This window comes from Molothrus ater, chromosome Z (genome assembly GCF_012460135.2).
Source record: "Molothrus ater isolate BHLD 08-10-18 breed brown headed cowbird chromosome Z, BPBGC_Mater_1.1, whole genome shotgun sequence".
Taxonomy (NCBI): domain Eukaryota; kingdom Metazoa; phylum Chordata; class Aves; order Passeriformes; family Icteridae; genus Molothrus; species Molothrus ater.
In genome coordinates this window covers 14,319,669-14,463,847 of record NC_050511.2, presented here as the reverse complement: position 1 = coordinate 14,463,847, position 144,179 = coordinate 14,319,669, and the positions used below count along the sequence as shown (strand labels likewise).

At 38.1% G+C, this 144,179-nt stretch overlaps 4 protein-coding genes across 10 annotated transcripts; 3 read left to right on the top strand and 1 right to left on the bottom strand.

Annotated features, from left to right (window-relative positions):
- Positions 1-45,293: 45,293 nt before the first annotated feature.
- Positions 45,294-88,118, bottom strand: NNT (nicotinamide nucleotide transhydrogenase). Of its 5 annotated transcripts, XM_036402625.1 has the most exons (22): positions 88,032-88,118; positions 86,970-87,164; positions 79,698-79,927; positions 78,370-78,587; positions 77,731-77,818; positions 77,027-77,115; positions 76,023-76,210; positions 75,134-75,267; positions 73,204-73,395; positions 72,110-72,263; positions 71,092-71,253; positions 70,198-70,308; positions 69,336-69,481; positions 67,603-67,798; positions 66,784-67,017; positions 64,669-64,829; positions 63,566-63,745; positions 59,350-59,509; positions 57,915-57,996; positions 50,273-50,391; positions 49,472-49,587; positions 45,294-48,213 (listed from the first exon to the last, which is right to left on the bottom strand). In XM_036402625.1, exons 2-22 carry the CDS (start codon positions 87,118-87,120, stop codon positions 48,064-48,066), a joined length of 3,261 nt encoding a protein of 1,086 aa, XP_036258518.1. In that variant the 5' UTR covers positions 87,121-87,164; positions 88,032-88,118; the 3' UTR covers positions 45,294-48,063. The 5 variants fall into 5 exon arrangements, with proteins under 5 accessions (XP_036258518.1, XP_054373791.1, XP_054373793.1 ...); XM_054517816.1 differs by lacking the exon at positions 88,032-88,118 and having other exon boundaries at positions 79,698-84,313; positions 86,970-87,056; XM_054517818.1 differs by lacking the exon at positions 88,032-88,118 and having other exon boundaries at positions 79,698-82,262; positions 86,970-87,045.
- An 85-nt stretch (positions 88,119-88,203) lies between these two features.
- Positions 88,204-115,240, top strand: PAIP1 (poly(A) binding protein interacting protein 1). 2 transcript variants are annotated; one of them, XM_036402627.2, is made up of 12 exons: positions 88,204-88,374; positions 89,684-89,793; positions 93,102-93,283; positions 98,476-98,664; positions 102,025-102,137; positions 105,295-105,406; positions 106,973-107,098; positions 109,148-109,254; positions 111,214-111,331; positions 111,466-111,520; positions 112,126-112,219; positions 113,844-115,240. In XM_036402627.2, the coding sequence occupies exons 2-12, from the start codon at positions 89,763-89,765 to the stop codon at positions 113,935-113,937; spliced, it is 1,221 nt and encodes a 406-aa protein (XP_036258520.1). In that variant the 5' UTR covers positions 88,204-88,374; positions 89,684-89,762; the 3' UTR covers positions 113,938-115,240. The 2 variants fall into 2 exon arrangements, with proteins under 2 accessions (XP_036258520.1, XP_036258519.2); XM_036402626.2 differs by lacking the exons at positions 88,204-88,374; positions 89,684-89,793 and adding an exon at positions 91,591-91,743.
- A 2,990-nt stretch (positions 115,241-118,230) lies between these two features.
- On the top strand, positions 118,231-128,634 carry CZH5orf34 (chromosome Z C5orf34 homolog). Its single transcript, XM_036403243.2, has 12 exons — positions 118,231-118,465; positions 118,741-118,830; positions 120,858-121,501; positions 122,096-122,191; positions 123,247-123,370; positions 124,214-124,305; positions 124,517-124,586; positions 124,885-125,055; positions 125,448-125,536; positions 126,276-126,368; positions 127,259-127,299; positions 128,051-128,634. The coding sequence occupies exons 1-12, from the start codon at positions 118,271-118,273 to the stop codon at positions 128,242-128,244; spliced, it is 1,899 nt and encodes a 632-aa protein (XP_036259136.1). The 5' UTR covers positions 118,231-118,270; the 3' UTR covers positions 128,245-128,634.
- A 313-nt stretch (positions 128,635-128,947) lies between these two features.
- TMEM267 (transmembrane protein 267) lies at positions 128,948-142,780 on the top strand. 2 transcript variants are annotated; one of them, XM_036403248.1, is made up of 4 exons: positions 128,948-129,041; positions 131,009-131,101; positions 132,738-133,125; positions 138,882-142,780. In XM_036403248.1, the coding sequence occupies exons 3-4, from the start codon at positions 132,802-132,804 to the stop codon at positions 139,215-139,217; spliced, it is 660 nt and encodes a 219-aa protein (XP_036259141.1). In that variant the 5' UTR covers positions 128,948-129,041; positions 131,009-131,101; positions 132,738-132,801; the 3' UTR covers positions 139,218-142,780. The 2 variants fall into 2 exon arrangements, with proteins under 2 accessions (XP_036259141.1, XP_036259138.1); XM_036403245.1 differs by having other exon boundaries at positions 131,009-131,183.
- The last annotated feature ends 1,399 nt before the right edge of the window (positions 142,781-144,179 follow it).

Sequence of the window (144,179 nt, the reverse complement as noted above, 5' to 3'; positions counted from 1 at the left end):
TTTCTACCAAGATGTTTAGAATCCATTTGCATGGGAAATGCATTTCATCAATAAAAGGTTCCCCAGTTGCAGCTAATACAAGCAGTTGTACCAGCCTCTGGTGTTTTTGAAATAGTCTGGACAGTTACATACGTATCAAAATTATTAGAATGGGCTGCTAACTTATGATCACTAGTGGGAGAGGATTTGCAAGAGAGGAAGAAAGTGGCTAAGGACAGGATAAATGGATGTCAAATAAATATTTTATTGTTCCTTTTCTGCTTATTTTATTTTGACTACTCTGGTTTACTGCCCCTTTTGTATGTGTCAGAAGCTATACCAAAATGAACACTCTTCCATAGAAGGTGAGGCTGCAAGATGTATGTAGGCTGTTTTTATGATAAAAGCTCCTTTAAACATTCTAGAATTATGAAAAAAAATATTAACAATATTCAAGTGAATACATAAACCATGGTCTTCAATAGACAGCCAAGATCTGATACCAGGGATATAACTGATCCAGGCAGGGAAATAAAGGAAGTTTTCTTTTCTTAAAGGATAGTGTAGTGACAAACCTATTTCATTTTTTAAAGAGAAAGAATCAGAAAATCAAGAAAAGGGCTGTTGGGGAAAACAAGCAATCAAAGGTAGTAAATGCAGCAGTTTAATGGAGGTGGCAATACATAAGGAAAGTTTAGATCACCTAGATTAAAGTTGTTAATGAAACTTAAATTTTTACATCAAATTTAACAGTTTGGAACTGGGCTTCACTGAATCCTGTAAATCACCAAGTTACACACTTGAACATTCCTAAGACACAGTTTTTCCATTTAGAAGCAGAACTCTATGTGACTATAAACGTTTTAGCAATGGAGTGGAAATCATTACAATGCTTTGCATTTGTATTCTGCATCAACAGGAACAGAAAATTTACAGCCTGTGCATGTCTTCCTGTTTTTTTGTTTTCATGTTGGAAAGAAGTCAAGGGCCTCACTTTGCAGGCCCCAGCTAGAAGTCAATAAAAGCAGGAGCAAACCTCCAAGCCTCGGAACACCAGACACTGTTACATCACAAACTAAATGCACCACTTGGATTATCTGCTGTTTAAAATAGAACTCTTTAGCATGCTATCTATGTGAATAAAAGCATAAACATTTCAGCTATCAACTCATCAAAACCACTTGAGCAAGCATAAAATATCTTCTTGGCACCAGGTAGTCACTCTGTCCTCTTAACACGATTTCTCTCTTTCGAACTTACTCTTCAGCCACATGCTAATGGGTTCATCTTAAGATAGCAAAGCCATGCATGCTTTTAATATCAGACTTCCTTGCATTGGCAAGAACTACAGATTTTTTGCTGACAAGACATTTTTACAACTATATGAATGGTACATCTTTGTTTAGGGGAGAAAAATGAGGTGAGTAAGAATTCTGAAACACAAATGATGCCATGTGAGTCTAAACCAAGTGCAAGCATTACAAACCACTTCACAAATGCAAATGAAGTAAAGTGAAGAAGAAAATGAAAGTGCAGCTCATCCCCAAAAATGCTTTCTTTGTGTTTTTTCTCTAAATAGCCTTTATTTTTTGCAACTTGTTTACATTTCCATGCTTATTTTCGTATTTTATTTTTTATTTTCCATGTTTATTGAGCAGGAGTATCTGAAGCAAAGCAATTCTTCTCATTCATCTATTCATCTTATTTTTTTAATTTCTACCTATGTCCTTGGCTATTGTTATTTATTTGTTTCAAAGGACTAGGCATGGCCTCTAAAACCACAGATCCAGCCCTTCCTGGGGCTGGTCACAGAGTCTACCAGGCACAGACTGAAACTCTCTCATGACAAATGCTGCTGGTGATTGAGTGCCTCATGAAGTGGAGCACAAGACTCCTTCTGCTACAAGAGGTCTGTGATGACAGGCTTACAAGGAAACAAGGATGTCTTCCCTTTTCATCCCTAAGACAAATCAGCATGGGTTTCCTCTGTTCTGGCTATCCACCAGAAAGCCCTCACCCATTACTCTTCCCAGTTCCCTTCGCAGGCAGGCACATACGATTTTCAGTCCACTCAACCATTAACATCACCCCTTCAACTACACTCGTATATACACACACCCTCTTCCCCTTCAACTGAAAGCAGAAAAATTAGAGGCAACTGGGGAGAGCAGATTTCTCCCTAAATCTTTGTTGCTGAAGACAGCAAAAGAGCTTAATGAGTGCCTTGGCCCAGAGCCCCAGGCTGGCTTGAGCCGGCTGCTCCTGCGACGACAGCATCAGCACGGTTTTATTCTCAGCTCAGTCAACACCTCCCCAGCAAAGGACTTCAATCACACCAGATGCTGCATTCACACAGCAAGGCACACTGTCTTCCTGTCTATTCCTGCGGGTGACATACCAGAGAAGATCAGGGAGAAATACAAGAGAAATCCATGCCTGTCCTAGACTACTGTGGTCAGATAATTCTTTTTGGATTTGTATCAAATTCCATTTAATGTCATCCATTTCTGTGGTCTCTTTTTTCCCCCCTGCCACTGAGGTCCTCTCAGCTGTCCCACTGACAAGTCGGCCTTTTTCTGATGTCCCCAAACGCCTATATGGACACAGTATCAGATAAGCACTGGGATGAGTGACTGGGTTAACTGATAAAGTTGTTAATTAAAGCTCTGTTTTCAGCACTGATGAAAGATTAACTGGGCCAAAATTTAGAGCACAGGGGAAGTTTTACTTTTAACAATATACACTGTTTGGTAAATAAAAGGCTCAAACAATTTCAAAGATAGTTGTGCCAAGAACCTTGCAAAAACATTTTCCTCCTCAGATAATTACACAAACGGTGCAATTCACTGTACAGCTTTGTAGGTTTAACTTTGCAAGTCTCTTGTAAACACTGAGGCTAATTCACTAAAAACACTATGGACTGAAAGCACAATCATTTCATAATCCCTAATTACATATTCCTAACATTTCAAACTGGCCAAAAATCAAAATTACTGGAAAATTGAAAGAGGGTTTAAAAATAAATTCTGTTTTCTCCGGTGTCAGGTTAGATATGCAGTTGTTTCATTATCTTACAAGTTGTATGTACTTGTAAGATAATGAAATCATATTGGTATGGTAGTGACTACACTAATACTTATCTTAAACTATGAAATGGACCCAGTATAAACTGCATGGGTCTCAGGATGAGGTGACTGAGCCTGAACTGAGTTCCTGTGCAGTCCATAGAAAGGCTGCTGCTTTTCTTTCTGGCACTGTCACAATCACCAAACAGTTCATCATTACTGGTTGTATAAAATACTATGGAAAGTCTAACTAACATAAGCTGATATACTACTGAGGTTTAAAAATATTCTTTGGCACCCCAAGTGCTTACACACCTGTTTTGTTACTTTTTCATAATATTCTCAGATGGAAAAACATGTAGGTAAATTGTGAAGCAGTGTGATGAGCTAAAGTGAACTGTGATGAGCTGGATTGTCTGAAAATAAGCACAGTTTTCCAAGCATGTTTTTTATTTAAATGCTGCAACAGTGATTATTTACTGTGAGGATAATAGAACAGATGGTGAACATTTAGCTGACCAATATTTACTGGTTGCACATGCAGTACATCAGGACTTTTATAAGCATTGAGGTAATGACTTCAAATCACAGCTTGTTTTATTCCTTTTAGGCAGGAACTTTTAATAAATAGAATGGAAAATGAAAAGTGATTACCACTTAAAGATTACACTTAGGTCTTGACTACCTTGCATTTGATTTGTTCAGTTTTCATAACATAAGCCTGGGCTGTCAGGTCACAATGAAAGCACTCATTTATAGTCTATATTAAATTTAATTAAAAAATGCGTGATGCAAAAAATCTGATTGCATGTTCTGATCTGATCCCAGATTACAAGGACCTGAGAGAGGTGTCCAAAATGGCCCCATCTCTACTGATAAATTCTAAAGGTGCTTTGTTTTGGACTACTCATTTAAGAGCAAGCTTTAATTTGCTGAGACTGTGCTCTGTTGGCATTATCACTTGAGATAATCAACATCAATACACAGGTTTTTTGAAATGTCAGAGCCATCACTGATGGTGTTTTTGCTGCTTTCTAATTACATTTTGAAACAGGTGAACTCATTCCTTCCAGTTACCCTACAGTAGTTAATTGACCTCTTTGTGTTGTATTTTCAAGAACCATTGAGAGATGTTTATATTGTAGCTGTGGTCTGTCTGTGATGAGGCAATTTCAGAGAAAAATTAAAAGCCACATACGTGTTTCTTGGTAAAGTGTCTGGCTTATCTTAATGATCTAAAGCTGTTTTGCAACACAGATATCAAGTAATCATTAAAAAGCTTGGCTTGACACCACCAAGGATGGAATATCTTCCCTATCCATGGAGCAAATACATAACAGCACCGCAAGTACACTAAACTGAAAACACAAGGTCTATTCCCTAATTTGGTCCCCAAATGGAGCATGCCAGGTGGCACTGCTGTGTGACTTTTCTTAAATATAATTCACATTCATAGCAACAATTTTGTATTTCAACAACCAAGGCTAAATTTTTTAAGGTTTTGCCAGTCTTTTTCTTCATAAACATTTATCTTTTTTCTTCATAAATACTTATCTCCTTACAAAGCTCTGTATTCAGGTTCCAGTCTACTTTTTAAAAGCTTTTTGATTTCCTTCCTTTCCTTCCAAATTAATTTCTACTTTTATTTGAATAATTTAAATATTTCCCCTTTAGTTTCCAAATGAATTTATTTAGTTTCCAATTTTTTACCACCTCCTGTTCCACACTGATGTCCACATATTTTCAAATTTTAATCCTTACATATTGTTTTTTACTTAAGATTGCTGTTATCTAAAGCACTCTAAAATTGTCTGAGAAGTAATTGCTTAGGGATGTGGAAGTGAAAGGTCCATGGAGAGTTTTGTTAATAATTTTTACATAGAATGTACAACATAATAATTTTATGACAGTAAAAGGAAAGCAATTAAATCAATAAAGCAAAAGAAAATATGGAAATTTATTTTATTTCATAAGATATATATTAAGGCTATTTAGATTCCCAAATTCTAAAATAAAAACTCTAAAATAAGTACTACTGCACAGGGTGGTGCAGTATGATGAAAGAATGATGAAAAATGAAACACACACACAGAAAGGAAGAACTCCCGGCCTAGGAGGAATGCCTTCACCCACAGACCCACAAAGAATGGACAACTCATTGGCTCACTTCCACATACAGATAAGCTGACAACAAAGAGAGGGACTTGAAAATGGCAGAAAACAAACATAAAAAATTCAGAGGTCATTTCTGTTCAGAGAAAGATTCAAAACTTGAAGAATTCAACAAAATCTGTAGTTTCTCTGTCACATTTTCTTCACACCTTTTTGATTCTGTAATGTTGCAGAGCGTTTTGAGAGCTGTAAATAACAGAGATGTAGAGAAGGGATTATTCTAGCAAACCTGTCAGACACATATTATCACAGATGTCTGCCCTCAAGTACCTGGCTCACACCAGGTTGCGGTATGACTGCTCTTCAGGTAAAAAGTGTGGGGGGGATTTTCCTCGACCTTTACACTTCAACCCTAACCCAGCTGAAGGTTCTATGGAATGGGGTAGGAGTAGCAGCAAACACTAATACGTATGCACTGATATTGGCAGAAGCCCTGAGAGGCAATGCCCTGCTGAAATGGAAACAGGAGGCTGGCCAAGCAGAGTGCATTGGAACAGGAAAGCAAACCCCGTGAACACAGGAAAAATAGGATGAGGCAAAACACTGTAATTTTGAAGTCTTGTTTACAGAAAGGCCTGCGGATTACTTTCCATGAGCTGCTTTTCCTCTTAACTGTGATTCCTACCTATGCAGGAGTTGTACTATCAGCTTCTGCAATACCATTTCACACTCCACCTTTTTCTCTCTAGCCAGCAGCATGTGCGTGCTCTCTCTACAAGGCTGCTTGGACCAAGACATAAACATGATTTCTACCAATACTACGGACTGTACAATACATCACAAATGAACAAACTATTATCAACACTAGGCACTATCACTATATTTATGGTGACAACTGTGTGTATCCAATGGGCAATTAAAATAATGTGCTATTTAAATAAATCAGCTTATTTTCTTTTCCTTGTTTGTTCTCTGAATATCCAGTCAATTTCTAACCCATGGGGGTTCTTTTGGAAGTAAGGAGGTTGTTTAGGAAAAAAAAGAAGGAAACACTTAATTGTCCACTTTCCCTCATAGCACTGCTCAAAGGAGCAGTGAATAAAATCTAGCTTTCACTGCCTTCTCAAGAATCTTCCATGATTTCTGACTCCACCAAGTAAGTTTCAATGATACCGTCCTAGGTAAGACATCAAATGTTTCATGTCCTTGACATGGTGCTGCCATGGCTTGAAACTAGCATGTATGCAATGCTCTGATTTCCTATCTGCTTGATTAGAATACACAGTTCTTCTCCAACTGAGCCAATAGTCTTACAAGAGATCCTATAAGACCAAATGCCGAGCCAGCTGGATATATTTTCCAATGACGTAATTCAGTTACGCTGTCTACTCAGAAATTTGGTTCAACACAGTATATCACAGAACAACTTCTTTTATGGTTTACCTCACAAGCAGCCTGTGATCCTCTACTACCTCCACACCCCACACAACAAAGACTATACATATGGCAAAAAGAGTTCAGCTCTTCTGCCTTTCATACAACCTATGAAAATGGCAAAATGCACTTCTGGATCAAATATCCCTTCAAATGCTCTGACAGGGAGATGCCTTGTTGTGACAGACTGGCGTTTACCCGTGCCTGCAGGGAACACATTAGCCACGTTCATTCCAGCAGTAAGTAAACAGCCAGCCTTCATGTATGGCCTCCAAAGGAAGGTTCTTTGCAGTCATGTTTGTACTGACAGATGCTATTTACATACCTTTGAGAAGGGCAATGAGTCTAATTCTCCATATAAGTCAATAGGCCTACAAGAGTTCTAAATCAGGGAATAATATTTCTTGCAAATAAGCCTAGAGTATTTAAAATAATCCTAAATAAGACAGCATGATTATTTCTCAAAATAGCAGGAGAATGGATTGACTGGAAAGCTGGATTTCAGTTCGTCCAGATGTATGCAACAGAATCACTTTTGTTTTCTTACAGCTGTTAAAAAGTTATCCATCTTAGCTTTCACCATGGAAAATTACCAAACTCAGGGCTAGTCATGAATGGCACTAGAGTCAATTTAATAGAGACAAAAATATGTCTGAGACAAAACTGATTCAGATGCAGAAATGATTTATAACGCTCTTTCCCCAGTTTCAGCTCCTCTTTCCCCTACAGTCCCTTTAAGCTCAAATATCTGTAATCTGGCATGCAGCTAAAAGAGGCCTCCATGACCTGTTTGAAAAGACAGGAGAAAGAACTGTTCATGTATTAGAACAAAAGAATTTGAATAGGTCTCCAAATATGAAATAAGTACTTACATATTTTCTTTTTCTACCACACATGACCAACATTACTGGAGCCTTTTCCGAGCTGAGCAGAAAAAAGGCACTCTTTCCTGTATACTCAAAATTCCTGTGTCCTTTCTAGCAGACAACCAACCCCATAAAGCCAAAAGATAAAAGATAGCAAAACAATATTTTGGGGTTTTTTTGCCACTTAAATCATGTGTTTTACCAAATATTCTTCTGTGAAAGCATAGCAGTAAATAACAAGTAAAATAATGCTATGGGAGAAAGATGTTCACCTGTTATCTTCTTCATCACCTTCCTCTGCAGTCTATTCTAGATTTCCAGCCTTAGTCCATTCATCTCAATTTAGGACAGTTTAATCATCTATTTGCCAATTCCACAGTGGAGTTCTAAAATACCACTGCAAAACAGCATGCTTGGATCATCACAGTAAATTATTCCCATGGTGGCATTTACAAGTGAAAACTGAAATAACATTTTAAGAGCTTTTTCCCCTTTTTTCTTTGATGCAAGGGTTCTGCTGCTTGGAAGCACTGCCAGACTCAGCATTGGGTGGAGTCCTCTGTTGACCAGAGACCAGACCATGCAAGAGGTAACAAAAGAATTCAGTCCCATGATAAATTAAATCCTTGGCTTCACTTCTCAAAGAGTTAGCAAGGATCTCAGCTAAAGCCAAACATAGTAGCAGTTTTTCTCTGTGATGCAAATCCATCTTCATGATGATCTGGACCAAGACAATCTGAGAAGCTTTAAGTTAGCTACAAATTGAACACTATGTACTACACATTGAACAGGTCAAACTAAGATGAAAAAAGATCAATAAAAGAAATAATTACAATACTGACCATGCAAGACAAAGCCTGGTCTCTGGAGTACATGAGAGCTCATCATCTTCTCCACTGACTTGGAAAGAACCTGAACAGCAAAGTGGGCTAGAAATCGACAAGCACCATTTGTAAATACATCATGAAGTTGTTAATGTGCAAGTACCTCTAAAACAGGTGGGTTGTGGGGAAAAATCTTTAAGGTGCAGCAGTGTGTCATACTTGCACTGAAATTACCATGTTCCTCCTTTTTTAGAGACTGAAAGTATACTTCTGCACTGGAGTCCATCCACATTATCCCAGTAATGACTCCTCCTTTGGGAAGTGTCATTCTGGCATATCACTTACTCATATCCTTGCTTGCTTAAGAAAGCAGCCAAGATCCATTGGTTTCTGATAATATTTTTTTACTGGAAAAGTGGGTTTTCTACCACTAAAGCCACTGCTTTGACAAATTATGTAGAGGAGCCAGTGGAGGGTGGAGTGTATGCAAAGTACACCACTCCCAGTTGAAGAATGTGAGCAAAAGAATGACAGAGACCATGATAAAAGTTGATCGTGTGAGTAAAAAGGGCAAACCACTACCACATGCATGATGAAAAGTCAGGAAAGATGTTGTCCAAAACACGACTCCCAGGAGAGATGAGATCACGCAAAGCGGGGGAGGAGGGTATGTACAGGATGTTGTTTTGTAACTGTCTAGTGTTTTCCAGAGTAAAAGTGATTGTGGTTTGGCTAAACACAAGTTTCTTGCCTACCCACTGCTTTATCCCTAAAGACTAGAAACAAGAGCTCCACCAGCAGGTAGGCTCTCTGGAAATGCATCCAAGCAACATGGATGGTGCTGGGAATACCTCTTGTCATTGAAGTCTGTGTCTGACCCAACCTCCCTATTGAGATGGAAGTGACTGCCCAAGAGTTGTAGGACTGCCTCACAGCCCTGAGGGATAGAACCAGATTGACCAATACCCAAAACTCAGAAGCTCAATCCAACTGATTTGGTCATAAAACATCCACTCTCACAGTGGAAGGAAAGGACTGTAACATCCTGCTTCCAAGCTCAGTCTACATTCTAAGCAAGTTAACTGCTCTTTCCTAAAGAACTGACAGGCTAACAGTTATGTCACTCTAAGAGTGAAGCAAGTTTCTTATATAATAGTTCAAGTGTTCTTTAATTTGCTAGATTCTTTATTTGTGTTAAATTGCTTTTGTAGGGGCAGAGCTTTAGAAGAGATTTTAGTAATTTTTAACTTTTCTGGCAGTAAATAAATCCAAGCTGCTCTTAGAGGCCCTTCTCCTTCCTTTACTTCTCATCTCTCATCTACTATCCACTCTCGTGAAAATTCTATTATCTTAATCTCAGGGTACTCATTTCATTTGCCAGTATTGCTTTTCTTATCTTTTACACTCTTGACTTCACTATGTAATTGTTAACATTTCTCCTCCGCATTTAATGTTTGATTCCATGGCTGTATCTCCTTCTTGCTTTGCATTACTTTTCCTAGTTCTCTATTTCATAAGGCCTTCTAGTCTGTTAGTTTTTGCAGAGTCAGCTTCCTTAAAGGACTCAGCCTCTGTTTCCATTACTGCCAATGATAAGCTCTGGCATTCTGTTCAGAGTATGAGTATTGATACTAATTATTCTTTCAATCTTTATCTTTTGTTTATCCCTTCAAATATTTTATTCCATCTTGTCAACTGCTCTGTCATGCTACTAAACTTTCCTCTGGAACAGCATAGTTTTCTTTCTCTAATTTTTTAGTCTCACTCTTTGCTCAATAATAAGACTGGTTAAGTTCTAAAAACGAGCACTCTTGTACCCATTTTTATTAACATTTTGTCATAGTTTAGGAATGGTACTCTCCAATTTAGTCTTCCCACTGAAACCACTCTAAACCATGCAGCACTGCTTACTCCTCCCTCCCTTCCTTGAGGCAGGGACAGGAGAATTGGAGGCACCAAAGGTAAAGATCACAGGCTGAGATAAGAACAATACACTAGAAACAGCAGTGGGATAAGAAAACAAACAATAACAGTAACAATAAAAAAAAGAGCATGAGAGGCAATTGGTTCTCATGGAAATGCTCATCACTATACCCTGAGGAATCCAAAAATAGCTGGCCCTCCATACCCTTACTTGAAAGGGACTCCCTCCACCACTCCCAGAAAAAGAGATGAGGTGCTATAGAATAAGGTCTGGATCCTGGCCATGCCCCCTCCTGGTTACTGCAAACATTAACCCTGGACAGAACCAGCATGTGGTCCTACCTGCCAGTGTTAGACTTGGGTTTCACTTCCATTAGAAAATCACAGCACAAAAGTGAAACAATTATCAGTTGAAACAAATTTCACATCACTTGTTTTATACTTAAATCCACTACCTTGCCTTGTATGAGAGAAATAACCCTCTGAAACCTCCCTACTCCCTAATTTTCTAGGTTTTCTTATTTCTACACATTCTCTGATATTGCAATCCATTAAAACCACTGTAGGCTTTGTAACTATATTTTGGAATTCTGCAAACTTAGACAGCTACACAGCAGGATTTCATATTTCTGACTTTCTGTTTCCTATCCCAGTCTTGTCTAAAGCAAGTTTACACTACTAAAATGTATTTTCCTTGTGAAAACTATTTCTTGTCTTTATTTCAAGGTTCTGTCTATCTCTGTTACTTTTCATCTGCAAAGACTTGCATCTATCTATGTCAGCATGCCATTATTGTTTCTCTGTTATTGATGCAATTAAGAGTTTGGGTCAGAAAGTTTCTTGCTTTTTTCATAATTCACTATATAAATATGTTACTATCAAGCAAATTATTCCAAGTTACAATACACTTTCTGTAACAACTGCTCTGTGACTCATTACTTGGAATAATCAGAGCTCAGAGAAAGTTATGTTTTCTTATACACCATGCAACATTTAATGCAGTCATACAGTGCCTATCAATGGTTAAAAGGATCTTCTAAGTCCATTAGGGTGACCCATTCCTTAGGTTCCCAGGAAGGTTCCAGAGGCCCTGCACAGAATATGTGTCAGTCTCACTACACTCCCAGCATTGACCTAGGGACCAAAGACAGCCTAAGGATGGAATAAAGGTGTCTCATGTCCTGTGCTCAGCTCTCATAGCTCCACACAGATTGGAAATTAAATGTAACTTGGCTGAGACATCAAGCTCAATGAGAGCTCAAGAGCACCGAGGAAAGCAAGCTGTTTATTATCCATCTGCCTACCCAAGAACACAAAGAATGGGAACAAATGTTTTGCTAGCAAGATGGATCCACAAATCATCAGGATACTCAGAGTGCATATAAGGACAGTCTGCCTTGAAGAACAGAGTACCTTACACATCATTAGGACCACACCATGCATGTAACCACCTAAAGAGGTGGATAAAACAGCACAAAGGGTTCACACAAATGTTATTTAATCCAAATGCATTTCTTTTTTGGCTGTGTCTGGACTCATTGCAACAAGAATCCAAAGTATACAGTTGTCCAACATAAAATACATGTAAAAGCCATCACAACTTATCTGGTGATCTGACCTAGTTAGCTGAAGGCAATTTTATAGTGTCATAATCATAATTTAGTTTTATGACCTAATATATTTAGTAGACTGTTCTTTTGGGGACAGTTACAATAGACAGCCAAGATCAAATATTTGATAAGATTTTATGGCCACAGTGGCATGTAAAAAAAGTACAGGCTGCAACCTCAGAGTCATGCAGTAGTAGACCAAGGTGAAGGTTTTCCAGACATCCAAGTCAAAGAGGAATGCAACTCCCTTGATAAGTTAACAGATATACCCAAACTGGACGAAGGGCTGAGGAGGAGAAGTGTATTTTCCTGTAACAGAAAACAGCTTCCAAACCCATTATCATGTATGTATTTTCACTTCCCACCAAGGTTGTAGGGGAGACCAGTGCCTCTATATGGAGACTTTAAGTTCTTTTCATGCTGGAGAGAGAGAGAGAGAGAGAGAAGAGTAGCATAGAACATCAAGTGGATTCCTACTTATTGTCTTTTCTCTGAAAAAGCACAAATAAACTTTTATTCTTGGAGTGCCCCTTTATGCCTAATCAATAGGAACCCTTTTTTTGTTAATGCGGGAGAAAGAGTGTGTGGGGTCTGAGTGAAAAAAGAGCAGGGGATGTTCAGACTTACTAAGCTGGAAGGTCACACACCATAGGCCACCAAACAAGAGAGTGGCATCGCTGGAGGTAAATCAGCCTCACACCCCAGAGCCCTTTTCCACACCATGACATATGCCTGAATTAATACAGTTAACTTTTTAACACAAGAGAGGACATTTGCAAATGAGAAAATTCAATTGTAGAGATAGAAGAGCTACACAATTTTGGTTTTACTCATCAGTGGGAAGGTAGTTTTTATGTCAGTGAAATTGGCAAGACTTACTTGCCTATGAAAGTAAGATTTAAAATTTTACATTCTCTTCTGTAAAAGAAAAACATGTAGCAAGAAATAAGCTCAGAGATATTAAAGAGAGATGATTTTCCATTGGGACTTGAAATTAAACTACCACTACAAATTTATTAGATTTGGAAGTGGCATAAATAAACATTCCAAACATTTATTATGATGGTCTTAGTAATGTTCATTACTATCTGTTGTAAATAGCTACAAAGAGAGGTTTTTAGCCAGCTAGATGCACAGAACATCAGTGGCCTGCAGCCAGAGAGGTCAGTCAAAGCATTGCTTTGCATTAACATGTCTCATAGGCTACCCCGATTCCTGCCCAGCTGCCCAGAGTTCCAGTGCTGCTGGGGCAGCTATCAGTAGGAGCATCAGTACAGCATCATAGCAGCCCTTGTTTTCACCAGCAGTTTGCAATTCCTGAAGACTTGCTTCATCCTTCTCTGGAAAAATTCCCCAGCAATAAGTGAAGCCAATTATTCTTCTGCTTACCATTCACAACATCACACAGAGCAGGAGAGGGAGTCATAGTTGGTAGCAAACGATTTCCAGAGATATGACCAGCAAAGGGACTGAAGAAAGGGGCCTGCAGTTCTCCATTGCATTGCATCTTTGCTAATCTGCATTTACCTCCCACTGACATGAACAGATTTTCATCTACAAGAATAGATTCTGTTATGCTGCATGGCCTCTTTAAGTTACATGAGCTGCTGTACTTTTCTGGTGCCTTGCTTGACAAAAAGAGAGTTTGCAAGCAAAATCTCTTTTTGGTCCTTACAACATACTATGCATTTTTCTCTTTCATCTTTGGATTGAAATTTCTAAAGAAATTAAATGAGCAGGGCAAAGTAAATCAGCAGAGCATAATGTGACCATTAGCTATCAACTGTAGTGTGTGCGTTTATGAACCTGTCACTCAGAGATTAGACCAGACATGATTCTCTCATCAAAGGCTTCAAAGTCAAGCCTGAATACTCAACTGACTTTCCTAAGATGGGATTCTCCTACTCTCAAAACAATCATGTCATTTCTGTCTGTGCTGGAGAACCCTCTCATATAATGACACATCAAGTATCATTAGTTTGCACTACTGAAGCCAACTGCTCCAGCATCAAATTTTCTGGTAAGTTCCAGTGTGGCTGACTTCCTGCCTTGCAATTTGCTGACAGAGAACATTAAGGCATCTTTTCCATACATGTTAGGACTGCTGTAAGTTCATTTACAGTTCCAGTGAACTGTCATCCAGTGCAGCCCAAAGGCTTAGAGCATTTGCTGGAGAGCTGTATTCCTAAATCAAGCACTGGGTTATTGTACTGGCACATTGCTTAGCACTTCAGATAATCTTTCATCTAAACTTAACATCACTATATTTATTGTACTTACTTCACAAGAATTTTGTAAAGCTTAATTAATATTTGTAAGTCTTCTGGCTTAGATAACAGTTCCTGATAAAATGCAAAGTATTATCACACGTATTAAAATGGCTTCACAAATTTATAGCTATATCTAAAAGTAGCATTGGAACCGTGTTAGAGCACTCTTGTTATCTTGTCAAGAGAAGCTAAACTGCTTGCATAACTAATAAAACTACCAATGTGATGAACCTTTCTGCTCAAATTTCATAAAGATTTATGCCGTATTTTAAAATGCGGAATTTTTTTTTTCAGTTCACAGGTTTGTTAGGGCAAGGCAATGTTTTCCACCAATTAGAACAGAAACTCAACTTTTATTCATAAAGCTCAAAAGATGTTCTTCTGCAGGTTAGTGGAATTTCATCCTTGTTAGATCCTGCTTTTTACTTCTGCGTTTTAAGTCGTGAACAAAGTCAAAGGATACAAGGTGACATGTAAGGAAAAATGTAATAGACTTTAGCTGTTCATGCTGGTCAGATGCTGTCTTGGGCATAGTGACCACAAAAAGACAGGTTTTGATTCTTACCAAATTAAGAAAGATGACCAACAAAACCTCTACCTTCCAGAGTGTGGCCTTGCGCTGTTCAGGACACTGCCTTGGAGAATCCCCTGGGAAACAGTCCCTAGAAACACAGGAAGACTGAAAATACTTAAAGAAGGAAATCTTAAAAGAACATGGAAGCAGGCCATACCTATATGCTGAAAAACAAACTGTTGAGGAAGACTGGCCTGCCTGAACAGGGAGCTTTTGCTGGAACTCAGAGTAAAAGCACAGTTTATGACTTTGAAAAAGCTCAGCTAAAACTCCATCTGGCCACTGCTGTGAAAGCTAATAAAAAGGTTTTTTTATAAATACATTGACAACAAAAAGATGGACAAGGAAAAAATCTCCATCCTTTATGGACATGCAGAGGAACACTGTCAGGAAGGGTGAGGAAAAGACTGAGATACTTAATGCCTTTTTTGCCTCAATCTTTAACAGAAAGACTTGTGATCCTCAGGGCAACAGGCCCCCTGAGCTGCTTGACAGGGATGGGGAGCAGAATGAATTACCCATAAAGGAGTAGTCAGTAACCTGCTGCATCACTAAAATACCCACAGCTCTAATGGGCTGGACAGGATTTGCCTGAGGGTACTGAGGGAGCTGGCAGAAGAGGCTACCAAGCCATTCTCCATCCTTTATCATGAGTCCTGGCTAACCAGCCAGGTCCCAGTTTGACTGGATGTTGGCTATTGTGATGCCCATCCAAAAGAAGGGACAGAAGGATGCAAGGATCCTTTGGTTGGGCTTTTCATCCCAACCTCATTGCCAGGGAAGGTTATGGAACAGATCATCTGAAGAGCCATGATTCAGCACAAACAGAACAACCAGAAGGGCAAGTCCTGCTTGGCCAACCTGATCTCTTTTGATGACCAGGTGACCCTTGTGGTGGATGCTGGAAAGGCTGTGGATGTTTTCTACCTGGACTTCAGTAAAGCCTTTGACACTGTTTCCCATGGCACTCTCCTGGAAAAGCTGGCAGACAAGGCTTGGATAGATACACCCTTTGCTGGGTTAAAATCTTATGGGATGGCAGGGCCCAGACAGAGGAGATAAATGGATATTAATACAATTGGTCCCAAGTGGTGTTCCCTAGGGCTCAGTGTTGGAGCCAGCCCTGTTTAATATCCTCAGTGTTGATCTAGACAAGGGCATTGAGTGCCCTCAGTCAGTTTGCAGGTGACACCAAGCTGAGTGACAGTGTTGATCTGCTGGAGGGCAGGAAGGCTCTGCAGGGGATCTGGACAGGCTGCATTGATGGGCTGAGGCCGATGGTGTGAGGTTCAACAAGGCCCAGAGCTGGGTCCTGCCCTTGGGAGGACAGGCAGTGCCACAGGCTGGAGAGCCACTTGGTGGAAAAGCACCTGGGGACACTGGTCAACAGCAGCTGAACATGAGCCAGGCCGTGCCCAGGTGGCCAAGAAGGGCAATGGCATCCTGGCCTGGATCAGCAATGGTGCTGATAGCAGAACTGGGGCAGGGATTGTCCCCCTGTACTGGTGAGGGCACACCTCCAGTGCTGTGTACAGCTTTGAGCCCCACAGAACAAGAACGACACTGAGGTGCTGGAGCGAGTCCAGGGAAGGACAAGGGAGCTGGTGAAGGGTCTGAAGGACAAATCCTGTGAGGAGCAGCTGAGGGAGCTGGGGTGTTTAGCCGGGGGAAAAGTAGGCTCAGAGGAGACCTCATCAGTCTCCACAACTGACTGGAAGAAGGTTATAGCCAGGTGGGGGTCAGCCTCTTCTCCAGGCAACCAGTGGCAAAACAATAGGAAATTACCTCAAGCTGTGCCAAGGGAGATTCAGGATTAATTTCTTCAGTGAAAGGGTTGTCAAGTATGGGAATGGGCTGACTTGGGGAGATGGTGGACTCAACACCTCTGGAAGCATTCAAGCAGCCGTTGGACACGACAATTAATGCTGTCTATGATTGTGCCAATGAACACACCAGGCTGTGTTCAGTCAAATGTCTTTTCCAACCTAAATGATTCTGTGATTGTGTGGGGCAATTATACAATATTAGCAGTGATAGAGCAGCTAACATTACAGACAGCTTTTATGAAATAAACTGTATCCCCCCTACAGAAATTATTTCCTTTTTCAAAGAGCAAGACTAATGACTGAAGCTGCTTGCCTCCAGTATTGCCCCGATAGTCAGGGACTGAAAAGAGTAATGCAATGCAAATGCTTCATTTTCAACATGAAAAAAATTCCTAACCACAAAACAAAGAAACAACAAAAAAAAAGTCATGATCTCTCTTCACAAACCTCAAGCTTGGCCATTTCTGTTATAAGTGATGGGAAAATTTCCTTTCTTACCTTTACTCTTTGCTGTTAGCTAAATAACATCTGCCACACACATTCATCTCATAATCACAAATAAGATAATTTTAAAGATCTTATTTAAAGATCATCTTAAAGATGATACTCTTTAAAGATGATCTTTAAATAAGATCTTTAAAATGCTCATCTTAGCCTCCATGCAGAGGGGAGAAGCACCTAGTGAAGTTAACGGATAGGATTCAGAAGACTAAGTTCCTGTTTTAGCTGCATAAGGGCCAAATAAGGTTGTGAGAACTGGAAAAAAAACTGCATTGCCAATTCCTAGCAGGTGCTCCATAAGATTCTAGCAATAGCTAGATTACCCTAGGGCATGTGAATACACAAAATCCAGTGTGTCCATCCAGTGTGGTAGGTGCAGTCAGTAACAATCTTGCTGCTCTATAGACATACTGCAATAATGCAAACAAGTTCACCATTTGCACTTGAGAAAGTATTGGAAAATCAACTTAAGAACACTGGTAGCCGTATATGCAACTACTTCTGAGTACTGTCTATAGTTTGACAATTAGTAGTATTTAATCATAATATAACAAAACTTTTAATCATCATTTTTGATTGGGGAACAAGGTAAGGAGGAGGAAAGGAAAAAATAAGAAGGCAAGGAGAAGGTAAGGAGAAGATAAGGTAACTCTACTTACAACTGTAGAACTTTAAGGGCCCTATGTAATCCAAACAAAACTGTACGGTTGTTCTCATCTTCTCTTTCATAGTGTTAGCAACTCACAAGTTTTTATCAAGAATATTCCAGTACATTATAATTTTCTCATCATCAAAGCTCATGAAGAATCTTAGTTTATGGTTTACAAGAGTGGCATTCAGCCCTTACCTTAAACACTCAGCTTGTATGCCCGAGAAATGAATCCTTTCTACAGAATTTAAGCAGACAGAATCTCCCTCTACAGGCCTCCAAAGACACTCCTTGATTGGAAAGATATCCTGGAAGACTGTCCTGATGTGGTTAAAATGAAGCCACAGGTTAGGTGACCTGGGTACAACATGAAGTTTCTCATGCTGAGGTTTAAAAAATGCCTAAATGTCCCTTATGTCTAAAAGTTCAAAGTCCAAGGGGAAAGCACGGGGCATTTTATGATGCGTCAAGTCATGATTTTTAAGTTACTCTCAGTATCTTTGAAGTCTGTTTATTTAACATCCAGAAGTACTGCATAAGCTCTTGGATAAATATTTCAGCTCTCAAGTATGGCCCGTCACATGTTTTTCTCTTTAAATGAAGGCTGAGCAGTTCCTTTGCTTGATGACATTAATGGCAAGTGAGCAAAAGGCTGTCTAAGAGTAAGAAGGGCTGACCACATGCTTTCATGCACTCTCAAAGCCAGAAGGGAATTCAGTGTGTTTGGATGAGCAGCAGTGTGTTTGGTGGCTGATGTTTATGGCCTCTGCTGTGTCGAGAAACAAAATGTGAGTTAAACACTGAGGAATTTTCTTCTCTAACTTCAGTGTTGATGATAGGGATTTCAATGCTGCCATGTGGCTGACCAAAAGTTCTGTTCGCTGTGAACATGTGTAAACACAAACACAAGCTTGTCAAGTTTTGCAGAAACCTTGAGCAAGGATTTTATTTTCTCTTCTAAAAGTCAGTGAACTTACAGGTGCATCTCAAGTGCTTCTGAGAGTGCCCCTGCCACTCTTCCTCACCAGTACCAACAGCAGTTCTGTGTGTTTTGCCTGCCTTGGTCACACTACCCCATAGAACAAGGGCCCAGATTCTCCCCATTTTATGATGTTAAAAATGGACTGTCACAAGGCCATCTGGTATATTCTTTGAAAGGAATTTGGAACATATTGTTTACTGGATGTTAGCAGCTACTTGAAATTGAACTTTTTCTGTGTGTATACATTACCATCCTCCAATCCCACAGGAATTATACACAAATATCCAGTTCTAGTGATGGAAAACATGACAGGGTGCATTTGGCAAGGATTTTTCATTTAGAACTGATTCCCTTGCCAGGAGGTTTCAAGGCTCATGCAGCATTGTTCAAATGGCACCTACCCTTCTGCAAACCATCAGTGTGGCTGAAAAAGCTTCCTGATTACATCACTTCTTTTCATTTTTATACCATTTAGTAAAAGTTTTCTCTGGTGGGAAAAAGGTAGGATTGTTTGCCTCAGCCCCATTAAACTTTCTCACACAGCCTCCTGAACCAGTTCAAATAGATTTATTTGAAAAACTCAGATGTAATAAGAGGAAAAATGGCCCAAAGCAGTAATTTTTGGCCTTTTCCATTTCTGGATCTTCAAAGTTTCTGCAGAAAAGATGGGAGACATGTATGGCAAACATAAGCTAAGCAAAGCCTTGATTTCATTAACTGTCTTTCAAACACTCCTCATAGAAAAACACTGTACTAAATCATTAATCACAGAGCTTAACTCATCCAGAATTTTTCTCTATAAAACCAGGATGTTAGTCCTGTGCAGGGTTACTGCCCATGATTTGGCCTATACGGCCTTCACAGATAGTTATTAACAAAATCCTATCATGGAATAAAGGAAAAGATGTCTTCTCTTCAAAGAGACATTTGTCCATATGGCCTCAGCCTCAAGAGTATCTCAGAGTCTATAGATTTTGACTGTATGCTATACATACATGCAGCCTACTCATTTTTAACAGCGGAGAATTAAAGAGCAAGGGAATACCATTCCATGTATTTTCAGAAACTTAATTCCAAAGGAATTAGAAGCACACCAGAAATTTCCACTTCACAGTGGAGAGAAACTTCACAAGATGTGATGTGAAGCAAGATGCTCACATAGAACTATAAATCATAGAACATGATGAGTTGGAAGGGACCCATCAAGATCATACAATCCAATTCCTGCCCTGCACAGCACATCCCAAGTGTCACACCATGTGCCTGAGAGCGCTATCCAACTACTTCTTGAATTCAAACAGGTTTGGTGTTCCAACCCCTTCCCTGGGGAGCAGTTCCAATGCTCTGGGTGAGAAAACTTTTCCTGACATCCAAGCTAAACCTCCTCTGACTCAGCTTCAGGCCAATCCCTCAGGTGCTGTCACTGGTCACAGGAGTGATCAGTGTCTGCTCCTCCATTATCCCTCGTGAGGATGCTGAAGACCACAACAAGGTTTTCCCTCAGTCTCCTTTTCTCCAGGCTGAACAGACCAAGTGACTTTAGCCACTCCTCATCCGGCTTCACCTAGACTCTTCACCACCCTTATGGCCCTCCTTTGGACCCTCTCTTATACCTTCTTTATATTGTGGCACCCAAAGCTGCCCCCAGCACTGAAGGTGAGGCTGCCCCAGTGCAGAGCAGAGCAGGACAATCCCCTCCCTTGCCTGGCTGGTGATGCTGTCCCTGATGCCCCCAGGACACGCTTGGCCCTCCTGGCTGCCAGGGCACTGCTGGCTCATGTTCAACTTGCCATGGACCAGGACCCACAGGCTCCTTTCTACAACACTGCTCACCACCATCCTATTATCAGCCTACACACGCAATCAGGGTTGCCCCATCCCAGGTGCAAAATCTGGCACTTTCCCTTGACAAACTTCTTATGGTTAGTGATTGCTCAGTCTTGTAATTTATTGGGGTCTCTCTGCAAGGGTCTCCCTGCCCTCAAGAGGGTCAACAGTTCCTCACAATTTAATGCTGTCAGCAAACTTACTTAGTATTCCTTCGAGTCCTGCATCCAAGTTATTTATGAAGATATTGATGAGCACAGGGCTGAGGATGGAGCCCTGTGGAGCCCCACCAGTGACAGGTCACCAGTCTGATGTCACACCATTGACTGTAACCCTCTGTGCCAGACCCTGACCCAGCTGCTTGCTCAGCACATGATGTGTTTGTCCAGTTGTGAGCTGGACATTCTGTCCTGAAGGATACAGTGAGAGACAGTATCAAAAGCTTTGATGACATCCAAAAAGATTCCATCAACAGGCTTTCCTAGACCAACTGGGTGGGTTACCTTGTCATGAAAGGAAACCAGGACTGTGTTGTCCTCCAGGGGTTTTTCAATACCTCCCAGAATAATCTTTTCCATAATTTTACTGGGCACTGAAATAAGACTGACGAGTCTGTAGTTTCTAGGGTCCCTTTTCTTGCCCTTCATGAAGATCAGGACAACATTCACCAGCTTCCAGTCAGTTGGAACCTCTCCAGATTTCTAAGATGGCTCAAAAATCAATATTCAAGAGGAGCGTTGCGATTAGCCGGCTCTTTGAGGACATGGTCCCATTCAGACCCCTGAGGGGCACAGCCCACAGGTGACTGAACCTGCAGCAGGGACACCCCCATGGGACTGCAGCCCTCAGGGGACCCACACTGCAGCAGGGACATCTCTGCAGAACCAAAAGGCCCAGGTGTTCCACAAGACAGGCAGACACCTGAGAGACTATGACAAACAGGAACCCACATAAAAGACACTAAGAAGCTGTGTAACAAAAATAAACCCAAAACAAACACAAACAAAAACAAACAATGAAGAAGAAAATAGCAGCAAAAAAAAAAAATTAAGAAACAAACAGCATCAGATGAAATGCTGTAAGAAGCAAAGTGCAACAGAACAAAATAAATAAAAGCACAGCAGAAAAAACAGTTATATACACAAGACCCAGACCCAGATCTTCTGTGTCACCTATCATCTGACAAGAGTAAATGGAACAGATTGACTTTAACCCCAACAAATACAGGGGAAGTCAAGCCTGGGAAAGAGGGAGGGAAAAGTTTTTAGCACATGATTTTTTTTATGGCTGATTTTCTCATTTTTTCCTCTCTAGCCATATCAATGTTCAGAAGTCGATGTGAACTGGACATAGATTAAGCAAAAATGCCCTGAGAAGAAATGTTTTGCCCATTGACTGATTCTTGGATTCTCTGGACAATAGAGTGTGTGCTGCCACAGGACAGGTCAGCCCAGGAAAGCTCCCATTTCTCTGAGTGGGAGCACATATCCCTCTCCATAAACACTGAACTGGAACCAGAGCGCCTGACTCCCATCAGGTGTCCCAGCCAACAGTTCCCTTTAACTACTCCAACATAAAAAATCATACAGAGCTTATTAATCAGCCCAGCCCAAAGCTAAAGGAATAAGGCAAAGTATTAATTATTATACTTGGAGGGAAAGGGGAACAAGGATTTATATTTAGTAGTAAAGAACTGATGCCCAATAATAAAAGAATATACATTAGTATGACTACTATCAAACACAGAGTTAGGTGTTTGTCACATTACATATGAGGTTTTAGCATTCAATTCTTCTTTCACCATGGTGGATAGTAAAACATGCTTTTATTTCAATTGGAGGTGAATGGAGCCATTAAGTGGAGTTGAATTGTTAGGCCATATGGTCTCTCTCCTTGTAGGTTTCTTCATGTTGCAGGTATTTGTTTCTGTTTTGTGTTTGTATTTACATAGTCTTGGCCTTTTTAGTGCCCTAAGGAGACATTTATAAATGGTCATAACACAGTAACCCACAAAATTATAGGCCTATAAATTATTCCCTCAGGCATTAAAAGAGCCTGGGAAAATACAAACGCAGACAGACTCAAAACTTTTATTTAACAAATTTTACACCATATTGATTGTGTTGAAAAAAAAAGTGAAAAACTATTTGTCTTGTGGACATATGTCATTTGGTGTGTAACTTACAGCACACACAAGAACAAACTAGGCCTTCCATAATTTCTTACCAAATCCTAGCTGGTGTTTTACTAACATGAATGTTACCAAATGACAGTGTACTTACTTATCACATCATTTCCAAAGTGAAACACTTAAAAGCCAAGAAATTAATAAAGGACATCTGAAATCTTAGACTTTTCACAGAGAAGAAAGGAAATACACTAATGGCCTCTATTGAAATGGCAATAGAATACCGCACTCATTGGTACTTTTGTTCTCAGAGCTCCTCTCTAAGACAAGGGCATGATGTTTTAAATCGGGGGAAACCAAGGCATGAAACAACAGACTTGGAAAGATGCCCAACTTTGTAGAACCAGTAGAAACATGTGATCACTCTTCCTTTCCACACCAAAGGGGCTCCCTGCAATCCCTCAAGGCTGTATTCACAGCCTACAGGAGCGCAAGCAGGAGGTTGATGAAGAAGCTTGCTTTTTTGGGTTGCCCATACAGGCCCCTAAAAGCAGAGCATACATATCTCAGAGATGTAGTACAACCACACCATTATGCAACAGATTAGGACAGTCCCAGCCCCCATACTTTGGGGACCAGCTCAATAAAAGCCTCACAACCAGCTTGCACAATGTCTACCATGCAATGATGATGATGTGGTAAGGACAAGGGTAGTGTGGATGCAAAGCATTTTGACACACCACCGAGTGACCCAAAATCCTGGCAGCTGAACTTGGGCATGTCACCAGATACTGCCTCAGTCACACCAAGAAACGAGAAGCTGCATGAAAAACTAAGTGCAAGCCCAGGAAAGCTATGCTGTGACTGACTTTCTGATTGCCCTTAGTTTCAACTGCAGACTCTCCCCAGAGGTTTCCCAACATGCCCTACCCTACTTAGCCAGTCTACTTAGCCTACTTAGCTTTGGGAAGATCCCAAAAGTGGTGTAGCCATGAATAGTCTCAATTTTAAGGTCTAGTCAAGAGATACTAGTTTCTTCACAAGAAGATTCAGACTAGAGATGCGATGGCAGAACACTTTGAACTAAAGTTTGCAGAGGACAAATGTCTCCACATTAATCCCAGAAAGAGTAACAACAAGAAAATGTCTTTGTCAGTTATATCCAAATGATTTTTGACCTCTTAGTCCCAGAGATTATGGATTTCAGATGGTGATATTGGAAGGCCAAATAAAACTCAAATAATTGGTGCCCTGGGGACCCCCCTCTCTCTGGGAGACTGAAATCATCAGTAGACTGTATTGCAGGTCCTGATTTTGGCACACATTAATGTGAAATCAAGCTCAGGGGGGAGAATCTTAGATTTCACCGTAAATATTTTACTTACAAAATTCATGGTTATCCATGATTTTTCTTGCTATGGTACTACCGTCACAAGCTTTGAGGATTTCTTTTTTTCACTCTTTCTTCTGAAAGGAATGAAAAGTGATTTAAAAACTATGTTTTTCAGTAAGATGAGCTACTAGGAAGGGACATTACATCTGCTGGACAGATAAATGGAGCTGTCTGTCCACCTGCATTTATGGGAGACTCTGCAGGGTAGTATCCTGGGGTGTGTTAGCTCTGCATGATCTGCAGAGAAACAGTCCCAGCTCATGTCAGGAGTGAAATAAGGCCCAGAATGGCAAAGATACATCACAGTTTCTCAGAGGGGGGGCTTTGGGCAAAGCAGAGAGAAAATAAGCTGCTAAGGAGCAGACCCCTGCAAAATACACTTCCCTGCTAAAGTTCTGTGCACAGATTTTTTTTCTAGAGCGTAACAGAAATTTCTGATTCAGTGTTTTTCCAGAAGGTACTGATATATTGTTCCTGCCCACAAAAGATTTCTATAAGCAAGAGGGAGAGTGTTCTATTCAGCCTTGCTGAATGTTTTTGGCTATAATCACAGAAGGACTGATATAGTTTGCTGGCCCTGAGGCCAACAGCCATGCACAGTGCACACCACATGCATCCCCTTCCCTATCCACCCATGAAGAAAGGGTAGAAGAATCCAGTCCAGGTCCTGGGAATGGTTCCTGGAAGGTCTCACAGCTGGGTCTCCTCTGTGAGTGTACCAGCTGGTTTGGACCACAGCCAGGAACTATGAGAGTTGTTTTATTAGTACAGCTATACCTCTCATTAATGTATCTGCAGCCACTTAGAGCAAACTTGGGCCAAATGAAGGTAAAACAGATCTACTTAAGACCTTGATCCTTACGGCCATTGTGCTGTCCTCAGAGAAAAATTAAAAATCCCCCTAACCGTCCCATAAAATGTTTTTCTGAGTCTGAAGCAGAATTCCATCCAGTTCATTTTGTTTCTAACAGCAAACAATTTTAAAACTCAAGGGCTTACACTCACAGAAATGAAAGATTATTGGCATCATAAATTTTATCACATTAATACTTATAAACCTGCTTCCACATTGAGTGCAGGTTGTGCACAAGTACCAAGTATACATTCTACTGGATATTTTTATAAAATCAGTTACTTCAAAAAATATGAATTATCAACATTTGATAGCTAAGAGCTAATTTTTATTTGCAAGTATATGTTCAGTAAAATTCACAGAAATAAGATGTGATTTAGTACAGACTACAGACTGATGGCTTTAAACAACTTCTTACATTGCAGAGGTCCCATAACAACACAAATCAACAATTGTCTAGAACTTGAAAATCACACATTACCAATTTAAAACTTGTACAGAAAAGTTACATTATGTATTAAATAATATAATTTAATCAAAACCCTGAATTCAGAACTTCTCAGAAGTGACCTCCATCTATATTTTTAAATGAAGTTATCACACCCTTTAAAATATTATTTGTTATTATTAGTGTCGACACAATAACATTGTTATTATAGCTGTCAACAGCCCAATTTATATTATGGAAAATAAAATCTGAAGACAATAAATTACACAAGGAGATTTCATTCAAATGTTGGATACTCTTATTCTACATAAATTCTTACAGGGGACCAGATCATGCAAGCAGATGCAGAAAACATCAGAGTTTTACTGAAAGAATATGCCCACACATAAAAAAAATCATTTATCTCAGGGGAATAAACTTCATTTAGAGGTTACAACAGAGCTACAGCTGTATGAATTTAAACTTTACTAACTTGAGTTTTCTGCTTTCTAGCAGGATTTTCACTGATAGCATGAGCATGCATTTCAGTTCCACATCCATCCTAAATTTAACTGAATCTCTTTTGATCACCATTTAATTTATTCTCCATGCAGAGTTGGAAGTTGGAGAGCCAAAGGCAGTTTTTCTACAAGGGGCAGAAGTGAAAGGCAACATTTTGCAAACTGGCCAATCCAGCTACAGGCAGCAAAGGCAAGAAAATACAACACAACACTGCCTGTTGTGCTATAGGTCACCTTAGCTGTCCCAGGCTGATGAGCATTCAGCTTTGGGAGGGATGTAAAACACTGCTCTGGGCTCTGCACCAGCCTGCCAGAGGGATCTGACAGTTGGCTGCTGGGAAGAGGTGAGAGCCAGACTGCAAGTGCTAGCTGTCTCAACCAGTTCCATGGCTTCAGAGAAAATCATTCCTGAAGACTGTCCCTAGGAAGTGGCTTCTTTTCATTTAGAAGTTATTGCACACCAAACCATATGACCCCTTTTATGTAAAAAAAATTGTTTTCTATGCTTTGGTATAATTTTAAGATGATACTGTCATTCATTCATGGCAATAGTTTTGCTGAGGAAGACAGCAATTATGTACAGAAATCTCATACCAACTTTTGCCTCAGTTTAGAAAATATCAAATTTAGTCATTATTTGGAGTTACTCAGTCCCCAGATACTATGAGCAATACAAGAAAAACCCTCATCTTTTCAGAACCCACAGTAATTTGCATTCTTACATATTGCACATATTTATATGTCTACTTTGCTGTCTATGTTTTGCTGTGCCTGGCCATCATCTTCCCACACCATCTCTGTTCTCTGCAATAAAAGTTAAGCTGTTGATTTGGGTTTTTTTGTGCTGTACTCTTTCCAATAACAGTATAGACAGTCCTCCAGTTTAACAGAATGAGGCTAACCACATTTGAAACAGACAACATCCAAAACATGAATGAGTTTGGTGCCAGCAATCTATTTAATACCTGCGAGCTGAAGAGTTTAGTTTCAACCTCTTGGTGTTGTACAACATTCAACCTCAACACAGGTTTAATCTTTTGTATTGGCTGCAAGAAAGCTCTTCCCAGTTGTTGCATTTCAAAATTAACCTGTTTTATTGCATTTTTTCTAACTACCCTTAAAGAGAGAAATCTTGCAAGAAAACATTATTTCCAGGGATGCATTCTGGTAATACTTGCTTTGCAGAAGTTACATCCAAGCCTTCTATGTCAATGTTTCTGGTTTCAACAATAGTCATCATCCTTGATGATAATAAAATACACAGGTTTTAGCAGACTGCAAAATGTTCCATAAGAGAAGATGCAGCTCCACAGTCCCCTTCCTCCAGCCAGTTCTGGTTTATATCTACCTGACATTCTCTATTTGCATGCACCCTCTTTTATACATTGTTTAAATACACAGTAAGGTTGCTGCTTCTCTAGCAGTATAAATATACAACCTAGATTAGGTAATCTCAGTCTCAGTTCATTATTCAGTCAAATAATGAATTAGCATAAAGTTTCAGTTCAGCAGCTGAGGAGTCAAGCAGCATATTACAAAGAACTTTTTGTCCTGATTTTATGAAGATTTAGAAGTGGAAGAAGAAAAGTATTGTCTTTCTTAAGGCTTCATTTTAAGTAGCATTTCAAGACTTTGATTGAATACATAGTTCATTAAAAATGGTAAAGTTTTACTCAAACAGTACTTTCAGTTCTTTGCTCCATTTAGGTTTTAACAGGATTTTGGCTTTCTTCCATTGTCAGAAAGTATTGTTTCCAGAAATCATCATTTATTAGAGCAGTAAGTCCTTAAAAAGTACCAAGACATGCCAAGAGGTGAATACAATCCTTTCTTTTTTGAAATTTTCTTAGGAATACAGGAAAGGTAGTTCAGCCTCTATCATCATGCCTGGATCTGTGTTTCTTGCTTCCAAACAGCTTTATTGATCCCTGTGTCATTCCTCCCAAGAGAATGGCTGGGGTGCCTCGGAAGCTCTCTCATTATGTAAGATGTCACATCAGGAGCACACTGGGGAATAGCTGCATCATTATGCAATGTCAGTCTGTGAATCAAGGCTCCCTTGCAATGCCAGTGCTTCACAACAGTTTGGTTGTGTCTCCTGTAGTATCTCTCTTCTGGTAACTAAATATTTTAAAATAGTTTATATTGACTCCAGGGACAGCTGTTGAGGAGAAAATTCCTTATTTCAAGCCAAATATGGAGTTCATGGCTTAGCTCAGGAATTGGACAATACCCAAGAATTTGTTAGGTTTTCTTCCCCTATGCTCTGAATTGTCCAATATCCCTCCTGCTTTCCCCTCCACCACAAAAACCCCTCTACAATAATAAAACCTAAAGCATATCCAGAGTGCTTACTATATGCTGACATTCCCTTAAAGACACAGTGTCAGCATACCTTAGGCCTAAATTTTGAATTTAATATTAAAATTTTAAACAAAAATGTGAAGTTAATACAAAATCTAAGGTGATTTCAAACCTCCCCAGCAAAAAGAACTGTTCAAATTTAAAGTGTTCTCTAATGTTGTTGCTTTTCTAAGAAAAGTTTTACACTATAAAAGCTGGTAATTGAAACCAAATAGATTCTTTTTCTAAAGTCCAACACACAGGCCTGCTCTCACTTCACAGGCAGGAAAAAAATGCAAGGGGAAAAAAAATCTAACTAAAATATATTCCGAATTTTCTTTTTTAATGTTTTATCTTATATTAATCACACCTCATATCAATATTGCTTTTCATTAAAGCACCTACAATCTGGAAACCTATCACCCTTTAAAAGAAAATACATTCCTTTGTCCTAAGGAAGTGAAGCTACCATTGGTAATGAAAACAATAATATATCTTCCATTTCCACTAGCCAAATGTCTAGCTACTTTTCCTGTGACCAATCATAACAAATACGTCAAGAGTATTAAAAACACAGGAAATACTGATCAAATTCTTTTCCAGAAAAAAAAGGAAATATGTTTACAAAGTGAAGCATTTCTTACAGGAAATATCTCCATCTGAACTTACTGTATAAAACCTGTGTTGCACATTTAATTTCTGACAATTTTTACTTCTGTTTTAAAATGCAGGACAACATAAGAAAGTTTCAATTTCCACATGGTGTTTGGAAAATGATGCTTATCAAGATGGTATCACTCTGCACAGCTAAAATCAAAGAAGATTTTCTGTGAATCACATACATCACATAAATAATGTCACTGGTATTTTGTGAATGACACTATACATCAGTACCAATAGAAAGGAACTTGATAGCAAGGAAAACCAGTATTTTGTCACTAAAGTAAGGCACTATCAAGAGTAAAAGCAAATCTGTAACTGCTGGCCTCCAAGGCACAGGTGACTCAAACCAAATAATGCTTAATCCTTGTGATATGCGAAGTATTTTGAAGATATGCAATTGGAAATACCCGAGCAGTTATGAGTTTTAAAAAATGTTTCTTGGGTTTTATTGAGAATTCTTGGTGGAGGCGATATACCTGCAGGGTGTTAGTCCAGCAAAACCAGCTTTACTTTGGCCACTCACAATGGTCAGAGACCTCCACCCCACAAAAGGTTTGTTATAGATGTTTATTTGTGCACGATCAGTTTGAGACAGACATGGCCAGCAGGAGCAATAAATTTGATCACAGCACTAAACTCACCAAAGATGAAGACGAACCAACTCCCCTCTCACAACCCATACTTGTACACCCCTTTTCTAAAAGCGTGTGCCTAGTATAATTACAATGCCAACGTGTTAGGGGTTAGTATTTTACCTTTGGTTTCCCTCTCAGGGAATTTTGTCCCATTTGTTGATAATAGAGACAATAATGACCAGTACTGAAGAAAACAAAAGACATGTTCACACGATGGAGGGGCAGGAGTGCGCCTGGCGGCGCTTCTCTTATGTTAGGTGTTTCTCTTAGAGGAGTAGAGATAGGGCAGGATTTGGGCTGGGGTTGGGTGCAGCTCCTCGCTCGCCCTGGTTCTCCCGGTGTTCGGGGTGCCAGAGGCCGCGGTCGCTGTGGGGAGAATTCGCCCCCACTGCGGGGCTCTGTCTCCACTGCCTTTCTGCTCCTGCAGCGGAGCTCTGCTCACAGCAGCGGCCGCTGCTCTGGGACCTCATCCACACCCAACCTCACCAAGGGGGACCCTTCAGCATCTGCTCAGGGCAGATGCTGAAGGGCAAACCCCGGGATCCTGAGCCCCTTCTCCCTCGAAGGGAGCCTCTCCCTGCCCTGTCTGGGAGCCGGGCTGCCACTGCCCAGCCACTGCGGTTTCTTTGACACTGCTCTGGGTTTTTTGCTACACTGTAGCCACACACCCTCTGCCTGCAGGGACGCCCTGCGGTTCCTGACGTCTCTTGCTGCCCCGGGTGAGCCCGCTCTGCCCTCCCAGCTGCCGCTCCGAGGTTTCTGCTGCCACTCGCCTTCCCCACCCAGCCCGCCGCCATTGCCGCCGGAGGGAACCGCGGCCGAGCCCGCGCAACAGCGCCCCCTGCAGGCGCAAGGAAACAGCGCATGCGCCCGCCCGGGGGCCAACAGCGCCCCTGCTGGCGGCAGCCGGCACTGCACCAAAGGGGAGAGCGCCTAAAGAGCGACGAGAGCTCCCTGGACTTTCTGTGTCTGTTTTGTTTTGTCTTTGCTTGTTTTCCTTGTTTTCCACACATACACCACTAAAGAACAGTTGTTCCTTCTCCCATATATTTGCCTGAAAGCCCCTAAATTTCAAAGTTACAATAATTCAGAGGGAAGGGGGTCATAGTCTCAATTCCAAGGGAGGTTCCCGCCTCCCTTGGCAGACACCTGTCTGTCAAACCGAAACACAAGGTCAGTTTGAAATACAATAAAAGTGTGAGATGTTTTTGAAGTCCATTCTTTAAGGACTTTCTTGGAGACATGTCTTAGTCGTCTGATGAGGCAGTTGTCTCCTCATGGCTTACACACTCTACTTCCGGAGCATGCTCTGAGTAGGAGGTTATTTTATAGTTATTTGCTGACATTTTGTGTGCCAATCTTGTTTTAAGATGAAGCATCTGTATAACTGTATTTTGAAAGGAATACAGTTTCACTCAGCCACTGGGGTTAAGTGTCCTGGGAGAATTCCCAGTGGACTAGCATCCCAAGGGCATCACTCAGCCCAGGCTCAAGAATTTATTTGAAGAATTCTCTGGTAGGCAATACCAGAATTGTTGGCACAACAAATGTTAGGAGACTTGCTTTACATATAGTGGCCCTCTTAACATTGATAGAGGGGGACCCAAAGAAAGGGAAAAATCAAGGCTGTCTTTCATGGATCTCATAGTTCCACACTTGCTGACTCTGAGCTCCTCAGTCGTGTTCTGGTCTGCCCTTCTAACACGGATGTGGTAAAACTATTTGGTCTGACAAATTTGCAGCGCTCCTGTTTAGCAAAGTACTTTTCATAACACCTACAGGTTATCACCTACCAGCGCTTTGGCTTGTATAAGCATGGGGCCATGATAAAAAGGTCACAGCTTACACATGAAGGAAAAGAAAAACATGTAAGTGTTGCTGCAGTTTTCTAAAGTGGAGTCCTGGAAAAATTCATGTAAACTGTGCATAGCTGTAATGTGAAAGGGGACATTTGTTTCTTCAGAATGAATTACTATGGTGCAAGAATTGTCTTGGCAGATAAACAGAACATATTTGCCCAGTGTGTAAATAACTTTTTCTTTTGTAAAACTTCTAGTGAATAAGTAACTTTTTGAAAGGCAAAAAACACTCCATCTCTTTAATTTCTGTATTGAGAGACATACCTGTTCCTTAAAAAAAAAAAAAAAAAGGAAAGAAAGGAAAAAGGAGGTTTGGAATTTTTTAATTCTACCTTTTGACCCCAGTGGTTTTGGCACAAGTTTCAAATGTCAGACCAAAGAGTATTGCTCATGAAAAAAAAAAAGCTGGCAAAAGTAATTCTCCTATCAGGGTCACATTCTAGAGTTCAAAATGTGGGAAAAATGATCATTTTTCCCCATTTTCCTAAGAGATTACTCAAATAAACATTTTTTAATTAGAGAAAGCACTACATGTGACTTTGCCCATTGAAATGCGTTCGAGTGTCTCTCTGCACAGTTTTACTTGCACAGTTTCACTGGAAGGAATGCCTGCCTTCCACAAGCTGTGTGCAAGCTGGCGCTTCCCCCCTGCCTGACCCGGGGGAGTGAAACCTCTCCAGACCCAGGCAGCTCTATAGACAGAGATTCCTCCTGCCTCAAGCCCTGAGAGGTCTGTGCCCAGTGAGATGCAGCGTGAAATGCGGCGTTACCTGCCGGTCACCCACAGCATCCGTGTGAGTGCTGAGGTGCATTGGCTGTGCTAACACCAGCCTGGAGCTTCCAGCTGGGCCTGCCCTCCTGAGCCCACAGTCAAAGGGGTTTTCTGCTGCAAAGGGATCTTTCACACAAGCATAACAGAGCTGAGGCTAAAATTTGCCTCACCAGAGGGAGAAGGGTGGGAGAAGTGAGTTCTGCTCAGCTGAGCCAAGATACCTTTTTCCTCTAAGCTATGGTCACCTCACCAGCCTGGATCCTCTGACAGAGGATGTTCATACTCCATGCAAAGACTTTTTTTCCCACTTTAATGGTAAGTCTATCAGGACATGGGATTCAAAGCTTTCCTGGGTGGTAGCATGGAACCTAAGTGTACCCACTGTTACGACATGAGTAATTTTGATACTTGCCAGAACTCGACAAAATAATCTCATCTCCTTGCCTGCTTTCTTTGGAAAAGTGACTTTTAGTTACACTATTTTGCCTGAACTTTTCTTCTCTCTACTTCTTTTCTGAGTTGCCAGTGGCAGAACTGCTTCATTATTTGCTGTACAAGAAAGAAGAATTGAAAAAGGGAAAAAAGCCTGTTTTAATTAATTGCCTATCAGGAGCTTAAAGTACATAGACACACACGCTTTAAAAAGATTCAACAAAACAAAACCCAAATAAGTTTTTCTTACCATTTTTTGACACTCAGCAGGTTGGAAGTTGGTATTTTCTCATGATTCACCTGGAGATCCACACACACTTTAAAAGAATTAATGAATATATCACCCCACAGAACACTAATGCATGCATTACTCATTTTGCCTCAGCTTGTTTGAAATGTTTGCATGAAGAGGAACTCAAGTAGGTACTGTTTCATTTCATCACCTACAGTGTCTGTAACCTGACTGTAGTAAAATTTACAGCCCTGGGCTCTTTTATGACTAAAATACTACTAGCTTAAGGATCTGCTGTATTTTTGGTATCATTATGTACATGTGTTTCTATTGATACCAATCTGATACCAATCTATGACTTCACATAATGTGATTTTAAAGCTAGGAAATGCTTCCTTAAATTATGTTTTCAATATTATGGATCAGAGGTAGGAGATACTCTGTGAAACTTGGAGAAGAGCTCCTTTGGAAGCAACCTATACAAATCAAGACCAGCAAGTTGCTTATGTCTACTCATCTGTAATTTAAAACTGGTTAACTCCACAAAACAAAAAGACCTATAGGAGTCCTAGACAGGTAAATTAATAAAAATCTAGCAAGGTGTCTCTCAGTTATCCAGCAAAGAAAACTGGGCAAAGTGGAAACTTCACAACACACCAACCCTGCCACCTTTTGTTCTTGTTCCTGAAATTCCTTATCATATGAATTAGAAAGCTGCACAGAAAAGCCCCAACCAAAATAAAACTACCTGGAATAGCTTGTTTGTGATGAAATCCACACTGCTCAGAGGACAAAAGGGAAGTGGAGGAAGAGGACGTGAAACCATAATACATGTCACTAACTACCTGCAGTTCCCTGCCCCCCCAAATGTGAAAGGAGACTCAAGCTGAATATTCCTGGAGTCATCATAGGAAGTGAGAAACTGTGAATACAGCTCCTACTAAAAGCAGGGAAGGAGATCTAGCACATGAAAGCCTTCCCCCGTGAACAGCTGTCATGCAAATGCTAGCTGTCTCCTTCCCTATCTGAATTACTTCGGGAATATTTGAAATATCATGGTATAGCTGCTAGAGGAAAAAAATATGTTAAAGTGTACAACTATAAGCTAAAGGTCAGTTTTTTATTTTTTCTTTTTTTTTCCAGTCCTCACATGTGTGTGATTACAAAAGGTCCCCTCCTATTTTTAATTAAAATTCAGTGCCAGAAAGCAGCTTACAAGCTCCTACAGCTCTTGTAATCTATAGCACAGTCCTTTAGGGCATCATTTACCAAATTTGACCAATATGTTTAACTGTTGAAACAAAATTAGCAAAGGTTTGTATTATACACTGCTTGAATTGTGTGTAATTAAGAGTAAACAAGCTCTGTTGTTTCCATTGGTATCTAATATGGTGTTATAATAAACAGAAAGAGACAACCTTTGCTGTTGGGAAATTTGTACTCTACACAGTTATGAAAAACTGGGACTTCAGACTTCACTGTAGAGTATTAAGACACAACAGAACTGAGGAGATAAAATTCCTTTATAATAGATGTGATCACTGAAAGACCCTTGGAAAGAGACCATTCTTTAACAAATCATTCTCTAACAACAGTAAAGCCGGTAAGCAGCAAATACCTGAGACTCTACAATGCAGTGACCCTGACTTGAGTTTTAATGGCTGATGACATCAGATGCAGAAAACACAAATAGAAGGGAAACAATCGTTATTTCAGTTTTAAACACCTGTAGTATTTGATAACATTGCTGTAAAAAAACTAAAAGTTGTCCAAAGCAGTAAATAAAACATCAGAATAGCAATTTACTATAAACAGATGGAAACACAATAAAAACAAACAGATACAATTGTATCAAAAATTTATTCATGGACCCTGCAAAGACACTATCACTTCAGTGTTTATGCACTGCACAATGCATAAGTGAACTTATGCATAAGTTTCAAGGGAATAACAAGTAGGAGGAAATGGTTAACAACAATAATTACTGGTTTTTAGATTGGATCCACACTTGAGCTCCCATTCTTCAAGTCAAATGCAAGAATTTTGTAAGATGCAACAATAAGTATTTTCATTTTGAACAAGTTTTGGTTAGAAATAAAAATCAGAATTTATTTTTTTCACTGGATGATTTTTAAAATGTTTTTTTCCCAGATGACAGGGAACAATTTTGTTTGGGTGTTTGTTTTTATTTCCAAGAACGCAGTAACACTTCAGAACAACTCAGTTCACAAGAAGATCATTCTCAGCCTGAAGTCATCATGCTAGGAAAATTTTAAGAGCTGACACCTCAACAAGAAGCATTTCAGTAGAAAATCACATTCTGACACTACAGAAAGCCCGTATTGACACAAAGTCACTAACTATGGGATATTATATATACATATAATTAATATTATGCATTCTATATATTTTAGATTATTTTGCAAGTCTTCATATTACATTTCATGAATATATTTGGAATTAATTTTTTTACATAGTTATACTGACTTATAGTTAACTTATAGTAAACTTTTACATAGTTTACATACTTACTAGAATGATGAAAATTTAGCCAGGCAAAGAAGTGATGGGACAATGTGCTCTGGCTGAGGGTTGCATTGACACCTAGGTGAAAGACTTGACACAGTTATCTGAGGATCAGTCAGGAAAAGGCCCTTCCTCCTTTTATAACAGTTTTTGATTGCTGTCAGATAGATGATGCAATTGCAGAATCACACAGAATCAGTTAGGCTGGAAAAGACCTTTGAGGTCATTGAGCCCAACCTGTGACTCAACACCACCTTGTCAACTAAACACTGAGTGGCAGTCCAGTCTTTCCTTTAACACCTCCAGGGACAGTGACTTCACTACATCCCTGGGCAGCCCCTCCCAATGTCTGATCGACCCTTCTGTGGTGAAATTCTTCCTGATGTCCAACCTGAGCCCTACCCTGGCACAGCTTAAGACTGTGTCCTCTTGTCCTGTCACTGGTTAACGGGGAGAAAAGACCGACCCTACCTGGCTACAGCCTCCTCTCAAGGGTGACAGACGGGCTGTACATCCAGGCACAATTCTGCTTGCACAGCACATGGCCAGAAAACTACATAAGCCAACACCCTAAAGGACAGTAAATATTTGACTGGTGTTGACATTGCCCACACATTTTTTTCCAAGATGTGAATTTCCTTAGCTAGCTTTTCTGCAGTGAACTGTCTCTATCTCAAGAGTAGAATATTTCCTCTTGGGCTTTGTTCCTTTCTATCTTTTCGCTGTCTTTATGGGGTTTTAGTTTAGTTTTGCTTGTTTGTTTGTTTGTTTGTTTTGGGTTTTTTCCTACTTTTTTCCTTTTCTGACTTTGATGTATCTTTCTCTACACCCAAATTTTCATCCTTAAGGCAAACCTACACACAGAAATCAAAAGCACTGTTGTGCAAGCCATGTTTCTGTTGGTTTGCTGTGCAAGCAAACCAACATGGTGCAAGTCACTGTTAATGATACAAAGGGGATGGAGACCAGCACTGTAGCAGGAGAAATAGGACCCTCTTTATGGCTTCCTCACAGTTCCACATTCCAGGAAAAGCCAGCATCCAAACTTAAGAAGGGTAGCATAGGCAAAAGTCAGCCACAAGCATCTTGTGGCTCCAAAGTAACAAGAAGTCACTTCAGATTAAGTTCTCTTGATTTTCAGATGAAAAAGCATAAGGCAGGGAAAGGAAAATTCTGCTGCCCGTGCTCACTTAGGCACCATTTGCACGTTCCCAGCAGACACGCTAACTATTGTCTCTGCAGCCAGATAATGAGCTGCTTAGATGTATTTATGTGGAACAAGTGACATCCAGTGGCCGGTACAGTCAATTACCATTCAGCTGTCAAGCCAAGTGCTCCAGCATCCACATCTTTCTTCTTCCCTTGTTCTGCTCCCTCTTTAGCCCAAGTGCCCGAACCAATTTTTCTGACTGAAAAGAGCTTCTTCAAAGCCCTCACTAGAAAAATCACATGGGAGACTGACACAAGGATTAGGGAGGCACAGAAATAGCCCAGACTACATTTAAATAAGGATTTTGATGTTCAGGTTTGCAGTGGAATTTGACTACAAGACTATTTATTTTGCAGGTTGTTTTAATCCTCAAAAAGGCAGAATGAAAGTTGATTTCCCAAAGGCAGTCTGATGAAGTTTGCTACTTGTCTGATATTCATCAATTCTCAAAGTGCTGCATAGAATACTCTCAAAATCACAGCTGAAATGAGAGGGCATATTAGAGATTGTATCTAAAAAATCCCAGCAAGACTATTCTGGGACTAGGAAACAGAACACAGCTGCTGCATTAGGCATTTTTTCCTGGGTATTCTGTATTCTGTTATGGGGTATTTTCACACTTACAAACTACATTCAACCTCATCTTTATGAGCTCAAAAATCAAGCATTTTTATACTAACTTTCTCAGAAGAGATGGTTACATAAAAACCTACGAAATCATCTCATTAACCTGTTTTCCTGAGAACTACTCACAACAGCATCACATGGGCAGAATGTATACACCAGAGAAGATGGGGATGGGCAGATCTTCCACCTGGACACCCTGGAGTGATTCCTGTGACAGCCACAAGCACAAGGCCCTGCCACAGCATCAGGGACTTAGACCTTGCTGTTGTTCTTACGACCAGCACTCACTGAAAAACGACACAGCACAGAAAATCAGGCCAGGTCCTATCAAAAGGCAGCTGCTGACCATTTGTGCCATGAAAACGACTACATGTCACTTAGGGACATGGATGAGTGTAAGGTTTATGGTTGGATGCAATGATCCCGGTAAGCAATGATAGACTACAAGATATGTAATTCTGTAAGAGGCTGAAGTGTTTCAGTTAACTTTAAAGATATATTTAATAAAACATTCAAATCAAGTACTCTGATTTGAATGTTTTATTAAATATAAAAATATTAAATATTTTTATATTTAATATTTTATTTATTAAATAAAAATATTTAATATTTAAAAAACCACCATACAGTATTTTAAAAATTTTGCCCTTTTTTCCTCTCTTGAAATCTCATCTATAGAAACATGTGCATTCCATTTTAAATTCCTATTTAAGAATTTTCAAGATGTTACAATTTACAATAAGATTAACAAATATTTCTGCTAGAGAAAAAGGAAAACACACATTCATTTAAGAATAAATACCAGAAAAAAAAACCACACTAGATATATTTAGTGCCATATTACTGTTCAATCATTTCAGATCCCACAGCAATAAGAAATTTTATAAAGGTTTGCCGGACATGCCATGGAAAGCAAGTTTTGTAAGAAGAAATCATGTAAGACCTAACAATATAGCTTGGAAAAGGACCAGAAAATTTCAAGCTAAGCATACTTCAAAGCTAAGTACAAGGCCATTTCTGACTAGAGGAAGAAAATGAGGGCTGAAAAAAATGTGTCTATTCTTTTCCCAACTACAGCAGTTGCCTAATAAAAGATGTCAACTCTCCCTTTCATTTTTAGTCTGTTATGACAACAGCAGACCACCAAACAATAGCAACGACCAACCCACCAAGAGGGAAAGGTCTTTTTCAGAAGACAATGCCATAGCTGCTCCATTACACATTCTGCACGAGGTTAATTCTCAGTGGTAATGCAAATACAAGCTAAGCCAAAGCAACCTAACTGATGCTTCTGGAACAAGCTTTCAAAAAAAACTCTCTAAATATGCAACCAGGCAGCAACATATATAAAAGTCTTGGATACTTGAGCAAATATGTTTGTGGAGATACATATCTACTGAGACATAGGTTTTGACAACATACTGCAACACATGCAGAGCACTCTACTCCCACTGTTTAGACCTCAACAGTATTTATTTCTACAGAATTTTAATAAATGATGGCAAAACTTTGGCCTTTAAAGGTCTTCTTATTTTTTGGGAACTCGTGTTCTGCACCCTGAACACTTAAGTAGTGATTGGGGTGACAACGATCGTAAGTCCTCTTGTAAATTAGTGCTACCATCACAGGGCAGACAAGAGGCAAACTGGGACTCCCCTGCTCAGAAAGGTCTGTTATTAAGTAAAGAAAGGTCTGTTATTAAGGGTCTTTCTTTTCCACCATCCCTTGTTTTGGGATGCTGAAAATATTTTCTACACAGCAAATACAATCCAGTAAGGGGATAATGGTTTATCTACTCATTAATCAGAAAACATGAATGTCATATAGAAACATCTCAACATTTACATTTCTTAAATGCCTTTTTCTTTTTTTTTTTTTGAAAGCTTGTGAATACTGTAATAAATCATAAGTACTTCCTATAAGGAGTACAGAAATTTTTGGATACAGCATCAAATTTACACTGGATAAAGTATCTTTTTTATTTTGTGGAAACTTTCTTATAAAGACACCAAAATTTTTTTGGTAAAAAAGATGCTCTAGATACCCAACTCCTATTTGTCTCTGTTCCCTTCCTATTATATTTGTATTCAACACAATTTAATTGCTTGCAAAGCATGGTCATTCTTTCCCATGTTTTTATTCCTACAAACTATGGCCACCTCCTCCAATACAAAACGCAGACAATTAAGAAAATTACCAAAACTAATTTTCACCCACAAAATGAATGCATCAAAATTTATACTGCAAGATCATCAGAGTAATTTCCAAGGCAACTACAACTAGTCTTAAAAGTAAAAGCCATGAGGGAAACAAACTTTGGAGCTAGGTAGACAAAAGCAAGTTGATACTAACTAAGCTTGGAAATAGAAAAATATTAATGAACATAAACTCTGGCAGAATGCTTTGGTATTTCCTGCAAAGAACATAATTCTTCAGGGATGGTAAACCTAATGTCAAACTGATCAAAACCTGAGCTACTTCCCTGTCTTAACTTTGTAATATATTAGATAAGTCTTGAAAAGAATCAAATCAGTATATTTTGAGGATAGAATAAAAAAGACATTGGTTGAAAACTAAGGCTCAAATACTAACTTTTGCACCTCACTGGTGTGGGATTTTTTTTTGAGGAAAGAAAAAGCATTGTCTGCAGGAACAATTTTAACAAAACATCCTCTCAAATCCATGTCTTTCATATACTGAACTTACTCCTAAATTAAAGAGACAAGTAGGTTAAACAGCTTTTACAGCTGTTTGGAGTGAGAAGTTACCTTATCCACAGAAGCCTGTGCTACAGGTTTATTAAGATCTAAGGGTAGAATACCACCTTACAAACACAAGAGCAGCAAGGGACCAGTTTGTAGACTATATGTGTTCCAGGTTCTGGCTGGCAAAAGATCCAGCTTTCTTCTTTCTCTTTTTAAGAGATGACAATTATGAAAACAATTATTTTGAAAAGAATGCATGCACAGAAACAATGTGTTGCTAAGGCTACTACTTACTTTATTTAAAAAATGGTTGCTGTTTGTAAGCCATTGTACATTTTCTGAGATGGAAGGATATCACGCCCCTCCAAACACTGAGATTTAACTGTTCAGCCCAAAGCCACAGAACTGGTCCCTGAATAGAGTGAAAGAGAATTGACTGTTACAGCTGTCAAAATCACCCTCTCTTGAAAATTTTCTCATTTCTCATGTCATCAGCAAAAGACATAAAATTTCAGATGTCTCCTTCTTATTCAGAGGCATGCACTGCAACTCATTAGGGAGATCAATCCAGTGCATCTGCAGGATAACCAAAGCAAGGCTTTTTATGTGCAGTGTTATGCCGTTTATTACACTAAGGTTCTAAGCTATATTTTGGTCTTCAGTCACTTCAATTTCATCCCAATATTGTTTTACTTAAACTTTTAATAAAACTAACTTCAACAAATTAATAAAATTAACTTCAAGGAATCGTAACATATGTCTAACATGAAGACTATGTAGTCCCAAAGTAACACAATACACTAGGGCATGTTTCCACATTAAAACTGGAGCTTCTCACTCATATCATGTCCCATCCAGGCTGTAATGAACGTAAGGGGCTACCTGTGCCAGTGCCTCACCATCCTCACTGTAAAGACAAATGAGCAGCGGGCAAGTAATGTTTTAGGAACAACCACAACAGCTGGTCCAGAAGAAATGGAAAGGTCCTTCTCTTTTCTAAAACTGGCAGCAGAGTCAGAGATACAGGGCAGTAAGGTGGGGCTACTGTAGGGTTTCCTGTAAGAATAACTCCATAAAAATCTTGCCAAGATGACTAGCTCCTGACGTAGACAACAGAAAGTAGGTGCCTCAGAAAGAGTTAACATTTAAGTACCAAATGTCATGATAATTTCTCACAGAACACAAAATGGAATGAGTAGGTAAAAAGGTAACAGATGCTACTTGCTGTATCATCCTGCAGGGAAAAAAAATAAAAATGGTTCCAAGGTCTACAGCCAGAGTTCAGCAGCTCCATGGATCACCTTAACACTTCTCACAGATCAAATTAATCAGGCATAAAGTGTGGCTTATGATATATCTTGAAAGTTAAAAAAAATAAGTCAGTGTTGCATCAGCAATATGACATGAAAATTATAGCAATTCATAGCACATTGCATTTGTTGACATGTTACACTTTTTCCGGGTTTCAAAACTCAGATATAATTCAATCACATGAAATTATATGGCTCACTAAAATAACCTTCAATTAGTCAATTATTCAATTATTATTTTGGGAGACAAAATTATAGTGAAAAATAAGGTTGTTGATGTTGATTAGAGACTTCCTGTGTTGTGTCTGTGCATCAATAAATCCACCATAAAACTCTTGAAAACTGAAGGTCATTGTTCCATGGTCCACAACAAAAATGAGCTTCTGAGAATGTAAAATCAGAAAATTAAATGGCTTTTCTTACCCACATCTGTAATATTTTAATAAGGGGATTAGGCAACTGCTAGTTATTACTGCATGAGACAGCTTTAACATCTGCTTGAGCTTTTTATATTCATTAGCTGTTAGTTTCCCTTCTGTTAGGGATTTTTTTAAATTATGGGTTAGACTGACCATGTAATAGAATAACTTAATTTCATGCTGTGCTGAAGTTCAACCTCAATCTTCTTTCAGGAAACACTTCTTATTGAGAGTGAAGCCCCTTCAGTCCTTCTTTCCTCCAGTTCCTTTGTTGCTTCCTTTCATAGGGAAATGGATGGATAATAACCAGTTTTATGGGGTTTTGTCAACAAGGGACAGGAAAAAATGGTCAGGAGACAGACAAGGCCTTTTTCACAGTATCATGTATAATTGCAAAACATCATACTTAGTAAATGTCATCCTTAGCACATCTAACGGAACCGCATCCTGTATAACCTTAATTTAAAGCCATACTTTCATGTGAGGTTTGATCTTTACAGCATGACTCCTTTAATTATCTGACATACAATTCTTTTCCCCTTTTCTGGCCCATTTTGACCCTCTTATCAAAATGAGTAACAGACATATTTTGTACCTTGTTTACATAATATTCTAAAAACAGATGTAGTTGGTAAATAAAGTTTAACGGCTATTTTCCATATCATTTTCCAATTAAAACTGCTTTGCAGAAGTACAGTCTACAGAGCTCAAAAAAGTGTCAAGAGGTGGGAATTCACTCAGTAATGGAGAATTTACACTGCCATTTCTCTAATAAGCGAGTAAAAATGGGGATTAACATGTAATTTATATATGCTGTGCAGAAAATTGGACTCTGAAGTGCCAGGTTTCAAAGTGATATAGAGGCCTATGTTCAGCCCGTGAGTGTATGGGGTAAAACAAAACTGATGAACTGTCACTAAAGGAAGAACACAAAATGACCTCTTCATATGTTCAATTGAATAATATGATCCCACTCATTCTCAAGGAAAATGTGTCTCCAGGCAAAAGTGAAAAAGACAAAGCAGAACAGTTGTTTCCTCTAACCCTTTTTTCTGATCGCTGTCTTCCCATTAGCTAACATTCCTCACTATCATTGCAACTGGAGAAAACACTCTTTCCTTAGAAGTCATTAGGATGATCACCCTGGAAAAAGGGCTATAAATTAGTCCCTTAATTTCTCAAGTAATACCTTAAATTAGTATTTTAGGATTGTTTCTGCTGCTTAAAAAAAATCATCTTTTTGAGAACTTAGAGCTTGAAATATTATTAACTCCATTTATGGAAACATCTAATTGTGTATTTTCCTCTCAGAAAGAGCCATGTATCAAAACAGCCTAAGACAGCAATGCAATATATCCTCTGGGCAGCTGTAGAGCAGTTGAATTATGCAAGCTATTACCATTTGTAATTCGTTTATTCATAAACCACCCCACACTAATCATATTGATGGAACAATACTCATTGCAAGTCTTATGAAATGAGTATTTGAACTGCACTTCTTAGGTACAGAACAGAGGACTCAGATCTCCTACTACTCAAATGCCCTTCTGTAAAGTTTTCCTGCAAATTTGAAAGCTTACACAAAAACTCACATGCACTGATAGTGCAAAACACTCTTGATTTTGAGCATTTCTTTGAATTTAAATGTTCTGTTTGCTTACTACAAATAACTGAGGCTTAGAATGGAAGATACTGAAATATTTCCCCTCATTGTTTCTCATGCACTGCAGATCTGGAAGACTACCTCAACTGGCACTCTAGAAACAAACCTAGCAAACAACGCCTTCTGTGCTGAGGATATGAAATTCATTGCTATTTGTTTGAGGATGTTTACTATAGATGACCCCTAATCTAAGTCCTACAGACTAAATGTTCCTTCATGGTGCTAATATATCTTCTAGCTTAGTTTCAAAAACATCCAGGTTTGTGTGTTCCAACAGTGCCCTCCAACAGAATCAAAACTTAGCAAGTGGATAAAACCCCAGATGCTGGGGGTTTTAGTCAAACTTCAATACAGAAACAGGTTCAGTCCCCAGTTTCTCTGTTTGAATGGACCAGAATTACATGCTTGCTGCATGATACCAATATAGTGGGATACACATGACACATTAGACTGGAATTTCAGAAACCACATCTTATACAGAAGCAAGATTCTGAGAGACACAGATTGATAGATCACATAATGGAAACCTTGTCATTTTGGAAACCTTGTTATTTTCTAAAGAGTAAAATTGCCCTACTTACAAAAGATTTCAAAGCCAATTTAACAGCACAAAAAATGTACTTCTCAGTACAGAAAGTAAGAAATGTTTCTTTGAAATACCATATTTTATAAATTTCTGATCTAAATTTAAATATAAATCTAAATATAATTAAATCTAAATCTAAATTAAATCTAAATATAATTTCTGATCTAAATAAGTCTCTGGCTCAAGAAGAGTGGAAAAATGATGGAAAATAGTTGGGCTTCAGTTCTGTTTTCAGTCCATCTTCCCCCCACTCATCCCCTCCCTTTCAGCCTCCTCTGATGTTCAATGTGGTTTGTCTAAGATAACACCAGGTGGGTATTGCAGAGGGGACTGGATGCTTGCACAATTAATGCATTCCAGAGATGGGTAAGCACATCAGCCTGCTAAAGGGTATGAAGTGCTGCTGGAGACTGGAACAACTGGGCAAACTGGTCTCCTGAGGTTGCAGGTAATTCCAGTAAAGGAAATTCTAATTACAGTTGAAAAGGAAATTCCAATTACAATTTAAAAAAAATCATTCATTCCCAACTGGAAGAATTGAACACTGTAACAACAGGGAGGCGGACATCTCCACCAAGAAGTTCAAATGAAAGCCTGTACCAATCTAATCAAATTGGATCTGTTTTCAGCAGGGAACTGATGCAAGTTAGCGGATCTTTCCAAACTAAATTTCTCTGTAGCTTTAGTACTGTAACAATTTGTATTAAAAGAAATAAATTTAAAAAAAAAATAAACAGCAAAGGTTGAAGTTCTTAGTGAGTCATGGACACACACTGCAAACTGCAAAAGCTCCACAGCTGAACAGAGACAAGTGTCCTACATACTCTTGTTCTTGCTGCACTGTTTGCCATGGCCTGATCAGATTTTCACAGCCTGCTTGAGTCAGGCTAGAGCAAACACCTCTTGGGTGATAATAAGAGGTTGGAGATAGGGTAGAGAGAGTAAAATCTTCAAAGCAGCAGTCAGTCCACAGGACATAGGCTAGATCTTTACCCTCTGTCACACTACAAACCCGCAGGCTCTCTGTATATGCTTCCCTTTTTCCATTAAGGGGGAAGACAGGTTACTTCATGGGCCAATGCCAGGCTGCAGCCTCTGGAAGAGACCTCCAGTCTGGGCTTCACCAAAGCTTGAGGAAAACATGAAAGGTGTATTGTCAGACTTGTGATATTACTGAACAGACTGTCAGATGGCTAAAATTATTCACTTATCACTCCTTTGAAGGTAGAAACTGGAATCATCACAGCAATCAACTCAACAGTCTTGCAGAACTAAAAAACAGTGGAAGCAAATCTACATGGTATCTGGCTCAAAGGGATAGTATTCATCTCACACTGCAGCCACTAGAAAATTAACTACTCAGTTAATTAGCTAGTCAATTATTATAGGTTTTCTTTTAACTTCTTTAATCTCAAAAAAGCAACATGTATCTTGTTCAATCACTCTCAGTTGTCTAACCCTTTTCATTCACTAGAAAAGCTAAGTGAAATTGCTGTGGTCAGGTGACAATCAAACCTAGAATGAAAAAATGCAAAGAACCAATGCAATTAGAAAAGAAAAAAGAAAAATAATATTTTATTATGATTTCCATTCACTACAGCTTCAATCTTAACATCTTTTGGTGGCAGCTTGATTATTTTAACTTTTAAAAGTAACACTGGACTAGTTAACTACTCAGGAAAAACAACAGAAGAAAACAAACACAGTGATCAACAGAGAAAAATAACTGAATTTTTATTAGCGCTTCAGCAATTATCTAGTGTTCCACGGTAAAGCACATGTTAAAGAGAACCGTGGTACTACTTACCCAAAGTAACAGAATGGGGTTTTTCTCCAAGTACAAATGAAAAAGTGTTCCCCCTCCCCCATTTGCTATTTTTTAAAGAAAAGCTAGATCTTTTATTAGCTGTCTATGAACAGAGACATGATGCATACTGCAGCTGGATACTTGAAGTTTGACAAGACAAAAATTAATGCTTTAGCATGTTAGATCCCTTCAAATCCCCTTTTTTTCTTTTGCTTAGATAGGAGGGATATGGAGAATTAATCCTTTGTCTTCCCTCTTCTCCAATTTCCCTCCTATTTTTTATAGACCTGAAGGAAAAGTTGAATACAATGAAATTGAGAAGCCATACGTGCTACATTCAAATATAGCTGTCACAGTGTTTAAAATTAAAATTCAATTACAAGCCTTTTCCTGCAGTATACAACATAGTGCTTGCATGAAAAATTTTGTCAAATCATAGAAAAGAGATCTGCAAAAATGACAGATCTGCTATATATTGTTACATTTTTAGTGTATTACCTGTTCAAAATCTGTGTTTTAAGTGATCTTCACATAAAAACAGAGGTAGCCAAGAAGAAATGCTGTATTTTATATGAGGTCTCTATGCATGGTGTAATAAAAAAATGTTTGTTCTCTCGACCAAGATGGATTAATTTCAAGACTTTCTTCGTAATAGTTTGTCTTCTCTAACACAAAGACAATGATTTCTTTTTTTGCCTTTTCACCATGGACAGTTGCTGTATCATTATGGAAATATGGCAAATTCATGTTATTAGGCAAATATTTGAATTTCAGTCAAGGATACTTACTAGAATAAAAATGAAACAGCAATCTATGTCATAATTTAAATTTGCTGGACTTATTATGGAAATTAAACAGTGCTTTTAATTAAATTAGCGAAAAGTCAATCAAAGCACTGGATTTTGAGTTTAGTATGTTTCTGTGCTGTCCAAACAATAGCTTATTTATTTAGAAAAAAATTCCAATGAACTTCAGCATCTTAAATATAGAAGCACAGAACAGCTTGGACTGTAAGGGACCTTAAAGACCATCCAGGTGCAATTGGAACCCCATGGGCAGGGAACCTTCTGCTAGACCAGGTTGCTCAGAGCCCCATACAGCCTTGGCAATTCCAGGGATGGGGCATCCACAGCTTCTCTGGGAACCCGTTCCACTGCCTCACCACTCCCACAGCAAAGAATTTCTTAACATCTAGTCTAAACTCATCCTCTGTTAGTCTGAATCCATTCCCCTCTGTCCTGTCACTACATGCCCATGTGAAAAGTCCTTCTCCCGCCCTCTTTGGGGTCCCCTTTAGGTACTGGAAAGTGCTACAACGTGTCACCCATGCCTTCTCTGCTCCCTGCTGAGCAGTCCCAGCTCTCTGAGCCTGTGCACACAGGAGAGCTGCTCAGGGCCTGTGATCAGCTTAGTGGCCTCCTCTGCATTTGTTCCAACAGGTCAACATCTTTCTTGTGTTGGGGGCCCCAGAGCTGAAGACAGCATTCCAGGTGGGATCTCACAAGAGCAGAATAGAGAGTGAGAATTCAAATGTGTTTTTTTGGCATCACAAGAATATTAAGAAAGCATCACTAAGCATCACTACTACTAAAGTAGTAAGTACAATTAAAAGCTAAGTGAACAAACTGAAACACTGTGGTCCAAATTCTGTGAACAGATAGGTATGCAAGACATTCTGCCTGTGCAGAACTGGACCATATTTTTTCTCAGACACTTAAAAAGGCAATGATTGGAAATGATGGACAATTTAGCAGCTGCTTAAAATAGGTAAGCAGTGCAAGTAAATGTACATTTCCTTGTCAGACTTGAAGATTACTTGGCAAGTGCCTGATATCCTGTGTTTCATTTAACATAAGTGTGCACCATAAAAAGTGGAACCGCATTTTAAAGTAAAGTAACTTTCCTAAAATGTTCCTGATTCACAGCATCCATACAATCCCCAAAAGAAAAAGAACATTATGCTTAGATCTCAAATCATGTACACATCTAGTTCAGAGAATGTCCTGAGTTTGAAGGGACATGCAAGGATTTTCTTCTGCTTGCATCTGTTTGAAATTAATTTTTAAGTTTTGATGAAATCAAAAGTTGCATTGTCAATACCAGCCAAAAAACAGCTTTGATGATAAGACTGAATACAGTTTTGGCACAGTATTTTTTAGTGAATTTCCATGACAGAAGTACAGACAGTAAGGAGAAGGAAGTCAGTAACTATTTAAAGATGGCCATGAGTTATTAGCTCCTTCTTGTAACAGCTCAATGTTGACCTTAAAAAAAAAACATTTTTATTCTCTTATGCATTGTCTCATTGGAGATTTAGTTTGAAGGGCTAATCTGCCCATCTTTTTATAAAAGTCTATATCCCCTGACTGAACTACATCTCCTAGGAGTCAATGCAGTCTTCTCTAAAAGCCAGCTGCCTTAGGACATTGAGAGATGCTTCCACCTCTCATTTTCTGTGACTTCTGTGACAAAACTGTAGTCGGCAATATGAGCAGAATATAAATCAGTATTTAGCTTTGGTATGATTCCCTGACTTTGGCCTGCAGGGCATCACAGGTCTTTTTAGCATCTCCCAACAACATGGCAGTATTGGGCTTGTAGAAGATGGGATTGTCCACCGCTGCATAACCAACTCCCAGAGATCTCTTCATTACAATGACCTGCACATAAAGAGTTCATGTTTGAAACAGCAAAGCACAGCCACCACCCTTCCACAAACAAAGGCAACACAAAACCAACAAATAAAGAGAAACCTCTGACCAAAACAGGGTGCTCACTGCTATGAAAATGTATTTCAAATTTTAATATAGAAGATGAATTGATACCCAGACGAATTTCAGAAACATTTTCTTGTTAAATACAGTGTTATATTTCAGATTAAGAGATTGTGGACATTGCACATGCATTTACTTTATTCCATGTAATAAAATCAAAGCATGGCATGTCCACTGATGACCATGACATTGAAGGGTTTTGAAACTTTAATTTTGAAGTGTTGAATTCCCTGATAGCAACAAAATTCAGATAAGTGTTCACACCAATACTTGGTGCAACAGTGTCTTTACTATTCATCTGTATTACTTCATACATAGGACATAAAAAAAAATAGCCAGTTTTATCTATTGAGTGTATAATTAGTTAACCATGGCATCTTTAGCAGAGAAACTGAGAAACTTTATCTTAACTGTGTCCATTTTTATTTCTCAAATTGCAATACATAGCACACTACTATATCAAATTGCAATATCAGCACACACTGCTGATAAATGTATATGCCTGAGAACTTGAATGGATAACCTACAGAACAACTGAGGCCAGGACTTCATTCAGAACAAAGTATCAAAGATTTCACACCAAAGAAACACAAGTATATGTACTTTAGATCAGAGCAAAACTGTTAAGGTAACTACCCTGTTGGTTCAACTTGGACAGTCTAAGTACTCTACTTGTCTCAGCCATGCATTTTTTAGGGGTTTTGTTTGGTTTTTTTGAAGGGATGTTTGTTGGTTTTTAATTACTATTTATTATTTTATTTAAGCATACTATTCATTCTTGTATTTCTACCTCAGTATTAAAGTTGTCAACTATAAACTTAACAAAACAGCAATTATTACAGAAATGTTTCAGGGCTGTGGATGTAAGCAGACCACCATTTATTCTAATCACATTCTAGTAGAAGCAGCCTAATTGATCTTTTCTACTGCAGTCATCATTGGTCTCACTAAAGCACTTGATGATGATTCTAAAATCATGAAAAGTGCATCACACTTGCAAAGCACTGACCATTTTGTTGGACAACCTGAAGAAAAGCTTCTTGTGGAAACCAGAATAGTGGAAGAATCCTGTTAGCTTATCCTACAAACCATGTTTTTAAAAGCTTGCTAAAGGTAGGTGATAATTCAACTCCATTAATCTCACCTGTTTGGACTTCCAGACCTCAAGAACTGGCATTCCAGCTATGATAGAGTTCGGATCTTCCTGAGCTGCTGAATTAACTGTATCATTTGCACCAATTACAAGGACCAAGTCAGTCTCTGCAGCAAGACAAAGAAAATAACACTGATGAAAAACTATCTGAAATTGAAACATTGAGGCTGATGCACATTCTAGGCAGAAGGACCCCTAATGGTTAAGCCTGCTCACAAGTATTTTACAGACTTCCCAAGCAAATTATATGTGAGGGTTCAAATGTGCTGCCAGCTACCTCTAACAAACTACACACGTTCACAATCCAATTCAACCCTGCCACACAAAATTTAGAACCTTTTTATATTTAAATGTGGCTGAATACACACATCACTTCCAAATTTTTTTGTGCCTCGCATTTCTTTTGAATATTCTTCTGAAAAACCTTTAGCAGCAAACTTCTGCCTTTTAAATAAAAATGTAAAAAAGCAAGAAGTTGCCAGTACAATGCTGTACATGACAGAGTCAAGTCATCCACAATAACTGACCTAAAGAAGTAATAATAATTTTCCTCTGCAAGGACAGGGCAGTAAGAGATAAGGATACAGCATTTGCCATTTACTTCACAACTACAAGAAATTAAAAAAAAGCTCCCCCTACCTACCACCCCCACAAAAAGACCTCTAGTTCTCTACAAAGAGAAACTGAATGGCTTGACTTCTTGACTTTCTATTGCTAAAATCCCTGTGCAGTGCAAAAACAGAATCAAATCAATCATCCAATCTAGTGGAAGCTTATGGCTCATGTGCTAACCTGGGAAGTCTTCATTGATTTCATCCATTTCCAGTACAATATCATAGGGAACACCAGCTTCTGCTAGCAGTACGTTCAGCTGACCAGGCATACGGCCAGCCACAGGGTGAATACCAAACCTAAAAGGGAAGAAACTCCATTAATAAGTTTGGACTACTGTGTTTTATACATTAAAACTGTCACCTGTGACTTAGAAGGCTGAGAAGTTCTTAAGTACAAGCACAAATGGCAATTAATGAAAAGAATCTGTTAAAATTTAACAGTTCACCTTCCAAGCAGTACTGTATTTCAAACCTTGTGACAGATTCTTTTGGACTTTTAACAAACGATCCTTTTAACTCCAAAACTACCATCCACATTAATATGTTTTTCGGGTCCTTTACATCACTGAAAACACCACAGTGTTTAAATAAAATTGCCATGAGAAAGGCAAGAGACCATGCCACCTTTCTGAAGCAAAACTACTCCTAGACCTAGAGATGCCCTTAACAAATTTCTTTATTGATTGACTCAGATATGTCTAGAGTATGTACAAGAAACAATTGTACGAACACTTTCAATCCAACAGAAAAATTAACAGCACAAGATTTCAAGCACAAGAGAATGTCTAGCTGAATTAGGTTAACATGCCACTTTCTTCTCCGGATTGACCTTAGGAGGAAATGAAAAGAGGACCAAAAAAAGGATGGGGAGTGAAAAGGTAAAGAGCTAAGAAACAGTTTAAGCATAAACATTTTTTAAAATGTTTTCAGAACAGCTCAAAAACAACTTAGAGAAAATACACTGCTCATGAGTTACTAAAGCTTCAGACAGACCAACAGACCTGGGGTGCTCAGGCATGTATGCAGCTCCCTAAGATTAAAAACCTGAAAAAGCCAGAATGGAGATGTTTAGCTACTGGTTTAGCTGCAAACCAAAGACGTATTTAGTTAGAAGCAAATCTGTTTCCTGTTGTTACTCTTCTGATCATCTACTGGCCCTTACAAGCAAGGAATATCCATGCCTACTGTCATGTGCACTTTCTGTCTTTCCATCTCCAAAGCTATCACCAGATGGAATGCTGACTCATGCACATCAGAAGTGCCTCAGATTAAGATTGTATGGGGCTGAAGATAATGTTTAATTCAGAAGTCTACAGATACTTTGGAAGAGAAGGAAAATAGTCAAGAAAAAGCTTGGATTTTTGAATTATTGGATTTTGGAAGAGAAACTTCTGAACAGAAATCCAAGTAAGTCAGGAATTAAATGAAAGTAATTCAGAATTCTTCAGAAAGGAGAGAATTACTAATAAATCAATTTGCCATGACAGATAGATTGTCATATACTTCTATTTTCAATTCCACTGCAATGGGAATGACTGACGGACCACGAGTGACAGTCCAATCAACTCAGATCACTTGTGAATTAAAGACTGAACAAATACATCCTTAAATGGGCAACTGAGCACTCCATCATCAAGGCAACATTAATACAATAAAATACAAGACAATTGGAACTCCAGCAACAAAATTAAGGACATATGATTAATCCACATAATACTAGATATAATACAGCTTTAAGCTCTAGGTCAAAGAGTAGGATAAAAGCTAGTTTTAGAAGGAATGCTTTTAAAGAAGAACAGGAATAGATTGCATTCAACTAGTAAACATTTGGAACCCTGTTGCAAAGGCTAATACCTAGAATCAGAAGGAGAGTAAACATACAGCACAAATTACTAACAGCTTATTTTTCACACCACTCACTCAGTAACACAAGCCATGTGTAGTACTGCAGATAGATCTTAAGTATACCAAATTTGATCACTAACAGTACAGTAGGAGAACTCTTATTCTGAAGTACCCTTGAGAAAACTCATCACTCCTCTGGCAGTGAAAATAGATTTTCCAACAAAATTCTTTTTTGTGTCTAATAAAATTATTTGAGTGCCTTTGTGACCAAAGCTGCTTTGGCAATACACAAAACAAAACACTCGTGAGGTTTCTATTAAGTACTATATACACATACAATCTTATTTCAAGGGCTGGAAAGCCAAAATTTAAGCTGCCAAGAGAATGAATTTCACCTTTGACTTCGCCATTCCTGGCAAGAGGCAAGGAAAGAAGGAAAGAAAGGGCAAATTATCTTCATACAGGAAGAGTTATGGCATGAACCATCAGTAGTTAGAGACTTCTGACAGACTCTGCTTGAAACCACATACTGTGTATTCAAAAAGTTTGAGAAAGCTGCTCATACAAAAGCTTTTTTGGACAAATATTGAAGTGACTCCCAAAAGTCTGCTTGTAAGAGTCTGTTAACCAAATATGACAGTAGTCTGCCAGTACTACTCAAAACTGGATGTGCAGGAATGCAAAAAAAGAGAAATTTAAAATTATAGCTTCTCTAAGACACTCACTATGTCACAAGGTAACACTTCAGACACTGAAATCAGCCTATCCAATAGAAAGCAGGATTCAGAATTCAGGTAACCATGCAAAATAGATACTAAAAATCCTTGATGGCTCCTAATAAGTCTAATAAAAGCAGCAATCTTGTCTCCAACTCACAATAGCAGCAGTTCTTCAAAGTTACGTGCATTTCAGCAGGAACATTTTGTTACATATGCTGTCTCAGATGTTCATAACATGAACCTCATTCATATTCAAAAATTTAACACAAATTATTTTAAAAGGGAAACATGTTTTATGGCAATAGTGCTTTCAAGTGAAAAATTGCGAAGTTTCTTTGATACTCTTTTGTCATCAGTAATGCAGGAACTCCCTTAGATTGGTTTCTTTAAAAATCAAGAAGAAATCTTAAATCACAACACATAGTTGTGTATGACTTGAAGCATTATTCTAGTATTTCACTGAAACACAGAATTCAACAAGAATTTTTTCTTTTGACCTTGAAAACATAATGTGGGGCTTGCTTACCACCAACAATTGTCAAATACTGAAGTAAGTGTACATCACCTTGCTACTTAGACTTCACAGGTAAACAGCTTGAGGCAAGGATATTCAACTCTTTTAACTAGCGTCTACTGAATACCTTTTAGTTTTATAGTTTTATAAAGACAACACAGCACACAAGTTTATGTTTTGAACTTTTTTAAGTAATACAAAAAGTGCAGCATTTTATTTTAAATTTAGACAAAACATCTAAAACTCCTGACATACACATATCTAGCACTTTCAGCAAAGAAAACTGCATTTGGAGTTGAGTGGGATAGAAAGGACTGAAGGTGGCTGAAGTAGTATGAACTCAGCAATATCAAAAAGAGAGCTATAGCATGAAAAATGATTGAAAAATCTCAAAATATAAATTACTTTTCATACAGCTTATAAAGTCAGTATCTATCCTTATTACAGCTGGCTAAATAACATTCCTGTAATCAAAAGTGAAAGAGCTGGCTCGCAATAGCAGCACCTAACCCACAACAGAAGTGTTTCAAGATCACTTCATCAATGTGAAGATAGGGTTCCAGTCATTATACCAGAGCTGGGCAGAGCAAAGTAACATCTGCCTGGTGCCTAAGTGAGCTTACTCAACAATTTAAATGTCATATTTGCCCAAGGGTTTGGCTTCACTTACAGGTTCTCACATCTCATTCACTTTATTTAGACACCTCTCTGCAGCTCTGTTATCAGTAAAAACAAGAATCCATCACTCTAGGTAACGGGAAGGGAAAAAAAGCCACCAACAAACTATATGAACAGAGAAGTACATCATTCAAGTATTCCACATCTTGAATCCTGCCATGTAACAGTTGCAGTGCAGCATGACTTAAGAGTATAATGTTTATCATAGGTATGGACAACTGTAAGTTACAAGCTAGCCCAGCTAGCTTAGACTTACTGTCATGCTGAAGGCAACATATGCCCCCAAAACCAGTCCTATGGCATGGATCCAGCTTGGTGGCTCTGCTGCAGTCAAGCCAGTTACATTTAAATTAAGTTAGACAGCTAAATTACACATACTTAAGTAAGGGCTGGTACTGGCTCCCTATTTCCAACCACTATAGCTTATGACAGCAGGGGCAAGATGCAGATGGATCTTAGCTCTGCGCAATAGCCTTCCCAAGAACCCAACTACAGGCAAAAAACAAGACCCTGCTTCCACAAAGCATCATATACTGACCTAGTAAGGTCATCCAGAGGCGAGCTGACACATATGGAACCAACAGCCCACCTACAATACTCCCCCAGGAGAACACAGTTACAGCTGCATCCTTGCAGAAGCGATCAGGCACTGCATGGTTCGCAAGTTCTAACTATAGCAATAAAGCACTGGAGCTAAACAGACCTGTTGGACTTCAGCTGTCCCTTCATGTGCAGCATTAATAATTCAGAACCCACACACCAAAGTTGATTACAACAAATCAAGAACTGACACACAGGTACAGTTTCTGTTTTCGTGCTGTGTATAATAACTCAGCTTCCCAGAAACCTGCACCAGCACAAACTGTCCTTATGCTTCCTCTCATCAGTGACAATAATTTCCATCTTGCACGTGAGCTACACAGTGTGTTAAGGCTGCTTGGGACAGCATCTTAACGGCTCATCCTTTAAAATTCTTCTAGATTTTCTTGTAGAGCCACAACAGATGATGGTTTTAAATTAATACCATAAATAGTTTTAGGTAATCAGGCTTATTTATTAATTTGCAGATAAATGTGTAACTGATACTCACACACATGTTCTATTACTTACAAGAAATTAAAGAGTGGAGAAAAAGATCAGAACACTAAACACATCTGATTAGAGTTCAACCACTGACATATCAATAAGAAAAACTTTAAAACACAGGTACAACATTAAATCAATACTACCATATTTTCAAAAATGTAGAAAACTCTTGTTTTCATGTTGTTCAAAAGTAATTACATTCTCCATCATTAAAAGACAGAAATCCAAGTCCTTCAAGATATCTACCTTTAAAAAGGTAAAAAACCCCAAACCAGCACACTAACTTCCTAGCAACTATTTTGAAAAGCTGTTAAAGAGGCGATGTGCATGTCCCTAAACTATGAATTCCCAGAAAATCAACTTATTAACTATGTAATTATTTAGAAAGTCTGCATGAAGCATAATTTTAGGAGTCCTTCCATACCAAAATGAATTTTTCTTATCAAGAACATCTTATTATGCAGGAGAACAAGACACATTGACAGAAAATGTCTCAACAAAGTTATACTGTGGTAAAAACTAGGACAGTTACCAGGATGTGGATATGGAGAGCATCAACAACCCTTGCATATATGAGAACATACAGTTTTAGACTGTAATTATGTTTTTATATACAAAGTTACTACAGAACATAGTTTTATTATATTGGAAAAATCAGAATTTCACAACCAGAGTTCTACAAACAACATTATATGTGAACTTCAACATTACTGATGAACTTCAGTAAGGCAAGAACTTTCAACAATTTACTTACTTCTAACTTTGCAGAAATACAACACCAGTTGTAGAACAGCCATTTCCTCTCCAAGGCCAATAGATTCAGGGGGCTATGGGATTTAGCCTATAAAAAGTTTTGTTGTTTATCCATCCATGACAAGGGAAAGCTATACTCAAGGCTCAGTAATATCCAGCTTTCTCTGTGACTTTACTAATGCATTAAAGATGTGATCTGCTGCAAAACCATCTCAAGTGAGCAATGATGTTAGCTATGCAACTGAGTAACTAAAACAGTCTAAAGTTTCCAAAATCTCTCCTGTATTTCTAAATTTAAATCCTAGTCAAAGGTTACGCATCATGTTATATAATCTGCAGTCTTCAATGAGAATGTTATGGCTATAGGCAAAGCAAATTAAAACAACAGCTTCTCTGGATCAGTGGTGAGCCATGAAACAAAAAACCAGACCATATGACAGTCGCAATTTTTCTTGGCACACGATGGGCATTACAGACTGATGCAACCCTGTGTCCATGCTGGCAGCCCTCCACAGCGTGTGTGTATGAGAGTGTCACTACATCTGGATGGTGAGTGCATTAGGGTCCCGAGGCACTCCAGGCCTACTGAAACCAGAGGACAACAGCTGCACTCAATGAACACCATGGGAGCTCAGCAAAGTGATGAAAGGCCTGAATTACCACAAACTGTAAATACAGATTTATTTCATTAAAATACTAGGTAACCACTGCAGCGATCTCTTCCTGAAATTGATTCATTTTAAGTATAAGCCATTTATTTCAAGGATTCGTTCACTTTTCTCCCCTGCAAAGCCAACATAAAAGGCAAAACCAATTTTTTTCTTTTTTTTTATTTCACCAAGGTTGGTCAAAAAAGAGCTAACCCCCCAGAAGCACTAAAAGGAAAGCCAGAAGTGTACAAGACTGTCATCACATTAGCCATGAAAGGGTTTTTTTGTTGCACAACTAAGGCGCCTTCAAATGCGATCTGGACACAAACAGAGCTGTTGCTAAACATGGAGAATCTAGGTGTGAAGACTGTTCCAGGAAGCAAATACACCACCACAAACCCTCATTTCTCATGTATGCACAAACAAATACATCCATAAAGCAATTTTATATGCAAAATTGCAAAATCCTGGTTAAACACTAACAAGTTATTGCTGCTAAACCCTAGAACTCTACTGTTACCTGACACAATGCTGTAATATGCTGCAAAAGCTTACAGGCAACTTTTTAATAAGGTTGGAAAAGTAGTGGAAGAAGAAAAACAAAACCAAAAAACTCTAATTACTAGAGGAATGATTCCAAAGGGAAGTCACCATCTAATTGAAATAAACATATGGAAATCAGAGAATGAGTCTGGCTAACCAGCATCTGCCAAAATACATTGTTTGAAATGAAAACTGAGCCTCAATTGATTTTAAAATATTAAGTTATCATAAATAGAAAACAAGCAAAATTTCAAACAATCAGCAAGATAGATATAATGTTTGCTTTCCAGTACTTTGAGAATCTATAAGGTCTACAGAAAAACTGAAGGAGGAAAGGACTTGAGGCCAATACTGGAAACCTAAGAATTATCTTTGTTTTTTGGAATAGCACTCCAGCAGAATAAATTCATGCAACTGGAGACATGCACTCCCATAATCCTTTCATGAGATGCTCAACAAACTCTAATAGCAGTCTTGCCTGCAACAGCAAAATCTTACAGGAGCCCCATAAGTGTAGGATAAGTTGCTTAATGGTTAGGACTATCTGCCATAAGAGGAGAGGCTGAAATCTGGGATTCTTCTGCCTGCAGAAGAGAAGGATCAAGGGAATCTTATCGCTGTATATAAATATAGATGAAGGGCATCTATATTAAAAAAAGATAGAGCAAAATTCTTCTCAGGGATATTCAGGGAATGGGCAAGAGGCAACAGCTGCAAATTGCAACACAGAAAAAACTGGTTTTACCCTAAGGATGACTAAACATCGTAAGAAACTGCCCAAAAGAGGTTGTCAGTCTCCATCAAGATATTCAAAATCCAATTGGACAAGATTCCAGGCAACTTCTCGAGTTGATCCTGGTCTGAGCAAGGGGGCTGGATGAACTAGATAATCTTCAGAGGTGTCTTTAACTTTGCTATTCTGTGCCTCTGTCAATGCTGAAAAAAAGGTTAAACCAAAACTAGCGGTTTTAATGGAATGAAAGAAAACAAAACAAACCACCTGTAATACTTCTCATCAAGAAAAGCACTTACCTAACGTTTTTCCCTTGTTCTCTCAACATCTTCACCAGATCAGCTATTGGGTACTGAGCTTTTGCTGCACACAAGCCATAACCTGAAAGAATTCCAAAATTTTAACATATTTTCCTGTTTTAGTGCAGAAAGACCAGGTGCAGACAATAAGCGCACCTTCCACACACAGAGATGTTCTCATTATTAAAAATAATGAAAGAAATTTAAAAAACACACATCAGATTCTCCTACATTCCCAGCATGACCACTGTAGTTAATCTCTTTTTTGATCTCCTGACCACTTACAGTGATTTGACCAGTCAAACTACAAAAGCACTTATTTCACCTTCACAAAAAGACATGTTCCTTTCTATATCAGAAAAGGATGTTTCAGACAGGTATTTTGAAAAATTGATAAAAGGGTGACTGTCAGGTTACTTCACAACCATTATCCTCAACAGAATTTCAATCTGCTTAATGCAAATCTAGTCGCTAGATATGGCTTTTAGCAGCAAATAATGTTTTCAGTCTCTCTGAGCTAATTCATCAGAGCAACCATGTCCAGGATAAAAATAAAAAACATTTATTATTAATGGTGTGCTCAAGGTTTGACCACAGGAGAAAGAGGCAAACTCCTTCAAGACGATTGCAAGCTTCATCAGAAAAAAAGGTAGCTTACCAAATTAGAACCCTACCTCACTGATGGTCTCTTTAAATTTGAAGCAAAATGAAAGATAACTTTGTATTTTAGCATTCTTCACATTCCAGTGCTAGAATGAGTTTAACATGATAGTCATGCCATTTAGTTGAAGGAGAAGTCTTAAACTGTCCCCTATCTGAGTTTTCCTTTCAGGGAACGTACTACTAAATGATGTGAACAGCCAACATAATCATTTCAGACAATTCAGGTTTTGGTTTTCAGGTTGGGTTTTTTTACTTTAATTATAGTATTTATATTTACCACATTTTGGACAGGGGTTTTTGGCCTTTCTTTTTCATAAACAAATGCAGAACTGACCAAGTACACATGAGAAGTGTAAACAAAATCCTGTCTTTCAGGATTTAACAGATCTGTCGGTACAACTGGTACCACTGGTACTGTAGTTGTGCTTGGAATTCAGTTAATTTTGTGTACAGCTGTTATGGTGTAAGCTTAATTTACAAAAGATAGTCTTTGTTCTGAAGAATTTAAAATGCAAATAAAAAGGACAAACTTTGAGGACACATACACAAAGAAAAATGAAGTGGCACACATCTCTGCACAGGAGAATGATATCTGACCAGGGAACAAAAACAAATCACATGGACCCAGTCAACATTTGATATGCTGCTGCCATACTGCAACCTCTTTGCTGCTACCTTTTTTTGGTTTGTTTTGTGTTTTTGTTTGGTTGGGATATTTTTTTTTAAATCACATCTTCAGAACATCTTGTTCTATAAGTCAAGAGAGTCTTACCTGGAGTAATAATAATGCTATTAGCTTCTTTTATCATTTCAACTGCATTGTCCAAATTGATTTCTGTGTGAGTTCCAGTAATTTCCATGGGTTTCCCACCAGCTGTTGATGCAGTGCCATAGCCCCCAAGAATCACATTTGCAAGGGAACGGTTCATAGCCTAAAAGATAGGATGGTTTTGGTCATATAAAGATGAAATCCAAATATAAAGGTGAGACTCCACAAAGAAAACTTCTGAAAAAGACTTCTGAAAATATTGAAGACTTCCTGACAATAGTCTTTATAAGCTGGTTTTGCCTTCTTATAATCCAAAGACTCTTAAAACAGGGTCTTTAAAACAGTTTACCACGGCCATCACCAAACATCAGCTTCGAACACATTACATTACACACATAGTGGGAGAGCACCAATATTTCTCCAAAACAAAGAACAAAACTATGCAAATAGCAAATATTGGTCTCTTTTTGTTCTTAAAAGGGAAGAATATGAAAGAATGCATGTTTGATGACAGAGTTTCTAAAAATTTTTTTACATTGGTATATACACACACACATTTTTCCAAGATATTTTCCATAGTTTTTAACCAATTTAACATGTAAGCACAGCACTGCTCCATGACAGCATGGAATCCACAAAACTCTTACAGGTAGTACTGAAGCAAAACTGCTACAGCAACAAAACAGGAAAACACAAAAGCAGCTAATCAGCCACACTGAACCAGCCACATTGTAAAGAACTGAAGGGGGCCATTGACTTACTGGCTGACCACCAAAGGAAAACAAGAGATTTTAACTAGAATGTTTAAGAGAAGAACACACCCTGAAAATCTGGCTCCATTAGACACATAGCCAGGAAAAGCCATTGGCTAAATGCTTTCTTTGGCATGCCTGCTTGTGACTGTGGTCGCAAAGCAATATCTGTCAATAACTGGAAATAGGAAAAACTTGTAACTGCAGGGGAGAAAAAACTTTAGAAGCAGGAAAGGAAGAGGATAAAATGCTTCTTTAATTACACATATGAGTCATACATCTTCTGTACTAGCTGAGAAGCCACGACAAAATTTAGGAATGAATCTGGAGAGTCACAAATATAAGTAGGAGGAAGCACAAAATTGTGCTTTCAGATGTCCATTCTCCACTGACATTTCAAATCATGCAGCTTCACAGTTTTTTTACTATAGTCTCAGAAGACGTGCCATTCTTTGAAATTTATTATCTAGCAAATAAGCAAAATGATGATGTTAGAACTTCTGTTTTTCCTGAGAAGTCCTCACTGTTTCAGATACTGCAAGGGATGCACACAAACACGGTGACATCAATATTTTTCACTGTCTGCAGCACACACTATTTCACATATACCCTGAGAACGCACTGCCTTTGGCATCTATCTCAACATTTTAGCAGTTGTGTCAGGTAAGACAGCCTAGACAGAAGAATACCCTCTGCAGATGTTGCACATGCCAAGCTTACAGGGAGGAGAGCACTTCCTACACATATCTACACCAAAAGACAACAGTTAGACCAAGTCAAAGGGGGAAAAAAAAAAAAGAAGATAAAATATTATTAGAAATCTGAGAAACAGCTAAAAGCAAGTATAAGATTGAAGTACCCTTGCCTGGCTCCACTGCAAAGAGCCAAGAACTTCCAAGAGAAAATGCAGAAGGCAGAGAAGAGCCAAGACCTTATCAAGCAATCATTAACCAACATATCTGGGACAGTGTGAAAACTCTTCTGTAGCCTCTTCCACTTTCTTTACCACCACACACCACAAATATGGAGGTATAAAGTGCAAGCTTCATCACTCACTGATAATCCAACAAGTGGCAAAAAGCCCTCTACGCTGAGCACAGACAAATAACAACAATGGTCAGGAGTTTACAGTCCAGGGAAAATTAAATACCTGAATCCTGAGAACTGCAAGTGCTTCCACTGTGCCCACAGAAACTTCACAGCTAGTATACACAGGAATGGTCAGCATACAATTTGTAAGACTAACACAATTTGTCCCCTCTCTTGCTCTGTTTCATCAACCCAGTTAACGGTTCCTCTTCAACCTTTAAGTTTCTTCTGCATCCGATAATGAGTCTAATACCAGAATTGCAATCATCAAATATTCCCTCTGGGTAAAAAAGGAGGGACAAGGACATGCTAACAATCAAGTGTTCTGAATAAAATGTATTGTGTTGGTGTCTTAAAAGAGTCACAATTCACAGGATAAGCAAACAGTACAGGCCTTTGCTTTTTGAAATTAAATTCCCTGTCTTTAACTCAGTTATCAACTGAGGCTTTAAAACATTAGCTGGACTGACTTTGGATAATTAGGTAAGTGTCAATAAATATACTAGTTTTGACAGAAATCATACTAAAAAGTAGGGGGGGAAAACCAAACCAAATAAAAAACAAAAAAAACAAAAAAAAATCCAAAAAACCAAACTAAACAAACAAAAAAACCCCACCCAAAAAATGAAAAAGCAAAAAAAAAAAAAAAAAAACCCAACCAAAAAAAGAAATCGACAAAAAAATCCCCCCCCTAAAAAACCTAAAACCCACAGGAAAAAAAAAGGACAAAAAAAGGGGAAAGGGAAACTTTTGCTTCATTAGCACAGGTTGAAACACCAAGTGCAGAATTTATTGAAAGTCTTAAGCATTTCCTTCTCCTGAAATGCAGCTTCAAGACAAGGATACTGAATCCACCGATTATAACAATGCTTTCTAAAGTAATGATTTCCATTAAAAGAAGTATAGCAGAAAAGAAAAATTCTGGGCTAAGAGCATGTTATTCTGCTTACTGTGCAGAAATCATACAAAATAATTTTCATTTTACTGGTTGATAAACTTCAGTTGTCTAAGCTTATATAAAGCAGCACAAGATTTCTAGACACTACCTCAAAAACTAAACTTCCTGTAATCTGAGAAATATTGGGGAAAGCCACTCTGTCACTGCCTAACTATTTTGCTAACTACTCCCCCAGGCTTCCTATTTACCTAGGTTCCTCCAACCAACTCTATAAGTATTTCAAAACTCTCTTGTGAGTGCTAAGAGAGTGAGCAATATTAAAAAAGGAAAGAGACAGTAAAACAAAAATGAAGGTATAGATAGATTACCGGTAAACACACACCAAACAGTTCACATTTTCCCTGAAGCTTACAGGAATTTGATTCTTAAAAGAGTTTTTATACTTGTGTTATCCATAAGCACTATTTTTCCACTGATGTGGACTAAATTCCTGAATGTATACAACTAAATACATGAGCTACATAATTTGATTTCCTTTTCATAAGGAGACAGAAAATGCTCAAGAAGGAACAAGATTCTTTGAAATTCATACTTAGAATTGTTAATTTTAACTCACTTTCATGTAGTTTTACAAGAATACCTTTTTAAGTTTTTCTGAAGTTTTTCCTCAAGAATGATGAAAAAGAATGATACTGAACACTCCTAAAATGGTAACAATACTATTTATCAGTGGAGACGAAGTAAAAGATGTTTGTCAGAGCTGACCAGAGGAAAACATCAGACAGGTGATCAGTGGCACTGATCACACAAGAGCACAGGGGCAGAAACAAAGCAGGATTACACAACACAGAATGAGAAAGTTGGCAGCTGTGGCACTGCAAACTGTTCTCTTTAAACCATTACCTCTCCATCTTTGAATACAAGGCCTTTATACAAATGTTGCAGAGAAAAGGAAGTCATTACTAATAGCACAATGCAACTCACACCGAGATGAAGCTCAAGCTTGCTGACACACAGCACTGAACTCGTGCAGGCCTGCTGCCACCCCGTGGTACTCTAAAGTAGCTGCTCTGAAGAAAACCAAACTGTACTCCAAAAACCAAACTGTAAATCACTGCCTAACCAACAAACACACTTCTTAAAGCAGCTCCTGCTACATATTAAATCTAGCTTAAATTTAACCACATTTCAGAAGCTGTATGACTGAAAAAAAATAGCTGACCACAAGTAATCATACTTTGAACCCAGATTCAAATCCTTAATGCTTAAGTCAATGCAAGGGCTTTCCTCAGTTTTGAGATATGTCTCTCACCAAATCAAAAAAAAATTACTGACATCTAGTCCAACAGTTTCAATCAAGAATTTTCTAGTCTGTAAACATCTAACAGTTTGAGATCCATTGGCTTATCTTCCTAAAAAACATGGTTAAAAAGCTTTTTCATTACTCAGCAAACAAGCAGAGTTTCTGTTGACTTCTTACCACACACATGATGTAAGAGAGGATGGCCCCAGAGGAGCCGATGAGTGCACCAACAATGGTCAGCAAGTTGTTGTTCAGGAGAAAGCCCTCAGCACACAAAGCCCATCCAGAGTAACTGTTCAGGACAGTAATAACTACAGGCATGTCAGCACCTCCAATAGCTGCTGTTAAAGTGACACCCTGGAGAAGGAAAGAAAATACTTCACATCAGCAATCACTAAGGAGAACACTCAGAAAAGACACTCAGCCTGCAGCACCGAAAAATAAATATACAGTCATAGAATGGTTTGTGTTGGAAGGGATCTTAAAGATCAGCCAGTCCCAACTGTCCTGCCTTGGGCAGGGATATTACCCACTAAATCATGTTGGTTAGGGTCCCAACCAACCTGGCCTCAGACACTTCCAGGAATGGGGCATCCACAACCTTTCTAAGCAACTATCACGTTACTTAGAGCCTATTCAAGCATTATCAGTGTAGGTATTCAGGCTGAGAATTGGACTCACCAAATCTGCCTTTTCAGAGAGGACAGGAAGGTACCCCATCATTTAATGCTCAGCTGAGTCACATTTTTTTACTTGCAAAATTATCCTACTAGCTCCATGGAACTGTTCATACCATTATGGCATTCATATTGAACAGTCTTGCAGGACTCAGTTTACAGAATGGCAATATTCAAGGTAAATTTTGCAACACTGGCGTGCACTGGCATACTCTGGTGTAAGTGAATGGCAGAAGTTACACAAGGACATCATCTCAAGAGGTTATAATAATAATCTGTAAATCCAGAGCTCTTTTAGATATTTTAGGGATTAGCTTTCTAAAAAGTCTTCTCTAATATCACTCTGTCGTATAAAAAGCTTCGTTAATCAGCAGCTGCAAAAAGTAAGTATAAAAATGCATTCCGTTCTCTGGAACACTTCTGGTTTACACCTAGATCTAGAAAAGTCAGTTGCTACTCGTTACAGCAAGTTACCACACAGGCAGGCACCATGCTCACTGTGACTCAGGATGGCAAAATATAATGCATAAAGAGGAAACTTGCAGGACTGGAGAATAAACGCCGTTTGTAATTTGTTTCACTTTCTACAATTCCTCAACTTACCATTATGGCTGAGAGTGCTGACACAGAACCCAGGCAAGTAATTCCCGTGGTGTAAGAAGGATCAAGCATGTAAGGTATCATCCCACCAAAGCTGGCAGCCAGCAATCCTGCATTCAATGCATGCCGACCAGGCAAGAGCAGAGGTGCAGAGCTCAGGATACCTGCAATCAAACACATTTTCAGACATGAACATGTACATTCAAGGAAGCCTGTTGCTAACGTTCAGAGAAGACTGAATAACTCAGCAAAAGAAAAATTTAAAAAGAAAAAAGGGAGGGGTAGAAGATAAAACAAGTTAGTTGAAGCTGAGATTTTCTGCTGACTCAGAACTGCAATACATTCAAACTTCCTCTATATTCTCAAATATTCTTCTTTAAACTGTATTTACTTCTTATTTCACTGAAGTGCTCCGGAATGGCTAGAAAAATCTCTTTTCCTTTTGAAAAGCCTTTTTATTTTTCCTTCAACAAAGCCCTTCCACTTTATCTCCAGGTCTTTGTATGTTGAATATGACATATAACAGAAGGAAGCTTTTAGCTGGAACTTCTACACAAGGATTATCTCAGTCTCTCAAAAACTGTGTGCTTAAAAAAATATGACTACACAGGTAACACCAAGTACAAAACATTCCTATTTTCAAATGCATTAATTTCACAACTACCCTCAGTCACACAGAACTCCCACAGCTTCCTACATCTGCAGAAAGTTTAAGGGAAAAGGCGGTTCAGTATTTGTGTGATTCAGTTCAAAAAGACAATCAGATTTATTTCATACTAGGGCTTGTTTTTTTTCAAACCACATGACAAAGGGTTGAAACAATGCATGTTTCCCAGTAATTACTTACATCAGAAATAAGTGTCTCATTTAGATTTGAGAAAAAAAATTAATTCTCATTTAAAATTCATTTTAATTTCATTCATTTTAATTTCATTTCATTCATTTTAATTTTCTCATAAAAAATTCAGAAAAGCTGAATTCAAGGGAAAGAATGAACTGACAGTCTCAGCCAGGGGAGTCAAAGTGTGTGACTTACTACCCTTTTCCATACCATAGGATCAGTAGTTTGATAATACAGACAAGCTTCATATTTCATACTATGATGATATGAAAATGCAAGGGAGAAAAAAGTAAACAGAAATAGGAGAGCAGGCTCAAACAGGCAGTGAAGTTTACCAGGAACATGCGCACAAATCACTGAGGAGATACAATGGAGAGAGATAAAATAACTCAGAGGAAATAAATTAATAACTACTTAGCAGAGATACATCAGAAATACATACTACTGACAAATCCTTCAAAAGATTATTAGAGAAGACAGCTTTCCATCCTTGTCATATTTCCTCCTTCAAAGGCTGGTCTCACAAACATTGAAGAAAGCAAAGAGATGTTTCCCAAAGGAACTATTGCAAAGTTAACAACAGGATTAGTAATAGGAAGCTCTTAGCCCAAAATTCTTAGTACAAGTATTATTTCAGCTTCTCAAAAGCTGTGTCCTTACAAAACCAAAAATAAATGCAATAAAGAAACCTTCGCATGCATAACAACCAGGAATTAGTGAGTATTTAACTTAGAAAACATATTTGCTAAAACAGCAAGAGGCATGGCGCATGGAGTCTGTGCAATAGGTAAATAGACAGTGAACTGAATGGTTTAAAGTGAGGCAGCCTCAATACTGCAGGCTGCCTACCTTAATGAAGATTGCAGTGTTAAGAATAAAATCCTAGAAGCATTACTAGTGCTCACTGAATACAGTAACATGAGAGTTTCAATCAAAATTCTGCTCAGAAATACAAAGTTGTGATCATAAAAGTTCATTAAAATGAATTTGAGAAAAAGCATCAGGTAGTGTCTAAACACCAAAGCAACACTTATTTCTAGACAAGATGAATAATAATATGTCAAAGCACTGAAGACAATCTTTCATAATTAAAGCTGTACACAAATTAAACAGAATTAGAAACAAAAAAGTACACTCGTAAAAATTAAACATTTAAAACTTTTACCTGGTCCAAAATACAATGGTTTTTTTCCAATTACATAGCAGTCTGAAAGTAGAGCCAAATCCCAGGGGAAGAAAAACCCTTTAACAAATATTTAATTCTGAGCAGGTCTCACCTTGCAGTTTTCCATATGCAACAAGAGAGCCACTGAATGTCACTCCACCAATGTACGTGCCAAGATACGCCACAATCTTGGTGAGGTTTGCAGCAGGGTTGCCGGAGAAGTGAGGATATTCAATCATGTACTCTGCTACACAAGTGAGCACAGCAGCCAAACCAACCAAACTGTGGAAAGCAGCCACTAGCTGAGGCAGATCTGTAATCTGGATGCGTTTAGCAATTGTCAAACCTATTGAGAGTTGAAGACAGAAGGGAAGTCTTAGAAAACACAGCCCACCTGTTCAGCTAGAAATTAGTACAGGATGGTTCAATGTGCAATGATTACACATACACAAGTCTGTTCCAACTAGAAATCCCTATGGTATTGAACCAAAGGTTGCACATGTGAATTTTGTGCATAATGAAAAATAGAAAGATTAAAGCATATCATGTGCTAAGAAGCTTCATCAAATATTGAGAAATTCATTGTTTTCTGTGACAAAGGCACAGTGTGAAAGATAGAATTTGGCAGTATTTGGTCAGGAACTGAACAGAAGTACAAAGCTGGGCAAGATCATTTACCTCTGGACACAAGTTTTCCTATCAGAGATGATATGGTCCCACTTTTCAGTCAGCACATTCCTTATCACATTGTGAAGCATTAACAAAAGCCCTGACAGTTACAATATTTTGTTCACACAGTTGCCGAATAATTTTGCACAAGCCACAAATGTCAGTTAGTCAATTCACTTGGGAGCTATACTGTATCTTATGTATATACAGGTTGCACATATGCATGCATGGAATATAGACTGTTAGTTCATCATACACATACCTATGGTCCCACCAAGTGCCATTGCACCTGACATCTGTGCCAACAATGCAGGAGTGGGATTAAGGCTTCCAAGAGTTGCGGCTAAACCTCCTGCAACACCAATCATACCCAAAGCATTTCCAAGACGAGCTGTTCCTTGGGTAGACAAACCCGCCAGGGCACCAACACAGCACAGTCCTGAGCCTAGATACATCACCTTTAAAGTAAGAAAAAACATCAGTATAAAGTAGTGACAAATTGCATTGCTATAAAACATCTCTGATAATTACACAAAATGACTGATTTCTCCAGAATGTGTTTAAGTCACAATTCTTAATTAAAGTCAAGAAACTTTACAGGATGAGGTTTTGGCCAATTAAAATGTGATATCTATAAAGATTTTTCCTCCCTTGATGACCCTTTTTTATCTGCAAAATGACTATCAACTAAAGCCAAACCAATGTTCCTCATCAGTTCAGAAGCAACCTTTCCTTTAGCACACAAATCCAAAACTATATGGTCCTCTTCATTATGGGGATAGTTTCATAATTTGTTTATGGCAAATTTGAACTAAGAAATAGCTTTGATAGTTCTGAACTACCAGCAAGAGTGTGGCCAGAAGGAGTAAAACTGTGATCATTCCCCTGTAGTCAGCACTGGAGAAGCCACACTTTGAATCTTATGTTTTGGACCTCTCACTCCAATAAAGAGCAAGTCCAGAGACGGTCAACTGAGCTGATGAAGCATCTGGAGCACAAGTCTGATGAGGAAGGATTTGGGGCTGTTAAGTCTGGAGAAAAGGAAGATCAATGGAGACTTTATTACTCTGTACAATTCCTCAAAATGAGATTGTAGCCAGGTGGGAATTGGTCTCATCTCCCAGGTAACAAGTGAGAGGACAAGAGGAAATGGCCTCAAGTTCATGGGGAAGGTTATATTAGCTATCAGGACATTTTTTTCATGGAAAGCATGGCCATACTTTGGAACAGGCTGCCTAGAAAAGTGATGGAGTCACCATCCCTGGAAGTGTTCGAAAAAACTTGTGGATGTGGTACTTGAGGACATGGTCTAGCAGTGACCATGGTGCAAGGCTGACAGCTGAATTTGATGATCTTAAAGGTCTTTTCCTACATCCTTTTCCTGCAATTAATGATTCTGTGGCATTCTGTAACTGTTGTTTGCTAAAAGTATAAACAAACTTACATGAACTGAGCTATATATGTCCAGATAATTGACAAAACACAAATACATTACAAGCCTCTGCCATAACAGTATGTTTGGATTCACTTTTTCCAAATGCGCAAGGCAATATAAAGTGATTTTTCTTACTAGTAAAACAAATGCAAACAAAAGTTTACTATAAAAAGTGTTATAGGTAAAATCCCTGTACATCCCTCTGCACTGAAAACTGATCCCATCCTTTTTTAACTGTCATGACAAGTTGAACTTTCAGAAACATTTAAAACAAAGTCTGATTTCTGAAGTTACTGTATTATTTAGACGCAGTTTAGGAAAACAGTCCAATAAATAAAAGCACTTGCTATGTTAACACAAAACCAAACAACAACAGAGCTTTTAAAGTATGTTAGCTATATGACTGCAAGATTACAGTTAATCAGCTTCAGATTGGCCTTGTGGGAACATGCAGCTGATGGAAAGACCTTGGATTATTTGTTATCTACTCCTCCACAGAAGAGGCATGAAGAAACTTTACACTGAGCACTGGGCTAAGAGCCACGAAGTTATCGTCTTACTTGTTCAATGTAATAGCCACTGCTGAGAGCAGCTGCATAGCCTCCTACAAATACACCACCAGGGAGCAGGTACAAGTAGTTGTACTCAGGAGGGTCTGTGGGACGTTTGAACATATCCAGCATTCTCTGTGTAACTAAAAAGCCACCTGGACAAAGTAAAGGAGCAATTTAAAAAAAATAAAATCTGAAATCAAGCACATACCAAATTATAAGAGAAATATTTAGTAATACCATATTACCACATGATTCAGCAACCAATAAAGCTAGTAACCTGGAAAACTACATGAAACAAAGGCATAATCAGTGTTAGATTTTGCTGTCTCTTTTAGCCTTTTCAGAAGAAAAGGAGGAATTGCTCTAGCTCCATACTCTGCACTGACTGTAGGATACAGCTTAGTTTATGACTGCACTCTTTTCCCAACCTGCTCTAGCAAAAGCAGTATTTCTAAGTCACGTTGCTCACTTTGTTGCCATTTTATTATTGAAGCTGGGACTTTTGAAGCTCAAAGAAACAGAATTTTGTTCTATGCTGCTAGTATGTATTTCAAGTAGGAAAATTAATACAAGTACAAATCCTCTACAACTACACAGGAAAAAATATTGTATATAATCACCAGCCAAATTTATGAAAGGAAAATGCACATTTAAATAATTCCTAAAAGAGGTTATTCCACAGGGTATGCAAAATATCTACAATAACTACTGTAAAAATTGGAGGGCTGATGGGTTTTTATTGATAAATGATCTCAGAGTCTATTCTCAGACTAGTATTTCTGGAATTATACAATTAAATAACTACAAGAAATTTAAAAATTACACTAGTACTTGAGGTTATCCTCGGGAGAAAAGCTAACATTCATACCTGCAATATTGACTGAAGATATAAAGGTTGAAAGCACTGCTAGGCTTTGGGAAATGTCTTGAGGGAGATAGTGTCCTCCCATCAGTACCAGCCCACCAACTGCAGTCAGACCTATTTAGAAGAGATGAAAGTGTTACTGGAAGAGGTTACTGTGTAACCTTAAAAGGCTCTACACCTGTAGGAACTTTCCTTTCAACTGTTGGACAAACACCAGTCAACTCAAATTTTGACCCCTACTTCACACATTAATGCTTAAAAGAAGACAACCACAGTCTTTTTTAGGAATACAAACAAACATGCTTCAAAAGAAAAAAAAAAGAGTAAATTAATGTAGTTTTGAAGAACAGTGTCCCTGGCACAGAATTAGCCAAGTACTTGTTCAATAAAAAAACCTTTGTTCATAATAATCAAAGCAGATCCACATATAGCCAAACACAGATACATAAAATCTTACTTATAAGAATTATGAATTTTATGGGTATTTTAGGATTTATTTTCTTTTTTCCCCTCTCTCAAAACACATAGTTTGAGTAGATGAATAGAAGAATGTAAAAAATAGGAAAGATTAGTTATTTTCAGGGCAATCTTTTGAAGAGATGGGAGAAAAGATGTGGTCTATGAAAGGAGACTGCATCACTCCAAGTAAAACAAACTTTTAAGCAAATAGGTCAAGTGTAAAAATTACTTAGGGAAATTAAAAGGATATCAAAAGGATAAATTAAAACATCACATTTGCCTTTCTTTTGAAAAAATCATACTCTCAGAAATACATTGTTTCAGGTGTCCTTGCTATTTATGAAAGTAAACTCAAACATGCACAGCAGTACTAATTCAGGTAAAAGGAGTTGTGCCTGCTTCAAGTAGAAAACAAGAGGCTGTGTGACAGCCACTTACCTGAGATAGCATTAGTCACAGACATGAGTGGGGAGTGCAGAGCAGGAGTCACACCCCACACTGTGTGGTACCCCACTATCCCAGAGAGGCCAAACGTTGTCACCATTTGTGTGAAAGCATCATTAGGTGCTACAATGCCCAGCCCTAACATACCAGCTAAACCTAGAAGGAAAGCACAGGAAAGCTCTGTAACTTTTCAATGACTTCTTACATTTAAACTGTATAAAACAGGAACCTAGTACTGACACAAAAGCAAAACTGAGTTCTCCGCATGGACTGGTTTCAAAATCAGGGAGATAATTTTTTCAAATACACTAAGTTCTTTCTTTCCTTTGTAACAGAAAATAAAGCCATAAATATAATCCACACATATTTGTTACACATGGACACAATGCAGCAAAGATAGGTTTCTACACCAACACTGAATCCTGTCACTCTCTTGTTCTGTAGAAAAAAATGTAGAAGTCACAATTATGTTGAGATATTGCTTGGATGTATTAAAGCATATGTATGAAGAACAAGGATTAAAATTAAGATTACTGAATTCATTAATTACTTCATGCAAAAATTCTGATACACCGAGAGTAACAAATGAAATGAAGAGCCAATGTTTATTTGTCATAGTAAAGTCCTATTTCCAATACTTCAGTAGACTGTGGCCATTTAAGTCTCACACAGAGAGAAGAAAGCAAAAGCCATTGAACTGAATCTGCTGCAAAGTAGAGGCACAGTCCCTGGCAGGAGTCCTAATACTTAAGTAGAGTCAAACACATGTATATACAGATAACCAGCACTTATTGAAATGTCAAATACTTATGGTAAAATTTCAGAAGTTTTATTTTCCCTCTCAAGCAGAATTGACTATTACACTATACTGATTTTGCACCAGGATACACCAGCCAATCAATTGCTCCCCAAATAGCTATTCAATTAAATGAGTTAGACGATGGGTCATTCAAAAGTATTAGCCAAATGAGAAGTACCCTGCACTGATTCTCCAGCTATGGAAGATGCCTACCTGCTGTGTATATAGATGCAGTAGTCATGGTTTTTCTAAAAGGTGTAATAGTAGCTGCTTTTTCTGCTTCTAGCTCTGCTACAGTCTTCTGCTTCACTGGTGCTCCCTGAGGAATGTTTTTTGGTGGAGGTGCTGGGAAAATCACTTTGCCATCCTGACAAGAGACATTTACAGTTATGCCTAGCATGGTATATGCTTAGTACTTTTCTTCTCGATCCTGCAATTCAGGCAAGTGCTAACATCCTACAGTCATGCCCAGGAACAGGCTCTTTTTCTGCACCAGCAGAAGTTTGCAAGGCATGACCAAGTTAATCATACTGGTCTACACATTCTTCAGACAAGATTTGATATTAGTGTCCAAGAGTACCTGGTGAAGACACAGCACAAGGCTCCAGGGCAGAAACAAGAGAAAAGCAAAGAGATAAAGTTCCTTAAGTGGAAAACATCTAGGCAAAATAAAACTAAGTCTTGGAAATAACAAAATCTGCTACAGATGTGAACTGTAATCACAGCCTTTCCAGACCTCAGATAGAAACCAAGGATGATATCCCACATTCCTTGTCAATCTTCAGGCCTCTGTGGAGCTATCAGCACTGAGCTGTACTCACCACTTCAATGACCTGGGAGAGCTGAAGTCTATGCCATGCCCTGAGTTTTTATTTTATTATTTTCTGATAAAGCTTCAATTTTTTGCGTATTCTAGTTTCACCATTTTTCTCTCTTACTATAAATGGAACACTTTTTTTTTTTAAAGGGAAGAATGTTTTTCTGGAAGAATGTTTTGGTCTGGTAAAGTCTCAAATATGTTTTAAATAGCTATGTTTTTATCACACGAAACACACAAACTTTATCTTTTTCCCTCTTTTTCATTAGTAAATACATTAGGTTTAACCTTGACAAGAAGACAAGACTAAAAAGAAACAGAGGAATTTTCAGCTGAATAAACACACCATTACCCATACGCTCCACCAAGCCACCTCTGAAATCTGCTGACATGCAGTATCTCTGAACACATTTTGAAGAGACAGAAATTATAAATGATAGGTCTGTACTCACAAATTAAGAGAGTATTTATAGAGTATTTAGTGGCTCACCTTCATTACTACAGTTCCTCTAATAACATGATCCAGAGTCCCATAGTCGAAGTCATCTTTTGGATCAAAGTAGAAGTTCTCTTTGTCAGGACTAATAGCTTTTAGAAGTTTGATAATATTATTAGAATAAAGGGTACTGGCCTGAGTAGCCATTCTGCTAGGCAGATCTGTGTACCCAATGTGTGTAACACCCTGAAAAAAATCCAAGTAAAATAATAAGGATTTGTACAATCTCTGAAAAAGCGTCATCTCTTCCAGTACATCCTTCTAGAGATATCTATCCAAACTGTATAATTTATCTCGGTTTATAATCTCAACTAAATTGGTTACCTGCAGCTCTGATCCTACTAAGTCAGGGAGATCACTCACAATAGCTACAGAATCCAACATGATCAATTCAACACCTTAAACTCTATTAGCAACAAGATTTCACAGAGAGGAAGACATATTGGTGCAAGAGCTTGTCTTCTCCAAATCCTACATTCTCTCAGAACCTAAATTCTTTAAGCAATCAGGTAACAGATCCATCCACCTAATGCTTGGCATCTTCTCAGTTTTTCTGGAAGGCAGGGACAGGAGACAAGTTTCTGTATGCCACTGGAGTGAAGGGAGCTCCCTCAGAGCCGTGCAAGAGATATGTCTGAGTTCACATGTATGTAAAAATGTAGCCTAATATATCCTCACTGCTTAAAGAACTAATGAGAACTAAAGGATATCAGGTTTTAGAAAAGAATGGGAAGCTGAGGCTGGCATACACTCTGAGGTGTTCAAAAGCAGGTATGTGTTAAAACACTGCTCCCACAACTTACAGCTAAGATCCATACACGCTTCCAGAACTCTGGCTTCATAATGCAATGCTCTGGCGCAATCCTAATAGTTCTGCACTGCTCCTGTTTTCCATAACACAGAGCCAGTACACTAAATCCAGGGGTAATACTCCTCTGACTAAAAGTGTTCCATATAAACCCTTCATGCAAGTATCTGCTTACTTCTCTTCTACATTCTCTAGTTTCAGGTTTTAAGCAATGACATCAAAAGCCCTAGAAAGCCACAAAGACAAGTGCAACATGTGGTTCTTTGATATAGACAAACAGAATTCTGCCTATGTCAATGACAACCATGGCAGCAGTGTCCTACAGGCTTCCCAAATAAAGGCATTATATCCTTGCATTACCAAATTACACTCTAGGAAATCTGCTACTATAAATCTCATCACCCAGATTTCTGTAATTGTTAGCAGACTTCCCATAAGCACCAAAAACAAAACCCAAAAAGCAGAAAGACAAGTTCTCAGCTGAGCAAATGAACACTGGAGCAAAACCAAAGTAGCTCAGTCCAGACCAAAGGACTTTCTTTAAGGAACCAATTTATGCTACATCTACTTTGGGTTTCAAGTGCTTTGGATACTGTATGGGCGACACACTCGCATTACTGAAGATAAAGAAAAGCAAAGTCAGCACACTCCTGAAGCTGAAACAGTACTGAGTAAGCCAGAGACTTTGTACTGAAGTAAACACCGAGAGTCTGAACCTGCTTAGCTTTGCCTATGACAGGAAATGTTAACCTCCAGCCATGGGAGGTGATAAGCAAATCAAAGAACCTATTGCTACTGCTGTATTTTTTAGCTAGACCAAGAAAGAGATATCAAATCCCACCTTCAACTCAGAAGAGACAAACACTGGACTTGGAATTTTAAGTAGCAAGAATTCTGTAATATCCATAAACAACCAAATTAACACTATACAAAGGTGTTAGTTTCTTTAAAAATATTCAAATTTATGTATTTAAATAGTGACCAAATGCAAATCAAAAGGATTACTTCAGCCCAAAGCAGCTGAGAGACTGTTGAAAATCCAGCTGCTTATTTTCAGCATGCAGTTTACAGTTTTGTTCAGAGGACTGAGAATGAACTGTAGATTAAAATGCTCACCTTATGAACATACATTTCTCCAGGCTTTGTAGTCTCAATATTTCCTCCTGCTTCTGCAGCTAAATCCACAACAACTGAACCTTCCTTCATAGATTCAATCATATCTTTCTTAAACAAGATTGGAGCTTTTTTGCCTGACAAAACAAGGCATAGCAAGTTAAACACAAAATACAGCTTTCTATCTATTGAGCTTAGGAGATGACTCTTCTTTGCTCTATATATAAGCTTTAATTTTGTAAGCAAAATTTTTAAGTAATTGGTACCTAGGATAAAAAAACCACAGAAGTTTTTTTTAGAAAGACAGAAGAAGTGTTAGAACATCCTGCTCCAAAAGCATACAGGAAAGTTATGCATGGTAGGCTACCAAAGATAAGTCAAATTTTGCCAGCAAACTGACAGTCTTAACATCCAATCTTACCATTTCATTCATAACAAAAAAAATTTAAAAAAAAAAGAGCCACCACATTGCCAGCTATTAAAATAGAGACATTGTGCAACACAAAGCACTAAAATCAAAGCTCTACTTTACTATGTTTCAATTACAAAGGACAGTTGCATTTCAGTCAGACTTGTTTCAGTGCATGAGTTGTATAGAAGAAGTAGCCATGATGCAATAGATAAGCAAGAGAATTATGTATTCTCACTTTATTACTAAATACTCCTTTTTTAGTAAGAAAAAACATGACGGTATTTGATTCATACTGATAGTCTATGAAAACAAAAGTTGTTTAAAAAAAAAAGGACACACTTTAAAACCAGGCCTTTATCACAGATGTGTAACGGTACACACAGACATAATTCATTAACACCTCTGTTTTCATGCAGATTCAACCTCAAAATACAACTTACCTAGAAGAATAAAAATTGTCATTTTTCACATAAAGCATACCTGGAATAAGTGCTGTAGTGATGATAATGTCAACATCTTGGCACTGTTTGGCAAAGAGTTTCATTTCAGCTTCAATAAACTCTTTGGACATTTCTTTAGCATAACCACCTTGTCCCTCTCCAGATTCCTTTATGTCTACTTCCAATGGCTCAGCACCAAGAGACTTGAACTGTTCCAGAGCTGCAGCTCTAGAAAAAGAAAATTGTAGTTGAGGGAAAACCAACTCTTTAAAAATGCATCATGACTTTACCAGTGGTTTTAGTAGCAATCTTCAGACAAGAGATGTAAAACTTATTCTAGTATTAAGGAGACCATAACAAAAATGCCCAGCTTTCTGTATTCAGTGCAAAAAATAATTGCTTTGATAAATTTAGGTTCCGGTCAGACTTGAATAAGGAATGAAGCCACCCTATGATTTCCGGTCTAGTCAGCAGAGTTGCTTCAAGAAAAACTTCAAAGCTGAGGCTCTGCTGATTAACTCTCCTCGTGCATTTCTGTTGTCATGACTTGGTCAATCTAAAGCCCAAACGAAGGAACCAAAAATGGGAGACAAGCACAGAACCAATGACCTTATCTTTAAACTGTGAGATGGGAAGTATTATTAATTCTTATTTTCACAGGGAAAATTACCAGGGGGTGGGTGTTTGAAGTTGTGGCTTGCCAATATTCTGTAATTTATTTTGCATCATATGACATCACATTTAAAAAAGAGACTAAATTTCAGTGTTAGGTGAACAGTGACCACATGCAGAGAATTAAACATAAATGTCCTTGAATCTCAAGTTAGAAGTATCAAGAGTGCTTAAGAAGGGAATTAAAATAAAAATGGAAAAGTTTTAGACAGATTTTAAAATTAATAAAACATGAAGGACTAATAATGGCATGAAAATAGTAGGAAGTTAATTATGACTCAGTGTAGTAAAAATTATTTCACTCTAATACAGCCATAAACAACTTAATCTTCAAGTCATTTCAGATTGGTATTACAATTTTCACACCCTTACCTAGTATCAAATCCACGAACCACTGCACCCATAGATTTTGCTGCTCCTGCAGAAGCCAGGCCAGCAACCCCTCCTCCGATGATCAGCACCTAAAATGATAAATCTCATTAACCAGCCATTTAAACTAGATACCTTATGATAAAACCAAATTTAATTGGGCAGAGCTGCCCCACATATCCAACAGTTTAAAAGCTGTAACTCCTAATTACACATATCTAAGAGGCAACTCTTCTGTAGCTAACAGTTTCACCAAGTAAACATAGGTTTTCTCCTTGATTTATCTTCCTTTTTTTCTTCCCTAATTCTACTTTCATTTCTCTTCAACCCAATCCACTTGTAATTCCAATCAAGTAAATCTTTCCATCGCACTCCTCAATGCACCAGAAATACCAATATCTCTGAATTTTCTTAACTGCTTTCTTACCCTCTCCTACTTTGAAAAAAAATAAATCCAACCCCTTACAGCTAATCTGATGTTTAAAACTAAGCAAGTTTAAATAAAATTCAAATTATTCTATTATTCCCCAAACAAAACCAGAACAGATGTGAACAAAAAGTGGTATGAGAATAATTACAGTAATTGCTGAAGTCTCTAGAAACAGCTGAAAGAGAGGAAAAAAACCTTTTAACATAGTTTCAGCAACAGCTACCTTTGCTCCGAAATTCACATATTCTTTTGCCACAGTGTGTTTAATTGCACATACCTTTGCTGGAGGAACTTTACCAGCAGCTGTGATTTGACCCGTGAAAAATCGACCGAAGTGATTTGCTGCCAGGACCACAGCCTTGTAACTGTCAATCAAGGATGAACACATATCAGTGCTTTCTCAGATTCAGTAAATTCCATTCATTACATCAATCTAAAAGATGAACATTTGACCACAGTATGTGTAGGATAAAGCAAGCTTAGTATTTTACAACTGAACACAAGCTTAATAGTCTTTATTCATATTTCTGTGGAGACATCTGACAATATTTGATCTTTTGTTTGTAACTGCCACAGTAATTGCATTCACACTGGGTGTTCTTTGGGTTAGTTAGCTCCTAACAACATCAGATCCCCATTACAGACAATCTGTATTCAACAGAACTTAGTTCAGAGCAAAAAGGTACTAGACAAAACAGTCAAGGAATTAGAAGAATTGTGTTCAGTTTTGTTTATTTTAAAAGCACTGCTCTGATCTGCTATAAAGCTAACCATAAAAAACTTTAACACTACCCTGCTTGAAACAGCTCTGCATGAAAATAGAGATGTAGAATCATTTAGATATACCTAATATCAAAGCCAATGATTTTAATCCAACTATACTTAATGAAGCAAAAAAAAAAAAAAAAAATCATACCCAGCAATGTTGGCCATGGAGCTAAGTGCATCATATCCCTGAGCAATGGTGACCCGTGGAACCTGATCCATAGCCAAGACAGTAGCTTTTTTTTCTGCAAGCTTTTTCAGGAGGTCTGGATTTTGTGCTGGGTAGATAAAACTAATCAGGGTTGCTGCTGTCTTAAAAAGATCTGCCTCATGTACACCTAGAGATGAGTTATATATAGGAGCTCTCACCTGAAAAAGACAGAAGTCTCCAAGTTAATCAGAGGAAAGAAATCAGAACACATTCCACTTACTTTCTCTCAGGTTGCAGTCTATCCATTCCCATCCAAAAAGTACAGAAAGAAGAAAGTACATCAAAGGCTATTTACACAACTGAACTGAGTAACTGCACTTCCCAGCTGCAGTCCACATCATGGAATTGGCTCTAGGTGGATTGGTGACAGGGCAAAAATTGTCAGCACACACCTTCACAAAGATTTGATGACTTCTAGCTAGCAGTCGCTTGCTTTTGTAACAGACAGCTACCCTCAAACCCACCATTTTTAAGCAAAATGATTACTCAACAGATATGACAATCTCTACAAACTAAGAATCACTAATAAGGTCACAGTGTATGACTATATATATACAGGGCGTTTCATGCCAGATGTCCAGCAAACACTGATCTTCATCTATATTCACTTCTGAGTTTCTCACTTTTCTCCAAACAGAAACCTACTTAAAAGCATTGTTCACAAAGCAGCTCACAGAAATTCAATGTTCAATGCTGATGGGATAATTTTAAACAGAGCAACTGAAGGAAGTCTCAATAAGGTAAAGGTATTTTTCTCTTTTTTTCCCTTCAGGACTCTGCACAACCTAAGACCCCTCAAGTAAGATTGCTTTTAGCTCTTTTCTCAAATTTTTAAAAACACCTTTGCTGTGGAATTCAGAGAAGTTACAAAATCATATTTACTAAACCCCAAACCATGCTATTTAAAGAGTAACTAGAATTACATGTTAGCAATTTTGGACAAAAGATTTCTTAGAGCAGGGATTTCATCTGACTAGATTCCAGAACTAGTCTACCTCACTCTAGAAAATATAACAACTCTTAGGTAGTTAAAAACTTGTTAGAGATATTATCCACATTTTTTCAACACTCTCATTTACTTTTTTTTAGTGTAGGTGCATGCCTGAGCTATTAAAAAAACCCCAAAACTCAAATCAGAACTCAAAATGGAAAACACTAATTTAAAGGACCTTACTTACTGAATTTTCCACAGATTATCAGAAAAAAAAAATTGCCTATACATTTCTCCAAAAACAATGTAATAGGAAATATACTAATAAAGCAATTACTTTCACAACCAAATCAGAAGCCAAGACTTCCTTGGTCCCCTGGATCTTTGCTCCAACTTCTCTGTAATGGTCATCAGAAAATTTGGAAGCTTCTCCAGCACCAGATTCCACCACAACATTGAAGCCTTGCTTAACCAAGGCTTGAACTCCAGCTGGTGACAGAGCCACTCTCTTCTCATTCTCAAATATCTCCTTGGGGACACCCACAGTCAGTTGTTTATATGGAATTCCTGTAAGAGTGGCAGGTAAGACAGCATTAGTTGTACTAAACATTAATTAACTGGTATAAGGGACACTCTCCAATGCGGTACAGACACATGCAAACACGTCACAGTTAGCAACTCTCCCTCCTAAGGGAGGAGGAAGCAGAATGCTATTTCCTAGGAACATCTTTTACATTTCCTTAAATTACACCATCTTCCTAGAGATCCTTTTCTCAGCAATCAGCAGGTGAGCACAATCAGCCACACAAGCAGTAACAAGTGTTTGGTGCAGTTCATACTCATTGTCGTTTACACAGCTCTGATTGTGTAACTGGCATTCTGATTTACACAATACCTGGTGTACCGCTGATAACACATGCTGCCTCAGGCCAGAATTTAAATCGCTTTCCAATCACTTCCAGGTTATTGTGAAGAAAGAAATAAATGAGCTTGAACAGTGGAACTGCATTTTAACTGAATATGTTTGTAATGTATATCAAATTATGCCAAATTATTGAATGCAACATACACACCACAAAGTACATTGAAAGATATAACTACATCAATAAGGTACTCTAAAAGTTGCCACAGAAATGAAAAATGTGAATTCAGAAGTAGTTGAAGAATGAAGGAATATCCAGCTACTAGTTTCTTCAAAGTATTTATCTTCAAAGTTATTTCCTTGTCTTAACTTGTTCAAAGCTCCACTAAGTAACACCAGGAAACTGCTGAAGCTGAAATTTATGTTTTAGTTAAAGTTTTCAAATTACAAACATCTAACTTTATTTGAGTACAATTTGGGGGCTTTCAGTCTCGTATCTGAGAGATAAACTTCTCTGATCCAAACAAGTGTTTAAATACATTATTTATGAATACACAGGCTCAAGCAGAATAATCATACATAAAACTATTACATTGCTTTAATTACACTGACAGCATGCAGTTCAACACATACACTGAATCCTGTACCAGCTTTCACTTACATCTATCCAGAATTCAAACCTGGATTGTGACATTACTATGCAAGACATTTACACCACATGAATATTAATAAACAATAATTTGAGCAATCTAAGCAGTCACTCATATTAATGATCAAGCAACAACAACAACAAAACCCACCAAAGAAACCCCAAACCTAAAAAAGGAGAGAGAGTGAATGAGAGGCTTGTTTAAAATTACAAATCTCTTTTTAAGTTGTCCAACAATACTGTGTATTGTGCTACAAAAAATTGTACCAAGCAAAGAATGCAAATTTTAGGAAGGCCTCCTTTTGACTTTGAGATAGAAACAAGTAAAAAAAACCCTAAAAACATACTACAATATAAGAGCTTTGAGGAACTAGATTTAGATTTAAAATATCAAAATAAATTATCTGTGAAATTGAACCTGGATTACAATGTGCCTAAAGTCAGCAATCTGAAAATGCTTTTGGTTAGAAATTTTCAAGCTACTGTCAACTTACTATGTTCTGAAAAACCAGTACAGAGCTGCTAAGAACTGGTACTTAAACACCTAATTATACTTCTCAGCCTACTAAAACATTAAAAAAAAATATTAATACATCCAACAAGACAGAATGACAGCTCACCAGACAAAGAAGATCATTACTTCTAATTGCTGCACCAGGGGAGGTTTTACTGAACCACAGGAAGTTCAGGTTGGACACCAGAAAGAACTTCTTCACTGAAAAGAAGGTTAAGCACTGGAATGGGTTGCTAAAGGGAAGTGGTCAAGCCAATATCCCTGGAGGTGCTCAAGGAACAACTGGATGTGGCACTTAGTGCTATGGCTTAATTGACAAGGTGGTGTTCAGTCAAAGGTTGGACTTGATCTTAGAGGTCTTCTCCAACCTTAATGATTCTATGATTCTAATTACTTCTACTTTTTGTTTTAATCTTTGCCTTTGAAATTTGACTAATAAAATAGTAACAAATAATTTAAAGATAGAAGTGTTTTGATGTTTTATATGTTGCAGAACATCTGAAATATTTTAATCACAAGACAACACTCAGATTCAGAAAAACATACATTCATAGAACATAAAGCCAAAACAGGATCAAGAATGCACATCTAAAACAACAGATCCACAACGGTAACAGAGCTTTGCAATGATTTGTTCCACCAGCATACATCAAATCTAAGCATTACCGTGCAACTCAGGCCATACCCACCACAGCAGCACTAACCACTTGTTACCAGCTGTGGTAACTGTTGCTGTCACTCAAATTACTCTTGTCATTTGAAGAGACTTTTCTCCTCATCTCTTCTAATTACTACACAATAAAGTACTGCTTCTGATTTTCACTAAATCAACTCGGTGCAAATGAGCTCTCTTGTCTTTTAGAAGCAGGAATGAAACCTAGAAGATTGAAATTTGTTAGGATAACAGGGACCAACCAGAATTTCAGAGAGGAAGCAGCTCTAGGGTAGGGTAGGATGCAAAACACTTTTCAAAAAGCACTTTAGAAGAACTAAAGTCCTAACTACCCTTTCTCCTTTTGGAAGTTCTTGTAGCACAAGAATGCCAAAGGGGAGGAAAGGAAGGGGAAAACATGGGGGAAAATAGGGAAAGGGAAAAACAAAGGGAAAGGAGGAAGGAAAAAAGGGAGGAGAAAGGAGGAGCAAACAGGGAAAGGAATAAATTATAGCATAAAGGAAATAGATAACTGCAAATTTAAAGGTACAAAGACATTTGACTAAAGCTTTTATTTTTCTCAAGCAAATCTTCTTTAGCTCCTAAGGCTCAAATGACAACACATGCTTCTAATTTCCTTTTGCTCATTTGCTTCTGTGTGGAGTATCAGAATAGAAGAGTAAATGGCTAGGAGTAAAAGGCCAGAAATATACATTCACTAGATGCCAGGTGTGTTTCCTCATTCCTCACTTCTTTCTTTATTGGTACATCTTGCATGCAATAAAAATTAGTACAACTTTTTCAGATAGAAAGTATTTGCACCTTATTTAGTAAGCAGAATGATCACAGACCAGCACTGAGGAACATGCTCTTCTCAGAGCTTTACGAGATCAAAGCCAAGATAAATATCCAACAAGTCTCATCTGCCTACCTACCTTTCTTCTCTATCCCACTACCAGAACTCCAGCAGTCCATAAATATAAAAGCAAATGAGTACATAAGCAAACTGTCAGTTTGCCAGCTTTTAGCTAGAGTAGGTATTGGACGTTTTTCAAGTAGACTGCCCTGAGCTTCCACATGATTCAGCACCAAAATGGAGCAGATATCTACAGCTCATGAAAAACAAAGATCTATCTTAAAACTGCAGTACAGGTCTTGGGAAGAAAGGGTTAAAAAGTGGAACACTGGCACTGATGATTTCAAAGCTCCCTTTCAGCTGGACATAACTCTTGATAAGCCTGTGTGAACAGCAGGTCTGTGATGATTTACTGGTGCCTGTGTCTCTGCTTGTTTTTCTCTGCCCGGGTGCTGCTTCAGCAATACCCTGTTAGCGAAGTAATGGAAATAAATTATAAATTTACCCTTTGGATTCTAGACATGACTTTATGGCTGTCCCACCTGCCTTTCTGTGCTGACATACACAACAGCGTATGATCAATATTTGAGCTGGAGGAAGCTTTGTGACTAACACAGATTTGGTTTGCTGGTTTTGGATTCAGCAATTTCATTAAAGTTGACAGTTTTGAAAGGTTGAAAACTAATACTATAAACTTAGGACCTTGATTTAGTTTTTATTTTGAGGAAGCCCATCTGCTATCCCTGCCAGGGGTTTAAAGTCATGTTACAGTGTGAAGGCTACAAATTGTCTCTCTAATCCTTCATGTCAGGTAATCTCTTTAAGTACTGCCTTGAGTATGTTTTAGTGCTGCTTTACGACATCATGGACATCTTCCAAATACTGAGTGATATTACATACCTGGAGCACCTTTTTGACTCATTAAGTTTTTAAATATATTGAGTAGAAGATACACAGTACTTAGATTCTGCCACTATCAGAAGTAGAAACATTACATTTCACAAGTCTTAGAATATACATTCCAGTGAAATGCTCTGGCATATACATAACTTAGAACTTCAAAAAACTAGCAAGAAGCCACTCTCTCATTCCTATACTACAATCCTAACTGTGTAATGAAGACATTGTGAAACTTCAAGCAAACAAAACTACAACTGTGACTTTCTCCATGTAACTTCTATCTACAAGAATCTTAGAGAAGATTATAAGTCAAAACTTTAGCAGAAAATACAGTTTTTTGATCTCCTTAACCTGACTTTGGGAAGTAGTCTGCAACAAAACAGGATCAACCAATAGAAAGTGACTTAGAGAAAAGATAAAGGAGAAGTTTTGACTATATGCCACATGTTCTGGGATTGAAAACAGGATGCCTATTTTTAGTGTTACTCTAATAACCTTTAAACAAACCATCTCACCTGTCCTGGAGATGAGGACATATTCCGAAGAACAGCAATATGATGTTGGCAAAAAGAAAAAAAAACGGTACAGAAGATTAAACGAACACCTGATCCCTCCTATTACATAAATAAGGATTTTTTTTTTAAAAGGGAAATTAAAGGAGAATATTTCTTTGTTTATAAATAAAATAAAGCTTACCTAGAGAACTAATTAAAAATGAACTGCTACAGGTTTAGAAAAGAGCAGGAAAATTTAAGAAAGAAGCCTCAAAATAAAAAGGATATTTAAAATCCCGAAATAGAGAGGGGTAAAAGTCATAGAGCTGTAGGACAAACTAATCTGGAAGGATACTGGGAAACTCAGTCAGTCACTCCATATGCATCTTTCCCAGGGCTTCAGAAAGTTTTGTACCTGTTTCTGAAGTAACTGGTCCTAGTGACTACCTGGCACAGATTATGGGAATACTTGTTTACATCTCTTTGAAAGTTCCTATGTTTCTATTAAGCAAGTAGCAGCATAATAGCTGGCAGTAAGCAAATTATCCATGCTCCAAGTTCACTTTTCAGCTGACTCTATCTCCGTATTTCTTCTCCTCAAGCAGCTATTGCTCTTGCACATAACATAGCCTGGATGGAATGAAAGCTAACCTGAGTAAGTAATAACTACAGCCTTAAGAAGAATCACCGTGACACTAGTCTTTTCAGAAAATTTACTCTTCTTGCTAATACAGTGATTTTACCAAGTGTTACAATAATCAAAGCTATTTTCTGAAAGACTAAAACACAGTTCTTTTGAATCTGTTCCATTTTGATTCAAGAGCACTTAAAAAGTAAATATAAGTAATAGCCCTGCTTCTAATTTGTCATTAAATTGCTGTTTTCTCCTTGATTTGTCCTCTACCAAATGACAAATCACATGTTACCAAAGCATACTACAAGGACAGCTTAATTATCAACCAAAAGACTACCAAACTTGTAATTCTTCACATTAAATACCTGCATTTCATGAATATTACTAATCCTTAAATAAGGGCTTCCACACAACAGATTTGACAGGGCAGCACTGAGCATTTAAACATGACACTAATCAGAATTCTTCATCCTTGTGGGAAAATTTTTCAAAAGTTATTTTTAAAAATAAGAAAATTCACACACACAGAGTAGCATACCAATTTCAATAAAACAGAAGAGACTCTTTAGTTTCATCATGAAATTTGCAAAGCCAAATACAAAATTGATTCCAAACTCAAACAAGGACACTTACCTGGGATATTTGAGAAAGAACTTTGAACCTAGTTTCCTATGTTCCAGTTTATGCTCCCAGCCAAGGGACAATCTGCCATATGAAGACTGACAGATGTCTCTTTCATTCTGATATTTAATGTGGGAAAAAAACTGAGAGCATCTCAAATCTATCACAGACATTCTGGTTTCAACACACAACTGTGATACAGATTTACCAGAAGCCCTCGGAGTAAAGAAACTTCCCCTCATGACATTTCTTTGGAAGTTCCAAAATCTTCAATCACCAAGTTGAAAGGACCACAAAATGCACCATTTTCTGTTAGTACTGCCACAAATTCTACACAATGCAGGCTTCTCTGAACTACATGCTACTTTTGTGTCCCATGTTTTCACTAACAGACACTTCTGTTTCCAGCAGCACTACTTTCCTTATACTCTCAAGTACCTAATGCAGTTACCTACTGTCTACATTTGGAAGAACCAAATGTCATGTGTGCAATCCATCCAACTCTCCACACCAATCTTTTGCAGACTAAGATCCTACATCTCCACAGAAGCAAGGTCTCTAAATTCCAAGGGACACATGACCCATTCAGTAATAATGGGCAAAAATAGCATTAAATCTGCATTAGGTATTCTTCAGTCTTCCTTCCAACTGTCAGGTTATATACAGTATAGAATAGAGAAAAAAAATTGTCAGGTCTGATCTTCATGTACCAAGCTCATAGCAGAAACTGGAAATAAGAGTCCCCCCCTTTCCCAGTTTTTTTTTTCCTGAAAATACCAGAACCCGTCCATTATCTGCTGAAATGCAATTTTTTGCAAATACACTAACAAACCCTACACGTGAAGATACATATCAATAGTTTTTCAAAGTGATACAATGTGTTTCCTAAACGAAGTTAAGAGGTTTTTTTAAGATTGGATAATAATGTCTACATATACTCATGCTAGCAGATGCTGTCCTTGTGAGGTCTGTATTTTCTCACATGCATGCAAATAGTTGCACTACCAAAACTAATGAGGAACTCAGGATTTGAACTAAGAAAAGCATTTATTTAAATACTTCCTTCAAGCAAGGAAAGTATTAGCTGGAGCTCAAACCCTCTAACCACAAAAACTACATGGATCCAAAGTATTTATAATAAACACAAACACCTTCTGCGTAAGACCTATAAAGCCAGACTAAAATTGTGCTGCAACTGACTCAAGTATGCTGTTGACATGATTTAAGAGTGCTCTTTCTAAGTCTAAGACTAAAATTGTGCTGCAACTGACTCAAGTATGCTGCCGACATGATTTAAGAGTGTTCTTTCTAAGACTTTCTAAGTCTTTTCTGTACTAATGCAGATCTGAAAGAAAGAAAAAAGAAAGAAACCATTTAAATTCATGTTTTAAAATAAAACATTGCTTACAGTACTTTAATCAATTTACCTGGCTTTGGAGCTGCCTGAGACCCAAGCACCTGGTGGGTTCTAAACATTCGCAAGCACAGCACCTTTGCAGAACGTGCCTTCGGCGGGAGCACATTGCCAAAAACAGGAGCTGAGCATCCACCCACAGCAATACGCAGAAGGCTCGCCATTGCACCCAGACCTCACAACAAATTCCTTGCCACGTATGGAACCCCTACAGCAAATGTGAAAACAAATCAAGAGTTATTAATGACACTGCACAGAAGGCATGTAAACGCAGCAGATTTAGAACCAGTCGACTGCCAGTAGCCACGAGACAATCATTCCTCACCACCTTTATCTTTCAGGCTAGGAAAAAAACCACTTTTTTTTTTTCTAAATTAGGTAAGACTGCTCTTAACCAAAGCAACTGGCGTGACCAGCCGCGACCCGGGATCGCATTTCTGCGGCCCAAGGCCATTTGCTCTTTACACCGTTTCTTTAAAACGGGAACTTTGGTACGGGAAAAGTGCGGCGCCCCAAGGCACCAAACAAACGACTCCAATCCGTGCCACAGCTCCCTCAGGAGTCACCCTGGGTGGGACACAGCTTGGGAGGCGCAGCAGAGCGCGCACTCGGGGCGGGACACCCCGGGCAGCGGGCAGGGAAACCGGGAATGTGCTCTTCGCCCGGAATCCCGCCGGGCCCCCGCAGCAGCGGCCCCTTTTCTCTGCCGTCACTATTTATAGCCCGCGGCCACCGAATGACCTTGGGCGGGCGGCTCGTCCCCCGCCATGCACCGTCCCCGCTCGGGGGACACCCCGCAGCCGCCACCGCCCCGCTCCCGGGGACCCCTTCCTAGGCCACCTGCCTCCTCCCGCACGTCCGTCCCGACACGCTCCCCCCCTCCTTCCCTCCCTTCCCCCCGACAGCGTGGCACCGCTGTCTTCTCCCTAACAGCGGGTGGCCCCCACACGCAACAGGAGAATGAGGCGGTGCCGGCGCAGCCCCTCACGACGCGGCGCACACGCCCCGCGCGGAGCCCCGCACACGCTCCTCCCGCAGCCCCGCACCGAGCCCGCACCGAGCCCGCTCCACGGACCTCCACAGAGAGCTCCGCACACCGCAGCAGCCCCGCACGACGCCGCGCTCCCACTCGCGGTGCCGCCGCCGCGGCTCCCACCGACCTTGGGGCGGGGTGGGGGCGGGCCCGTGCCCGCCAACCCGGAAGGACTGAGGGGCACGCGGGGGTCGGGCGGCCGCGTCACGCGGCGTCTGAGGGGCGGTGGCGCGGGGCTGCCGAGGTGCTGGCCGAGCCCGCGGCGCCGGCGGCGGCAGAGCGGGATAAGCGTGCCCGGCTGGCTACGGCGCGGAGGCGAAGGTCGGGGCTGGCGAGGAGACGTGCCGAAACGCGCGTGTTGGACGTGGGGCTAACGCCATAGCACGTAAGTGATGTCCTCTTCGTTATTGTTACTTCTTAAAATGCGCGATAAAGCAGCGAGGTGTCGGAGTGGTAGGCGCAGTATGGGAACAGAAAATGGGGAGCTGTGTCGGCTTTGGGCATTAGGAGGAATTTCTTCACAGAAAGGGTGATTTGATGTTGGGGTGGTGCAGTCGCCGTCCCTGGGGGTGTTTAAGGAAAGGCTGGACGTGGCACTCAGTGCCATGGTCTGATTGTCGTGGTGATGTTCCGTCATAGGCTGGACTCGATGATCTCAGTGGTGTTTTCCAACTTAATCGATTCTGTAGCTGTTGAAATAATACATGTCTGGATGAAGAGCACATGGGGTTGGAGAGGCAGTTCCAGAGGACAGCTAGCCACGCTGCCCATTACCTCCATGCATGGTCTTCACACAGTCCTGCATATGTTGTCTTACTTCACACGATCTGTGGGTTCCGTGTATGAGGCTTATTTTGGTTAGAGATTTTTTTTTTAATTTACTGAAGTCTCTGTAGCTGCTCACGCAAACTACATGTTGCTGGAGATGACACAGCTTCCAGACTTGTAAATGGTGACTTAGCAAGTAAAGTTAAGCACTGAAAACATGAGAGTTACCCTAAAAATAATTAATAGGATTCTCTACTAATAAATGTTCATTACTTTTGTGCTTTCAAATAAGCTTGTGTGAAATCTGTAGAGCTTTAGAGCTATAGATTATGCCTGTGGTTTATGTTTTGGGCTCAATAACCACTAACTCCTACAAAAACATGTCTTATCAGTATGGGGGCAATTGGAATAATTCCAGCTAGTAACAATAAATTACACTTAAAAAGCTAGAACCAGCCCTCTCCTTTTTTTCTATTAGAAATACATTATCAGCATTAAAAAAAAATAGAGCAAGTAAAAATGCCTGTGTTCTGAATAGCGACAAGGTTACGGTGTGTGACTTTTTGCACCAGGCACTGAAGGTGTGTGTGGATTTGGTTCTGAGCTAAGTTTTAGATTATTTGGTAGGACACTTAAGACAAAGCAGGTATCTCCTAGTGACTGCCTAGAATTGTTCATAATTGTATTTGGTGAAAGTTTTAATCCAGTCATTGGGTGCTTAGGTGAGGTCTGTCTAGTTAATGATCTCAGGGGCTCTGCTGTGTGGCCTCCAAGGCTTGAAGTAATTCACAGGACTTCAGCTGCTCAAGCCAAAACCTTCTAAGCATAATGTTAAGCAGTCTAAAGGGGTGTACTGTTGTAGGCAGTATTTGGGGCTTGTTATTTTGGAATTAACTACCTGATTATTTTTCTTAACTTTGTTTTAGGTGTCTACACTCGGGAGAGGAAATTGGGTTCCCCAGTTTGCGTTCATGCAAACTTAAGTAGTGCATCTCTAAGAAAAATATGGATTTGGGATCACATTCCACTTTAAATGGTAAGCAGTTGCAAAATGATAATTAAATAACATAAAATGTCTGCTAAGTGAAAAGACATTTGGACACATTTATGTCCAAAGGTGAAAACTTGTCTTGTTCCATAACTTAAGGCACTCCATTCCTCTTAGGTGTAAACTTTAAAGAATGAGATTTGCTAACTTGAAAGATTTGCATATTCAAAATTGGCAAATTCTCCATTAGAATATAATGATGGAGATTTTCATTTTTCTTCACATTAATGTAAGCTTTTGATTCTCCTCCTGGTAAGGCAAAGTCTACAGATGTGGACAGAGTCACAATATAGGCATTAAAACTGGAGCTGATAACACAAGAACACTGAATATTTTTAATGGAGAAATTTAGTAGCTATTTTATGATCTTTAAAGAATTGGTAATGCTGCTTAAAATAGTTTTGACAATGGTTTACACAAGTGAAGTATTATAATGGTTTTTTAAGACTCATTCAAAACATCCTGCATTGGCTCACATTCCACTTGCAGAGTATAGATTTATTAGTTTACCATTCTATATTTCCAGAAGGGTTGCCTAGGAACAGTTTTCCCATGAGCCTCATTAATTTTAACTTATGACACCTTTAATGTCTGGCCACCTTTTTATCTTGGCAAAAATCAGTCCAATTCATTCCTTGGGGAGCAAACCAATATTTTATACCCTGCCCCTCCCCTGTTAATAATTGAAAATGGTAACATGTAATAATAAAACCAATAGGAACCTGACTACTAAAGGCACCATTTTACAATGCAATTGGATTTTTTTTAAATACAAGACAGCACTATTGTAATATTTTAATAATGTTTCATACATACTTGCCTATTTTTTTCAGCCCTTCATAGTGGTGAACAGAGCAGGACCCAATGCCACACAATCTTTTGTTTTTTTTGTGGTAGGAACAAGTGGCAAGGGCAGCACAGATCAGACTGTTCAGGGAGACAAAACAAACTCCCTCAGAAGGATTAGCTGAGGTGTATTTGTGGCACACCAGATTACACTTGCCCTCCTCATCTTGAAAGCTGATTGTGATACAGAGTTTGCAAAACAATGAGAGAAAGACTTTGGAATGAAACTGAAGAAGAGTAGATTAATTAAATTGTAAATGGACATGTGAGTTGAACCGTTCTCAGTTTATGTGATAATATTAGGAAAAATGCATTGCATGAACCATGTTCTTCAGTTGGTTCCTATTGGTGTGGAAGGTGGTTGTTAAACATTAAATCAGAAGAGCATTTGTTATCATATCATGCATAAATTATAAATGAAAATATATTTTTTCTGAACAACCATAGTTTCATTAAGTAGCCTTAGCCACACAATAATATGGTCATGTTGGAGGCTTAACTTTATGGGGTTAAATTTAAAATTTCGCCTGTAGCTTTTCCATCCCTCTCTGGTGTAAACATGTGTGTATGCACAGCGTGACGTGATGCACCTGTGGCTGCAGGTCTCTCCTGTTGTAGCTTAAGCCTTGGCCCTGCCACGGTCACCTCGCCCCGCTCGTTACCGTGGAGATGCAGTCGCAGGGATTACGGTGCCTTTGGAAACGCTGTTTCCAGGCTGCCGCGGCTCGGGGCGGGCGCGGCCATCGCGACGCTGCGCGGGGGTGAAACCGAAAGTGCGGGGCTGGGGCGGGCCCGCGTTCCGCCCGCCTCCCGCGGCCCGCCCTCCCCGCTCCGCTCCGCTGCGCTCCTCCCTCCCATGAGCGCCCGAGCCGCCCGGCCTCAGCATGTCGGAGAGTTTCGACCGAGCGCCGGGTGCCGGCCGGGGCCGCGGGTGCGGCGCGCCGGAGAGCGGCGGCGGGGCCCGGCCCGCGGGCAGCGCGTCCCGCGGCTCGGGCTCGGCCGAGGAGCAGCAGCACCATCCGGGCGGCCTCTTCCCGCAGCAGGAACCATTGCGGCCTCCGAAGACGGCGCCCCTGGGCACCGGGATGGCAGGTACGGGCTGCTCTCCCCGCTCTTTCTTTTCGCGGGGCACCTGCGCAGCTCCCCGCCCGCCGCAGGGGCTCCGGCACCCGCCCTCGGGAGCGTGGTCCCGTTCCCGGGTGTGCGATGCGGGCACCGCGCTGAGGCCGGGTCAGCCTGGTGAGCCCTGGGGCCGGCGGACACCTGGGTGACTAGGGAGGGGTAAGAGGAAGAAAACCAAAGAGAATCATGTGATGCCCTGTGCAGTCAGCTCAGCACCTGCTGACCGATGCCCAGCCTGTCCCTCAGCAACAATTGCCAGCTCCTGGCCAACTCTCCCCCGGTTTATATACTGAACGTCACATTCGGTGGTACGGATTATCCCTTTGACCAGTTCGGGTCAGCTGTCCAGTCTTTGCTGCCTCCATGCTTCTTGTGCATCTGCTCACCATCACAGCATGGGAAACCCATGTTATCAACACTTGCCTCATACTGAATCCAAAACACAGTGCTGTACTAGCTAGCAAGAAGAAAATTAACTGTATCCCAGCTGAAACCAGCATACTGGGTTATGGACCTGGACCAGGTAAAGGTGTGATGTTGTATTGCAGCTGCTTGCAATACTCTCTGTTTTTCCCCCCCTTTTGTGCCTCCACATCTGAGTGTACTTTTTTATCCATCTGTTAATCTGAATGCAGATGGTCTCAGACTTCCCCCACTGAAGAATTCCAGTCTATTTGCAAAAAAATAAACCCAACCCAACAGTAACACAAAGTAATGTTTGTTGGTCAACTTTTTCAGGTAGGTATCAGGTTCTGTTTTCAATTAACTTATGAGCTAGTCTGTAAAGAGAGGTTTGAAAAATAGTGTTTTAAAAACAGTTCAGTTGGATGTTGTGGTACATGGTATATAAGAACAAGAATAGCCAAGTGTCCTTTCAGCATTTTGTTGAAAATAAGTGTTGGTCAAAATCAGTGATGTCTGTCATTTATTTACCTTCCAAATGTATCTTGTATCTGTATCTAAAATCAATGAAAAATCACAGGATAATCAGATAAGCAGATTTACTAGTTGTATAGGTTAACTCTTAAATAATGTGTTTAGATGGAAAATAAGTTTTTTATCCCCTTCTCCCGTTTTTTTTTTGTTCACCTGCACAAGAGCACTGTTTACTTTCCGTCATGTAGAAAGACATGTGGAGTGTGCTTAAATGAATATCCACACCTAAGAATAAAAAAAAAAACCTATGTATTTAAAGGAAGTATATTTATAGTAAAACCATACTTTAAGTAAAAAAAAGGGAAAAAAAAATATATATTCTGTATTTTCTCTGTGTGAATACATACTAATTTAGTGATTTCTAAGACAAGCTGTTAACAAAAATTTTTCAGAACACCTGCAAAAGACGGGAATTCCATCTGGATCTCAAGATAAAGTTTCAGTTCTTGATTCTGGACCAGAAATGACTGAACCTCAGTTAGCTGTGGATCCTGTAGTAACATCAAACTTGTCTGCTAAAGCACCTGAATTTTATCCATCAGGGTACAACCAGAACTTCAATCAGAATTTTACAGTGAGTGTTTTAACTTCATTCTTTAGTATGAGCTAATTTACTTGTATTCAAATTAATAATGTTTTCTTGAAATCTTATATGTCAGATAATTTGAATTCTGTATTTGCTAAAGTATTGCAAATATTCTGAATATAACCTCCAGAGTTGCAGCCAGGATATTAAGTGATATTGGGTGAATATTATGATGTACATGAGCACCTCTGCTGTGAAATATTTTGCCAAAGCTTGTTGCAGATAACCGTATTCCATTTTGACTACACCAGGCATTGGTTGCATACAGTATGAGAGTAACCTGTTTTTTTGGTGACTACCTCTGTTGTAGTTACATCTATACTGCATTTTAAATAAAAGCATAGCTTCACTCTTATGCAGAATTCACAGGGAGAGAAAGCTTGAACTTTAGCTTCTCTGAGCACAGGCTTTGCCTTTCCTGAATTTCCTCTGCCACAGGTACCATTCCTCATGACTGCCTAAGCTAGTGTAGCATCATGTGTCATCAGTGGTGTTGTATCACCAAAGGGCAAAAAAAGTTAACAGTTACCTACCAACACACCTAGTAAGAAATGTATTTCCAGCCAGACTCAGATCAATTTGTAGATGCATCATGTAATAAAAGCTGGTACTTCTGTTTGCTGCTCCATTGTCATCCACGTTACTGCTTCAGTAACTCTACTCCAGGGAAGATGTCTGTGAATTCTTGGTATATCCTTTTGTTATGCAAACAGTCAGACTCTGGTACTATATCTAAACAGATGGGAACTTTTACAATTACAATCAAGTGATTAAAAAAAAAAAAGAGGGATGCTGAATCAAATTGATTTTTGATAACTGGTAGAAAAATACCTCATTTGAATGCTGAATATGGTGGTTTGGTATTCTGAAATCTTTTCCTCACCAGTAAAATTGATGTTACCTTAGTGTTACCCACTTTGCCTGTTTTCTGAATGTAATTACTGTCCTGTATAATAAACCCCACTGCCAATATACAACTGTTAATGCCAGTGTGAGCGTGTTTTGGTGAATTGATAATCTAGGAGAAAAAATAACTTCTTTGCCCCAGCACTAGTTACATGTTTTCTATTAATAAAGTGTTTCAGTTTCAAGACAAAGAAAAAACCCAAACAGCCTTTCCAATAGCAAACATAGTGCACTCTTAAAACTGCAAAGTTTCAATGCCAACAATGTTGCTTTTCAGCTGTTTTGCAAAAACACACAAGCATGTGGGAGTGCCTGGTTGCTATGTTGTTGGAATATGCTATGAATGTGACTCATCTATTAATAAAACTACCTCTGAAAATGTTAGGAAAACATATTGCAGGGACTTTCATCTAATTAGAATATGATACACACAAAGCAGTGGTATTTTTCTTTCATTCTTCACTATTAGAAAATCTGGGTTTTTTTAGTTTAGTAACTGAAGTAATTTTATATACTGGGCTCATTTGTCATAAAAATAAAAAATTTAGCACACTTTACAGTTACACTGATTTTGACCATGAGTTTTAAAATTTGAATCAAAACAAAGTTTTGAGAAACTTCTTTTTTTACTTAAAATTAGTACTTAATAGGTTCCATTTGTAATGATTCCTGAATTTTTAGATCTGAAATATTGTATTTCTCTCATAAAATACACAGTTGTTTTGCAATGGCAAAATAACATTTATTATTTTAAAAATAGTATTGATTTGTTGTTTGATTGTGCACCATTATAATTACTGTGTCTGTCCACATAACATTTGCTATTAGGTCAGTTAATTTCCAGTCTTTCCAGTTTTTGATGCTCAAAACTATCAATTACCTGTGAAGATGGTTTAAGGAGTACAGCTTACAAGGTTTTCTAGAATTTTCAGAAAAAACTTTACTAGGACTTTGAAGAAAGATCTCCATGGAATTCTCTGCTTGCATGCAGAGTCCAACCCATAGAAATTGTAGTTGTCTGCTGCAGAACTAGCAACTAGATGGGTTTGAATTGCCAGTAGGAAACACCAGGTTTGTTCCTTGGAATGGCTGCATGATAGTAATATGGCTGTCGCTGCATCAGATGGGCATAATGACGTTCTTACTTCATAGCTTTAGGAGTGAGGTTTTTGTTGTTTTAGGGTTCCACAGTCCTTCCCTCCTGCTTTTTTCTTTTTTAACTTCAGTAATTTCCATCAGAAGACCAAGCATGAAAGTGCCACTTAATCTCATTCAGCATGAATAGGTGGTTTTAGTCTTTTTGGACTTGGGTTTGCAATAACTTTATTGGAATCTTGTTGAGTTCATTTAACTGAAAGGACAAAAAGCTTGTTCCTAAGAAATAGGAAGAAAAATCAATAAGTTGTTAAGTTATTGGTGACTAAGTTCATAAGTGAAAATATGAATTTACTAGATAAAGGAAAACAGCAATTGGTACATATTAAGAAACTGAGTAAGAGCAGATTTGTCTCATGAATCTTTGCTGTAGACTTTCTGTTTTATCTTTTTGTATATCAGAGGAGTTCTAGTACCTATTTAGCCTTCTACCCTTCTGTATGTAAACTCATGAACTGACACATAATAAAAGAGAGGAAAATCTATGATCTTTTCATCAGTTACTCTTTTGTTGTGAATAATCCAGGACCCCATCCTATAGCTATCAAAGATTTGAGAAAGAAATTGGAGCACTGACTTAATGGAGCAATTATTGAAATTAACAGAAAATCTCTAGTTTACTTTTGTGGCTTTAAATTATAACTTTGTAGTGATGTGTAATCTTACAGGTTTCTGTTAGCCAGCTCCTCTTGAAAAATAATCAAGAGCCATTTGCTTTGTTTTCCTTGGGTTCATACATTGCATGGTTCTACATTTATGTTAAATTTTAAAATCTGACAATGAGACGTGCAAGTACTTTATTTCTAGAAGCTAAATTTAGTTAGATTTTAAGGAATCAATTATAAATAATTTTAATAAAGTTGTACATTTCTGAATTTCCAAAGTACTCATTTTTCTTTCCCATTTGTTCAGTTCCCTGGCATAGTTACTGAAACCTAGACTTCTTTTGAAGTTGCATATTTAGTACAGGTAGATGAATATGGTACAGAGTTTAGTTCTGTGTTTAGCCTCTTAATCACAAACTGAAAATAAGAGTATACAACAGGGACACTAGTATACCAAATGGCACCTGGGATCCCTTACAACACGAGGATGTTCTCTAAGACTGGATTCTTGCCAAGTGAGTGTGAGAGGAAGATACCTTCCTCTCTGCTGAAGGAGGATCTTGTAACAATCTGATGGCTGTCAGAAGGAGCAGCTTCTTTTACTAGCTACAGCAATTGCATGCTCTGCAGCCTGGCTGGAGAGTTTTCAGACAGGTTGTTTGGAGAGATGCTAGTTCAGCTGTATGTGATTCAGCTGCAGTAGCTGCACAGTAATAGTTCTGTGGAACAAACTAGTTTTAAATTTATTGTACAGAACTCCTACTGGGCTGTTTGAAATTGCCTTATAAATGTTGATTTTCTTTAGTGAAGCAGAGTATGTAGCAAGTCATACATAGGCCTGTTAGCCTTTACTTTTTGGATTTGTGAGCTCCAAGCCATTAGAATCATAGAAAACTTTAGCTTAGAAAGGACCTTTGAAGTGCCCATGCTCCAATCCTCAGATTGTCAAAGGCTTTATGTAGTAATAATTTTCCTTTATTTACATAAACCCATATTTTTTTTCGTGTTTCTGGTGGGCAACATTAAGTTATTTAGCATTTAGTGTTATTAACTGGCATATCTTCTAGTTAAATATATTTTACCTCTGTTACACTGATGTATGTCCCACCTCACTAACTTACGACCTGTCTGAAAGATTTTGGAAAGTCTGCTCTTTTACCCACACATTCTTCACAAGTCATGCAATTAATATCAGGATGTAATTTTCAACAATGTGTATCTTGTATTTCTCATAGCTCATACCCAGCAAGAAATTTTTCACAGATCCGTGTTGCTTCTCAGTAGAGATAGGCATTTAGAAGACAAAGAAATTAAAAATCCCTATTAAGGGAGTAGAAGGGGTGGGGGGGGGACAATATAATTACAACCCTTGTCAATATATTTATGTACACTAAGTAAAGAAAAAGTGCTTTATTTTAGCTCAGCTTTACTGTGGATACCCTTTAAGCATTTTTAAATGGTAGAACAGTTGAGAATTCTGATTTTCTTTACATTACTCTTATGTCTTGAATTGCAAACTGTAAGCCATTTTTTTAGAAGTGCCACTTCAGGCTCCTTCTTGCATTTTTGAAATATATGAGGTGATTTACACAACCTTTTGTGTAGTGTGACAAAGTTATTCATTTGGACTGTGTTACTACTAGTGACATAACAAAGGATGCTGCTTTCTTTGCTATTCTCTTCATATACCTGCATTATAATCATCTGGAACAGTGTTGATTTTAGATACTCTCACATAGATTCATTTCTGAATGGACAAAAATTCTGTTTCATCAGTGGGAGCATAAATATCAATAAAGTGATAGTGGGTAGCCCCTCCTCTGTTTAGAGAGCAGTTGTGTTTACTGTCTTGTCTGGTTTTAAACCTCAGTAGCTGTAAATTAATGCAATTCAATTTGAATAGTTTCATTTCATGCCTTGTAATCTTTAATCCTTTGCCAAGAGATAAAAATACTCTGACTTTAAAATAGCAGTTTTTCTGATTATACTTCTTAGATGGGAAGAGTACTATGTATTTACTGTATTTCTCTAATTACTCTCACTTCTGCATATTTTTGAAGCACTATACACACTATCTAAGCCCAAAATACTTTGTTTCAAATTTTCCCTTCTTTTTACTTCTATGGTTCATAAATCCACAGTACAGTACAAGGAATGGGTGTTGACCCTCAGTTTGGTAGTTCTACCCTTAACAGATAAACTTGGTTTGTTAGTTAATCTTGTAACCAACTTGGGAAACTTATTTCTTTTTAATCCATTTTTAATGTATTGTCCTGGGAGACCCTAATGTCTGTAAAAATACTTTGCCTGGTTCTTAAGGTGATTGGAGGCTTCTGAAGTCTACACTCCAGGAGATGTTGGGGTCTATGCTCTGTAAAAATGTTGAAGTGAACTGTGTAATCCAGTATACAGAGACTCAAAACTCAGGGCTGTATGGTTATTTCTGGAGACAGAAGGTGTAACAATTATTCAAGGTTGTTTTTAAGGAGTTGCCATATTCTTTCACTTCTACAGGATTCCTCCTTTGAAGATAGATGTGATGGCTATCTGACTCTGGCAGAATATGTCCAAGACTTCCTAAATCACCTCACGGAGCAGCCAGGTTGTTTTGAAACAGAAATAGAACAGTTTGCTGAAACACTGAATGGCTGGGTTATTGCAGATGAAGCTTTACAAGAACTTGTTGAACTCATCTATCAGCAGGTAATGTGTTACAAGATGGACATTATGCCTCTGTTACCCAGTGTCCAAGATAGGCATTCCAGTATTTGTTACATTATTGTATCAATGTAGTAATTTAATGCTTGATATTTTTTCCCTTTAGACTGAAATATATAGGGAAGGATTTTGCTCAGTAAATTGAAATGGTAGCTCAGATTTCGGATGCCTAAATTGTATACGCTTTCCCAGTTTGCTGTTTCCTTTGTTCTGTGTTTGTATCTCCTGGGTAGCATACTACAGTTGAAATTATGCTACTTAATTAAAGGAAGTTGTATTTTAATTTTTGTTAGTAAAGATTGAAGAAACTTATACAATATTGTACACTTTTATTATCTTGTGCAAAAAAAATTCTTCATAGTCCTAAGACACTTTTAATTCCTAGGTATTTAAAAAATTTAAATTCATACCTACTGTGCACACCATCTTTTGGGAAATACCTCCTTTCTGCCAGGCTTTTTCTTTATTTGAAATATACCTATTTCAGAACAACATTCCTTGGAGAAAAGGAAAGCTCCTGTAAGGGTAACTAGGTCCAGCTCCATTGATGGCCATGGAAATGAGGACAGAGACCTTGAGCTGAACTCTGCACTAATTGGGGGAGCCATTGGAAAGAACAGCTTAAATGTGTTGCTTAGCAAATGAGCTGCTGTTACTGTCTTTTGGGCTCGCTGCAGAAAAGGAAGCCATGCTTCTGGCTGGCTCTTCATTATTTGTTGTTATCCCAACAAACCTTTCATAGGTTTGTTGCTTACAAGTTCTACCTTGAATAAAAGTAAGAAAGTAGACTTTTACTTAAGTGAAGATACCTGCAGAATATTTTAATCTGGTGTATGTAGAAGTGGAATGACTGGTTGGCCGTTGTACAGAACTGTAGAGTCTCAGGTTTCTCATTATTATACAGAATTAATGCAAATTTAATTGAGACCAGTTTGGTTAGACATGACGATCACCTTTGCTGCATTGGGCAGCATCATTTTACCCTTCTTTATTTGAACCCACGGAGGACAATTTACTGGAACGGAAAGAAGAGGATTTTATACTATTTTTAACTTCCTGTATTTTAAATACACTGACTTGCATTTAATAGAAGTCTTTAATGTTACCTCTTCCTCTCTGTCCCCTTTTAAAAGCAAAGCTTTGGGGTTTACTGTGACTTCCTCAACTCAGAAGTTCAATGTTAGTCTGAAAAATTTGCATGAAAAAGTTACATGAAAAATAAAGCTTAATGCTGAAAAGCTCTGTTGGTATCCACAAGCATTTAATTTTAGATATCTTATGTATCAGGCTAGCCTAGTGTCTAAGCAAAGCCAACTATACTTATTATTTTTCTTTCTTGAGCAGAGACTCAAGCGTTTGTCTCCCGTTTTTTCACAAAACAATTAAAATTGCTGTAACTTATAAGCATCTGCTTCAGTGATACAAATTTGACCCAACTGAGCAGATTTACAGATGTTAGGTTTGTAAAGGAAATTACTGAAATGAAATAAACCCATGTCCTGTAGGGTCTTCCAATCACTTCTGTGTAAGGTATCTTAGCCTGTTTATAAATAGTAATTATATACTTATCTTCTTATTTATGTCTGAACAGAGTGAAGTGACAGTTCTTTTGTGACAGTCTTCCAAAAGTTGGACACTGAATTCATAGTTTAAGAACCTTTACTGTTGTCTAGTTAATGCAGTGGATTGTTCCTGTTAGAGCAACCACAGTTTCCCAAGATATGTGTTGGTAGATTAGCCTTCATGCTTAGATTGTGACTTTTTTGAATTGGAGATAAAGTGGTATTACCAGCAATAATTGTTCCAAGAATATGATTTTGCAGTTGATTGATTGATAATGATTGATTATTAGGAAGATATTTTTTTTGTCTGTGTGTGCTACACCAGATCATAATACCTAAAATTTAGTTATTTCAATGTTTGGTGTAACCACAAGTACAGACCAACTAATAAGAAAGATAATGTTTAAAAAATACAACTGAGATTAGAAGAATTTGTGTTATGTGTTTGGATGTTAAATTTTTTGTTTGCTGGGGGTTTGTTGGGTTGGAGTTTTTTTTGTTAGGAAAAAGTATTAAAAAGGCTCACTTTATAAAAAAAGGGGTACCTTTTCTAGTCAGAGCAACTGATTGAACCACAGCATCAAAGTGTTTTTAGATAGTTCACATGCCCCTTACTGGAAAGTGAATTCCATTTGTCTGTCTTAATTACTTAAACTTGTTGTGTCTTCAGAGACACTTAATTTTTTTTCCAGCAACTCTATGCACATAGAAGAATTATGTCTTTTTCTCTACCTGTAAGAGGTAGCTAGGTATAATTGCATTAGCAAGACTTTTTTTTTCAAACATGTTGGAACAGCTCAAGCATGCAAACATATCTGTAGCACTGATAGATGATCAAGATGCAAAAAAAATATTCAAAGATTATAATGCCAAAGGAGAAGTTTACTGAGTTCTTAGTATCCTCATTTTCTTTTGGACAGAGCAGGTGAAGTTATTTGCAGCAGAACCTCTTTTCACTGAAACTGCATCTGAGAAATAATCTGAAATTCAGGTGTTGTTAGAGGAGGCTTGAAAATGAGTGAACAAAATAAATTTCCACCTCTTTAAAGTTTTAATTATCAGATAAAAACAGAAGATTTTTTACACAATATCATTCCTACCATGTTTTTTTACATGACAAAGGTGTAGATGTTCAGCAGTAAGAGGACTTATTTTAGCAAAAAAAGGCTACATTGAGAGTTGTTACTTTTAATGGTCTAGTCTTACTCTCCGATTCAGAAGTCTGCAATTCTGCAGATTGCTGGAGGATGTATGGGAGAAAGTATTTCTCTTTACTTGCCATGTTCTTACTTTGTTACTCTTTCCTTGGGTATTAACCATGACAAAAAGAGATTATGGAATAAATAACTTATAGACTGAAAGAAGACAACTTGTTATGATGTTGTTTGAATGTACTCATTGTTCCTCGAAAAACTGTCTTAATGTCCACTGTTGATTTTTTTGTATAAGCAGTCTGTAAGTGACTTTGAGACACTCTTCAGTTGTAGGTCACAGTGCAGAAGTAGAGTTACATGAAGGCACGTGGCATAATGGTGGTTGTTTTCTTAGAGCCATAGAATTACAGTATAATTAACTTTTAAGTTCTGCTGAAGTGCATATATCAACATGCTGAAGCAATACAAAAATGAACATGGCAAATAGTAATTATTAATCATTAATTTTCTGCTCATGAGATGTTTGATCAACATTAAGCATGGATTTCAAAAAAGCTTTTAAAAATATTTTCTGATAGCCTAATCATTACTTTTATAAATAATTTATTTTTCCATTTTTATTTTGGAAGGCCACATCTGTCCCAAATTTTTCATACATGGGAGCCCGGTTGTGTAACTATCTATCTCACCACCTAACCATTAGTCCACAAAGTGGGAACTTCCGACAGTTGCTGCTTCAAAGGTCAGTATCAGTCAATTTAAGCCTTATTCTCTTCAGTTGCATCTTTCTGGTTTGTGTGTTAACTCCTTCTGTAGCATACAAAGAGATACTTATTTAAAATATTACAGATTGAGGAGTATCAAAACACAGGTACATGCTGACTACTGAACACATGCATCCTAAAATATTTTAATATTTTTAAATATAAAAATAGGACTCCATTTGAAGTTCTGTGTGATCTTTTGAACTGAGTATATTAGACTGATTCCCAAAATAGTGCAAATTGGAAAGTTAATCTATTTTAAAAGTATACTAAATGCACACATAGGTACTGTCCTTGTCCTTTGACTCTTGCCAGTACTTACTTAATCGTGGTTTTTTAATTAATGCTTTGGATTTTTGCCTGGAATTGCTGTGTAAGGTTTATTCACTGATAGGCTAACTGACTTTGTATCTATGAAATAGTTGCATAAAATCCAGAAGGATAATTTTTTTTCAGTTTCAGTTGTTGCAAATTTCTGGGGACCGCACTTAATAATGATTAGACTTTGTAGTTGACAAAAATGCAACATTTTTAAATTATTATATATCCTCTCAAATATTACTGCATGACATTTGAAGGAGTACTGTCTTGGACACTTCAGAATTCTTTAGAAATTTACCTTTTGTTTTTTGTTTAAAGACGGCTTTTTGTTTAAAGAACGGCATTCTAAGCTTTGGGTTTGCCTCTTATTTGAAAAGTTTTTACTTAGTCCAGCAAAAGCATGGTAAACTTTTACTGTAGCGCATTCCAGTGGTCTTTTATCATGAGTGGAATGTTGTGGTTTAACCTGGCAGGTAGCTAAACGGCTTGCAGCCCCTCACTCACTTCCCCCACCCTCCCAATGAGATAGGCAAGAGATTTGTGGGCAGAAGTATTCATGGGTTGAGATAAAGATATTTTATTAGGACAGAAAAGGATGTGGATATAATAACAGTGATAAAAGAATTAGCATATACAAAACAAGAGGCACACCGTGCAATTGCTCACCGCCCACAATGCCCGGAGAGTTCCTGAGCAGCAGCCTCCAGCAGCTTTCTCCCTGGTTTTATATGCTGAGCATGAGGGCACATGGGATGGAATATCTGTGGGGTTAGTGGTGTCTCCCCTCAGCTTCACCCTAGCCTCCTCACTGGTAGGCTGGGGTGAGAAGCAGAAGAGTCCTTGACGTAGCGCAAACGCTGAGGCAAAAGCTAAAACCAGGGAATGCAGAAGCTGAAAACACTAATTTTTCTCTCTTTTTTTGGTTGCTGTTCTCCTTTTTTTGTTGTTGTTGTTGTTTGTTTGTTTTGTTTTGTTCTTTCTTTCAAAGTCATTGCTTATGATTTTTTTTAACTGTGTGTTACTTTGTTACTTGAACATGAAAGGAAATCCCTGTTAATGTTGCATTTTCTGCTTCTTGGTTTTGAAGCAAACCCAATGGATAACATTAATGTTAGCACCCTGAAGCTATTAATTTAAAGTTGCTTATGTTTTGCTTGCTAATATGGAGAAATTGGGAGCAGGGAGGGTGTGTGCAGATAAACAACCTAATAATGTGACCGTAAAGAGGTCATCTTCTGTTTCTCAACTAAGTCTCTACCTGAAACTTTGTATTTCAATTCTTAAGATTTTTCAGTTTCTCCACTTTTTTTCAATCCATTACACAATCATTCAGAATACATTAAAATTTGTCTGGGTTTCCTTTTATCTCAAATATTTTTAATTTTGTTTTTGTACTGTTATGTAAACTTGTGTGGTTTGGCACAGTTGCTAAATACTAGAAAAATTACTTCACTGCCATAGTATGTTGATCCTATTTTTGTGTTTATATTTAAATTACAGAATCATAGAACTATTGGGTTGGAAGAGACCTTAAAAATCATCTAGTTCCAAACCCCTCTGCCATGGGCAGAGCACCTTCTGCTAGACCAGGTTGCTCAGAGCCCCATATGGCCTGGCTTTAAACACAGGGATGGGGCATCCACAGCTTCTCTGGGAACCTGTCTCAGTGCCTCACCGCAGTCGCAGAAAAAATTTCTTCCTAACATCTAGTCTAAACCTGTCCCCTGTTAGTTTGAATCCATTCCCCTCTGTCCTGTCACTACATGCCCATGTGAAAAGTCCATCTCCCGCCCTCTTTGGGGTCCCTTTTAGGTACTGGAAAGTGCTACAACGTGTCACCCATGCCTTCTCTGCTCCCTGCTGAGCAGTCCCAGCTCTCTGAGCTTGTGCACACAGGAGAGCTGCTCAGGGCCTGTGATCAGCTTAGTGTCCTCCTCTGGTCTCACTCAATATGTTTGTGTCCTCCCTGTTCAGAGGACCCCAGCTCTGGATGCAGTGCTCCAGGTGGGTCTCAGCAGAGCAGAGCAGAGGGGCAGAATCCCCTCCCTCCCCTGCTGCCCACGGGGCTCTGGTGCAGGATACAGTTGGCTTTCTGGGCTTCAAGCATGCACTGTCATATTGATCTTCTCATCACACCCCCGAGTCCTTCTTGGCAGGACTGCTTTCAACCACTTCCCTGGCTAAGCTGTTCTTAATGCTTGGGATTGCCCTGACCCGTATGCAGAACTTTGCACTTGAACTTCATGAGTTGCACGAGGCCACCTCTCAAGCCTGTCAGGGTCCCTCTTGTGTGCCATCCCTTCCCTCTAGAGTGTCACTTAACACTGCTCAGCTGGGTGTCATGAATTATATATTACTGTCACTTAACATCGCAAGATAAAGAATTAATGAAATAAGTGTAAAGGCATCTAAGACAATGTGGTAAGCACCCTGAAGAAGAGAACATGTCTACTTCATTTCTTTGGGCCCTGGTTCCCTGTATTACTGTTGCAAATCCTGGACCCATATTCAGTTGTAAAAATTGTGTAACTATTAATTTCTACATGTTGTAAGTTGTTCTATTTAATTTTGCTGCATCAGATATCTCAGTGCTTCAAGACCTAATCATATAATCTTATGTGTTTCTCTAAAAGGATGCAAATCCACTGTTTCTTTGTGAAGGCCTCTCATTCCCTTCACAGATCATACATCCCAGCATTCAGCATGTAACAGTTTTCATGCAGTTCATAAGTTCTCAGTATTCCTTTAAATGAGTAGCATGTTACATATGTTGGAATGGCTACAGATGGTATAATTGTGCTTTGATTTTTACAGGTGTCGAACAGAGTATGAAAACAGAGATGAAGCTACTAAAGGGGATGAGACTACTAGAAAACAATTTCATGCCTTTGTGCTGTTCTTAGCTGAACTTTATCTTAACTTAGAGGTAAGAAGATAGTTGGCTGTCATGTGGCTCTTCATACATTTTTTGGTGTGTGTAGGTAAACACTGAAGTGGACTATAATTTGAGGTGTTTTTCTAAAGGCAGAGGGGAGTAAAGTAAAAGAACTTTAGAACAGTTTCATTATATTGGGTATGTCCAAGAAATATATAAACAAAAAAGGACAAGATCATTAGAAGAGAAATGTATAAAAATGAAAGTGTAAGAATTTGGGTAAGAGCCAACCACAAACATCTTTGAAATGAAGCTTTTATTTTCTTTTTTACTGGAAAAACCCCTAGATGGCTATACTTAACCAACATATTAAATGTTATTAAATGCCTAGCAGAAGCAGATCAGGATGAAAAATATGGAATTTTTTCAGTATTCAGGTGCTAATAAGAGGTGTTAACAAACACCTGAGGCAGATGTGAAAATCCTCAAAATGAGGAATTAAAAATGCACACTTTTAAAGGTATTTCTTCTGATTGTTGAGTCATTGGTGCATGCATGCATTGGTGCATGCAATCTTGTATTTAGACTTCATGCATCTGTGATATGTTCAAAAATGTGTACTTTTTTTTTTTATTTTTATGCCTGTGCATTTACCAAGTTCACTTCCTGCTGTAGTGTAGTTAAAAATACACATATAACTTGATTGTTTCAGTGGTTTGATTTAAGCAAACACTATAAAAATGTTCTGCTGGCATGAGGAAGATCTTTCTCTTCCATTTCTGGACTGTAAGTGGTCCTTGGAATTTACTTTTCACTTGCTAGATGAAAAAAATGAAGATTTTCAAAGACTTTGGAACAGGGGAAGTTGTCCATTTGTGGAGTATACCATAGTCCTTGGAGTATGCCATTTGCTTTTAAACCATTTTCTGTAATTTTTTAATTATATAAATACTGCTTTCTAGAACTAAGCTACCACTGCTGTAGAGAATAGGCAATGCAGTGTGGAAAAGAGCATGAGGTTCTGGGAATTTGGTAATTTTTGGACCATTAGGCAGGCATTTGGTAGCTTTTCTTATTTTAGCAGAGAAACAAAATTCTAGACATGAATTGTTATGCCAGAATTGCAAGGAAATTACTCAGAGTGAGTTTTCCACTGACACTGAGCTATGTGGTGCAGTCCATGTGCTGGCAGAAAGGGATGCCACCCAGAGGGACCAAGACAGGCTTGGGAGGTGGGACCATGAAAACAAGGTCAAGTGCAAGTACTCATCTGGGCCAGGCACAAATACAGACTGGGTGGAGAATCAGTCAGAAGCAGCTCTGCTGAGAAGGGTTTTGGGTGTTGGTGGATGAGGACCTCAGCATAACATGCATCAGAAGATGTATGGCCAGCAGATTGAGGTAGGTGATGATCTACATGATATTTTAAGTCCCTTCCAACCCAAAGCATGCTGTGATTCCATCAAAGTCTGTGTTCTAAAATGATTACAGTATTTTGCATATAGATGTCAACTATATTGATCACAAACCAAATAATACAGCATTCAAGGGAGAAAATGTGCCCAAATTAATTTCTAAGTATTTTAAATATTGGGGGGTTTCTTATATGTTTTGCAGATTAAGGGAACAAAGGGACAGGTTACACGGGCAGAAATTCTTCAAGAAGGCCTTCGGGAATTACTGAACGCACTCTTCTCTAATCCTGTGGACAGTAATTTGATATGTGCAGTGAAACTACTGAAGGTGAGACAGTAGTTTTAGAAGGAAAAAAAATCATGTTTTTTAAACTGTCTAGCTTTAATATAGGGAATAGTAGGCTAAATTGCAAATGAGAAAGTATTTATAGGGGTTTATGCATTACAGCATTAGCAGAGCAAACTACTATTTTTGTTTTCCTTAGTACCATTAGGAAATTGAGCCAGTAAAAAAAGTAACAAGATGCTCTAAAAATAAATTCAAGGCCATTTGTGTACAAATGAGCAATAGAACTGAAGTTGAGGTGCCAACAAATAAGTGCTTCCTCTAGATCTCATATTGCTGCTTCTGGCGTAGGAGAAAGCTGTAACATGTCTGAATGAATTGTGATATCTTAGGTATGCTCTGTGTTCTGAAGGACACCTTGCCATTGGGGTCCACACTTTTTGTGGCAAAAGGTTCTAAATATCTCTTCCTTCCTTCTGTGCTATGTCTTACTATTGTAGAAATATACAGATTTCTCTTTCATGTGGAAAATAAACCTCTTTGCTCATAACCCATAGCTTTTCTTGTAAAATTTTTAGCCTCTATGTAGGAGAAACTCTTATCTTCACTAGGTATCATTATACCTGTAGTTGGGAAAACAGGAATGAAGGTTAAATGCTAAACAATATTTTTCTGAAGATTTTTGGTTGGCTTAGTTTTTTTCCTCATTCCTTGCCTTCCTCATACTCCACTGCTTCTCAGCCTGCTCTATCTTGAATTTCATTTCTGACAGTTTCTCTTTATATCATAAACATAGAGTAGGGACGAGAGATTTTTGTAATTTAAAACCTTCATTTGACGTTTGGATGTTTAAGGAGGTTGCTTCACAGCAAGTGTGAGATTGAGCTCAGTGAGCACATTCACTCCTGTGGTCAGTCCTTATGTTGGCAGTGCTTCCCTGAGGCAAGGCCCACTGAAGAACCTTTTTAAGCAGCAATACACAAATCAGGAAGCTTTGCAGTGTAGTAAAGAAGAAAAGAAGAAGAAAACCAGTCATCTAAATTGTTTTTTGACAGATTGTTATATCTAAACGGTGTTACAGAGCAGACACTCTGGTTTTTCGTGCAAGTGTTTCCTGACATTATATAGTATTTACAAATGTTGAGCTAGACTGGGCTGCCTCATGAAACCTTCATTTCACTACTGAAGCAATAAATGTCTCACTTTATCTTTTCCATTTTATACGGTGATAGATACAGGTTTTTCCCTGTTTGCTGTGCAATATGTTTATTTTAATTAATCTTGATGCTATTACCTAATTATCCAGGATTAAGATGAGACCACTGTGGAATACTATGAATGTCAAGCAAATACTGACCAATACACTTGCTTTTCTCTTGGGATTTTATCCTTTGTATCATCAAGCGCCATTCCAAGCATTTTTGATCATGTAGTATTTATGCTGAGGAGATTGCTATTAGTGGCAAACTAATTATTTTTCTGATTTAACTCCTCCTGTACAATTATTGGGTAATGAAGTACCTATTCTTGTAGTAAAAAGCTTTCATCCACAGCTGCTCTAGACTGACTCCTGCTAAAGCTTTCCTGGCAGCAGTTCTAGCCTCTTACACTTTTCTATATTAAAGTTCAGGCTGGCTTCAGATAATTCTGGTTTCCTTTATATATACCCAGAAGAAATTCTCTGGCATGTGTGATGCTGGCCAAGTTGACTGAAGTGTTTCTAAAGCTCAACAAAGTATTTCCTGTTGTCATGTAAACTTTAAGTAAGAAAATGATGGTAGTATGTACTTAAATCAAGTAAGATCTGACCAATGTCACTGAAGAGATGTTTTGAAATCGTATTTCAAGACTGAAACAAGTGGCTGTGAACTTGTAGGTAACATAAATATTGGGCATGAAGCTCCTATACTGTCTGTAGTTTTAAATAAACTATTTATGAGGTCTATTAATCTGTTTAGCAAAGAGATACAGGCAGCTGGGAGTGTCAACCATCAAGTAGTCCAAGTGTCATGAATTGTTACAGAATCTCTTAAGTTGACTCTTCATTAAGGATTTCTAATTAAAAAAAAAATACTAATTCCTTGTCTTTAGTTGACAGGTTCCGTTTTAGAAGATGCCTGGAAAGAAAAAGGAAAGAACAATATGGAGGAAATTATTCAAAGAATTGAAAATGTTGTGTTGGATGCAAACTGTAGCAGGTGAGAAGATAAGTTTATGTGCAGTGTTTTGTTTATATGAAAAAGAACACCTTGAAAAAATCTTCAACTATAATGAACAGGGCAAAAAAATTATCTTTGAAACTTATAATTATGAAAATTGATGTGTTGTGTGTGCAGGTCATTTTCCATGTAAAAAAAGGTGGTTTTCAGTTGAAGGTAATGTGGCTTTTTTGGCAGTTGGGTTGATTTTGAGGTAGGTTTTTTGTATTTTATTTTTAATAGAGATTCAAGTTCCACTATTCAGTTAGGTTTTTTTAACCTATTAGATCTCAATATCTTCAGTGAGTGCTTTAGTCTCTTAAAGCAAGTATATACAAAGAAAATAGGGGCAACATCTTATAGTTAATAGTTTTCATTTTGAATTGAACAGGCTTAAATACACACAAACAGTACTAAATATGTAGCAGTATTAAATAGATACAAATTATTATAATTGTAAAGGCAAAATGAAATATACTTTGTGGTTTGATTTTTGTTGTTTTTTTTCTGGAGAGCATACCTTTTTGGCAAGGTTTTAGCTTTAATCTGGGAAAGAACGAGTGGTTGACTAATATATTAGTAATATATTAGTGACTGACTAATCATGAAATTGTCATAAAACCACCTGTGTGCATGAGGTTATCTGATTCTTCTGTGCTTCATCCTCAGCTTCTTGCAAGAAAACTTACTAAAAACCTCTAGAGGGCTCAAACACTGATCTCTTGCCATATGGAGGAAGGCCAAGAGTGGCTCATAACATCTGTGGGTTTTAATTGAGCTGCCCACAAGGAGGATGAGGAAATTTTTGCTTCAGGAACCAAAATAGATGGCACAAGCTGATGCCTCAAAGATATAGAACAACAAACAAATTTTGATGCCTTTTCGCTGGTCCTAAAATCATGAGCTAGACACAGTTAGGTGACAAAAAGGGCTTATCTTACAAGGATCCTTAGGTGCTCAACTCACTGGTTGGAAAAGAGCTGAAGATGCACGCCCAGAATAATGTGTAGACAATGTCTGTATGTTTAGCAAATTAGCATAACTGACAGGGATCCCAAGGGAGAGACATAAGTGGTGAGGTAATTCCCCCCCAGGGCAACCGTTTCTGAATTCCCCCCCCACTCAGGTAGGAACTAAACTTTGTTTATGAAAATGTGTTGGGACAGCTGGTCTCAGCCTTGGCTTTCCAGAGAACCTAATCCTGCACCACCAGCTTGGAGCTGCTGAGGAATTTCTTCTATCTTTCTGTGTAATAGAGTAGATAAAATGCTAGCTGCAAATACTGTAATAGGCTATGGAGCTATAAATATACATGTAAAGAATATGGAGAATCTATAAAAGAAAAAAAATGCAATAATCAATTTGGCATCAATTTCAGCTGGGAAAATAACTGATTTTTTTAATGTATTCTTTAACGATACACTTCTCCATAAACTAGCTTAAAAGAAGAAGGAATTTTCTCTTATTTTAGGGATTAAATGGGTGTTGATATCTAATGTACTGGGGGCATTATGTCTTACTTTTGACTAAAACATTTCATTATGATGAAGAAAACTAAAGTTAGGAGGATAGAATAGATAACTAAAATAAAATTTGAAGATAATCTTCCTTTTTTCCCCATTATTATCCTTTTATCAAAAAGGATTGTGTTCTTTAACTTGTATTTCAAGGTGTGGTATCTCAGTAAAAATTACAGCAGTTTCCTTTTTCATGTGAGTTCCCTACTTAACAGCAGAGGAAGTGAAGAGGTTGAATATCTCATTACTGACACATAAAGCATCTAGACTTGCAGTTGTAAAATTGAGTGCAAAATGATCTACACAATGGCCCAAATATTATCCTTCTTGAACTTTTTTTTTTTTGGATGGATTTAACTATCTTGTATTTGCACAGTAAGAGAAGCCAAATTTCTTGCTTGGCACAAAACATTCTAACTTTTGTAGTGCTTTTCTATTTCAGAGATGTGAAACACATGCTTCTGAAACTAGTAGAACTGCGATCTAGTAATTGGGGTAGAGTTCATGGAACAACCCCACATGCAGAAGCTACCCCTGAAAATGACCCAAACTATTTTATGGTAAGAATATATGGACATTTCAGTTCCTTAATTTCATGTGAATTTGGTTTGATTAATAGACAATTGCATTACTTGAAACTGCAAGCCTCTTTCTCTGTGAATACATATAACTTTCTGGATGACTTTATTTTTAGAATGAACCAACATTTTACACTTCTGATGGTGTTCCTTTCACTGCAGCAGACCCAGGTATGGCACAAGTTTAGCTTACCTGTCTTCTCAATCTTCTTTAAAAAGTTGTAATTAAGTTTACAGCCTGTTGAAGACCATAAAATGTTATTCTTCAAGAATCTAAAACCTATTCAACTTAAAAGACAAAATTCTGCCTGAATTCCTGGTAGAGCACAGGATTTATTCTGTGTTAAAGAAGGTAGATGTTTGAAATGGAGAATGTGCATTTGAGTTCATATAGGTCAGAAGAACTTGTTCAGTAATCCACAGCATCTGACCTTTCCAGAAAGCCAAAAACATTCAAGTCTTCTTTTGTTTGTCCATTGTTAGAATCAAAATCAAATCAAAATCCTTGGTTTCCTTATGTGTAATCTGAGCACAGCGTGGCACATCATTTGAGGTAAAGACATCTGTCACAACCTTTACAGTTCTATGGGAAATTGGGCATCATTCCTAGACATCCATTCATGTCCTGAGAAAACACTGCCGAAGGATCTTTTCCTGTAAATACATTTCCTGCCTTTTATGATTTCGTTAACCAGCCAATTTTCAAACTTGATATATTTCTGTTAATTTAGCAGAGTAGTCTTCTACGTTACTCAGTCTCATTTTTACTTTGCCAGATTATCAAGAAAAATACCAAGAGTTGCTTGAAAGAGAGGATTTGTTTCCATATTATGAAGAAAATGGAGCAGATCTGTCAGGACCTGGAGAGCTGTATGTCTTCCTTTTTAAATATTTTTTAATAATATTTATTTTTACTGTGATGCTGTGATAGTTCAGACTTAGGATTCCAATGTTGACAAAAATGAAACTAAATAATGTAATTGTTACTTAGTTCTACAGTGGATGTATTTGTTCAGGTTTAAATTGGTTTTTAATCACATAAGTTTGAAACCTATTTCATGTTTATTCTACTGAGTATGGTAATTACATTTCAGATGTAATTCAGATATTTATGCACATGTGCAAACATACTTCTGCACTTAAGAAAAAATTTGCAAGCAAAATGAAGCACCAAGCCTTTAAGTGTTTGTAGAGAGGCAAACTAAATTTGTTTGACTGATGTGCATGAACATCCCAGCAAGAGATGATTACCAAATTTCCAGTGTCTTTGAAAGGGAGAAAGTATTAACTTTCTCTCTTCAGCCTAAGGACTATCCCCTTCAATTAGAGGGCTAGTCAGTATTCCTGTAGAGCAAGAAAAGCAACCTAATGGCAAAAGAGGAAGCAATAGTTGAGAATATAGCCTGACCAGTTTGGCACCATTATAAGAAATATGGTCTAAAATAAATTGCTCTGAGCTTTTGCTCGCTAAAGAGGACTTTCAGACCATGATTTGACACACAAGAGCATTTTCAGTGTTGTTTTTATGATAAGAGTGATAAGAGTGCAGGCCTGGATCAGTATTTTTTTAGTACATTAGAAAACTTTCAGTATGTACCTAGCTGAGGGGAACGTAAAGAACATCAAGAACTGGAAGATATATTAGAGATGTCATCAGAAATCAACAAGCTCATACCAAAGGGAAAAAAGGACCCATGTGAACCTCTGCTTAGAAGAAAAATGCAAATTGAACACAGACATCCATTAGAAACACAGCAAATCCTAAAAGTGTCATGTAGAACACACTGAGTCAACCTTCAAGCACAGTGACTGTAACCTTCTTTGTTGAAGACTTAAGAAAAGCTTAGACAAATGTCTGCTGATTCTCTGTCAGCTATTTCTCATGACATCAGGGAGGAGGGTTCTTTGTGAAGCCCCTTTCTTCTGAAGGCTACACTTCTACAAGAACAAAGGAACACATGACAAATATGTAGACTGCTTCCTCAATGCACATCACTTTGAAGCAAAAAAACTTTCTTACATATTTTCTATGTCCTTCTTTCACATATCAACAAACAGGAATGCAGGGTTTCTATATTAATGTGTTCTGTCTTTGAACTAGGATGTTCACCAATCAAAATTACACTAATATGTTATTAATTATGTTTTTTTGTAATTGGATCAGTACAGATGCATTATTAAATTTTCTATCATCTTGGAAACTACTTCTGTCTTTTAAACTGGGCAGCATAAGATGATCTAAAAAGGTGGCAAACACTGTAGGTATTTGAACATATCTGTGCTGCTTTGAGGTTTCTGTTTATTTGTTTTCCTAGTATCCATTATTTTTTTCCTTTTCATTCCCTTTAGGAAAATGTCATAAATAAGTCATTTATAAAGCTTTGTTTTATTCTTGACATCTACACAAATTCTAAAAATCTGCTGGCTCTGAAAATCTGTATGTAAATCTGTATGTAAAGGTATTAACCTTTGGTCATTTTTTTCCCCTCCTCAGGTATTTTGATGAGATTGATGATGAGATGGATCCAGAAATTGAAGAAGCATATGAAAAATTCTGTCTAGAATCAGAGCATAACAGAAAACAGTGAGATGTTATGTATTAATGTTAGTTTATTTAACCACTTTAGGTATTGTTAGAGTGAAGGGGGACACAAAACATTTGTACCAAAATGAGAAACTTGAGTTTCTCCAAGTACTAAAGTTACACAATTTCCATTTTGTTTAACAGAACCTGCCAAAAAATGTAAACTTATGCCCTGTAACTTAAAATGTTGTGTATATATCATAGTTTATTTTGTGAAAAATGTTTTTTGAACAATGTTTTGGCTGCAATAAAAATTATTTAAAAGTTATAATTGAAATTAAAATTTAATGGGGAACTGTCCCATAAAACTTCCCTTGAGGAAGAAAGGGAAAGAATAATGATCTGAATTTGCTTGCTTGTTTGTTTTAGTATATATTGGGATTTACTCATCCTATTTACCATATACACTATATCTTGCATTTACTTCCTCCACTTCCCCGTCCAAGAAGAGTATGATCCAAATAAGAAAGAAAATTTCTTTTCTGTATATCACAATCATGAAAAGTGGCTTGTGAAAGTTTTGTGTATGAGTTTTTGTTTTGTTCATTTCCTTTTTCTTCTTCTTTCAAAACACACATGGGTGAGGTCTGGACTTTTCTTTTTTCCTGGAATAAATATGTTACATGTTGATATGTGAAAAAGCAAGCAGTATTTTGGAAGTGAGATGCTTTCAAGATCTTTGGTTCAGATAAGCTTATTTTCAAATCTACAAGAAAAAGCTATTCTGTAATTTGTTGTGTTCTTCAAGGCAATAGTAATACAGTTATGTTCTAAACCATGCTTCTCAAGAGTATGTGCAGTGCTTTTTTTCTTTTGCTTTTTTTTCTAGTAATGTATCTAACATGTCTAACCTTTCCCAACCCCTGTAACTTTCATTTATTCTTCTAATTTTACGTAGCTTGATTTAATTTTGTAGTTGGAGTAAATTCATATATTTCATAAATGTTAACATTCTGAAGCCAACTGCTCTTTTTTTTGACTCCATATAATCATGTTAGTTTTCCTAGGATAGTCCATTGTTGTTGTTGCCAAACTCAGTTGAAGTGTTTCCTGTTACCTGTTGCTGGTTAGACTTGATTAGAAATCATTACCAAAACCAAACACAAGTATTTCCCAACAGTTAGCTACTCTAAAGAACACGCATTGTAAATATGCATGTAAATAATTCTGATAATATTTCACTGTTATTTGTTTGGTTAAATAAGTTGTGCATCTGCTAGTAGAGTAAGCAGTGGCTGTTTTCTGGATGTTTATTTAACATACTTATTTAGGTTGGAGTTTTGGAAAATAAAATTTAACTAGCTTTATTTCCTTTGGTATAATATCACTACCTTGTCTTCTTGCTTTAAAACAAAAATGATATTTTATCTCCTTCTATCTTTCCTTCACTGAGCACTCCTTTCTCTTCTTGAAAGTACACAATTGCAGAGTCGATAATCTTTTGATTCTTGCTGGAAAAATAAAATGTATCAAAATGCAGTATGCTCATAAAGACTGTATTAGCATTCCAAAGTCTTTAAACTAAAATTCAGAAACTAGAAATGTGAAAATTAGATGACTTTCAAATACATATTCTCTAAGTTGAGCACAATTTTTATACAAAACTTTTAATCTAAATACAGGTCAGACTTTCTGCTGGCTTTACAAGCAGATGTCTTGTGGAAATTGTTTTTATTCAGAACTTAGAATCCCAAGGAACAAGCATTCATATATGCTTTACAGTAAGGTAACAGTGACTCAAAGGGACATGCATTTTACATGTTTTAGTTTTGCATGATTTGTGGTGAGTGGTCTTTTTCTGTCAGGTAGCTGTCAGCTCCAGATGTACTGTCAGCCTGTGGAAACAGTAATTTTATAAGTAGATAAGAAGCATGCCAAATCATTGGGTAAAAAAAATCAGGAGCAGCTCAAGTCAAGTTTGCAATACAAGGCTTTTCCTCCACTGAAAATATTAAAAATCATAAAGTGAGACTTTCATTCAAACTAGTGTAGAAGTTTATAGTCTGTACATATGAACTTTGTAAGTGCTTTCAGTCTTTACTGCAGCAGGGAAAAATTGGTTTTAACTCTGTCCTGCTGCATTAAAAAACCAGGATAATATTTTTATTAAACACTCAAGTATTTCCCACTTATCTTAAATCTCAAAGAATTTCACTACAAGCTAGTGAATGTGAGAGAGCAAAAGAAAGAAGTAGGTTTCTCACTGTCAGGATCCCCTTTGCTGCTTGTCTGCCCACTCTTAATCACCCATTGTTCTGTGTACAATAGAGATGAGTCAGGAGAGCTTTAAAGGTTATTTCACCTGAATTTTAGCATTTACAAATTTCACATGCACTGTGTAAAAGTGTTTCTCATCTCCAGGTTTCTGAACAATGCCTTGCAAATGTACAACTTTTTAAAATATGTATTTTCTTAATGGCATAATGGTAAATCAGTGAAGGCACAGAAGTATGGAAAGCAAAATTTGTGTGAGATGTGAAGCAAGGTTCTTTAGCACTGGTTCTGAAAAAAAACCGGCTTCACATTCAAATTTGAGCATGAGACCCAGACTTTGCAGATCAGTAAAAGTATGCACACTATTCCCCACTCTTGACAAATTATTATGATTTAGCAAAAATGTTTAGTATTTGAAAATCACACTTTTGTTTAAAGGAATTTCAAAATCGGCTGCAAGAATTGCTGCTTTGCGTGTGCTTTGCTGTTCTGTGATTTTCATATCCAGAAATGCAGCTTGTTCTCAGTATTTCCCTTTAAAATCTGCAAAGAAGTTCTTGCTACTGGCCTTTGGCTTTTTTTTTTTTTTAACAGATGAGGTCACTGGGTTTTAACTGTTGGGTTTGAGAATAATTGTACCACCAGAGAGAAGCAAGACTGGCCCAACCACATGCAGTATCACAAACTGCACGTAGCTAGGTTGTTTTCTTTTTTCAATAGAATAATCTGTTATGACACTGAATGTTAGTGACACTCAGTCTGGTTTGTAGTAGTAATCTTTATTTTCCACTGGGACATTATTTCCTTATCACATTCTGCCTTTCCTTCCTACTACACACAACTCACTGACAGCTGAAATTTGCAACTTCTCTCTGACTGAATTATAGTTCTAATCATCCAATTATCCAAATCATCTAATTGATACCAGAACAGAAAATGGCTTTCCAGCCAAAACTCAGGGAAGATACCACACTGTACCCTGAACTGCTAATTTGCCACCTCTACTTCAGCCTGTGTCACCTACTTCCACAGTTCCTATGCTGAGGGTTCTAACCAAAGCAGCGAAATTGTGAGCAAAATGCAAGGCATCATCCATAAATAATAATATTCATACTCATTCATAATCCCAATATATACTTTGAAACTTGCTTCAGACAACTACTGAACAGAATAATACTCATTAAAAAGGGTATTCTGAATAGAATCAGGGTAATATGATGCATGGCTATGTCAGCAGCCACTTGACTGGGTGTGGATCTACTCTCTGCTGAGACAACAGCTGTCAAGAATAGAAAGTTGTACTGAATGCAGTCAGTCGATCTGAGGTACTTCCCTAAGCAGGTCAGGGAGCTAAGAAAGACCATATGGACTAGTGGGGATATTCAACTCCATTTTTGCTAAGGGCTGGGAGTGGGGGTTGATAATAATTGCCACTCAGCTGTGAACTGTCAAACCATTTAAAACAGCTTTGAATGAACTGTAAGTATTGGTGGAGGGTGTATATAATAGTCAAAAAAGGCAACTAGTCATCATGTTAAAATAGTCTTTTGGCATCTTGGCCTTTCTGTTCAGACAGGGCTTCTACCGCCCAGTTCTAAGTACAGAGCTGTGTGTTGGCTCACCCTGCCATTTTCAGCAAATAAAAAATTATTTTAAAATTTATTAAGAAGGAAAAAAAAAAAAAAAAGTACAAGGACACTGTCAGCAGTTCCCTCAAGCTTATTTTACAGATGTGTGTACGGAATGCGCTCATCTTGCCTGAGGGATCAGGAAGGCGCGGTTACCTCACCGGCGGAGTGAGCTGGGGAGGAGCTCGGCAGGAGATCAGGTCGGCAGCACATCAGGAGAAGCTCGGGGGGAGTTTGGCGGGGGCTCGGCGGGAGCTCGGAGGCGGAGCTCCGGTGGAAGTTCAAGCGGAGCTCGTGGGGGAGTTCGAGCGGAGCTCGGTCAGAGTTGGGGCGGAGCTCAGGAGGAGTTCGGGCGGAGCTCGGTCAGAGTTCAAGTGGAGCTCGGTCGGAGTTCGGGCGGTCGCCCCGCCCCGCTGTTCCCGCCGTGTGGCGGCGCGGCCGCTTCAACCGCCTCGATCCGGGCGCCGCCCGCGGTTCTTGCTGGGCCTCCGAGCGATGGAGGCGGAAAGGGTGATAGTGCTGTTCGGGGACGACTCGGTGGAGGTGCACTACGCGGGGGGGTCCCGCTTGCTGCTGTCTCCTTGCGGCTCCGAGTATCTGTACGAAGCGGCGCTCCCCGCGGCCGCCCACCCGCTCCAGCCGGCGGAGACCACCCGCCAGCGGGTCGCTTTTGTCGTCAGTGCCTACCGGGTATGCAGTGGGCAGTGGCTCTGGGGACGGGAGCGCTATCCCTCGTCCCTGCGCCGTCCCGGGTAGCATCCCTTGGGCAGTGCCGCAGTTAACTCCCTGCTCGGGAACGGGCCGGCCCGGGGATCGCGGCCCCAACAGGAGTTCTTGTTTCTCTCTGTAAAAAGCGGAGCGGGTTTCATAGCCTCACCTCCACAAAAAGTATAAAATCAGCATAAAATGTTATCACTGCTTGTAAAAAATCGTAATAGGGTTTGTTTTTCTCTGCACTTAAACAGGAACAACTTCTACGAGCGCTAGATTTCCGGAACGCGTTTTCTTCTCGCCCGTACTTGCCTTCACGTCTTATACCTCCAGAAAGAAAAAAGGTGGGATTGCACATTAGGCGAGTAATGCTTTCATAAAAAAAAACTTATCCACCGGATTTAATTTAATTTCACATGCCTGTGTGTGAGTACAGGCCCTGAAGATCTATCGAATGCAGTTTGGCTAATGGAGTTGTCATCTTTCTTAAATTACTGCCGTTTTAAATTACAGTTTTAACTGTTACTTAGACCTCTGTTAATGCATTTCCTTTGTAGAAAGAAATACTAAAACTTAGTTTATTCTTAGCAAGTGTAAAACCTAGGATTTTTTTGTGTTGTTATATTTTGGCAGTAGAAACTTCTGAGGGAGGTCACACTGCAACAGGATGGTATTTTCCAAGGCTATCAGATCTCCCCATTGGAATACCCCTGTGAAAATGGTGCTGGGGTCTGTGGGAGGAATGGAACAATGTCCAGGTCAGACTGAACATTCATGCAGAGACCAATTTGGTATTTCTGGAAGCTTTGCTCCAGATCAGCATCTCTCTGGGTTCCCACTGAATATGAGTGTCTGCACAGCGTGGTGGGAATCTTTAGACAACTGATTAATCAGGCGAGTTTTAAAGCTTTTAGACTGACCCTTCAGAAGTAACACCCTTCATGCTAATGTTTAGCTGCCTAAAGCACTGTCACTCAGTGTCACTATATACTTAATTAAAAGACAGCAGTCCTTACCAGTCATGCAGTTAGTGCAAAGAGCTGATGCTCTGCTCTTAGCACTGAGGAGTAAGTTCCACCTTCTCTCAGGCCTTGAACAATTTAGCTCTTTTGGAGATTGGCTGGGTTTCTAGACTGTTTTTAACTTGCAGCATCCGTTTTGTCAACTTGCTTCAGAATGCTGCAGGATAGCTTTCCTAGGCCACAGCAAGCACTTGACCATATTTGTTGGCTTCTCCCCCACACCCGTTTTCTGTTGCTTTGGTTTCTTCCCCCTCACTTTGAGAAAAACTGCTTTTCATAAAGCCAAAATACTCTTTTTAGAACTCCTGACATTGTCCTTGTCCAGCAGTTTACTGTCACTTTATTGTTGTGTGGCCTGTTATCAAGCAGTGCCCGTGTTTTCAAGGCCCTTGCTGTTTCCCACACTTCAGTGGTCCACCATAATAAAGTAAGAGTTACTAAGCTTCAGCTGCCATAACAAATTGTTAAAGAGCCTGACAGGCCAGCCCAGGGCCTAGCAGAGGTAACCTAAGCCCTGAGGCCTGTTGCTACCATAACAATAACTTCATGGGCACAAAAACACTTAGACTGTGTTACTAGCCTTATGCTTGAGTTCAAAACAACCCATTCCTGTGGTGTGCTTAGGCTCTCATTTGGCCACTGCAGCTAGTATTCAAAATGCAGGTTGGCCGTGAATACGTATTCAGTGGTAGGTTTAGTTTGCTCTTGTTCCATTCCGAGAACTTTCAAACATTTCATACTGATTAAATTGCAGGTGAGCATTGAGTGTGTTTTCATGGGACTGAGAATTACAACACCAGGATTCTGGTTGGTGGCAGTCAGCTCAGAGCCCATCCTCCTATATAGAAATATATATAACTATAAATAGTTAGGATTGCCTTTCCTCATTGAGATAACATTGCGTTTATCTCAACTGAAGTTTTACCTGCAGCCTTGTTGTCTGGCATTGGTTATTTTTTAGTGTCCTTTTGCAATTCTTTATCAGATAATTGCTCTGAACAAGATAATTTCGCCATTATCTCTCTTGTTTCTGAAGAGGCCGATGGAAACACAAACATGTACAATTGTGCCTGATCAGTTGCCCATGTACCTTACCTAATTTATGGCTGGATTAAATTAAAACATTATTGCTAGATAGAGCTCTGTTAATACAGGAGGAAGCAGATATGAAGATTAGATGTTTTGCTTCCTCTGAGCTCATACATGCAGGTAAATACAGAGCAACATTTCTTGCCATTCATCACCTTGCAGAAGGACTGAATTAATTTAAATGTAAATGCTTCATTGAATTTCTGGGAGGCAGGTAATTTTTATCTTGCTGCATATTTCAATCCTTTTTCTTGAATTAGATTCTTCTCAGTGATATCTCAGAAATTAAATGGCCTGACCCTGTGACAGCTGATCTGACAAGATGTTTAGACAATGGCAGTGTGAAGATCTCATCTGTAGATGGCTATGCTCACCTTTACTTGTCAGAATTGCAGCAAGAATTTACAGTGGAGTTCTTATGCAAAGTCAGCCAGTCATCTGCAGCATCCTCATGCTCCTCTGAAAAGAACAGCAACTATCAAAGCAGAGATCAATGTGGAAAACCAAGTAAAAATTCTGCTGCAGAAGTCTCATCAAAACAAAGAAGAATAGAGAATCAGAATAATTGTGGTTGTGCTGAAGATAGGTATAGGGAACCAGCCAAACCAAAGGACCAAAAAGATGGAGATGGAGTGCCTTTGTTCCACACAAGTTGTTCTTCTGAATACACATGGGTTACACAGCGTTGGTCTGTTTCCTTGTGCCCAGAAGAATGGAAATACCCTTTGTCCTTGGCACTAAAATGCTGTAACTTACATACTGTGGAAAATGTAATAAAGACATATGAGACAAACAGCTGTACAGCTGTTGAAGGTGATGTTTTAGCAGACCCTGAAACACATGAGACAGTGTCTTGTTTACCCACAGCTTTGCCACTCAGCTGCAGAGCCCCACATCTACACAGGTAATTTAAACTCTTTACTTTGTAGTTCTTATCATATGCTTTACTATTCTGCATTTTGGATCCCCAACTTCTAGCAAAATAATTGAATCCTAGCTATAAAAAAAAGTTTAAAATTATTTTCAGTTTTGGGTCTTTTAGAAATTTCTTGAAACTTGACCTTGTAAAACCATTCTGTAACCTACTCTAATGAAGCTATAGTGATTAGTTCAGATTAAAAAAATATATTTTCTGACATGCTTTATGAATATGTAAATGAAAAAGAGAATATTGAAAAAAGAACACAGGTTTTGTATTGGAGTGGGTTGGTTTTTCCTCTTGTTTTGAAAAGAGTATCTCTGAGGTGGGCCAGTGGCATATGCTGTCTCTCACCATCACTAAATAAAAAAAATCATTTGCGTGATTGAGAAGTTTAATTTGGTAACTGAAGTGGATCACTAAGGAATTGGAGGACTCTGAAAATATGTGTCAATTTATCATTTGAATAAGTGTGCACACTTCAGTTCTAGTTACAGAAGTGATTACCAGCAAACACAACACAAACAAAAAACCAATATATGGACTTAGTGAGGCTATCATTGTATTTTACACACATAGGTGGGCATTCTGTGACTTCTTTCAGAATGAAGATACGGAGGAGTATTCATTCCATCAGCTAATTCAAGTTGTGTGGTGCCAGGGTGTTTTCTACAGGTATGAAAGAGGTCATCTGTTATCTGGAAGACTTTATTTGTATGGGAATTAAGCTCTAAGATGAAATGTCTTACTTTGTCCCTTTCTCGCTCTTTAAGAAATGGAGCACAGTCTTCATGTCAAAGTCTGTTTCTGCTTTTTTCACTGGACTTAAAGCACAGTATATTATCAGGCCTGAATCTGAAGTCATGTTTAAGTGATCTGATAATCTGATTTCTTAAATGTTTACTGGACAGCTGGAGTTACTACAGATTTCACTTAAAATAATGGTACTTGGTTTCTTTGCAAATTAGTTCTCTCCTCTTGCTGCTGAAGACTTCACAGCTTAGAAGTGTTTATCTTGGTGACCTACATAATTCACATGTTCAGCTGTGGATTTTCCTGGCAAGTCACCTTGTCCATATGGTTAAGGAAAAAAAAAAAAAACAAACAAAAAAAACCCAACAACAGGACTTTCAAATTGAAATTGCTATAACTGCTATTAGCGCCTAAAAGTCTTTGATAAAAGCATCAAAAGCATCACTGGTGTTTAGCCCTTTAATCTTTCTGCTTAGTATTCTTAATTTTTCTTCAGTGTAATTCCAAAATTTTTATCTCATCTAAACAAAATGTTTAGCCGCACTTCAGAGTTTTTTCAGAAGTTTTTTTCTCAATTAAGACGTTTAGATTGTTCAGGAATTGTTCAGTCTGGCATTCTCCTGTGTACACTAGATGTGGCTGGTCTTCTAAGAAGGTTGGATTTTTCTTTACAGGATCACAGTGTTTTGTGGAATGAGCAGCTCTTGAATATGTTTACCTTGACACAAAAAAGCTTTCTTTAGCTTAGTAAAATTCCACCCCCATGCACATGTCAAAGAGCCTAGTAATATTAATATTCTGTGTTAAAAGACATTATCGGTACATTCTACTGTTTGTGAAACAGTAGAAATTTTTAACATCTGAGTTGCTGAAAATATGTCTCTGCTTATTGTTTTCTTCAGGTTTAATAACCTGTTTTGCTTGTCTAGTGACACAGCAGTTCAAATACTTGCTAAAAATCTTATTATTTTTCTTAGATTTATCCATGGTAGGACAAACATCATAGAAATTTATCCTGGTGATGACTCATTTTTCAAGTCAGAGGGAGAATTTTTGGGAAAATATTTTGTACGTTATGCAATCCAAAAAGGAACAAAAAAGGTATGAAACTATTTAAAAACTAGAACTACTTAAAAGGATGTTTCAAATTCCTTCAAATTAGCAGCTGCCTTAAGACATTTGTCTATGCAGTGTGTAGTGAAGTCCCTACACTGGTAATTACTATAATGCCTTAATCACGCCATTAGTTATGCAAAAAGATGAGATTATTCCTTCTGTTTCAGAAGGTATTGTAAATTTTATGCAATAAGAAAATTCTTCTTCATTGTAACATTTATTTTATCAAACTCGAGTAAGATTCTACAACAACCATTTCTCATTAATTTTGAAGTTTAGTCTTGAAGCTAATGTTATTGATTAGAGTTTAATCTCTTTGTACTTGGAAGTGTTTACTACTGTATGAAGACAGAACCTAGAAGATGCAGGTTTTGTTCTGGCTTTGCTGCAGACCATTTGTTCAGTGGAAAAGGATTTTGCCTTTGTGCCTGTCTGTAAAGTTACCCCAGAGGAGAGGTCCTCTCAAGTGCTAATGCAACACCTTGTATTTTTAAAGCAGAATTAAGGATCAAATTTGTACTCTTGGAACCCAGCCTTTAACTTGTAGTCAAACATTGCTGCTCAGTAATGACCTGTAGGCTACTCTCTGACAAGAAAAGTTTCTGGTTCTTACTGACTGTAAAGAAACTGAATATTTGAATATTTCTTCATACAGGCGTACACTTAAGGATACAATTTTCAATCGAATATTTGTCTGTGTTCTGTGGCAGATTTAAATGTGATTATGGTTGGCTTCTGGGAGGTTAGAAATTTCATAACTTGCTTTTAATTCCGTTTTTATGCTACAGTACCTGTAACTAACTAATCTTCTTTCTGCTCTTTACTCAGATGGAAGAAAAGATGTATTCAGTGAGCAGCCTACCTCCAGATGTGCCCGGACATCCATACTCAATATCCTCCATTATTACTCAGGCAACCAAGTAACTTTTGTTACATTAATTCTGCTGACTTAGAAAGGACAGGAGTTAAAATTACACAAATGCTTATTACTTTAAGTATAAAAATGAAAGGAAGTTATCTTAGCACTGAGGGCATATTGAAACTTACAGAACAAAGTTTGCAAGTGCTTAGAAGACACAATAGGAATTAAATGTTTGATACTTTTTTGGGGTTTTTTTTTTGTCTCCTCAGAATTCTTCAGTATTGCTGCAAAACAAAACTGTCATTAAGTCATAATTATTATCTCTGCTGCTGGAAAATGGTATGTAGCTGAAAATTTATAAATCTTGCAGTGTTATAAGGATGATTATACAGACTGTAGGGAATAGGACTTAATCCAGAGGGAAGAATGGTGAGTGTATCCTCACAGACAGGAAGGCAGATATTTGGGAACCAAAAGCATGCATTTAGAAGTTATATTTAAGAAGCAATTGCATGATGAAGAGACCTGGTTGTGATCTGGAAAAAACAAGTGAATAAAATATCTGGAACAGATACAGACAGTTGTAATGATGTAAATAGCCTTTTTTCAAGTTTTTAATGTATTTGTTTGGTTCTAGGTATCTGAGACTGATGGACAAGAAATGTTGCCGGTTTTGCTGCATGAAAAGGTTATTCCCAGCACAGGAAGACTGGTTGTGTACTCAGATCATAAAGTCCATGCTGTTTTTTGGGATAGGATGATCCTGACTATGGTTTGGGATTTCAGCTCTTCCTGTAGTGAGATCCAGGTAACATGTGACTTAGAGAAAGGACTATCCATGAAAAAGTGTTACTAGGACATTAATGAGAATACCAAACAAAAGTTCTGATGCCAATAAAATTCAAAAACAAAAAGGACTTGAGAATTCTACAGGTTTGGAGACATTTTTACACACTTCTAGAAATAATTTATTCTTGAATAGCACAAAGGAAGAGTTGGGGCTGTGCCAGGTATTTTTCCCCTGCAATTGTCACAGCAGACTTTAGCAGATTCTATCCCTAGCAAATCACAGACTTGCAAGTTTTTAAAGTGGATTGTTCATAGATATTTCATTCTTAAATTGGCATATTATACTTTTTTTTTTTCCTTTGGACTGCAGCAGAAAATTAATATTTGAGTTTGTTTTTTTTTTCTTCTAAGATAAATGAAGATGTAGGCTGGTGTAAATTAACTACTCCTGATGGGCTACAGCAGCTAATACAAATAAGTCATCCTGGAGTTTATGAAAGGTAATTTAAATTAGTTGTTCAATTTTAAAAAGTTAAATATAAAAATTTCTCTTTATAGATCCTCTTAGATAAAGAAACACTATTTTCTGATGATAAACTGGTAGGGGTGGACCAAACATGTAATGATAAAAGCTCCATCTTATTTCTGGCAGAGATTCAAGACCTGTGTGACTCAGTGCCACTGCATGCTTTATACTGTGATTCCATTATAACTGTTATGGCAATGTCTTTTTAGAAAAATAACTAGAGATGCAACTTGGCATTTACTACAGTGGATTAAAAAAAAAAAAAAAAGGATTTGTCCTATATAGAGCTGATAAACAGAACTGAACTGAACAGTAGTTTATCTGATTTTTGCTTTATTACAGATATTGACCTCTGTCTACAGATTGTTTTCTAATCTGCTTGCTGTAATTACAGCCTCATTATTGGAATCATCAGAAGTTTTCTGTGCTGCATTTTAGCAAGCAGATATTCACAAACAAAAATTGACACTTGTACACTGTTCATTGCAAAACATACAGCTTTGTTATAGTTTACTATAACTGTATAGATCTAAATATGAAGAAGATTCTAGACAAAAAATGGCAAGGCAAGCTAGGAGAAAAATATACATTTTGAATCATAGCTTTTTCTTTCAGATCGAGGTGTGTTCCTTAGTGCCTTCAGTTTTTCTTTCAAAAATTGAGTTTATTTCTTAAATAAATAACTACTTTTTTGAATTTTCATATTAACACAGGTACATCAGAACAGCAATAGAATGGTGCAGAAGTTTGCATGAAAGGAAGGAGATTGCTGAATATCCTGTACACTCCCTAACTGAAGAAAATTGGTATTCATCTTTATCCCAAATAATTGACTTAAATAACGTTGAAAACAAAACTCAAAAATATTATAATCTGAATTTTATGTCTTGCATTTCCTAATGGACAAAAATGAAAATTTATTTTTAAAGTCCATTTATTTTGTATATGGTTTCATATTTTTCATTCAGTGTTTAAAATGTTCAGTGAGTTTCAGGTGAAGGTTGTTTCGTTGTGCTTTGCCTGTCTTAAAAATCAGAATTATGTTAACTTTGTCAAAGCACAGTTAATGTTCCAAAGATGGTGTCTTGCAGTGGAAAAATATCAGACCAAGAAAGATGTTTTTTAACAGAACATCAAGCATCTAAAACAGTACTTTGAACTGCCTAATGACAGTTGTTTCTCTTGCTGATGTATTTGTCCTTTCTAATAGATGCTACTGATCAAAAATCTATTGACATCATCTCTAAACATATTGGGATATTAAAAATGTGCTAATTGGAATCAATTGCAGTTGCACTTGCTACTTACTGACCAAAAATCTACTGACATCATCTGCAAACATTAGAATATTAAAAATGTGCTAATTGAAATCAATTACAATTGCACTTGTTACTTAAATTATAGCAGATTCAGCTGATGTATTTTATAGCATCAGCTATGTTATATTTATAGCATTTTATAGCTGCTGAAATGAAAATTCTATCTCTATTTATACATACTTACAGCAAAAAGACTATTCTTAGAGCAGAGACCAAATTTTTGGAAACAAAAATGATTTACAAATGTCAGCCATTGAACAGTGGTATCAAACACAGAGATTTTGCTAATCTAATTCTCAGTATTGCTGGAAACTGTCAAAAACTAAAATCTGAAGTAGAAAATGTCCTTGAGAAATAACCTTTCTTTTTTTGGACAGGTCTGCTGATGCTGAGCTTGAAAAAATACAGAGATTTAATTGTATCCTTTTAAAAGCTGTAAAGATTTTTTTCACTTTTATATTCTGCTGTTTATCTGCATGTTCAACTCTGCACTTTAGATCATCAAAGGCTCTCTATCCTGATCTTACCTTCTTCTACTGTCTTACTTAAAAACCCTCATTTTCTTACTTATCTTTTTTGTTTTATCACTGATTTTGTGGAAAAGATTAAAAAAAAACTTAAAAACAGTGTTGAAGTACAAAACAAAAATGAAAAGTTGCCAGAAAACAAAGCCCTTTAATGTGTATTGCATCAGTTTTGCTAAGAGTCATCTGCTGATCTGTTCTTGAAAGAGGAACAACACAGTTGCCTTTGGGCTTGTGGTTGCAGTACAGTATATTTCTGTTTATCAGCTACCTTAGTATTGTTCTATTGTGTTCAGCCAGCTGGAAATGTGCACTGTACTGAATCTGCTTAAAGCCACTCTAAAACTGTCTTTAAGCCAGTGTTTAATTCCATTAGTATGAAAAGTGCATGCTGTTAAACTGAAGTGTAACACCCTTTTTCTTTTCAAAGTAACTTTTGGATAAATTGAAGTCTAAAAGACATTTTTCTATTGATATTGTAGACGTTTTAAGTAATACAATCTTTTTCTTTTTTTACCTGTATGTAATTACCATGCTACAAAATGTGAGACTTTGCAAGGCAGAATGATGAATACAAATGCTGAGACTAATTTTTCTCTTTAGGAGGAAGAGTCTGAATTTTTTTTCTTAACAAAGTAACACTAGTTTTATTAGACAGTAGCAACATTCTGAAAAGATCATCTGCCACAAAATCCAATCCATCTGGTGTCACTGTCAGACAAAAAGAAAACGGGTGTGAGACAGAAGAACTCAATGAAGATTGTGTCTCGGAGGCTTTGGAAAAAACTTCTAAAGTCATTCAGGATATTGAATCTCTGCTTGCCGCTTCTGGGAGGTGAGGCCGTGTGTTCCCTGTCCTCACAGGAGCTGTCCCAGCTGTGTCTGAGGAGGCTCTGCAGGGAGACAGGAATGAAGGCTGAGGCCAGAGGGACAGGCTGCCGGTGTATTCCTGGTGAAGTCTGTCAGGTGCCAGTGTAATATCAATAATAACGCCAGTGCTATATTTAGTATAGGCAAAGAAAACAGTTGCGATAATGGGGCACTGCTGTATAAATAGATCAGGCCTGACCTGACAGTGCTGCTTTTAATGTTTGAATATATATTCGAATCAACTTGATTGATGGATTGCTGCTGAAATGGACATGGGAAGTTTCTACTGTAAAAACGTGCTTTTGTTCAGATGCTCACACCAAGAAGTCTTAATACTGAATAAAATGTTTCCCAAATGCTTTCTATAGTGCTCTCTTTGTGTAAATAAGTACTAATTTGAGGACAGAAGACACTACTCTGCTCTGTGGTCTGTCAGAGGCGCACCATGTCCTAAATGACAAAACACTAAACTCTCATCATCGATTTCCCTCCCAGCATTTAAAGGAGCCAAAGGGCGAACACCAAACCCTCCATGTAATAATCCAGGAAACACTTCTCCCTCACAACCAGCGCCGCTGCCGGCGGGGATGGGCGGAGAGGAGGCGGGCCGGGCTCCCAGCTGGCTCCGCGGCCACGCATGCTTCCTGACCGGCTCCCCGGGGCGCTCTTGAGCCCCCCTGCCTCCGCGCTGCCCGCCCGCTCCGGCCGGGATCGGGCTGGCCGAGCCCCATGGGGCGAAGGGCGGACGGCGGCGGCCGCGCTCCAGGTGGGCTCCGGGGCGGGCGGGGCGGGCGGCGGCGGCTGCGAGGCCCGCGCCTCCCCTCACGCTCCCGCTGATCTCGGGTTCACAGGTTAATTTCCTGCTCGGTTTAATTTAGTTTGTTCTTCGGCGTCTTGGTAAAATCCTACCGTTTCCTTCTGGGATTTTGCCCTCTCCAGCCCCAAAAATGCGTTATATCTGGCCCAAAAATATTTGCATGATCACTCCAATAATGTGTTATAATTATCTGGCCCAAAAATATTTGCATGATCACTCCAATAATGTGTTATAATTATCTGACCCAAAAATGTTGCCACTGTCAGTTCTTCACAGATAGTCTTAGGTTGGCATCTCCTTTTCCACGCGATTGTATTCTAAAGGTTTGAGCTGGTGTCTTAATTCTGCTTCATGCGGTTTTTAACATAAATTAACAACCAATATCAAATAACGAGGGGTTTAGGAGATTATAGAATTGTGAGTGATTACAAGTCTTTTAACTTCCTGTGTAGAATGCATAATTCTGTTAGTTGGCAGGGTGTTGTCTGGTTGTAGGTTGACTAGATGATCTCAGATGTCTTGCCCAACCTAATTGATCGTGTGATTCTGTAACTTCATGCATTAAATTCCTATATGTATTCGTGTATCTAATAGCGTCATGCAAAACTGGAGCAAAAATTATGCAGAGCAATATTTCTAAGTGATAATTTTAGCCATTTGATTTTTGTTTTGCTCATACACCATAGCCTCTTAGCTGTTTTCCTGAAAGTGTATATACAGTTTTGATATAAATAGCTTCTCATGACAGTAATTTAAAGTGTTAACTGCGTGTTTATTAAAATTATTTGGGTAATTTCCTTAAATTAAAGTAAGCATATCTACAAAATTTCATTTTGAGACTATAGACAGACATTCTGCTCAGTGCTTTATCTCATTTAAAAATGTCATGAGAAACCACAACTCAAAGCTGTTACATAAAACCAACCCAGAACTTCCCTTCAGGGTGTTAACAGTAGTGACCACACAGAGGTCTACAAAAATTTCCGTGTGAATTATTCCCCACTTTTCTGTTTTAGCAAAAATGTAAGCTAAACAGCTGCTTTGTGAGATTTACAGACTGGAAAAATCTACACTTTATTGTGATATTTTGTAAAGAGCCTGAAAAGCATCATTTTTCAGGGAAAAAGAAATGTTCTAGTTTTACATTAAAATTTATAATTTCAGATATTATTTTGGTTTTCCAGAGTTTTGCTTTTTGTGGTCTGATTTCCCTCTTGATCTGCAGAAAAATTCTGGGAAATTCTGTTGTACCTAGGAATGTGAGTTGATTTTTACATAGGCGGCACTCATTTTTTTCTTAAAAGGAGGCTGAAACGGCTTAAAAAGAACAGTTGGACATGGCTCTTGACTATGGTCAACCTGAAGCCAGTTTTGCATCCTGTTTTTCATTCTGGCTCAAGGAACACATGCTAATACCACCCATAGCACAAGTGTAAGCCTAACCCAGAGCTGACACAGACCTCTGTTGCTGTATGAATTTCTAGGTCTCTCTTTGTCTATTATTCCAGGGTCACGAAGTGATGGGGTGGAAGTTAAAAAGAGATCCCTGAATGCGACTTAATAAATGTTTCATTAGGTGGGAATCTTCTAGGCACAAGAAGAAATCTATGAAAAGGGATTGCTCTGTCTGTTGAAATGCAGTTAGGTAGAAGACTGGACTTTCTATTTTATTATTTTTTAGGTACTATAATGCTCTCTTTTTATTTCTGCTCTTCTCTTGGTTTAGGGTTTTTTTCTGCTTTCTTTCACAGAGCTTGAAAGCTTAGCTGAAGTTGCTTTTACCTCAATTATATTTGTTTACAAATTAATTAAATACATGTTTATTCTTTCTGGATTTTTTTACTGTTGTTCATATTTCATGTATGCTGTTTTGCCTAATATCAGTGCTTACTGATGCCTGTTTTGTTTTTATTTAGGATGGAACAAGTGGTGTTTGGGCTGGGCAGACTGGATTCAGAAAGCACAGAGGCTCAATGCTGAGGCATAGACCACAGACATTTCCGACTGGAGTAAGGCACCTGTGATGGAAAAAAAAATGTTCTCCTACTCCCAGGGGAGGTTTGATTCTGATTACTGGTGTGCTTTTTAAAGGTATGTTCCTACATCACCTCTTCACAGATTGGATTCTTACACAGCCTTTATGGTAATTTTAAATGAAATCCAATCTGACATGATGGCTCATATAGAAGAAACATTTGTGAAGAGACTGCCATTTTTTTTTTCCTTAACATGGAATTTATTCAGCCATGTCCTGTGTACCATAAAGCCGCCCACCAGAAAACAGCACTTCCATTGTTTCAGGAAATACTTTGTGTCTACTCATTCATTCAGAAGAGGTCCTGTCATGGTTAACAGACTAAATTTGACCCACTTTTTTATGTCTGTGCAAAGTCCATGTATTATTCATGCTTTCTTCTCTTTTATTTTTTTAAATGTTTTCTAAATAAATGATTCAGTAGGCTTTTTCTTTTCCTACAGAGAGTGCCAGTCGTTCTGTCTTGTGGATAATTCTACACCAGACAGGCATGTAAATAATCTGGAACAAACATTTATATCTGAGATTTTTATGTATGAGATAGATATTTATATATGAGATTTATAGTGTCTTTAATACCATAAATTGTTATGTGTCATGTTAGGAAGTCTAATACACTCGAAAAGGCCCTTTAGAATAAGAACTTACCTAGTAAAGAAGGGTTGTCAAGATTTAATGTATTGCACAAAAATGGTGAACTGATGGGAAGTATCCATTTTTAGGCAGGATGTAGGCTTTAAAACTGTGTTATGTCTGTATAGCTTCCCAAAAAGACTTGCATAACAGCTGGGACAGTTAGAACTTCTCTTGCAAAAAGAGGAGTTATGAAGGTAAGGTGGCAGACAGTAGATAAATCCTAAAAGTAACAGCCAGCTTCTCTGCTGGAGCACATGCTGAGGAAAAGCTTAGGTAGTTTTGCTCTATAAGGAAATGATTTTGATTACTTTGCTTGACTAAATGGTTGTTGTCTTTGTGTTTATTATAAATAATAATAAACACAAAGAAGATATTTTAGTGGGTTTGGTTTTCTTAAGGTTTATTCTACGTTCCAGTCTCTAAATTAAACAAGGCATTGCTCAGGAAAGGGTACCAGGAGAGTACTACATATGTTAACAAAGAATGTAAATTAAAGCAGTGGTTTGGATTATACATTGAAAACTCAGTTTTAACAGTTGTTTTATAGAGAAAGCTGGGATTTTGAGCATCAGTCATAAGAATCTTCCAAACTGAATCTTCTTTTGTTATTATAGTGTAAAGTATTTAGTTGGGTTAAATCATGTATTTAAGATAAGAAGGAATCTTGAAACACATTCAGTGAGTTATCACAGAGATGTTTGAGGTTATTTTGTAATATTTAAGGTTTCAGTAAGTGGAATTAGAGCTCTCTGTGTTACTTGTGCTGGTTCTAGTTAAAAAAAGGCAGGTGTTTTAATTCAAAGCTGTAGTGTTCTAGTCAATAGACTAATTGAAATAAAAAATTCCCTGGGAATGTTAAATGCAAACAGTGAAATTGGGGTCTTAATGCCCAATTGTAGCTGTGGTGACAAATGTTTTGTGCAAATGGATTTTCTTTGTTTAATACTTTCCTTTCTGATCTCTGACATTTACAGAACAACTGACGATACGAGGGACAATGCACAGTGTGTGTCCTGATGACATTTTGTGTGCTGCAACATGGCTCTCGTCATGGCATCCGAGACTGAAAAGGCCCACGCTCTTCTCCAGACTTTCAGCACAGCGTCAGTTCTTTCCAGTCTAGGTTTGGGGATATTCTGCTTTGTAGCAGACAGACTCCTGCAGTTTTCCTTCATTCAGCAAAATGACTGGCTAAGAGCCTTATCTGATAATGCAGTGCATGGTATACTGGGGATGTGGTCCTGGGCAATAGTGATTGGACTCAGGAAGAAAAGTGACTTCACTGAGGTCACCCTGGCTGGCTTCCTTGCCTCTGTCATTGATGTGGACCACTTCTTTCTTGCTGGATCTCTGTCATTAAAGGTAAGTCAGTAGATCAGTAATTTGTTAATTTATCACTGTTTACGTTACTGTTCTTCTACCATGTCCTAGACAAAAAAAGTTCCACTGGTAATTTAATTAAATAAATTTCATAGATATACAGGAATAATGTTTTTATGCAGATGTTACAATTTTAAAAGCCATAAAAATATTTTACATCTAGTGTTCAGTTTCTGCTGTTTAGGAAGGAAAAAAAGAGTTTTGTGCATGTAGATGCTATTCTACATGTATCACATAGTTGCCTGGTTATCCAGCTTAAGGAGTTAAGTGCTGCCTGCACACTTTTGCCAATGAAGTGGATTATTCCACTTCACTTTACAGTAAGGGTTAGAAATACATGAAATGTGGAGTAGAAATATCTGAAACGTAAATGATAGAGCTTCTGTTTTATTTAATTCAGTCATTATGAGTAGTACATTTGTTTTAGCCAGCCCTAAATATTTCTCCTACGAACAAGCTATATGTGAGCTGTCACCTTTAAAAAGGCAGTTTGATTGTATTTAAATATAGTTCATTGGAGGAAAAAAAAAACAATCCAAAAAATAGTAGGTAAGAAGCATCAGCTTAATAAATGTAAAACGGTGAATTGGCTCCTGTTAATGGATCATTGTCTATTTGCAGACCTGCTTGTTAGAACAGAGTTTCTCAATAGCATTAGTATTACCAGATTATGGCACTCTTTTCCAGAAGTTTTCCTCCTCTAGTTTGCTCATAGTTTGTCACTATTTATTGTAGAGAAAAGACGCCTCTTATTTGCGTGTTTGGTCAGTTTTCCCCTCTTGGCTTTACCAGTGCTGAGGGGAAAGGGAAGAATTGGGTCCCTGAACCTGCTGGCCACATTCCCAGTGCAGTCCAGGATACCACTGACCCACCATCTTGCCACATGGACAGTCAGGCTCCAGCATGTTCTGGTGCCTGGCATCATTCTTCCCAGAGTAGTCCCTGGTTCTCCCCTTTTCTGTACTTCCTGCATGTGGAAGTACTGTGCAATTACAAAACTAAGTAAAGAAAAGGAAAGTTAGTTTGGTTGGTTAATGTATTGCATAATGTTACTACTGAATAACAATATGGAATAGAATTTAAATCTCAAATTAGTCTCATCTGTTTTTTCTTATTTTAAAATCAGTGAATGCAAGTAAATGAATGGCTAGCTGTTAGAAAGTATTAAAATTTTATTGCTGCTTTTTCATGCATTTGAGATGATTACCAGTATTTTCCTTAATTATGACCACTAGATGTCACACTTCACCGATGTCAGTTTGAGAAGCTGACTGTTGAATTTTGTTATGGAATTGGGAGGTGACTTGCCACTTGGTAGTGAGGCAAGGTTAAATATACTTACACCTTCCTTGATGGGGAATGTTTCTGTAGCCTAGCCTATCCCTACTATGTGAAACCAAGTAAATTTTTGTAATTTTGTGACCTAATTTCTTCCTGTGTTGTTTCAGTTCCCAAGCAGATAGCAATTAATTTTCTAATTGTTGATGACAGATCTAGTTCTCTTGTTCTTTAAGGTTTTTTTTTGCAAAAGACAGCTGATTTCTATGATCTCCTCCAAAATTTTTTTCAAATCAGAAACACGAAACATTGCATTTTAGTAGCCAAATGTATTTAGCTGAGATGAGGAAAAGACAAGATGCCCAAAGACTTTTTCAGTGATTTGCCTACCAACTCCTTTGCTTTCCATATGTTAACTGGGCTAATAAAGGAAATAATCTGGTGTAGGTCTCTCAACTCTCATTACAACTTGCAAAGCCCCTATGCTTTGCAAAGACTATCTTCTCAACTAAATAACTTTCAAAAAAAAATCTTAAGGAAACAAGTTTGTGTTTTCTAAACCTCACACTATTTTTCTCCTCTCCTATCTATGGCTTTTTTGCCTAAATTACATCTAAAGGGTCCTGTCCAAAACCATGAGTAGTATTTTAGGTGAGACTTCATTTGAGCCAAATACTGTAGTTTAATTCCTCTCAGTGGCAGAAAAGTACAATCCTTCTGTCCTTTAAAAAAAGAATAATAATCTGTTACAGGTTTTGTCTTCTTACAATGCCATCAGAGTCTCTTTGGTTTGTGATGTAACATAATCCCCATAAACTTTTCTTCTGTGTGCTGTCTAGCCAGCTAGATCTGATTGTAATATGTAATTTTTCTTTCCTTGGCTTTATTTGATGTGCTTGTCAGTTTCTTGGCATAATTTCAGGCAGTCACTTATATAATTTATCACTTCATGGGATACTTTTTTACTACATATTTTGTAGTTACAGTCCCATTCTTTGTCTTTAAATTGCATGGTTGAGAGTAACTGCTTTAAGATACTAACATGTTTACTGCTTTTGCAACACATTACTAAATAACTAATAAATTAATTCATATAATTAACCAACCACACCATTATTACTAATTTGTACCAATAGTATATTTCACGTTACTGTACACAATCACCTATAAAGCTCATCATCATCACTTTTAAATCTGATGACGAGTTATTTTTTCTGGAGTAACCTTTCTGTGCGGCACAAGGCGGTACTGCCTTCCACCTCCAATTGCTACCTTCACACTACTCTAGTCACCTACTTCTGTTCTTGCTGACGCCATTCAGCACCTGGATTGTTTGGTCATTGGTCTATTTTTCATGGTCATCATTATTTTTCTGCAGTATTCAGGGTAAATAGTCACCTGTGGTATTTGTATGTTTGCTTTGATAAATACTTGTGTACCAAGTACCATGTGATCTGACCTTTTGCCCACATTATTTTTGCAACGAGTATGATAGTCTACAATGACTTTACTACTTGGAATTTGTAGTTCTTTGTGCTCCATGTGGTTTTTACTGTGCACACAAGTATAGAAGAATCTGTCTCGCTGACTACTCCAGAGATGGTAGTTCCAGCAGCCTGTTGTCAGTCAGGAGTGCTGGTATGACATGATGGGCTGCTCCCAGACTCCACCAGGATTGTAGCCCAGACACTGACGTTGCAGAGCAGACATGCAGAAATTGCTGTCTTGGTGTCACCAAATATTGGAAGTGTAGAACATTCAGTTGGTGGCAAACATACATAACACTGGCACTGCTGGGAAATGTGCCGCCCATGACTGACTTGGGCTGTACAGGAGCATTTCTGGAACTTGAGAATAAGCTTTGCGCAAGCACAATTAATGTAGCATTGAATATCATACTATGTTGTTAATATTACTACTTTATGTTACATTGAATATGTTACTATGAACTAAAGACTTCAGGGTTGTGAAGCACTACAGAATATCAGTGAGGGAGCAACATCCATGGTGTTGCTGTGAGCATTAAAGCAGATAATTTGCGTGGGTTCTCCTGCGTGCAATTATTGCATCCTGTCTCCAGCTGCTTATTGTAGTTAGAGGGGCTGGAGGAGCAGCAACTGCAAGATGATCTTGCATCTGATTGCATATGTAGGCAAATGGAAAAGGTCATTTGTAAGTAAATTCTGTTTGCAACTTTTTCCAAGAGGTCTAAGGCAGAAAAGGAAGTTTTTTTTGTGTTTTGCAGTGGGTTTTTTTTGGTTTTTTTCTTTGTTGGTGGGGTTTTTTTGGTTTTTGTGTTTTGGGGGATTTTTTAAAGATCTGGTGCTTTCTAAAGGCAAACAAGTTTTCCTGTTAGGAGAAAGAGAGTATAGCAGCTTAAATCAGCAAATGGACCTACCTGTCTGTGTCCAGGGCTTGGCAACTCAAGGATGTAAGTGTTCCTTTAGTCACAGAATGTAAAAGAGGAAACAGACTGTTCTCTCAGGCCTTGGGCAACAGCGTATCAGAAGCTTGATGGCTGTACTACAGTTACAGAATATGACTTTCTCTTGCTGACATTGAACACTCAGGTTTGCTATATGAACAACCCTGCCATCTGAAATTTACGTGAAAAGAATGTAAGCATCACCTTGGCACCAGTACTGATAAACTGTGTACCTAAGTATCATTAAAATCTTCCTTACTCACTGTGTGCAGTTGGCATCTAACCTTAATAGGCCAGAGGGAAGAGACTGATTAAAGACTGTACTACTGGTTTTTTCCAAAGTGCAGAAATAGAGGCCAGTCACTAGATTATCTGCAGGAACATTCAGGTTTTTTCAAAATTAAGTTAGTATGTACTTTTGAGCCTTTTGTTGACAGTAACAAAAATTGGACTCTTTGTAAGGCAGGTGATAAACAATTTCACCATCACAAGATTTTTCTGCCTTAATTCATGAACAATCTGCTTGTGTGAAACAGAACTGAAGTTGAAGAAAATATACCTTTTGCTCCAACTTAAAGGAATTGCGTCCACAACATTAGAGTTAAAAATTGTTGAGACAGTTTGTGAGCTTTTAAATCCCATTACCTGATCAGGAGTCAAGGACAAGTGTGTGGTGGGAAGCTACTAGAACAAATCTTTCTGCAGGCCTTTTATGGTTGGCTATGATTTAAAACATGAGCTGTTTTATTTCAGGGTAGCCTGTAACTTCCCATCTCTAATCAGTTAATAAACTGGGTAAGGCTACATCAGGGCTTCCTTGCCGAGAAGGTAGTGTTCCATGCAGTTATCTAAGTTATGCCTGAGCTTGATGAACCTATTCCAGAGTCCCACTGCCAGGCCCTCTTCCTGTTGCATCCTGCAAGGATTAACACAACTGAAGAATGAACAGGTTAGAGATGGCTTTGTTTGCCTTCTGCACTAGGTGCAGTGAGGGATGTGTTCAACACAGCAAAGATACACTTTTGCTTAACATCTCTGGGGCCTTGTTCCAGGTTTTCTGAGTTTTCCCCCAGCAACTGAACTGAGCCAATGAATATCACATCAGCACTTCTGTAGTCCTTCTGGTAGTGTGCTGTTATTTCTCCTGTGTTTACAGACACAAGAATCTACTTATTTGTGAAATAGTAATCCAAAATACCATTACAGTTTTTTATTGTTGCTGTTGCTACTGAGTACACCCACAGAATATCTCCTCAAACATGTATATTAAATTGACATTATCACTTCTTAAAATGGCTAAATGTAATCTCAATACCTAGACATTCACCAAATATCAGGCTTCACCAATATTAAAACCAAATATCAGGCTTTCAGCTGAGTTATTGTTAAACAAGTTGTTGACACAAAAATCCCACTCACAAATGTTTCAGATCTTTGTTCATGAACTTTGTTTTGCCTGTCCATGAAGAATACTGTCTCAAGGTGATCAAAATACATGTAACTTTGCTCATATTTTTGTCCTATTGAAAATTATTTTGGTGTTTTAAACACTGTGCAACTAAACCAACTTTATGGGTGACAACTGTAGTAAAATACAGGATGTATTTTTGGGAGTAAATGCCATTAAAGCACATGATTTATTTCAAGTAAAACATACTAAATATTTCAAGTGTATTGCATGGTTGTTTTCCTTTAGTTGTCTTGAAATTAAAGACATATAATCAGTGCAGCAGATAATACAGGTTCCCGTGTTCCACCTGACTGTGTGGCAAACAGGATTCCTCATTTCTCTCCCTCCCTGTTTTGCTGATGATAGTACTTAGTAGGATGCATGATTCATATCATACAGTAGAGACAGGGCAGCACACAACTCTCGTGCATAAAATTGGTTTTAAATTTTGCAGTGGAAAGGAACAGTATGTTTTTCTTTCTGCTTCCGTTTAGTCACCTGACAATGCACTTGTAAACACTCATGAAACTTTTCTTCTCTTGTCACAGTTGTAGCCATTGGCAGTAATATTTTTCTCTTCTGCAGGCTGCTCTGACTCTTCCACGGAGACCACTTCTTCATTGTTCTACTGTGATTCCTGTGGTGGCTCTGACATTAAAGTTTATCATGCAGCTTTTCAGGCTTAAGGACTCATGGTGCTTTCTTCCCTGGATGTTGTTCATATCCTGGACTTCTCATCATGTCCGTGATGGGATTCGTCATGGCCTCTGGATCTGCCCGTTTGGAAAAACTCCTCCCTTGCCATATTGGCTGTATGTGGCAATTACAGCATCTTTACCTCATCTGTGTTCATTTATTATGTATTTAACGGGCACTAGAGAATTAATGTCCATAAAACACGGAATCCGCATTGATGTATAGGAATAATGGCTTTTCAAGGTGGTTTGTGCAAGCACTTGAAATAACCTGCCTGTCTGTCACTGAAGGGTTTCCTTGTGTTTCCTACACCTTCTGAATTCGGCATTTTAAAGTTGTGGAGCCAGTTACAGCTCTTGTGGTCACAGAACCTGTTTAAAGAATGATAATAATTTTATATCTCTACAATTCCCTTGTACAGTGTGTGATCTTCCATGATAGTTCATGCATAGCGAGCTGATTATAAAGTACTTAGTTTCTCTCTGTAGTAATTACATTACATTTTACTGTTATGGTGCCATTCATTTGATCACCTTTCACTTTGGATTTGTATTCTGCCTCTGGAGAATACATTTCATCCAGATAGTATTTGTATAGCACTTTAAAAATGTGAAGTTCTATATAAATGCTAGGTATTATTGAGGATTTAATAGTGTATGGCAATTCTAAAAAAATCCCTGTTAGCCTTTCTAATTTATTAATATGTTAGGAGTCCTGCTGGATTTTTTGCAATCAACCATTTTAAAAGAAACACCACCTCTATTTCACACTGTCTATCCACACCTCTTTGAATCTGTAATCACAAAGTGTTTTACTAAATTCTGTATACCCCTGTGGTTGCTTAATATTTAATTTGCAGATAATTACTAGCCTCAAAATTAGAAAGGGGTATACAGATTGGTTATAGTATTATGGTGTGTTGGCCAATTTGTTTAATTTTTAAAAATACACTAAATATGAGTACTGTTTAATTTGAAACCAAGGAATTTTAGTTAATATTTAAGAATTGTGTGAAGATTCAGGGAGACTCAAGAAAATAAAATTTGCTTATTACACAGGCTTGCTTAAAGACATTACTACTCAGTAAAGCATTTTCCAGTAAGTGCAATATCATCCTCATAAGTGTAAAATAAAATGCATTATTATTATTATTATTATTATTATTATTATTATTATTATTATTATTATTATTATACTACAGAAATATAAATTTCCTCATAAAGAAGATCCATAAGGAAAAGTGTTATTATGCTGCAGTTTATGAGGTAGTAATTTGCACTATGGACTATTCAGTTTTTCTTTATAGACATCTCTCAGAAAGAGTCCCAAATTAAAAGTTGCCTGGTCTTGTCTAACTAGACAAGACTGTCTAGACTTGTGCAGTTTATGATGTACAAGCTGAGAATGTCTATTAATAATTTTTAAATTTCTTATTCACTGCCCGTCAAAGAGTGGGGCCTTAACTACTCCAGCTTGTGATGAATAGCTGTCAAAAGGGGATCATTTTTATGGAACTGCATGTATAAGGTAGCATGTGTTAACTTAGGTTACCAAGGGGTATAAGGGTTTAACGTGATGTGTTCATTTACATTATTAAATGTATATTAGAATAAAGTTAAAAAAATTATTAAATGGGATGCTTGTCGTAATAAGTACCAGAAACTTCCTGTGGCTGCAGAATCCTTAAGGCTCTTTGCAGCACTCTATGCTAATCGTGGAAAGTGTTGCACCTCTTTAAAATGTGTCTTTGCATCAAAAGAATAGTCACTGTCCTGTCTGTTCTTCACGTTAGAAATGTATGCCAATGCAGACTTGCCTGATAGTACAGTGGGCCTGTCTAGCCTTTCTTATAAAATGAATAAAAGGTTTCTTTGTTGGAAAGAAGATTGGAAGAGCAAAACATTCCTTAGAGGTTTATCCTCATGCTGTGAATTTCTTTCCTTTAGAGTTTTCCAGAAACAGCATAAGAAATGTCTTGCTTTAGAGGTTCAGATCAAAACTGGCTTTTATCCAAAAGCATGATGGTTTACTAGAGGAGCATTGCTCATTCATTTACTTCTCTCCTGTATTTTATAGTACTGGCTATGAAATGCCAATAATGAATAAGTTTTGTGCAAGGGGTGAACACTGAAACCTGTGTAGAAAATTTTCTCTATTCTTGTTTCATGGTATAAAGTTTGTATAATTTTGTGCTTTATCCAGATTTTTTGCAAAGGGAAATGTATAATAGGAACAAGGTGTCAAATTACACTTTCTCACTTTCAGACTGTAGCTGTAGTGTTTCTGGTAATTAAGTCTACCCACAGTCCTTAAAATCAGTACTGTACTGTTCTAGCTATGTTTAAGGACCATTTAATGGGTACATATTCAGTAGTTTAAAACTACGTATTTTCATTCTCTTTAAAACTACGTATTTTAATTCTCTTTATGTCTCGATATTTCTGTGTGAGCATTCACAGTAGCTTTGAGCTGAATTTCGAAACACCATTTTTTCCGGCCGTGTTCTTACACCAGTTCTACCACAGCAATAGGTGAATGCCGCTTGAACTCAGACATATATTAAGGAAAATAGCAAGTACTTTGTACCATGACTTCTCTCCCTCCAGACAGACATGGCAGTCTCTCACCTCAGCCTGACATTTAGGCAGCTTTCACTGAGGCCATCGGCAGCTGTTCAAGGTAACCTGACACATGGCATGTGCTGCTGTAATTTGTGGGTAGCCAGGGTAGGGTACAAAGGGGAAGTTAGGTGTTTGTTTCAGCCTGTGTGTCTGTGTTGTGGGCAGAGTGGGAGCTACAGAGATTATAGAGGAGCCCCCTGTTGAGTCACGAGGCACAGACAGGACCCTCTTGCTTTCTAAACACCTCATAGAGGCCTCTGGGTGCAGCTGGATCCAGCCTCAGCCCCACACCCTGTCAATGGTTTATGTTAATGGATTAAATAGGCATTATTGAACCTTTTCACAGCTTTGTCCCACAGGATTAAGGATAACAAACCAGAAGTACTTACATAAAAATAAATTAGGGTTATTATTAGGGTTAAAACTTTCTATGATAATGATGAGACTAAAAGATCTTAAAAAGAATTATTTACTACACAGTATAAGTAGCTATAACTACTAGTCTAGTTCAGTCCACTATTTTTGAAGCAATATTGAAGCAATTATATCAAAGGCAGTGAAAGAAATTATGAAGTAGAGATTGATTTTACCCACCCATACCAATGACTGTGGGCAAATCTCTTTCTCTCAGCTTTGAAGGGTAGCCTTGAGGCAAATCCCAACTCAAGGAAGGAATCTCCAGAAAGGGGATTGTTGGAAGACTCTCCCCACTCATTAAAAAGTGGGAGTGGGCCCTATGTTTCCAGGCCAGCCATGTCAGCTCAGCATCTTTAGATAAGTTAGTAGTACCACTTGTTTGTTGCTTTATCTGGTACCTTACCAGATCTGCCACAGGTTCACCTTTCTGTCAGGAGTGTTTAACTCTGGGATTGATGAGTCAGGCTGCTTTCAGCATTATTCAGCACCAAAAGCACCAGGACAACCCCTTCCTCCGTTCACCACTGGTAGCTTTGCAAACAGGGCATTATTCCAGCTGTTTTACTGCCACCCAGGCAGAGCATCCTGCTACACCTCCTCACCCAACACCTGCCTGCTACAGGTGAATTGCCCAACGATTCCTTACCAGTATTCCGTGTGCATTTCAAATTCACTGATGTATCCAACTATGCATCGATACCATGTCTAGCAAAACCATAACAAAAATAAACCAAGATACTAAAAATATAATGACTTTGTACTTTATTGCATGCATTACTATTACGGGTAAATGTAAAATACAAAAAGCATGTGAATTGCACAAAATGTGGCTTGCAAAGTCAAGCTAATGATGTTGTGCACAATGTATGATACATATCACTAAAATACTAGGTTTTTAAGTGATTCTTTTAATATGCCAATCTAAAAATTTTCCATGTATTTTCAAGTGGAACTTAAAAAGTTGAACAAAGTGTTGGGGTTTTGTGACTTACTTTGTTAGAACTGTGCTGCTTTTTTTCTTGCTTTGATGGATTTCTGCTGTAAAAAGTAGGTACTAATAGCTCAAGTTAAAGAAAAATATTTCTTCCCCCGCTCCTGGAGAAATAAGATAAATTTTTTACTAATTACCTAGTGGCCTTAACAGAATGCGTGAACATGTTTCCTATAACTTTGTATTCTACTTTAAAATCTAATCTGTATTTTCACCTGACTGTTGGCATCACTTTTTACTACAGTGCAGTATATGTTATATCATGTGCCCTTAATAAGGTACTGGTAAGTGAATTATTCATAACTGATCCCATGCCCCAAGGAAAATGATGCTAAGTTTGAATTAAACTGAAGTAATTTTTACAGCCCGCTACTGATACTGACTTATCATGAGAAGAACATTTCCTCTGCTACTGGAAATGAAGTTCCAGAAAGAGAGAGAAGGGGTTAAAATTCAGTCTGAAGGAAATGTTAGTACACAGTTAACTTTGGGCACATACATTTTTATTCCATCACTGTCAGTATGAAGCTAGGTGATGAAATGCATCAGAAGAGTATCTGTCTGTTTGTGTAATTGAGCCAATCTAAATTCTGTCAATTATGCAAATTTATTCAGGGCAGAAGAAACTTTGTATTCTCAGTGTTACATTGTGAGCTTTGATCAGCTGGTAATTTTGAGCCCACAAATTAGGTTTTGTTTCCCCGCTACAGGCGGACCTTGCATTGAAGCAGAGGAAGAGCTGTCAAGTTGAAGTACCCTTTGTGTTCATCACAAAAAAAACAGTAGTAATGCTTTTCCTCAAAATTATAAGCTGGTGTCTTCAGTTCTTTCTTAAAATTTCCCAAATTTTACATCCTCTGCATTGAATTTTTGAATTTATATATATCATTTTATATTTATAAATTTATATATATAATCTTTTATATATAGAATTTTTGAATATATATATAATTATATATAAATTAAATATATAATTTTCAAATTGTATATTTGAAAGGTGCATTGTAGAGCTGTTTCCTGTTATTTAAACCTGTTATTTAAAACTGTTTCCTCTTAATTAAAGTTAAACGGTACTTGTCTCTTTTATATATATATACATATCTATATATATGTTTATGTATATGTATATATATATCATACACTGATACACATACATCT

Excerpts from the sequence above, each read along its gene's own strand:
- NNT (XM_036402625.1), bottom strand. The coding sequence starts at position 87,120 with ATGGCGAGCCTTCTGCGTATTGCTGTGGGTGGATGCTCAGCTCCTGTT. Across the intron at positions 73,396-75,133 it reads GAGAAATGTATGTTCATAAG|GGTGTTACACACATTGGGTA; the intron begins GTGAGCATTTTA and ends GATTTTTTTCAG. Across the intron at positions 50,392-57,914 it reads GAACAAGGGAAAAACGTTAG|GTTTGGTATTCACCCTGTGG; the intron begins GTAAGTGCTTTT and ends CTTCCCTTTTAG.
- PAIP1 (XM_036402627.2), top strand. The coding sequence starts at position 89,763 with ATGGATTTGGGATCACATTCCACTTTAAATG. Across the intron at positions 109,255-111,213 it reads TTGGATGCAAACTGTAGCAG|AGATGTGAAACACATGCTTC; the intron begins GTGAGAAGATAA and ends TTTCTATTTCAG. Across the intron at positions 112,220-113,843 it reads CTGTCAGGACCTGGAGAGCT|GTATTTTGATGAGATTGATG; the intron begins GTATGTCTTCCT and ends TCCCCTCCTCAG.
- TMEM267 (XM_036403248.1), top strand. The coding sequence starts at position 132,802 with ATGGCTCTCGTCATGGCATCCGAGACTGAAAAGGCCCACGCTCTTCTC. Across the intron at positions 133,126-138,881 it reads CTGGATCTCTGTCATTAAAG|GCTGCTCTGACTCTTCCACG; the intron begins GTAAGTCAGTAG and ends TCTCTTCTGCAG.
- CZH5orf34 (XM_036403243.2), top strand. The coding sequence starts at position 118,271 with ATGGAGGCGGAAAGGGTGATAGTGCTGTTCGGGGACGACTCGGTGGAG. Across the intron at positions 122,192-123,246 it reads TGCCAGGGTGTTTTCTACAG|ATTTATCCATGGTAGGACAA; the intron begins GTATGAAAGAGG and ends TATTTTTCTTAG. Across the intron at positions 123,371-124,213 it reads TCCAAAAAGGAACAAAAAAG|ATGGAAGAAAAGATGTATTC; the intron begins GTATGAAACTAT and ends CTCTTTACTCAG.